This window comes from Pinus tabuliformis, chromosome 3_1 (assembly GCF_031772625.1).
Source record: "Pinus tabuliformis cultivar Carrire ecotype Pingquan chromosome 3_1, CPIR1, whole genome shotgun sequence".
Taxonomy (NCBI): Eukaryota; Viridiplantae; Streptophyta; class Pinopsida; order Pinales; family Pinaceae; genus Pinus; species Pinus tabuliformis.
In genome coordinates, this window is record NC_142301.1 from 442,514,766 (window position 1) to 442,658,944 (window position 144,179).

A 144,179-nucleotide genomic window follows, 5' to 3' on the forward strand; every position below is an offset into this window, starting at 1 on the left:
CTCATTAGGAGCTCTTCTAATGTTATCATATTCAGAAAGTATTTGCAGAGGGTTTTTCTTTCTCTCCCATCTATCAATGAATAATCTATGAAAAGCAACTAAATTTGCAATATGATTCACTGGCAAAGCTTTGAAGCATTTCTTAACATCCCCAATTAATGTTTGGACAAACAACCTCATTTGGACATTAGATTCATCTATCTCATGCAACTCAAAATAATTAGTCATTTTGTTCACATGTTGTTGGGTAGTATACTGACCAGTAGCATCAAACAAAAAGATTTTTCTTTGATAATCTTGGGGCATGGCATGGAGTTGAGCTGGTAAAACCAAAGGTGCATATTGGTCTGCCATGGCTCAGATTCTGGCTTGACTAGGGGGTAAAGTGCCGGTACTTGAGGAAGAGTTTGAAATAGATGGAGATTATTTAGATGAGGATGAGGAGTTTGGTTGGATAGGAAGTTGATGAATGACTGGTTTAGGGGAATGAACTGTGGTGGATACAATGGGTGAGGTGGTGGTAAATGAAGGTGTATATACAATATTTGAAGATTGTGCAGAAATTTCAGAGGCAGCAGCAGTGAGGGCAGCTAGTTCAATAGATTGTTGAAGGTAAGCATCATCTATATGGCTTATCAATGTAGAGGTTAAAGCTTCTAACTTGTCAAAAGTGTCCAACACAAGTTTATCTAAATCCGGATGGATAGGCACCTTTTTTGATTCAATGAGTTGAATAAAATTAGGGTCTAACACAGTTTCATGAATTGCATTCTCTGATTTAGTTCTAAATAATGAGAGGTCAAATGACAAATCAAATGGAATTTCCTCTAAAGTTGACAACTCCTTAGGGAGTGAATTTGCTTTAACTAACTGGCTACTACTTGCTTGAGTTTCTACCTTTTTTGGTTTTCTTAAAATTCTGTCTGGGTCATCAACTATATTATCTAGATTTGCCCTGGTATAGTGAGTCTTCTTGGGAGCCAGAATTTTAACTTTTTAATTGTTTCTTATGAAACTTTTCAAGGACAACTTCTAAAAATGACCTTAAGGGGCTCAAGATGAAATTTAAGGTTTCCTTAAAGTTTTGTTAGACTAAGGATCGAAGTCCCCAGTATGGTCGCCAATTATGTTATCACTCCAAAATTTCTTCTAAGTTGTCAGAAAAAGAAATGATAGAGGTAACCACAAACCAACTTTGGAGATCAGGATCTAGCCTTCCTAATCTCAGAGAGGGCTCTCTCTTTTTTATTTAACTTTGTTTAGTTATTTGATTTTAGGCTAGTTATGATTGTGCTTGGGTTTTTGATTTGGATTTGGGTGGTGGGATCACTTACTTAGATGAACAGAGGGTTTGTTTTACCAACTATGGGGTCAAAATGCCAAACAAATAGGATTGGATAAAGTTCTAAAAACAATGTCTACAGGGCAAGATAGAGGAGTTACTACAGATCTCAAAGGCTTGATGGTGAAATGGTTTCCAATCGGATCCAGGGAGAAATTAAGGGTTCCTTAGGTCGGATTATGAAGAGAAATGAAAGAGGTCAACCAGGATGGGAGAGCAATTAAGGGTTCTCAAATCTGGATATCAGAGGAAAACATATAAATGATTAATTATGGAAAACATAGTGTACTTAGACAAATTTTGAGTTAATTCATTCAAATTTAGATAACATTTAAGTTTATGAAACACATAAGAAAGTAACAAAATCAGAAAAAGAAGATACTTCACTGCAATAGCTCATCTCATGAATCCTATAATGCAATCTTTTTATTACTTGCTCCAGTCTGTTGACTTGAAAATTGGTACAATAACCCTTAGGTTTAAGATCAAAATAACTCTACAAATGTATAGAAATCCACACTCAATACTTCAAATTATGAAGTATTTATACAAAAAGAATTTACAAAATATCCCAAACTGTCTTGGGAACTAATCTAGGAGAAAGAAATATCTTCATGCAAGAAGATAGAGACAACTATTGAACTGCTGCTTGCTGTCCCTGTTATTTAGGTTCTGCTGGCTTTGATCTTTTGATATTTTGCACTTTAATCTGCTTTGTTGTTTGGTCTTCACGCTGGATGTTTTATTTACTCTGACCTTTCATCTGATACACTTTGACCTGGCTGACCTATCAATATCCTTTTACTGTGCCCTTTTACTTTTACTGTACATTTTACATTTTTACTGTGTATTTCTATAGTAAATCATTTAGTTTTTCCCATGTCTCAACATCTAGTAATTGGATATTGAGCATCTTCCTGTAGATCTCATCTGCCTCTGTATACTTGGAAAAAGTAGGCTTATTGACAAAAAGGTGTTTTACCTCATGCTGGAGGTAAAACAAATTCTCAAAAGTTTGATACAATACTTTGCCAGTAGGTATACCCTTCATGGATGAAGTATTTACCTGATCTCTGGCCACTTCTCTGATCTTTTTATTATAGTCTTCCTATGTCATTAACTTGTCGTTGATAACCAAGGGATTTGGTAAACCCTTTTGCCTCAAAATTTCGAACTTCACCATGAATCTGTCAATGGCCAATTGCATAGTTTGGCACTTATCCTCTAGGTTCAACATCAAATTCCTCTTGGTGAGGACTCTTTTAACTTCCAAAATTGTACCTATTCTGTCAGGTATCTCTAATTCCTGCAGCTCATACTTGTTCTTGGAGTTGAGGAAGTGAATGATCCTTGCAGCTTCCTCTGGCATATCTCCAAGTTCTGCTTTGACTCTTTGAATGGCTTCTGTAGCCTGCTTTATTAAATCAATTTGTTAAAAAATAACCTGGATGGATGGCCAAATATCATTGACTGAGTCAATGATATTGGCCCACAGTTGCTCCTTAGCCTGACCTAGAGGTTCATTCAGTGTCAGTTCCTTCTCCAAGCTTTTGATTCTTTCGGTCATCCTTGTATATTTATGCTGTTCTTCTTTGTGCATGATTTGGGCAAGCTTGTAATCTGTTTCCAGGCTGGTCACTTTTTCCTTAAGCCTATTCATCTCAGTGGTATGAATGGACATTTCTTCCATTGCTTTGACCAACCTATTTTCCTCATCACTTGTATACCCTGTTGTTGTTGTAGTTGGCAGAGATGTTGGCAATGTTGTGGCCATTGGAGCTGTGGGAGCCAAGGATGCAACCAAAGTAGAAGGTACAATAGTGGTAACTGTTGGGATGACAGTTGCAGGAGCATCATCAAGACTAGCTTGTTTGAGCTGAATCAAGCTATCCAATTCTTTCTCCATCTCCTTTAATTGATCATTCAGCTGCAGCACTAGGTCCATCATTTCTTCATGATTGGTTTGGCTCTCCAGGACCTCCTTTGTTTGTGGGTGTTGTAAATGTGGCAGCTTGAGTTGTTTCTTGAGGGCTGCTATATCCTCATTCTTCTTTTTGATCAGCTTTTCAGCAGCCTTAATGTCACTTGGATCATGGCCCAACTCAATGACCAAGTCCTCTAATGACTTTATCCTGTTGTCTTTGGCCTGTGAGGAGGCCTTCTCCAATTTGTACTAGCTGTCACATTATCTAGTGAATCCTGCAACCTGTGTGTAGCCATGGCTTTTCCTGTTAGGGTGGAGTAAATCATTTCTCCAGCCTGCTTGTGGAACTCTATTTGGTCAATGGGATGAACATCCCTGGCCAACACCTCAAAATTAGTTTTCTTATAGTCAGCCGAGGTCTTTGGTTGCTGAATAGTGGGCTGCAAAAATGATACCTGCATCTTTCCTGCTTTAATGTCAAAGGCTGACATTAACCTGCTCTGGTTGGCTGGTGTATGTTTGAAGTATTGGGCATATGTCTCTGCCTTCAACTTCTCATTCCTCATATTTATTTCTTTGTACTTGTGTTTGATGTCTTTTTCTTTGTCAGCTGGCTTGACAAAGGAAGAAACCTCAACACTTTGTTGTCTTTCAATCAATTGAGTGTTGGAGGTTGATGGCTACTGTGTTTCACCTGATGCAGCTGTGTCTTTTCTTCTCTGCCCCATTGTTTGAGTGTCAGTTATTTCCACTGATTCAATGTTCTCCTCTTGTTTAGACATAGGATTCAACTTGGGCCTTTTTCTGAGCTCAAACAGCTCATCTGTAGTCTCGATGGCAGTGTTGGCATTATGATTTAGGTTTGGCGCTATGACACAGGTGTTGTACTTGATGGCAACTCACTCAGGTGGCAAATCTCTGTTCAGGCTCTCAAAATCATAGAAAAAGAGATACCCGCAGGTGAGCTTAAGAAAAGCTGCGGACCCGCAGGTGCCCCGAACAAGAAGTGCGGGCATACCCGCAGGTTCTCCAAACAAAAGGTGCGGGCGTCAAATTCACTCACTTCAATGCAGAGAAGCGCGCACACGTGGGAATTTTTATGATTGGTCCATGGTATTTAGTCTGACGTACATGATCCTATGGTTTTGGTCTGTGGTATAGGATCTAAATTGTTGAACCCCGGTTTTGGATCCCTTGTATTGGTTTTCGATGGTTTTGTTCCATGGTCTGAATAAGGGCTTGCCTATAAAAAGGAAAGGAGATCACTTGGCTAGTCACTTGTGAAATTTGAATATCTTAAGATCTGAAATTTTGGGTGATCGGTTTGAAAAGCTAGATCTAAATCAAGGTGAAAACTGTAAATTGTAAGGCGGATCTATTGATAGGTTGTGATCTCTCTGGCGCATGATCAGATCTGTGGATCTGACTGTTTGTGGCACATTGGAGGACTGTTAATTTGGCTCTGTTCGGAGGTCCGCAGGCGATCCACAGAGCAGGTGCGGAGGTACGCAGTGCAGCAGAAGGCGCATGTGCGGGGGTCTGCAGCGTCGCAGAAGGCGCTGGTGCAGAGGTACGTAGCGCGGCAGAAGGTGCAGGTGCGAGGGTCCGCAGCGCAGCAGAAAGCGCTGGTGCGGGGGTCCACAGCGCAGTAGAAGGCGCAGGTGCGGGGGTACGCAGAGCAGCAGAAGGCGCAGGTGCGGGGGTACGCAGCGCAGCAGAAGGCGCAGGTGCGGAGGTACGCTGTCGGGTAGACAGTGCAGGTGCGGAGCTGCTCAGTCCAGACACAGAAGAACTCTGGATATTCACAGGTTTCTATTGGTGAAGTTGCTGACTTTTCTTAAAATATTTGTTGGCTGCCTTTTATCTATTGCTTCATAGTTCTGGGTTTAGATTACTGGTATTGCTTTTCTGGTTACTGCATTCTGAGAAGTTATTGGTTGATTCATTGGGTGATTGTAAAAGGAGATTGGTTGATTCACATGTACCTGATGATTAATTGATGTTCATGGATCCAGTTTTAAAATTTATGAAACGTGGTCCTTGGAAGAAAAGAAGTAGGTCAACACCTACGTACTAGTAGTTTAGCTAGTACAAGAGCTAAGGGGGTTGTAGCTCCCTTCCAGGAGAGATTGGAAAATGAGAGAGGGTTGTAGCTCTCTGTAGGTTGCAGCCTGCGTACTGGTAAAGGACTACATCAGTACAAAATCATTGTAAAAGAAGTTTCTAATTGAAAGAAGATAGAGACATATTGCAGCAGGTGGTTTTCACCCACATTGGGTTTCCACCTTATATCTGGTGTTCTTTGGTGTCACTATTTGTTTTGCTTGTTCTTGCTCATTGTTATATGGTATTGACATACAAATTAATGATCAATATTTGAAGAATAAATTAAAGTATAAAGCTGGAAGATATATTGAAAAGAATTTGATAATACTGTCACCCCCCCTCTCAGTATTTTTCCCAACAATTGGAATCAGAGCAGGTCCTTCTGAAGAAGCTTGATCGCTTGAAGGAAGATCCATCATCATGAGCAACTACGAGAGAGAAGCATCTATCAGGCCACCGATTTTTGATGGGACAAACTTTGTATATTGGAAGGTAAGAGTTACTGCCTATCTTCAATCTCTTGGTACAGAAGTCTGGGATATCATAGATACAGGGTACACTTTTCCGTCAACAACTCCTACAGATCCGACTGAGAAGAAGAAATATGAAACAAATGCAAAGGTTGTCAATACTCTATTAGGATGTCTATCTCAATCAGAATTCGTGAAGGTTATGCAGTATAAATCCGCAAAAGAAATATGGGACAAGATTGTTCTGAGCTATGAAGGAGATGAACAGGTAAAACGAGCAAAACTTCAAACCCTCAGAATTCAGTATGAAAATCTCAGAATGCACAATGATGAAAGTGTGGCTAACTATTTCCTTCGTGTAGATGAGATTGTTAATTGTATGAAAAATTTGGGTGAAGAAATGAAAGAGGCTGTTGTGGTTGAAAAGGTTCTAAGATCTTTGTCCCCTAGGTTTGAATCTAAATTTTCTGCAATAGAAGAAAAAGAGAATCTACGAAACCTTACCATGTCACAACTGCACGGAATTCTGACTGGTTATGAAATGAGGAAAGGAGGACCATCAGACAAGAGAGAAGCTGCCTTCAAGGCTTCAGGAAAAGGAGATTACGATGAGTCATGACACGTGTTAGAAGAAGAAGAAGAATTAAATTTTGTCAAAAACCTTCAACGGGGTGCTGGACGATTCCGAGGTAAGTTACCTTTCAAATGGTTTGCTTGTGGAAGAGTCGGTCACTATGCTGCCAAATGTCCTCATAAGGATAAGATTGACAAGGGGAAGGAACCTGTTAGATGGAAAAATAAACAGAATGCAAATAAGAAAAGCTATTACACTCATGAAGATAGTGATGGACTTTCAAATAGTGACGAAGATGAACGAGGTAATAATTATAAACTTTTAATGACTTTTGAAGATGATGATTACATGGATGCTATAGATGAAGAAAGTCTTTATGAAGAGATTTCTAAACTCAAAATTTGTTTAGAAGAGAAAAATGTGATTATTGATTCTCTGCAATGTCAACTGGCTGAAAGGGAAAAACATCATGAAAAATTGGAATGTGAAATTGTTGGTCTTAGAAAAGAGATTGAGAAAACAAAAGCTCTTAATCTTAAATTTGTTAAAGGATCTGAAACTCTGGATGAGATTATCAATGTGCAACGTTCTCCACTAATCAAGACAGGTCTGGGATATAATGGAGAAGCATCTCAAGCATCCACCTCCAAAATCTATCTTGATGCAGCAAGAAGGAGCGAGCAAAGGCCTAATAGAAATCATCAGGTAAATCAGGGACATGTTACCTCAAGAATGAACAAAGACTATCAAGAAATCTGGGGGAAATCTACCTTAAGGACAAATAGAAGCCTCAACCAGCCATAGGTAAAATCTTCCTCAAGAATGGGTGTCAGTAGAAACTACAATCGGTTGGTTGATAGATTTGATAATCGCAGGAGTTTCTTCAATGGCCAATGTTTCTCTTGCCATAACTTTGGTCACAAAGCAGCTCAATGTGTTGCCTAAAAGACAATCATGACTAGAGAAGCTCAAAAACAAAGAAGTATGACTGGAATCATGAAAAGGACCTATAACAACTTTTCCGCCCTTGAAAGTGAAATTGAATGTTCTATTTGTAATAACTTCGGTCATGAAGATTCTGAATGTAGGAGCAGGTTTCGGAAGACAACTCAGAAGGAAAAAACCTCAAATGCCAGAACATGGAGAATGAAGGAACCGCAACCAGAAAGATTTGGGATAGCTTTATATGCTGAAGGACAAGAAAATCAATGGTACATCGACAGTGGATGTTCGAATCATATGACAAGTGATAAAGAAAAACTTCAATCATATAGTGCTTTAGAAAAAGGAAAGAAAGTTTCTTTTGGAAATGATACCCCTGCAGTCATAAAAGGAAAAGGCACTGTTCAGTTGAAAGAAAAATTCAAGGCTGGAAATGTCTTGTATGTTGATGGCTTGAAGCATAATCTACTGAGTGTCAGTCAGATGTGAGATCAAGGAACTGAGGTAATATTTCGATCAAATGGATGTAGTGTTCGTGATATTGATACAAGAAAAACAGTGATCAAAGGCATAAGAACTCCAAATAATTTATACATATTTGAAGAAGGACAACAACAATGCTATTTGAGCAAGAATGATGAACACTGGTTATGGCACCGAAGGTTGGGGCATCTAAGATTTTCACAGATAAGGAAAGCATGCAAATACCAGGCAGTTCATGGTCTTCCAGACATCAGAATTCCAGACAATACAATATGCAAATCATGTCAGTTTGGTAAGCAAACCAGAACTAACTTCCCTGAGAAGGAAGGATCAGCTAGCAGGCCTCTTGAACTAGTCCATACAGATGTATGTGGTCCATCTAGGACATGGTCACCTCGAGGAGAAGAATACTTTATATTATTCATTAACGACTTCTCCGGGATGGTTTGGATAGGACTTATGAAGCACAAAGACGAAGCCTTTGAAAAATTAAAATCTTTCAAAGCCTTGGTTGAAAACGAATCAGATCACAAAATTAAGAGCCTCAGGTCTGATAGAGGTGGGGAGTTTACCTCAAATTAATTTTTCGATTTTTTTGAATAACATGGAATAAGAAGGGAATTCTCTACAGCTAGGACTCCTCAGCAAAATGGAGTAGTGGAAAGGATGAACAGAACGGTTCAAAAAATGGCTCGTGCTATGGTTGATGAGTCTGGAACTCCTGCAACCTTCTGGGGTGAAGCTGCATTTGCTGCGGTTGTTATTCTCAACAAAACAAATGTTTGGGTGAACAACACTCAAACTCCTCATGAGCTCTAGTATGGTGAGACTCCTTCGGTAAAACATTTCAAAATCTTTGGAAGCAAATGCTATATTAAGAATAATGATGAACATCTTGGCAAGTTTGAACCTAGAGCAGATGAAGGCATTCTCCTTGGTTATTCTCCTCACAGCAAAGCATATAAGTGTTACAACAAAAGACTTGGAAGAATAGTTGACAACATTGATGTAGTGGTTGATGAAGAAGGAAACATTCCTAGGCAAGTAAATTATGAAAATATCAAAGAGGATGAAGACCATCCTTCAAATCAGACTGATGATGAAGAAGAACCTCAAGAGGCACTAGAGGAACATATAAGGATAGAAGAGAAGACTCCATCCAGGTACGTTCAGAAGAATCATCCAGAATCTCAAAGTTTGGGGCAGAAAGAGGCATGTATACAAACAAGAAGAACAATTGCAGAAGCCTCAAGCTATTTGGCATTGCTCTCCTCCACTGAACCACAAAATGTAAAAGAGGCATGCAAAGATGAATGCTGGGTCAAGGCAATGGATGAAGAACTTGAGCAGATCGAAAAGAATAACACTTGGGAGTTGGTTCCTAGACCAAAAGATAAGAATGTCATAGGGACAAAATGGATCTTTAAAAACAAGTTGAATGAAAATGGGGAAGTGATTAGAAACAAGGCCAGACTTGTTTTTAAAGGGTATGCTCAACAAGAAGGAATAGAATTTGAAGAAACTTTTGCTCCCATTGCTAGACTTGAGGCCATCTGAATGTTCCTTGCTCTCTCAAGCTTTCAGAAGTTCAAAGTATTTCAAATGGACGTGAAATCAACCTTTCTGAATGGAGACTTAGAAGAAGAGGTGTACATTGAGCAACCAGATGGTTTCATTCTTGGGAATGATCCAAATCTCGTATGCACATTAAAAAAGGCTCTTTATGGTCTTAAACAGGTTCCAAGGGCTTGGTACTATCGTTTGGACAAATATCTTCATCAACAAGGCTTTTCAAAGGGATCAGCAGATAGCAATCTTTATATAAAAATTGAAAATGACAAATTGCTAATACTTGTTGTGTATGTAGATGATATTATCTTTGGCAGCAATGAAGAAACTATGAGTCAAAACTTTGCCTTGGTGATGCAGAAAGAATTCGAAATGTCATTACTTGGAGAGCTGACATATTTTCTTGGTCTACAAATCCAACAAAATGAAGGCAGTATCTTTTTGTCTCAAACCAAGTACCTCAAGCAGATTTTGAAGAAGTATGGCATGGAAGATTCAAAACCAGTATGTACCCCTATGGTTATAGGATGCAGCCTCAGTGCAAATGATGAATCAGTAGCAGTGCATCAACCAACCTATAGATCCATGATTGGAAGTCTACTTTATTTGACAGGTACCCGACCAAACATCATGCATGCAGTGGGAATAGTTGGAAGATTTCAAGCAAATCCCAAGGAAACTCATCTTCAGGCAGTTAAGAGAATCTTCAAGTACCTTCAAGGAACTCAAAACTATGGCTTATGGTATCCTAGAGATACAGATCTCACACTTCATGCTTATACAGATGCAGATTGGTCCGAAAGCGTGGATGACAGGAAGAGCACAAGTGGTGGTGCATTCTTTATGGGTTCTAGATTAGTATCTTGGTTTAGCAAGAAACAGAGTTCGATTGCTTTATCTACAGCTGAAGCAGAATATGTGACTGCTGCATCTTGCTGCACTCAACTCCTTTAGATGATGCAGACCTTGCAGGATTTTCAAATCACTTGTACACCACCTATCTCCATCTTATGTGATAATAAAAGTGTAATGAACATTTCAAAGAACCCAGTCATGCATTCAAAGACCAAGCACATACCGATCAAGTATCATTTTCTCCGGGAACAAGTGTTGGAACAAAAGGTCAAATTGGAGTATGTTCCTTCTAAGGAACAAGTTGCTGATATTCTCACCAAACCACTGCCCAGGGAAACTTTTGAATACCTCAGACAGAATCTGGGAGTAGTTGATGCATCATATTGCTGCAAAAACTTGTCTGTTTCAGAGAAAAATGGGTGTACGCAAGTTTCCTGAGGAGGATCCGCGTACATATGCCGGTCTGTGCAGAGACAGTCGCGTATATGGAGGTTTGATGGATATCAGTAGGGACAGGCTCTGGTTGAAGATATTCTGATATGGGTCTGACAGAGACCATCCGGCATAGGTTCAGGGGGAGCATATATTCTTCTACTAATACATTGTTGGCATTATTGTAGAAGATCTTGGAGGAGAAAGTTCAGAAGGATGCTGATCTGAATATTGCTGCTAATGTTTTGTCTCTATGTCTTATATCTCTGGTGTCAAGGTCATGTAACGGCCTATTTTGGTTTCCCCACTATGCCTGGGATGAATATGTAATGTACTTGGTTGACATATGTAAATTTCTGATGTATCCCCACTTGGTTGGGTGGATGATCCCCACTTGGTTGGGTGATGGATGTATGTATTGAGTCTTTTGGTGATAGGAAGGTCTTTTATGATATATAAGTCACGATTCTTCTTGAAGAACATATTTTTGTAGATCTTGCCTACATTCAGGGGGAGCATGGTCAACATAGCAGGACAGAGATTTCAGCATGTACTCAGGGGGAGCACAACCCTTTGCCCTTGATGACAAAGGGGGAGAATGACTTTGAGGATCTTGGGGTTGCCATCAAGTCCAAAGGGGGAGATTGTTGGCATTATGATTCAGGTTTGGCGCTATGACACAGGTGTTGTACTTGATGGCAACTCACTCAGGTGGCAAATCTCTGTTCAGGCTCTCAAAATCATAGAAAAAGAGATACCCGCAGGTGAGCTTAAGAAAAGCTACGGACTCGCAGGTGCCTCGAACATGAAGTGCGGGCATACCGGCCGGTTCTTCGAACAAAAGGTGTGGGTGTCAAATTCACTCACTTCAATGCAGAGAAGCGCGCACACGTGGGAATTTTTATGATTGGTCCATGGTATTTAGTCTGACGTACATGATCCTATGGTTTTGGTCCGTGGTATAGGATCTAAATTGTTGAACCCCGGTTTTGGATCACTTGTATTGGTTTTCGATGGTTTGTTCCATGGTCTGAATAAGGGCTTGCCTATAAAAAGGAAAGGAGATCACTTGGCTAGTCACTTGTGAAATTTGAATATCTTAAGATCTGAAATTTTGGGTGATCGGTTTGAAAAGCTAGATCTAAATCAAGGTGATAACTGTAAATTGTAAGGCGGATCTATTGATAGGTCGTGATCTCTCTGGTGCATGATCAGATCTGTGGCACATTGGAGGACAGTTAATTTGGCTCTGTTCGGAGGTCCGCAGGCAATCCACAGAGAAGGTGCGGAGGTACGCCGTGCAGCAGAAGGCGCAGGTGCGGGGGTCCGCAACACAGCAGAAGGCGCTGGTGCGGGGGTCCGCAGCGCAACAGAAGGCACAGGTCCGGAGGTACGCAACACAACAGAAGGCACAGGTGCGGGGGTCCGTAGCGCAGCAGAAGGCGCAGGTGCGGAGGTACGCAGAGCAGCAGAAGGTGCAGGTGCGGGGGTCCGCAGCGCAGCAGAAGGCGCAGGTGCAGAGGTACGCAGAGCAACAGAAGGCGCAGGTGTGGAGGTACGTAGAGCAGCAGAAGGCGCAGGTGCGGAGGTACGCTATCGGGTAGACAGTGCAGGTGCGGAGCTGCGCAGTCCAGACACAGAAGAACTGTGGATATTCGCAGGTTTCTATTGGTGAAGTTGCAGACTTTTCTTAAAATATTTGTTGGCTGCCTTTTATCTATTGCTGCAGAGTTCTGGGTTTAGATTATTGGTATTTCTTTTCTGGTTACTGCATTCTGAGAAGTTATTGGTTGATTAATTGGGTGATTGTAAAAGGAGATTGGTTGATTCACATGTACTTGATGATTAATTGATGTTCATGTATCCAGTTTGAAAATTTATGAAACGTGGTCCTTGGAAGAAAAGAAGTAGGTCAACACCTATGTACTAGTAGTTCAGCTAGTACAAGAGCTAAGGGGGTTGTAGCTCCATTCCAGGAGAGACTGGAAAATGAGAGAGGGTTGTAGCTCTCTACAGGTTGTAGCCTGCGTACTGGTAAAGGACTGCACCAGTACAAAATCATTGTAAAAGAAGTTTCTAATTGAAAGAAGATAGAGACATATTGCAGCAGGTGGTTTTCACCCACATTGGGTTTCCACCTTATATCTGGTGTTCTTTGGTGTGATTATCTGTTTTTCTTGTTGTTGCTCATTATTATATGGTACTGACATACAAATTAATGATCAATATCTGAAGAATAAATTAAAGTATAAAGCTGGAAGATATATTGAAAAGAACTTGATAATACTGATTCAGCCCCCCCCAGTATTTTTCCCAACAAGCAGAACTTGATGCCTCTTCCCTATTCCTCTTTGGATTCTTCTCTTCATTGGCTGGGGTCTATAACACAGGATGAACATTCATTGGTTCTCCTAGTTTTGGAACCTGCAGGAAAGAGCTCTGGTCAAATTGCTTTTCAAGATCAATGAGTGTGTTCTCCACATCCACAACTGTGCTATCCATGTCAATCAATGTGTTTTCCAACCACTCAGATTGGTTGGCAAACTGTTCAATGTCATGTCTTGGGTGGTGGATGTAAGGTCCCAATTTGACCCTGAGTCTTAGCTTGTTTATGACCCCATGAGGGTCATACTACCACATGAAGCTGTTGCTGAATTTCATCTATTGTAGTATCTTGTCAACCTCTGGTCCAGCCTCTCTGTTATTGCAAATGAATGGGCCCAATTGGTTTTTCACCTTAAACTGGGTCTTCTTCCTACCATATAGGAAGTGGACCTCATCAGAGTTGATGATTTGTCTGAATTACTCAAGTGCAAATATTCTTAGAGGGAGGTATTTTGGCAACTTGTAAGGGGATAATTGGCAGCTATAAACCCTGATTTCAGCGTGGTTCTGGTACAGGTACTAGTCTCCCACCATGCTATTCTTGGCTAACTGTAACACCCTCTTGATTTCTTGACTGATTCTAGGTTGAGTGTTACTAGTGAGCATGTTCATGACTAGGTAGATGAATGAATCTATGAAGAATTTTTATGCAAATGCTATGGAGAATTTCTGGATCAAGGGCATCCAGAAGACAACTGATCTCTCTTTTCCCTTGGTATCCAACTTCTGGATGCTTACAAGGAACTTATCTGCTTGGTAATATAAAAACATGTGAAACAACACTAAAGAGTACTTGAAAACTCTTTCAGTGGGTAGTATTGTGATTGTTCATGCATCCTGTCTGCATTGAACTGAGCATAATTGTACATGATAGCAGGAGGCTTGCCTAGGGTAAAAATGGACAGGAAGGCCAGGATGACCTCATCACATGCTCATCTATGATGTATCCTAGGATGCATGATAGCATGGTGATTATATGTCTGCCTGTTTCTGAAAAAATAGTGGCAGCATAAGGTGGGGTATCTATAGGAGTATGTCGGTCTTCAATAATGAAAGTCTGAAATATTTGCCTTATCTTAACCAGGTCCAGGGTGATATACAGATCCAATAGGTCTCCAATCGATAAAGGGGTCTGATTTTGGCTAGGTTGGACTTGAAGCATTTGGTTGATGGACTCTGGTGTAGTGGTGAATAAGAGCTGTTGGTTTGGAGAAATAACAATTCTTTGGCTACGGATATAGCAGGCATGACAAAAATGTATGATATCAGGGAATGGGTGGACTTCTAGGAATAGATATCTGGGTAAATTGTATTCCAAAAGGTGGATTCATTGGCATGGTTTAGGAATCTGTCCTTACTCCATTAGTGGAGCCTCAGAAGGTGGGTTGGGGTAGTAGTGTCTTTTATTTGGAAATCCCTATCTGCTAGTGCCAAATGGTCAATGTCCAGGTGAGGGGTTGACACAGGTTTGATGTCCAAAGAGGTTTGGGAATCCATTTTTAGTGGGGAAGGTGTGAATTAGGCTTGTATAGGTTGTAGCAGTGAGGCTTTGAAAACTCTGGTGCTATGAGGGGGTAATTTACAATTCACAAAAGAGGGGTTTGGGTATTCAAGTGGAAATACTCTTCAATTTAGGGGAAAATTAATTAAATTCAATTAATTAATATTTGAATTAACTGTACGCTTTCAAATTGAGAGGGCTGTTCTGATTTTTTCTCAAAATACCTGGAAATTGGTGGTTTAGGCTGCAAACTAGTTTTAATGGTGACTGTAGATGGTACGGTGGCTTCAGCTATGCACTAGATGCTTGAATTGGGCATTTGGATCTTTTTCGGGAGGTAAATGACGGTCAATTTCGGTTGCAGAGGCTCAAGGTGGTGCAGGAAAGCTTAGGCAGCATTCACAGTGCAAATGAGCGAAAAGAGTCGAAATGGGCTTCTTCGGCCTTTTAACCGACAACGGTTAGAATTTGGCATGGAATTCATAAATGAACAGTGAATGGTTTTGGCTTTTGGCGGGGAAGCGATTTCAGGGGCCATCGCACCACTTTTGGTAGGCAGGCGGTATTTATTTGAGAGCACACGATTTCACCTGGAGCTGCCACATAGAAAAATAGTGCCTAGGAAAAACCATGAATCTCGCGTGCTCTCGGGCTGGTAAAGTTTGGAGAGGGAATGAGCGTGATATGGATGTGTGCCATCAGATCTGGGGGTGGAAGATGGGATGACAGTCGCGCAGTCAATATGCACGGAGGGAATAGGGGTGAAGATTTGCGGGGCTCGAGGGATTAATTACAACTAATTGTAATTAATTAATGAATAAGGTGGGGATTAAATATAAGCGAGGGTTAATGGAGTGGGACCAGGGTTTATTGTGGCGGGGTTTTCTTAACTGCACCAAAGGTGGTGGGTTAAAAGGTTTTTTGGGAAAATATGAATTCGGGGAATTAATTAAATAATGCCCGGGGGGGGGGGGGGGGTGGTGAGGGGGGAATAAAACTTAGGATAAGGGGGTTTCATGGGTTTTTTAGGTAAAATAGGGAAATTAATAAGGGGGAAGGTGATTTTTTCAATGGGAAATGGGTTTCACACTAGGGAAAAGGGGTTTTGGGTAGGGGGATGACCTTTGGAGGGTAATTTACTAGGGAAATGTGTGAAACCAAGGGGTAAGGGTCAAAATGAAGGTAAAAGGGTATTTTTATAAGAAATGAGGGGATAATGGGGAAATTAGTAAATAAGTATGTTGGGGGGGGGGGGGGAATGAAATGAGGGGAAGTTAATCAAGTAAGCTAGTGAACATCCTTTCACTCTCATAAATGCTCCTGCACACTGAAACATAGGATTAAGCATGATAAATGTGCTTATGATTTAACAACCTTGTACATCTGCAACCTTTCTTCTACCTACCCTTTACTTATCCTAACATTTTTTCTTCATTTTATTGGGTGCATTTAAGCTAGCAGACCCTTTCTTTCCTTTTCTTTTGACAAACAAACTATCTAACTCTACCCTTATAACTTCCAATGGCTCAGATTAAGCTTATGAGCACATTTTTATTTCTCTACCTAACTATTGATCTGCCAAGTTTAAACTGTTTGGCTAGATCCTTATTCTCTATCTATAAACATGAAATTTAAAGCATGAATTAGTCAAGATTAAGCTATTTGACTATCATGGGCTGTGGCATTTATGACAAGCTGCACACAACCATTATTTTGCACATAAAAGTAAAAGTAGTGGCACTTGAATTTGCACACTTTCATGATCTGTTTTTGTTTGGGGTTCATATTTTTCACTTTTCTTTTTCTTTTTGTCCTTTGATTATTCTTTTAGGACATACCCACTTTACATTTTTTAATTTTTAATATGGAAAACATTTTGCAGAAAGCAGAAGTATGTACAATATTACAAGACTAACCATAGTCAATACAAAATTATGAATCCTATTATTATAGGATCCTAACACCACAGAGATGTTAGTTGGGTCCACTAGTAACTTTAAAACTGCCAATTTGACAGTTGATACTCAAAAACTTCTTGTGCTTGACAAAATCAATTTGCACCTGTAGACTGGGCAATTGATTGTCAATGATTTACATAAGACAAATGTAGCTACTATGAAAGCAAAGAAAATGTTACATAAAGTGATCAAGCAATTAAAGTTGGAGAAAGCCAATTCCAGAGCTCTCCTCGGTGGATGAATTAAAGAAGATTATTGTAAAGATAAGAGTCAATCTTGATGATGAACCTGCAATACAAAAAATATTGCAATCTACTAAGTCAGAGATTGGAATCTTAAAAAAGAAGTTGAATCTTCCTATAGGTGAGCATCCTATTGCTGCAGGGATAGCTGAAGTTGAGAATGAAAAGGAGAAGCTTTTACAAGACGTATTGCAAAAAACTGAGGAGGTTTCTTTGCTTAAAAAATCATTGGCCAAGCTGCAGAAACAAGTAGATACTCATGTTTGCACAATAGTGATGCCTGCCAATACAGAGGATCTAGTGGCACAAATATTGCAGTTGGGGACAGAGTTAAAGATGGCTGAGCATGATTTGAAAAAAGCACAAAAGGACATGGAGACATCTTGTAAACTCTTAAACATGAGTGAAGAGGAAGCTAGAATGGAGAAGGAAAACACAAAGAAATACAGAGAAGACTTTCAAAGGGCTGAAGAGGAGATTAAAAGGCTAAAGGAGAAAATGAAAGGTAATATGTCTTTAATCCAGGCTAGGGAAATTCTCTGGGACGAGATTATTGAAGTTATCAGGAACATCTGGGAATTCCTTGTCATTGTGTCTATTGAGAAAACAATTGTCAGAGACATGGAAAGTTTGGTTATGCAAAATAAGCAGAAATTGTTAGAGAAATCCAAGTTTGCAAAAAGAATGATAGTTTTATTAACTCTAAGTCTTCTTCAGAGCTAAAGGAACATGACATTATGGACATAATGCTGTGTGCAATGGATTTTAATAAGATGATTATCAAAAATATCTACAGAAAAACTACTGAGAAGAAAATGAATGAAATAAAAGAAGCAGTTTCCAGGTTCAATATCCTGTTTGATAAAAGAGTTAGAGCTGGGCTCCCCTCTTGCTGGGATTTACAAGGAAACTTGCTGCCATGGAAATCATATGAGACTTTGCTAGTTGAAGCAAAAAGTAAGATTGACAGCACCCATGAGAAGACAACAGTACTGAAGGGAGAAACTATTGTGAATTATCTTAATAAGGATTTTAAACTTCTGTGGATGGTGAAGAATTTGTTTACAGACAAGCCTACTTATAGTAGGATCACAAAGTTCAGAATGACACTCAACAAATTGGAAGGAGCAGCAAAGTCGAATGTACCATTGTGGAGAAGATGCAAAGAGTGGATGATAGAATAGACAAAAGATGCACCAACAGGGCCATCTACTCAAGCCACCAATCCAAACATTGACCAGCAACAACCAATCATAATTTAATTCCATTTCGTTTTATGTTATTTTATTTCCTAAGAAAAGTGAGGTGTCTTTTACCCTCTAATGTAATATTTTAAAATGACTTTTTACTTTAGGCAGTTAGAAAGTAGTTAAGTAGTTCGACAATTTTTTGGTAGTTACCAACTGTCCTATTATGTATAAAAAAGAAGGAAAATTAAAGAAGAAAGGTCCGGGTTTTGGGAATCTGAAGACTACACAATTTTGTACTTGATGAATTGATGATTACTAAAAGAATTAGGAGTTTTCCAAACGATGTTGGGTATGATTTGTAATCTCTCTGTTATGTGTCATTTTGTCTCTTTCTCTCTTTAAATATGGTAATGAAGCTGCGTGTCTTTGTTTTCTTCTATGAATAAAGTTAAATTTCCTTAAAATAGCACTCCCATGTTTAAAAATTCTTTCTCTGTATTTCTTCTAAGTTAAAGATAATAGTTTATGTTAAACACAACATATTGTCTTTAATCTTCCCAAGTGTTCTTCACAGAGCATTTGTATCCAGCGCCACATGGCATCTTGAACTTTTCATATCAGCTATATGTCAAGGGTTTTAAGATAATGCTCTTCATACTCCTCAAGATAAAGACACTTTATACAAATGAGTGACATGCATAATCAAACTTTAATGTCTTAGGAACAATTTCTCCACAGCCTAAAAATTGGTTCGCTGAGGGACAACATTAATTGGCGCCCTTGACAGGGATCGAAGACAAGAACATTTTTCCTCGGGTTTTAATATTTTCCTCTGATTTTTCAGTGAGGAGGAAATATTTGACTGTATTGAACAAGAATTGCAACTCTGGCTTCAAAAAGGCCTCATACAAGGTTAGATACCTCGCAACAGAAAGCTAAAGTTCTTTCAGACCTTCAGACATTAGTTTCTAAGAGGGTTTGGAAACCAAAAACTCCATCTACACGAAGTCCCACACTGTCTGCACCTGGCAGCAGTTCTGCACATCTTTCACCCGAAAATTTAGCAAAAATATTACCTTTTCTTGATCAAGAATCACCTTTTACATCCACCTCATTTCAAGAACCCAAATTTCAAGAACAGTCTTTAGAGTCTGTCTTTTTTTCAGTACTTGAAAATATATCTACTATAGTTGTTCAACCTAAACCTATATCTACATTACCTCCTTTTCATACTCCATTTACCTTTCAGGCAGGTTCTGCATCTGCTGGTACTCAAGGTTCAGCAAGTTCCAGTGCAAACATGACATCACTTGCATTCTTGCTGAATATGTATGCACCTATTCAATTGCCTCAACAACTGAATCCGATGCCTCAAGAATACTTAAAGATTCTTCCTCGTTTCATGGAGGAAGATGAAGAAACAACAGAGAAACATATAGCGGTGTTCTGTAACTTTGCAGAGAATCTCAATGTTGAACACATGGATGTTGTTTTAAGACTTTTTATGCAATATTTAGATGGTGAAGCAAGAAAGTGGTTTAAAGGGCTCGATAATAATTCTATCCCTACATGGGAAGAGATGGAGCACCAGTTCACCTAGAGATAGGAAGAGAAGCAAGATCATGGATATTCGCTTACAGAATTCAATTCTTTCAAAAGGAAATTTGATGAAAGAATTGTTGATTTCATTAGAAGGTTTAGTAAGCTTTACAATAGTCTTCCAGTGGAGATCAAGCCCCCTCCTACTGGTGCAAAAGTGACTTGGGCATTTGAACCAGACTTTAGATTCATGTTAAGGGCGAGAAGATCCCAAACCCTTGACCAGATTCAAACTGATGCTCTAGAGATAGAAGCAAATCTGGTGGTTGCATGCAAAGCACCAGAGACACAGCCTACACAAGATAAGGGAAAGGCCAAAGAGGAATCATCTCAAAATCAGACATTGGAGGATATGAACAAGGTGATAAAAAATTTGTCTAGAAAATTGATTAAATTGGAATTGCAGAATAAAAATTCTCAAAGGCAAGTACAATAGAACAAAGGTTTTAACCCCCAATACAGAAGGCAAACTTTGCAAAAGGAAAGAAAGGACAAAGGTCAAGTCCAAGTGCCACTCTACTTAGAGGTAGATCCTGGGAAAGCATCAGAAGAATATTCTAAAGATCATGATGATCATATTTCCACATTGTATGTAGGGGGCGAAGATGAAATAGGTGTTGAAGAAGAATATATTGAAACATATGTCACTTTTGATGAAAATGAAATTGATAAGTATTGGAAGCAGTTTACTGATCTTATGCAGGCAGAATTGCATAAGAAGTATGACTTGAGATCAAGAAAAAGATCTAGAGTTCAAGAAAATGAAGGTGAGCAGCAGGTTTCTGCTCCCTTACAAAAGGTGACTCCATAAGAGGCATAGCCTGTAAAACAACTGAATAAAGGAAAGAAACAACAGAGTGTAAATAGCAAGACTCAGATGCATCAAGGTGAGTCTTCTCAAGATAAAACTGATAAAATTCCTTTAGAAATAATTGTTTCCATTCCAGAAGAAATTCCAATTATGAGGAGAAGTGAAGAAGAAACAGAAAGGAATGCAAGACAACTCCATGCATTTAGTCTCACTAAAGAATTGGAGAAAATAAAAATTCAGGTACCTCTCACAGAGTTGGTCAAGACACTAGCTTACAAAAAGGAAATTGTTGAGTTTATCAACTTGTCTCAAAATGTAAATGTGAATGATACTGTGAATCTACAAGAAGATAAACCTGTAGTTGTTTTTGGCCCACATGTCGAGGAGGTAGATTCTTCAACCCCCCCTTTCTACATTTCTTTATTGATTCATGACTTCATCTTGCATAACTGTATGCTCGACTCTGGAGCTTCACATAACCTCATGCCATTGTCAGTGATGAAACAACTGAATTTACAAATCACTAAGCCCTACAGAGACCTATATTCCTTCGATTCAAATAAGGTCAAGTGTCTTGGTGTCATTAAGGATATGGTGGTGTCATTAGCCCAGATCCTAGCCAGAAGCTTAGTAATGGATGTAGTAGTAGTAGATATCCTTGCTAGGTTTGGAATGCTGTTATCTAGATCATGGGGGGATAAATTGGGGGGAGTTCTGAAGTTGGACTTTACTTATGCTATTATAACGGTTTTTGGTGGGGAAGAGAGAAGGCTGTATAGAGAAACAAGGTTTATTAAGACAATTACAAAGAATGGAGCAAGTAATTCACTTGTGTACAACCAAGAAAAAGATGATTTCTCTTCTTTTATGCTGCATGATAATGCAGAACTTGCTGAAGATAATCAGAGGCAGCTCACTTCAGCATGTGTAAATACAGAGCTGCAAACAGAAGGTGTATGGAAGTGCTTCTTTGATGGTGCCTACTCTAAGGAGGGCACATGTGCTAGTTTCTTGTTGATTACACCTAGAGGTAACATAATGCCATTTTCTTTTAAATTAGAATTTGAAGCAACTAACAACGTGGCAGAGTATGAATCCTTAATCATTGCTCTTCAGACAACAAAACAAATGGGGGTTTAGTCCATCTCTATTTTTGGAGATTCAGAATTGATTATAAAGTAGATCAAAAATCATTGTCAAACAAAACACCCTAGACTCAGGGCATATAGAAATGAAGTTTGGGATTTAGTTGAGAATTTATTTGATGCTTTCAATATACAGTTCATTCCAAGAGACAGGAACATGTTAGCAGACTCATTGGCTGTTGTAGCTAGCACTTTCAGACCTCCTATAAATCCAAGACTGAGGTATGAGGTCGAAATGAAGTACAGACCGTCTATTGCAGATAACATAAAGCACTGGTAGGTTTTTGAGGATGACCAGCAAATCAAGGAGTTCTTGACGATGATTGAAGACTTTCAAGGCACCGAAATTGATCAAGATGGGGATGAAGTAACAAAAAATGCAAAAGTAAGTGATTATAAAAGGTCCATAGCTAATCAGAAGATCATTCAATTGAAGGATAATGTTTTGCCAAGAGGACTTGTCCCTCTTGAAATAATTTTTAGTTCTAATGACGTAGCTGTTGGTTCAATTTTTTTTTCTCAAGATGAATAGGTCCAAGATTGCAACATTGGGACCCAGAAGGAGCCCGAGCTAGTCAATTTGTTTAAGGGAGTTCCATTTAGTTATAAAGAAAGGTATATTGAGATTTTTAAGAAGTACATTGATGTTTTTGCTTGGTCATATGAGGATCTCAAGACATATGATGTGAACTTAATTTAGCAAAAGATTCCCTTGAGAGAAGGGATTAAACCATTTAAGAAAAAACTCAGGCAGATCAATCCTTTACTTTTGCCATTAATTGAAAAAGAATTTAAGAAGCTTTTTGATGCCAAGATAATAGTTCCACTCCGATACTATGATTGGGTGGCCAATTTAGTACCAGGAAGGAAGAAAAATGGCGAAATAAGGTTATGTGTGGATTTTAGGAATTTGAATAGAGTCTCCTTAAAGCATAACTATCCATTACCTAAAATGGATCATGTGTTGCAAAAGGTAACTGGATCATTCAGAATGTCAATGGTTGATGGTTTCTTTGGGTATAATCATGTGGCTATTGATAAGGAGGATCAAAAGAAAACTGCGTTTACAGCCCCTTGGGGGACCTTCATGTATGCCCGGATGCCCTTTGGGCTGATGAATGTATGCGCAACGTTCAAGAGAGATATGGACATTGCATTTGTGGGTGATAAGTTTGTATACTTGGATTATATCATTGTTTTGTCCAAGTCAGATGAGGAGCATTTGGAACATCTGAAAAAGACTTTTGAGAAGTGTAGGAAATATGGCCTATCTTTGAATCCCAAGAAATATGTTTTTGCTCTAGAAGAAGGCAAGTTGTTGGGACACATTGTTTCAAGAGATGGAGTACAAATAGATCCAACAAGGGTACAAGTTGTACAAAAGATACCTTTTCCTAGAAGCAAGAAAGATATTCAATTTTTTTTGGGAAAAATATTTTTTCTAAGGAGATTCGTGTCTAATTATGCTGAGATTGTGAAAGATATTACTAATATGATGAAAAAGGAGAATGAAGTACATTGGACTAAAGAGGCTAAGGAGTCATTTTCCAGAATCAAAGAAGCATTACAAGCAGCTCCAGTTTTGATTAGTCCTGATTATCAGAAGCCCTCTCAAATATTCTCATTTGCATCACCTAGTTTAATAGCTGCTGTTTTGATATAGAAAAATGATGAAGGTAAAGAGAAGCCAGTTGCTTTATTTAGTAAGGTACTCAGGGATGTTGAACTCAAATACAATATTCTTGAAAAGTAGGTGTACGCCTTGGTGAAGGCCCTAAAAGCCTTCAGGACTTATGTGTTACAGTCACAGATTATTGCTTATGTGCCAAATGTTGCAGTGAAGGATGTCCTAGTCCAGAGTGATGTGGAGGGTAAAAGAGGAAAATGGATAGCTAAGATCCAAGAATATGACCTAGACATAAAGCCAACCAAACTAGCGAGAGGACAGGGGTTGGCGAAGATGTTGGTTGAGTCAAAATTTCAGGCTTTGGGAATCAATTTATTAACACCTGTAAATGAAGAGACAAGTAAAGAGAATGAAGATAAATCAAAGCTAGGTGTGAGGATCGATACAAATTTTTATTCTCTGATTGGTATAATCACATAGTTCACTATTTATGTTTTCTTTCTTGCCCTCAGTCATTAAAAAGCAATGCACAACCATATGTGATTGTAGAGGGTAGATTGTATTGGAAAGATCCTGCTGGAATTTTGCTGTTATGTTTGACAAAAGATGAGCCTACAGAGATAATTAAGGATTATCATGAAAGATTGTGTGGTGGTCATTACAGTTGGAAGGTCACTGCACACAAAATTCTCCAGGCAAGCTTTTATTGGCCTACCTTATTTAGTGATATATATAGGTTTGTCAGAGGCTGTCAAAAGTGTCAGTTTTTCACTGAGAAGAAGAAGTTGGCCCCTTTGCCATTGATTCTAGTCTTCATAGAAGAACCATTCAGACAATGGGGGCTAGACTTCATTGGAGAGATTAATCCACCTTCGAGTGGACAATATAAATGGATTCTTACAGCAACTGATTATTTCACCAAGTGGGTAGAAGCTATACCTACTAGAAAGGCAAATGACCAAGTGGTGATGAAGTTTTTAGAAGAAAACATTTTCAGCAGATTTGGGTGCCCTGTTAAAATCATAACTGATAATGCTCAAGTGTTTAGTTCAGTCAGGTTTGTTGCTTTTTGTCAGAAATATAATGTTATTCTATCTCATTCAACAACTTATCACCCTCAAGGGAATGGATTGGCTGAATCCACCAACAAAACATTGGTGAAAATTCTAAAAAAAACCATTGCAGAGAATTAGAAGGACTGGGATTCAAAATTGAAGTTTTCTCTTTGGGCTGTCTGAGTGACTACAAAAAGGTCTACAGGCAAATCACCTTTCGAGCTAGTGTATGGAATGCAAGCTCTGTTTCCTAGTCAGCTTGTGAAGCCTGTGATTGCAATGATTCAGGAGGCAAAAGAAGAACCCAATGCTTTAGTGAGAAGGATGCATAAGGTAATGGAGTTGAATGAAAGCAGAGATAAGGTAAGAGATAATTTGATTATATATCAATAAAAAATGAAGGGTATTTTTGACAAAAAATCTAAAGAAATTGATTTTAAAGCTGGAGACCTAGTGCTAAGGTGGGATACTAGGAGAGAAGACAAGGGCAAACATGGGAAGTTTGACCCTCTTTGGTATGGACCATTCAGGATTATAGACGTAAGGGAAAATAATACATTTGTCCTGCAGAACCTTAACGGTGAAACTTTACAACTGCCTGTCAATGGGCAGTACCTCAAACATTATTTCCAGTTCTGAGTCACGTACACAGTATCATTGTAAATACCAGAGTGAATTGATTGTACATTTTCCATAGAATTAAATTTGGCGAAGCAATACATGACTCCATACCCGAGGTGAAGGCACTGATCTACGGTTCTTAGTACTTCTGTGGCAAAAGCACTATCCCCAAGTGGCACTAGGTGTTGTAGTCTACACTGTCATTTAAATTTTCAATATTATTCAAAAGCCAAAAAATAAAATATCATGTCTAAGTTTTGAAAAAAACAAAAGAAAGTTTAAAATATTATTTTAAATTGCACTAACAGCGGAAATGAAGGAATTAAGAAGGTGGGCATGATCCATCTACTAAAGCACGAGCATTTCCACAAAGCGCGATCAAATATCGACAAAGAAGACATGTAAAGCGCTTTGAGGGGGAACAACTAGTGTGGGTTATAATCCATGGCTCAAACCCACAGTTGACCCTGACGTCGACACAGTTGACAGAGATCAACGGCTCGTGATCACTACAGGGGTTTAGCCTTGATCAACATCTTGTACACCCCCTACCCCTGCAGTGGGCCACCCCTCATCATCTCACTCCACCTCACATCTTCCACGTCATCCTCCGCTCCCATTCATTTTTGTCTAGCTCACCTACCATACCTTGTTACCTCATCCCTGTCACTTCATTAATTCATTACACGTTCCATTTTTCCCCCCGTTTTTATTTTCATTTATAAAAAAGAAATAAAACCCTGTTGCATTAGTCACTTGTTTTTGGTACGAGCAGCTCCAACGTATAAAATCTCACCTCTAGTTCAACATTCCAAGTCAGCAATTGTCATTCTTAGACGCCATGACCAAACAAGTAAGTTCCTCTTCTATCATCCATACCCCGCTAATGGACGTTGATCATGATATTTCTGATACTTTCTACAGGATTAAGCATCTCCCTCTGTATCAAGAAGTTATTCTAAATCATAAGAAGTCCCCTGTATTTGTGGCAATGGTTAGGTCAAGTGTGTTAGAAACTTTTGTCCCAAAAACCCACTTGTTTTCAGAATTCATTGAGTGGTTAGCCTCATTTATGTACCCTAAGCAGTGTTTGGTGATGAATCAATTAGGGGAAAGTGTCTTCCACGTAACCTCTCAGTTAATTCACCAGGATTTTAATTACCCTGTCTCTGGAACTTATGTCACTTTTACTGAAGAGTATTTGGTCTCGTATTATGACAACCTATCGTCTCAGGAGTCCTCTTATGCTGTATCCTTCTTAGCTCCTAGATCTGGATAGTACTCTCCAGATGAAAAATTGTCTTCTTTAGATATCTTTGCAGTAGATATAGGATCAATTTTGCAGGTGATTTCTAAGATTCCGGGGAAGGAAGACTCCAGACAAGTTGATAAAGCAGTTTTGGGATTTTTCACTATGATGATGAAACCAGGAGTGATATTAGATATTCCAGCATTTTGGGTGGACACCATTAATACTCAATTCATGACTCTGTCACTTACTGGTTCATTCAAATTTCCTTCAGTTGTCACTTATTTGTTTTTGTACCAAAACGCTGAGCATTTTACAAGTTTGGGGTTAAATATTGTAGACATAAATAAAAAGAAACAGTCAGTGGTGTTCTGGACAGACCTGGTAAGGGGTGATCCAGAAGATGGTGACCTATTTGAATTTACTTCTTCATTTCTTCCAGTGGCCTACAAGATTTTGAATGGGACCTTGCCACCAACATTTCTTCCCAAAGCTCAAGAATTTCTTCAATTGAGCAAGGATGTAAGATGTGGAGACTGGTTTGTATTTGAAGAGCATGCAGAAATCAGGCTTTATGGAGCCCCAGTTAAACCATATAGGTTACCAAAATTTGTTCCAATGAAACTCTTTGCTTTTGAGTTTATCAGACAAAGCCTAAACGTGGATCAGGTTCATTTTTTCCCCATGAAAAAGGGTTATCTCTTTAAATTTCCCAGAACAGTGGGACCCTTTATTATGAACACTAGACAAGCTGCTCAAGAGGTTGAGAAATTATTGGGTGATATGTGTCTTTTACAGGTTGTTGAGTGGGCATATGATCCTCATCAGATCATTTCTAAAAGAATGTTAGAAAATGGATATTCAACATTTGTGCATGAAAATAGGCCAGAACTTGAGAAAATGGAAAATGGAGGTCCACAGAACACCAAAGGAGCATAGATTTAAACCTTGAGTATTTCAGGAAAAAGTTAAAAAAGGGCTAGAGAGGAAGTTATTGATCTTGATGAAGAAGAGTCAAAACAACAAAGAGAGCCAAACTATTGGATGCAATGTCTTCAACACAACTTGGTTTAATAATCCAATTAGGAGAAACAGAGGGTGCGCCAGCTTCTCCATCCTTCAGTGAACCTGTTCATGATCAAGTTCCTCTTATTCAAAGCATGTTTTCCTAGATAGCTAAGAAAAACCAGAAAATAAAGTTAAACATGGAGGCTCAGGTTGAGTCTCAAATTATTTCCGAGCAAACCAAGTTACTGTCTGCTATGGACTTAGAAAAGGGTCAGCTTAAAATTGCATTCTCTCATCCCACAAAGATGTCAGTTGGGTCCACTAGTAACTTTAAAACTGTCAATTTGATAGTTGATACTCAAAAACTTCCTATGCTTGACAAAATCAATTTTCACATGCAGACTGGGCAATTGATTGTCAATGATTTACATAAGACAAATGCAGCTGCTATTAAAGCAGATAAAATGTTACATAAAGTGATCAAGCAATTAAAGTTGGAGAAAGCCAATTCCAGAGCTCTAAATTCCCAGGTGGATGAATTAAAGAAGATTATTGTAAAGATAGGAGTCAATCTTGATGATCAACCTGCAATACAAAAATTATTGCAATCTGCTAAGTCAGAGATTGGAATCTTAAAAAAGAAGTTGAATCTTCCTACATGTGAGCATCCTATTGCTGCAGGGATAGCTGAAGTTGAGAATGAAAAGGAGAAGCTTTTACATGATGTATTGCAGAAAAATGAAGAGGTTTCTTTGCTTAAAAAATCATTGACCAAGCTGTAGAAACAAGTAGATACTCATGTTTGCACAGTAGGGATGTCAGCCAATACAGAGGATCCAGTGGCACAAATATTGCAATTGGGGATAGAGTTAAATATGGCTGAGCATGTTTTGAAAAACGCACAAAAGGACATGGAGACAACTTGTAAACTCTTAAACATGAGTGAAGAGGAAGCTAAAATGGAGAAGGAAAACACAAAGAACTACAAAGAATACTTTCAAAGGGATGAAGAGGAGATTAAAAGGCTGAAGGAGAAAATGAAAGGTAATATGTATTTAATCTAGGCTAGGGAAATTATCTAGGACAAGATTATTGAATTTATCAGGAACATCTGGGAATTCCTTGTCATTATGTCTATTGAGAAAACAATTGTCAGAGACATGGAAAGTTTGGTTATGCAAAAAAAGCAGAAATTGTTAGATAAATCCAAGTTTGAAAAAATAATGATAGATTTTATTAACTCTATGTCTTCTTCAGAGCTAAAGCAACATGACATTATGGAAAGAATGCTGTGTGCAATGGATTTTAATAAGATGATTATAAAAAATATCTATAGAAAAACTGCTGAGAAGAAAATGAATGAAATAAAAGAAGCAGTTTCTAGGTTCGATATCCTGTTTGATAAAAGAGTTAGAGCTGGGCTCCCCTCTTGCTGGGATTTACAGGGAAACTTGCTGCCATGGAAATCATATGAGACTTTTCTAGTTGAAGCAAAAAGTAAGATTGACAACACCCATGAGAAGACAACAGTACTGAAGGGAGAAACTATTGTGAATTATCTTAATAAGGATTTTAAACTTATGTGGATGGTGAAGACTTTGTTTATAGACAAGCCTACTTATAGTAGGATCACAATGTTCAGAATGGCACTCAACAAATTGGAAGGAGCATCAAAGTCGAATGTACCATTGTGGAGAAGATGCAAAGAGTGGATGATAGAACAGACAAAAGATGCACCAGCAGGGCCATCTACTCAAGCCACCAATCCGAACAGTGACCAAGAACAACCAATCATAATTTAATTCCATTTCGTTTTATGTTATTTTATTTCCTAAGAAAAGTGAGGTGTCTTTTACCCTCCAATGTAATATTTTAAAATGACTTTTTACTTTAGGCAGTTAGAAAGTAGTTAAGTAGTTCGACAGTTTTTTGGTAGTTACCAACTGTCCCATGATGTATAAAAAGAAGGAAAATCAAAGAAGAAAGGTCTGAGTTTTGGGAATCTGAAGACTACACAATTTTGTACTTGATGAATTGATGATTAATGAAAGAATCAGGAGTTTTCCATACGATGTTGGGTATGATTTGTAATCTCTCTGTTATGTGTCATTTTGTCTCTTTCTCTCTTTAAATATGGTAATGAAGTTGCGGGTCTTTGTTTGCTTATGTGAATAAAGTTAAATTTCCTTAAAATAGCGCTCCCATGTTTAAAAATTCTTTCTCTGTATTTCTTCTAAGTTAAAGATAATAGTTTCTATTAAACACAACATATTGTCTTTAATCTTCCCAAGTATTCTTCACACAACATTTGTATCCAGCACCACATGGCATCTTGAAATTTTCATATCAGTTATATGTCAAGGGTTTTAAGATAATGCTCTTCATACTCCTCAAGATAAAGACACTTTATACAAATGAGTGACATGCATAATAAAACTTTAATGTCTTAGGCACAATTTCTCCACAACCTAGAAATTGGTTTCTTGAGGGACAACACTCACCATAATTTTCAAGAGCATAAATATAACATAAATATAAAAAATGGTCCATTCTTGTCCACTTTCCAAATGGTGTTCCATGTAACCTAGAACCTATTAAATAACCTTGTTGTATTATCTAATGTTCCAAATACAAACTCTGCTTCCATGCCATTCACAAAGTGATCATATTTTTAGAGATCGATCAATTATTGTGCTACTATGATGGTTTTCAACTAATGACTTGTCAAGCCACACAATGTCATTATGACTTACATATCTCAACCACACTGTATTAAATTTTAGGAAAACATCCTCTTTTGTGCCATTTCTATGGTTGTTACATTGCTGCCCATTTTGATTCAAGTGGAATGCTCATTTTCGCTGTTCTATCATCTTCTTTTTCCCTCTAACTACCATTTATCTTATGTATAGGGTTTAACCAAGATCTTGCACTTTTGGTTGGGTTCTACTTTAACTCTTCTCTAAAGCTCCTCTTCCTTCCTTTCCTCACACTCAACAACCACCAAGAACAAAACACAATGACAAGAATAAAGGAGAAGCAAGGAAAAATAAAAATCTCACAACAACAACACAAAAAACATGGCCATTCTCAAATTAAATACTCAAAACAACAAAGAAATACGAAGTCAATCAAAAAATACAAAACATATAAAACGTTCATTAACCCACAACAACACAATCTCATGAGTTATGGCGTTTAATGTGTCCTTCATCCCACCCCCACCCAACCCCCCGCCCACAGAGATATACAAAATCAAATTGGGTCTTTTCCAAGGTTTTATGAGAACCTTAAAATTTAACATCCCTCAAAATAGCTCCAAGAGGGATCTACTTTTTCAAGGGAACTTCCCCTTTCTTGTCCATGATAGACTTGGTCCATGCTATGCTGCATCATACCATTGTCCATGCTTTTATTGAGTCTTCTTATGTGTTTTCAAACACACCCAATTGTTACTTATATCAATATAAATAAATCAACTGTTAGTTTTCCATTATAATACCAAGATTATTGATCTGTAACTATTCACACATCTATAATTCATGTCAATCACATGTTCCAAGAATCAAGAATACATATCAGCATGTTTATAACTATGCTATGACAAGATTGAAAATAAACCTTTCACTATGACTAGCATTATCAAATTTAAAAGTCAATGTGTTAACAAGTTTCTTACCCGTTATAGGCCCCAAGGGTTAGCTTAGTTGCTCGAGTTCCCTTTGCTAAGTACCTCACCAGTTGGGAGGTCATGGGGTCAAATCTCCTCGACACCCTTGGGGTTACGCCCTGCTTGTTTGGCCGGTGGGTAGATCCCTTCGGGTTGATTTTCTTGGATTTTTACCATGGATGTAGTGGCCACCCAGTGTCCATGAACCACTCTTAAAAAAAAGGCTCTTACCCATTACATAGTTTTCAATCAACTTATAGTCATTAGCCATGGTGCTACAACTAGTACCCACTTGCACTCCTGTGCATATCATCTATCTCAACACACATTGTATGAGTCCCATTGTCTTAAAACATGGTCATTCCTTCATGAAATATCATAATAACATACTCATATCATGGACCTAATCATGCATTCCATCAATAATTTAAGTATGCATAAAGTTCAAGAATCATAATCAATAATTTTTAGAACTCTCATTTGGAGAAGACCACTTACTTGTAGAAAACCTCATATTAATGTACTCACCACATTGTCACAACATGCATATAAATATGCACATGTGTGACATTTCCCAGGCTCTCATTATCACCTTATTTTCTAGTGTCTTGGTTCCCCAAGACTACATGCAAAACTTTCATTGGATTCCCAATTGTGCTATCAACATGCTCCTGGTTACATCTTTATAATTAACCACTATTAGTCATTTGAATCATGTTATGACAACAAACTACTTAGAGTATTTATGTCTACACATCCATTATTGTATGCACCTAACATACCTTCATGCATCTAGCATATCATTATTTAATATCTATTTGATGGACATGCATCTCTAAACTATTTCATCTCTTGAATTTTATCATGCCTATGTTATTATTCATCAACTTATGAAAACTTCTCAAACATCTAAGAAAAGTGTAAACTAGCAAGAAATAAGTTAAGAGATTCCCCCTCATAATTTTGACTGCATCATTTAGTCATGAACTTTTGCAATCCCGTTGGGCTGCTCTAGGGAATCTAGTCAACATTCCATAAGTTTATCTTGTTGCATCAACACAAATCAATCTTTAGGTAACATTAGTGTATTCGTATATACAACAAAATAATTTCACATAAACACATGCATGTAGTACACAATCACCAACAAAATTCAACAAATAACAAACACTTAGACCCAACAAACAATCATTCTTTTAAAATAACACAAAGTTCCAAATTTTAACCTCCAAAGGTCCAATATAACATTTTTTATTTTCATTTCACCTATCCTATAGCCCATTCAGTTCAAGTGTTGAACCTGGAAGCTCTGTTGCCACTCTATAACATACCCAATTCCCTCAATGACTTCAGAGATGATGGGGTACCATTTTTTTTTTTAATAATTTGATAATAAGATCTGATACCATTTTATCACATATCCCTATTAATTTTATGCTAACCATAGTTGCAAAAACCCGATTTTCATCTCTCATGCATTTTGTCAAACACTTGACATGTAAACCTTTCTTCAAATACTCTATATAAAACCAATTGAGCAATATTTTTCTTGGATACGTTTTTTCAAATATTTTGTATGAAATCAAATCATAAACATTGCTTTAGTTATGCTTATAACAAACTAACTGAAACATACCACTCAATCATGCAACTTTTGATTTTTGTCTTTGAGGTATTTTATCAAATAGTTTGTATGCAAATTGTAATGAAACACCTTTAACACCTTTCCTCAAATTATTTGCATGCAAATAGGTATATATCAACAACAATACTATCCTCATCCACAAAACAACATTTTCATTAGGGAATTTTATCAAGCAGTTTGTATGAAATGAATAATTAAACCATTTAAGCATTTCTTCAAACACTTTTCATGCAAACTAATATAGCAAGTTCTTTGAATGCAATAGGCATTTCTTAGCCACAATAATACTATCATAAAACCATAATATCCCCATCCACAAAGCAACATTTTTATTGGGTCATTTCATCAAATAGTTTCTATGTAATGAATCATTAAACCATTTAAGCATTTCTTCAGACACTTTGCATGCACACTAATATAACAAATTCTTTGCATGCAAATAGGAATATATCAGCTACAACAATATTATATCAAATAATATTTTCCCCATACACAAAATAAGTTTTTCATTGGGACATTTCGTCAAACAATTTCTATGCAATGAATAATTAAACCATTTAGGCATGTTTTTCAAACACTTTGAATACAAACCAATATGGAAAATTCATCAACGCATATCTCCTAAATTATAGTAGTCTAAGTTATAAAAACTAAACCTCATATATGAATTCTCTAATATATGAATGACCCAGTATATGAATGCTGGACTAAATGATCAATGAGATTTCCCCTCACAATGGTCCAAGTTTAAGCTTCTAGAACCTCCTAGAAGAAAAGTTATATAAGAAACACCAACATGCCCTATTTGATGCACGATTTTAGGAGCGTTCCGGAAGCATGAATTCCCTTGGTCATATCTCCTATAATATTGCGACCTAAGATATAAAAGTTGGATTAGATTGTCAATGAGATTTTCCCTCACTATGCTCCAAGTTTCAGATTCTGGAACCTTCCAGAAGAAAATTTATAGAAGAATTTCCAACATGACCTATTTAAATATGCATTTAGGAAGCCCAAATTCCTCTGATCATATTTCCTAAATTTTGCAACCCAAGATATAAAAAATAGACGAGAGCATAAGTGGGATTTCCCCTCACCATGGTCCAAATTTTAGCTTCTGAACCTCCTAGAAGAAAATTTAACATAGATAAGTGAGTATTTATAATCACATAGCCCTACATGTCCACATGCAACACACTAACTTGCACATAAAAATCAAGACATCTTTCTTACAACCTCTAGGTATATTTCGTATTTAATCCATAAAATAATCAAGGCATTTTTGCCTATTAATTTCACACAACAATTTCCTACAACCATGTCATTTTTTTTAAGTAAGTTAATTTGTATTACCTTAAAACATTAATTACATCAATATTTCCAACACTGATAAGCACAATACACAACAATACATTTTGTACCTCCCTGGAATTACTACCTAACCCATATGTTCCTTCTATCCTAGGTGATGAACTCGAGAATGATCATGGAGCCCTTTGAGGATCTGTTTTTCATTACCTCTTGTGGAGATCTATTCACCCTGAGGAGTTGTTAGGAACCAATGAAGATGGTACAATAATTGTGTTTTCTTGAGTCAAATCCAATTCTTGGGGGTTTGTATTTATAGTTTCTTCTTTGTCACTATCTGAGTGATTTGATTCATGGAAGAATTTGTTTATGCTTATTGACGAAGCTAAAACCATAGTTTTGTCTCATTCAACTTCATTTGAGGGGTGGACCCCAATATTTGGAGGATGTGATGGCACTTCATGTGTTTGAGATAAAGCTGAAGGACTCGATTTTTTATTAGAGGTATTTTGGTGAGTATACTTATATAGTTAGTTCATTGTAGATTTCTTTGAATCATTTAAAACTTTTGGGTCATTCCATCCTCGAGGTTTATTATTGGAAGGTAAAGGAGGGGAGAACTCTTGAGATAAAGGAAATACGTTCTGTAGATGACCTAATCATTGACAAAGTTACAAAGGAAAGTTGTGTTTTCATAATCAATTGGTTGTGTAAAAGTTAGGCCCTTCTAGTGAAGAATAGTTTTATTTGGCAACATATTAGTGAGATTTAATTCAACACATATGCATATGAATGTAACAATACCCTTCTCCAACTTTTATGTGTATGCCTTAATGAAGTGATTGATTGAGTTATCTGCATCAACTAAAATATCTTGATGAAGTAGATGAAGAGGCATATTTGGGAGCTACAACCATGTAAAATTACCATAGAGCTATACATTAATTTCAATAAAGAACTAATCATCATATTCATTCACAAACTAATAACACTTATGATATCTAACAATGATGAAATTGAAGGTGGGACTTCAATTATCCACCCAACCATAGACTTATTGTAGCCTGTGTTTCTTGCAACAACCGCCCTTGAGCCAGATCCACAATCCAAGGGGATTCTTTAAGAAACCATAGCTGGAAATCATGCTCAACACTAAGAGTATGGAAATTTTTGTTACAAGTATTTTATCAACCTAAAAGTATAATTCCTTCCTTCATCCATTTTATTTCATGCCTCGATAGAGCCTTTTTGTTGTTGTTGTTTGAATGCCTTTTTATCCTTTTTCTTTTGTGTCTCGTCATGTTCCTCATGGAAAATTATTCAAGATCTTTCTTGCTAGCTGCACATTTGATTAAGTAGTGGTGCTAGCCAAAACCTCTCAGGTTATTCTTCCCTTCCTCCCTCAAGTTGTGGATATATGGTCCCACTCTTTAGGTCATTCAAATAAATTTATAATCATTTATTGCTAGAGTGAAAGTACATTACAAAAACTAGGGGGAGTATACTAGGGGAGTTACAAACCTCCTCCCTTCAGGGGAACACAATCCTCGATGTTCTTTGCAGCAAAATACTAAAACAAAATTGAGCTTTAAAAAATAGCTATTACATCTTTACAGTTACATTTACAACTTCTTACTCAACAACCAAAAATGGGTATGACACCCTCATTCGATCAACCATCTCCCATGTGGCTTCATTTGGTATATAATGCTTCCATTGCACCTTGAATTGGTCGAAAAATTGACTTTGTAGTGCAATCTGCCTCCAATGTTTGACCTTTCCATCCAATGTTCTTAGTGCCTCTTAAGGAACAATTTTATCTCATTTCTTTCTAGGAGACACCTAATGCACTCCTGATCCCAATTAGTATGCACATGATTCTATGAAATCCAATTCATCTTTTTCCAAACATCCCATTCTTTAATTCATCAGTATTGTTTCCTCACAATCTAGCAAGGGTCTTAGGAGGGGTACCTAAGGGACAAATACTATAACAAATTAAAACAAATGGAACAAAGACCCACTATCACCTTAGTTAGTGTCCCCTGCTCTTTATGGAATTTTGTAGATGGGAGGAGTCTTGGTATGGAGGAAATCACTTGTAATAATGGGACCAATGATAAGGTGTGAAGTGATTTCCAAGGCCAATTCATGGAGAGACAATTAATTCTTAATGCTTCAATAGAAGCTAAGGGTTCCCCAAGAAAGACCTAGGAGGAAGATCTGGACCTAGGGTTGAGAGATGTTCAATTATGATGACTATATCTGAGGTCAATACTTCCAATGGGATATAAGACCTCTCTAGAAGCCTTACAAGATGATTTGTCACTTGAAAGAGTAATTTTTCCTCACTAGAGAGAGACTTAGAAATACCTAAACAAGACCTAAGGTATATGAGTAATTGTGGGAAGAGTTCCTCCAATGTGCTCACTAGGTAAAGATAGTGTAGGGAAAGGGTAACGAATTATCAATTTATTTGAATTCTATGTGAAAATGACACTCAATTAGGCCACCAACACAAGACGTTTAGGATGAGCTTCCAAATATGCAACTAGGGCTTGAGTTTTCTTGCAAACCAACCATGGGAATCACTCTTAACTTGGAGATTCACTAGAGGATACACTAGTGCAAATTCTTGTCCAATTACCTTTTCAAAACACCTCCTCTAATGCAATTCGTAGGTAACCCTATTTGGCCACCTAGGAGAGCAGTAAAAAATAGTAGGAAAGAGAAAAATAAAGGTAAGGAGATGGTGATCAAGCATTTTACTTGGATCAGTGCCCAATCTTTTAGCTATGGAGTCTATGATGATTTAAAATTTCACCAAAATGATCTTCAAGGAAGCTAAAAAGCAATACCCTAGCAACCACTCTTTAACATTTACCCACCCACGCTCTATAGAATTTCATGGAAGAAAATTCAATTCTAATCCACTAGGAACATTCATCTACTTGCCATACAACGAATAACATGTGCAATTGCCAATAAAATAACCTTTTACAATGATATTCAATAAAAATAGGGTACAAGAAGCATTAATTTATTGCAAAAATTCCACACATTATACATTATTCAAGACAAATATTCAAGAAGACATAACACTTACAAGATGACAAGAGATACATCCAAACATAGAACAAAATTAGCTCCACGATAGAATGAAAATTTCAGCTCCCAAATATGTCAAAATGAATCAATAGATCTCCAGTAGACATCCAAGAGGAAGTGTGAAGTTCATACAAGAGAAGGAATCCAAGAAGTGATGATGATGCTCTTAGAAATGGGATTCATCTTTATTTATATGATACTCAGGTACTAATTATAGTTAGCCTAGTAGCCCCTAATATTGTGCAAATAAAATGTCCTTGGTGACAAGCCCACCAAGTAGCTCATAAAATGATGAAGAATCCATTCATAAGTAAGCCTAAATGATGAAACCATGGTGTAGAGGGGCCATTGGAAGGCCAAAATGAGTCCTCAACAGTGCCATAATGAAGGACAGGGCTCCGTGAATAATGGACAAGGGGTTGGCCCCTTAATATCTATGCAAATGATCATGTTTTGCTCCAAAATGGCTCTGAGGCACAAGTAGTGGTCTCATGGGTCTCCTGATGAAAAATAAGCTTGTAGACTACTTCAAATGAGGGTACAGAAGATGGTGCTAACCTTCCCGTGTCTCAAGGATGAGACAAAACTCCTTTGGGCCTCAGATAAACTACCAAACCCTGTATATACTGCTAAGATGATAAGGGTATTGTTGGTCCAAGTGTATCATCTCACATATAACGCGGGGCAATGCAAAATATTCTAAAGTGTTGAGGGCACCCATAAGATGAGACAATGCTATATCACATGACGAATTCCCATGGCTCTTAACGCATACCTACAAGCATCAATATGATCCTTTGGTGGTATTGGGCCCTAGTTAATTTGCCCAACCCATGATGAAACCACCTTTCAATCCTATATAAGATCCAAAGCGTCTCCTCACCTTCAAGTAGAATGATTCATTAATGCATCTAAGTGAAATACACATATTATTCAAGGGCATAAATGAGACTTCCTATTGGTCTCCCTTCCAAATTTGGGGCTTGGAGCATGTAATGGTGTTACCTCCCTAGGTAGGATTGGATAATAAACAACCCTATTAGGTGTTCCTAGTCCCTAAAGCGAAATACGTATCCAAGGTACGTCCTTCAAGTCGTAGGTGTCATGTGGATAATTATGAGGTGGATTGGGTCACAAGGGTCTTAAGGCCAAATGCCATGAGATCAAGTGTGGTAACGATGAGGGATGTCCACATATTTGGGTGTATGAATGTAGGAAGGAGTAATCATGGTACATGAGTTACCCTGGCCTTTATTTTTCCACCCTTCTTCATTTTTCCTTTTTCCTTTTATTGATTTTTCTTTTATTATATTGCTCATGGCTCCAGGGGATGAGAGCATGTTGTGTATGATATAACAATGATTACCCCCTTAAGGTGGAGTTGTTCATCACCCACTATAGGTTGGGACATGCACAAGTTCCTTAATAATGCAGAGGGCACTCATAGGGGCCCTAAGAACCAGGGTCATGACCATAATGTTAAGGGGTAGAACTCATGTTTGGATTTTTACCATGTGCTATTTTTATTGTCCCAACCATGTTTTGAATTTTATGGTATAATTTCCTTTTGTATGTGGCCATGATTTGCTTTCTCTCTCTTTTTTTTAGCTACATCAACCTTCGGGGCATCGTTCCAAGCCCGACCCAAACATGTGTACAAGGAGAGGGGGAGTACCAGAGTGTTATTGACCCAAAGAGGGATGATGATGAAATAGGGCATGTAATATGTGGAGGGGAGTGAAAAATATGAAATGGGAAAATGGGGCCATGCTACCAAAATTGGTGTTTCCCAAGTAGTGCCCATCCTAACATTATCATCCAATAGGGGAGATCCCAGAGGACTAGGGTTGAGGATTAACCCCAATTTAAGGTGAGGGAACAAGACAAAAATAAAAAATCTTTCTCCTTCCAAGTCCCTAAATAATCCATACCCAAATGTGCCTAAAGAAAAATATGCATAAGCACCTAATTGAACAATGAAAGACATACCTTTAGGATTGGATGGCCCACCTTCAAATATACACTCTCGATATATGGGTGAGGAGACATATGACTGGCTTAGGAAGCAAAGATCATCTAGCACAATATTGACTACATTGATGGATGTAAGGGGCTACTGGTTGCTAGCTGAAGACAAACCTAGGAGAACAATTATCCTGTGGGGTCACCCACTGTGTTGGGTAACAAATGCCTTGAACATTTTGTTTCTTCTTCTATGTAGTGAGTGATCTAGATTTTTTTGTGTGAAAACTATCTTAAACAAAATTCTTCTTTAGGAAGGACCTTTTACCGATACTTATATTTTCATGTGAAAGATGAGCAGTGCATTCTATAAACAAAATTTTAGCAATCCACCAACATAAACAAGAAGCAAATAAATATGGATCAGTCATAACACAACAAATGATAATGGAGTTCATCAAATGTGGACTACGTCTCATGGCCCTGGGTTAAGAGTGGGGAGTCCACTTCTTTAGTCTCTGCAAAAGATGATGAGTACATAGTAAAATCTTTATCAACACAAGGATGTAACTCTTATCTTGAGTGGCATGTTTCTCAAAAGAGATGTTCTCCAAAAAAGAACTCTCACTCACAATATGTTCTCCTTCAACATGAAAAAGGAATGATCTCTCACAAAAGTGGCATAGATGGACTCTCACACGTAAATGGCACAAAATGGACCTCTTGAATTTGATGATCAAATTCAAATCATAGTCATCATCATCACATTCATCTCGAAATTCTGAGACCAATGGATGTAAACACAAATACTTTATGGAAAAATGTCAATATGGTCCTCTTTCAGCATTGCACCATCTCAACTTTCATACAAAGTATAAAGAGATAAATTTCCTGCAAAGATTCAGATCTCGTTGTCCTACTACAACATACAAAGATCATCAGAACCTACAACATACATCCATCCTTTCGCCAAAATAAAAAACAAATAAAGTGGCCAATTGTATCAATATACCTCCCAATTTGATGATGACCTGAAAATCAACTGCTCAAATGCCAAAACATACTACACCATCATGATCCATGCAAAAAAATCATGAAATTTGAGTATAAAGTTGATTCCATTTTAAAATTGTCAAATCTAGGCCTCCAAGGAATCTAAAAGATTCCTTGTAGATTCCCATGTCAAGGTTCCACTCTTAGGGTTTTGCCTTTGAAAAATCACTCAAATTAGAAAACTATCTGCACCATCAGATTCCCAATGAAATTTTAAGTAATCTGAGTATAAAGTTGACCCAATTTGTCACTATCAATTTTGGGCCTCTAAGGAATCTAAAAGATCCCTCACATATTCCTCGTGTCAAGGTTACATAGGGTCATGGTTATGCCTGTTCACAGTTCTGCCGATGTGTCATGGTTCCACTACTGGCTCTCAACTTTGTCTTGGTTCCTCTGCTTTGTCGGCCAAATGGTTAAAACCTCTTTTATATATTAGCCACATCAGAATTTACAAGGTCCACCACCCTGGTGGAATAGTTGGCATACATTGGATTGGAATGTTGGTTATAGTTGGGTCGGGGGTTCAAATCTCACCCATCACGTAGCATACAAGAGTCAGGATTTTGATTTTAGAGTTGATGACTAACATAATGTTGTGCTTCTAGTGAGTTGGTTTGTGGTTTCATTAAATTGCTGGCGTTTGTTATTATGATGTGGTATATATGATGTGGCATTTCCATGGTTGGGCGGGTCCGCTGGTTGGTGGCATGCCAATCAATTTTGATTTTTTTTTAAACTGATTTAAAAAATGTACCCAATTATTTGTTCACCGGAAAAATTATTTGTTCAACATTTTTACCAGTTTTGGCGAACATTAAGTGCCCAATTGTCACTTGGTTACTTTCCACCAAATTTAGTGGTTTCGCCAGATTTAGCTATGCTCCAAATTTAGCTGGTGACAAAAGTCCTTCTCCTTTGACTTGGAACTTTGACTGATAGTAAATTGTGCATATGAAGTCGGATTTGAGTGCCATCTGTGCCATTAGAATTAGGATGAGGAGCTCTTTGATTTGGCCCTAGTTTTGATGAAATCCAAAGACTTTGATTTTTGAGCCTCTCCAAATCCACCTAGATCATTCCTCCCCACTGAGGAGCTTTTGGTCCTCCAAAAGGATAAACATGAGTGCAATCTTGATTTGCATAAAAACTGCCTCTGATATGCGACCTTCCCTTTCCTTCAACTTTGTACTTCAGAACTTAAAATTATGAAACCAACACCTGTATCATATGCAAACCCCTAACCGCTAGTACATGTTCAATTACAAGACCAAAACAAGATCGAAGCAAACCCCATACTTGACAAGAGTTTGTAACACACTCATGGTCAAGTTTAAATCAAAATCATGCCCCATGTTATCCAACTAAAAGGAGAAAAAATATCACCATGTTGCATTCATAAGTGATGGAAAACACTTCACCACTTTTAAAACATTTCACAACATGTGAATAAAAATGTGGCCATGCTCAAGTCCTTAAAAATCCCCATCTCTTAGCCAAACATGTTAATGGGTCTACTTTCTATAGTTGATTCTCTTGTTGAACAACTTCATTGACTGGTTCCTTCGCCAGTTATTTTTTGTTCTTATTTGGTTGTTGCTCTGGATGGAACTTCCAACATGTGGCTCTCTGATGTCCACCCTTGTTACAATGGCTGCAAAAATTCTTCTTCCTCCAGACTTTCTTGACCTTATTCCTACCATAATGTGGAGAAGGGTCTTCATGTCTTGGCCTCTTCCCATTTTCCTCTCTTTCCAAACACTTGGCAACAACATGGTTTTTAAACCACAAAATGCACATGGTTTTCTATGCCATAAGTTTTGCTCATAATTATCAATCTGCTTGTAATCAAAAGGAACATTAGAATATCAAGACCTTTTATACCTTGCTTGGTTGTCTCTGGTGCAAGCTTGGTGAGAAGTACTTGCCTTAGCTCTTGCTTTGCAATGCTCGCCATCAATGGAAGATTGTGATGTGCACTTAACATCCTCTTTCCTTGATGGTTTTGGAAATGGCTTGGATTCTTTGTTTGAAGAGACCCTTGCTTTTGCTACCTTCGAGCATTCTCCTTCAGTGTACCCCAATCCTATAAATCAAGGTCTTCTTAAAACCTCCAATGTCCGAGTAATTCTTTGGCCATTAATACTAAGTCCTCCTTTATACCCCATATTAGTGAGGAGTCTCATGTTGATCCCCGAAATAAGTATCTCAATGCTTCCAATAGAAATTACGTCATGAGAAGGAGTTTCTTTTACCTTCAATTTTTTCAGTGATTCTTGGTCATCTTATTTGGACAACTCTCCTTGTTTAGTGGAACATTCACCCATTTGTTCCTCCACAACCTGCTCTAACATGGGTCTCAATTTCCACTTCTCTTCCTTTGCATCATGTAGAAGTCTTTGAAGCTTTGCATTTTCTGCTTGAATGCAATGATTAATCTCTTCCAACTCTTGAATTATTGCTCGCTTCTGTCCTTTTCCCATGATGGCATTCACAATCCCTTGCAGAATGGTTAGTCCGGTTTCATACCACTTGATCTAGAAAATTTTTGTGAAGACTAGCTTAAACAAAAATATTCTTTATGCAAGACCTTTTATTGACACTTATATTTGCATGTGAAATATGAGCAATTCTTTTTATAATTTTTTTTTAGAAATCCACCAACATAAACAAGAAGCAAATAACTATGGAGCAATCATAACACAACATGTGATAACAGAGTTCATCCAGTGTGGAATACATCTCCAAGCCTTGGGTCATGAGTGGGGAGGCCACTTCATTAGTCTCTGCAAAATATGATGAGTACATAGTAAAATCTATGTCAACACAAGGATGTAACTCTTATCTCAAGTGGAATGTTTCTTGAAAGAGACTTTCTCCTAATAAGAACTCTCACTCACAAGACGTTCTCCTTTAACATGACAAAGGAATGATGTCTCACAAAAGTGGCATAAATGGACTCTCACACATAAGTGACATAAAATGGTTCCCTTGAATCCACTAATTAGATTCAAATCATACTCATCATCATCACATTCATCTCGAAATTATAACACCAATGGATGTAAACACGACTACTTATGGCAAAGTGTCAACATGGCCTTCTTTCAGCATTGCACCATCTCGGCTTTCATGCAAATGATAAGGAGACAAATTTCCTGCAAAGATTCAAATCTTGCTATCTTCCTACAGCATACATAGAATCTCACCAAAACCTGCAACATACATCCATCCTTTCGCCGAAACAAAAAACAAGCAAAGTGGCCAAATGTATCGATATAGCTCCCAATTTGATGATGACTTGAAAATCAACTACTTAAATGCAAAAACAGGCTGTGCCATTGTTATGAATATAACTATGTAAAATTAATAAATATAGATAATAAATAATAATAACAATAATATGTAATTAAATTAATAATTAGCTAAAGAAAGAGGCATGTCTAAGGAGACATGACTGTTCATAAAGGGACACCTGCCTAGGCTACATAAGGAGGCCCCTCACTCTCTATTGTAACATCATTCTTAATCATACATTTTAATATATATATATATATATATATATATATATATATATATATATATATATATATATATATATATATATATATATATATATATATATATATATATATATATATATATATATTCTTGTATCTCAATGGAGATTTACATATTCCAAGTATTTTGGAGTATTTAACTTGAAGAACGAACTCTATTCGCTCCATTTGGTATCAGAGCTAGGTTGGCTCATTACCAGGCCTTTGGCCATCAGCCTCCCATCAAACTTGTTGTTGTGTAATTGAAGCGTTTCGCTCAGAGTTTGGAGTTCCCCATTTTTGGTTAGGCCCTTGGCCACTTAAAAAAAGGAGTTAAAAAAAAAATGGAAAAAATATTATAGAAGAAAAGAGTTAAAAAATAAAAAGAATTATTTAATTAAAAAAAGGCCTTTGGCCATTGACATTTCAATGATTCTAGTAAAAAAAAAATAGTCGGATGTAAATTTTGAAGGAGAACATTCATATATATAAAAAGGCTTTACATTATTGATAAAAAGTGCATGATAAATTCAAAAGGGAATCTTTCCAAATATCTTTGAAATTATATGTAAGAGAGGGACGAGTAGATAAGATTATCTCGATTCTTTAGTAAGTGGTTTATAAGCTCGTGCTTGTAGCAACCCATGGTAATTTCCCATGGTATTTTCAAGGTAAAAGAAGAACAAAAGAAATACAAAATCTCTTTATGTGAATGGTAAGTTTTACTTTTCACGTGGAGAAAATTCATCTGGTCAAAGGCACATAAATGGACATATATTTTATATTATACTCCAAAGAGGTGAATAGTCACGTTTTACTAGGGTTGTAACTTTCAATTTTTTATCTTTTTTTTTTTTTTTTTATAGAAAAAAAGTTTATTAAAAGAAAAAAAACAAAATAAAGTTAAAAAGAAAAAGAAAAAGAAAGTTAAAAAAATTATAAAAGAAAAGAGTGTTATTAAGGGAAGTTATAAAGTTAAAAAGCATCAAATGGTTTCAAGGTTTTTATAAATTGAAAAAAAGGGGGTATTGTTATTGAAAGAAACAATAATTTTTCTAAAAATTTTACGGGAGTCAATTTAAAAATAAAATCAAAAGGAAAGAAAGAAAGAAAGAGACGTATTATATTTTGAAGAATTCCTTACTCACACAAAGAATATATAATTTTCATAAATCATTCGACTAAATTATCAACAAAGGCAAAATGGAGCCTAATTCAAAAATAAAAGAAGGAAGATTCTCACGTAAAGGTATTCCAATAGTAGATTTTAGATTAATTACATTAAAAGGGTGTATCCAAAGGAAAGAGATTGGTATCGTTATTAATTCAAATATCGAGCATAATTACATTAATATTAATTTGGCAAATCAACTATTAATTCTAGAGCCAAATATAGGTGAACGAGAAGGTCTTTTTGGCGGAAAAGAAAGAGAAATTAATGATTTACAAGTGACAATTGATCATTATGAGTACATATCTGAATTTCGTGTCGTAACTATGCTTAACAAAGAGGTTGACATAATTCTTGGTCGACCTTGGTTCAAGGAATTAGGTACGTTCATTCTAAACACAAAAAACAAATTCTTGATGTTCCCTTACAAGAAGAAGATGGTCACGTTCCAAGACATGACAATGAAATCAGAACTGATAATGCCTTCATCAAAATATCTTAAGTATATTGTGAAACTAATGTTTCAAGAGAATCTATAAACAATATCAAAGAAGTAGAAAGAGCTTGAAGAAGTCATATCCAACAAAAATAAGGAAAATTCATGTTTGAAGGAGCATAATAAAAAACTACTTACACAAGTGAGGAAATGTAAAGCTAAGAAACACCAGTTAGAACAAGAAAAATAAAATTTTGAAAAGAAACTCAATGAAAGTCTATCAGGAAAAGAAGAGGAAAGTTTATGCTTAAATAACCTTAACCAAAGGTTATTAGAACAAATCAAGTGTTTAAAATATGAGAAGCTTGAAGACCAAAATAAAGTTGATTCAGAAAATGAGGAACTCTTATGTCTCATAAACCATAATCAAATTCTACTCACTTAAATTAAGAAACTTAAGGATGATAAAAAATCATTGAAAAACAAATTAGAAGAACTTATCACGAAAGAAGTGTCGAACTCTTTAGTCCAAGTGGAAGAAAGAGGAGAAAATACCGATCCAGTCAATATCACAACTCCAGAAGTGGACAAACTAGTTGAAGTAAAGATGTACTCAGAGGTTGCAGTTCCAGCAACAAAAGATTCAAGTGAAGATCCAGAAATCAACCATTCAACTTTCATAACTAAAGTCATAACTAAAGGAAATCATACACTTCAAATAAATAAAAAAAACGACACAAACAAGATAAGGGAAAATCAAATCAATAGAATTCCTTATTGACATCCAAATCACGAGATTAGACAGCTCAATCAATCTACGTATTTAGAACAGAAACAAAAAATTGATGTTCCGAAGAATACTAATGTCAGTGCAATCCACTCAAGTGATAACAATTCATTAAAAGTTTCCAGTCATTGCAAGATTCGACAAAAGATTAATTTAGGATGATCCGATCCCTTCTCAATGCGAAAATTTTGTTTGTGATTTAAAGGATCATATCAACTAGTCACGGCAAAGATGACTGTCCCAAGACGAGAAAAAATTAGTAGCAGAAAAAGAGATCAAGTAGAAGACATTAATAGAAGATAAAGATATCAAGCCATTTCATCAACAAGCTTTAAGGACAAAGATTTTTGAGGAGGAAGACAATGTTATGAATATAATTATGTAAAAGTAATAAATATAGATAATAAATAATAATCACAATAACATGTAATTAAAGTAATAATTAGTTAAACAAAGAGGCATGTCTAAGGAGACATGATCGTTCATAAAGGGACACTTGCCTAGGGTATATAAGTAGGCTCCTCACTCTCAATTGTAACATCATTCTTATTATTACACTTTAATATATATATATATATATATATATATTTTGGAATATCAATGGAGATTTACATATTCCAAGTCTTATGGAGTATTTAACTTGAAGAACAAACTTTGTTTGTTCCAGCCATCATGATCCTTGTGAAAAATTGTGAAATTTAAATATAAAGTTGACCTCATTCTGAAATTGTCAAATCTGGGCCTCCAGGGTATCTAAAATATTTCTTGCAGATTTTGTGTCAAGGTTCCACCCTCAAGGTTTTTCCTCTGGAAAATTGATTGCTTAGATCAAAAAACTATCTGCACCGTTAGATTCCTGGTGAAATTTTGAGCAATATGAGTATAAAGTGGACCCTATTTTGTCACTGTCAATTTTGGGCCTCCAAGGAATCTAAAAGATTCCTCACATATTCACTATGTTAGGGTTTCAAAGGGTCATGGTTCCAACTGCTCACGATTTCGCTGATGCTTCATGGTTCCACTATTGGATCTCAGCTCTGTCATGGTTCCTCCGCTCCGTCGGTCGAATGGTTAAAGCCTCTTTTATATATTAGCCATGACATAATTTACAAGGTCTGTCACCCTCATAGAATGATTGACATATATTGGTTTGGACTGTTGGTTACGGTCAGGTCGGGGGTTCAAATCCATCCTACTGTGTACCATGCAAGAGCTAGGGTTTTAATTTTAGAGTTTTTGGTTGGCAGACCGTTGTGCTGTCGATGAGTTGGTTTGTGGTTTTATTAAAATGTTGGTGTTTTTTATTTGGAGGGTTGCCGTTGGGCGGGCCGAATGGCGGCCGACGCGGGTTCAATACCCGCTGGCACTATATATGATTTGGCATAGCTGTGATTGGGTGGGTTTGCCGGTTGGTGGCTAACCAACCATATAATATATATAATATAACCAATAGTTGGTGGGGTTGGTGGCTCACCAACCAATTTTGATTTTTGATTTATTTAAAAAATCACAGATTTAAAAAATTTCTGTCAGATTTTTAGGGGTCACTAGGAAAATTGACTGTTCAACATTTTGACCAATTTTGACTACCATTAAATGCCGAATTGTTGCTTAGTTAGTTTCTGCCAAATTTAGTAGTTTCACCACATTTTGCGAAATTACCAAGTTTAGTTGTGCTCCAAATTTAGTTGGTGACAAAAGTCCTGCTACTTTGACTGCTAATAACTTGCGCATATAGAGTCAGATTTGAGTGTCGTATGCACCATTGCAATCAGGATGACAAGATCTTCGATATGGTTTGAGTTTTTTTGAAATACGAAAAATTCCATTTTTGAGCCTATCAAGATCCACATGGATTAGTCAATCACCTTCCAAGTTCATGCATCCTCTTCTCTACTTAGTCCCAAGGGTGATCCATCCCTAAGAATGGCTTCCTCACACAAGAAGAATTCTCTCAATGAAAGCATCCCTCTTCCTTTCTTTAATAACACAACACACGTTTCATGTCACACCTCATGGAAATCAATGCATATCACAGGGTTCTAGTGTCACCACAATGGCACAGTTTCTAAATTATTTAGCTCCATTATGCTACTACATACTATGATGTCATTAAGTTGATGTTGTTTACCTTGCAGTCAACTGCATATACATGTGTTGGGTAGTTCACTGATTCTCTTGCATCATAAACACATATGTCATGAGAGACAATCATAAAGATCTAAATCAATTTAGGACATAGCATAATCATATTAAAACATAACTCAAGTCATTATGAATCAGAAATTTAAACCAAATTAAAGCATAAGCATGAAAAAATTACTTTAAACTGATAATTAATACGTAACTTTATAACTTCTTCTTTGTTTCTGCATTGAGTAGTTTATCAACTAAAGCAAGTACTCAATATTGTATGTGCTCCACACAATTTTTAGCTAGCTTTGTCACTAACTCCAATTCACAGGGTGGTTCTATGCCCAAAATAAAGTAGTCAATGGTGGTCACATTGCTCCACACATCCTTTTCATACAACTCCATCCTCAAACCTAGCTAACTAATTGGTTCTCAACCCCAAGGAAAACACTCAATGGTGGTCACACTATTCCATAGAGTCTTTTCGCACAAATTCCGATTGATTCCTCATGATTACCTCCCTGTGATCATATGCCTATTTCTTCTCCCACCAACTACTCACCTTTACGGGCCCAATCGACCCTCATTCTAGGCAAACCACTTGGCCAAAGGACTTCTACATGGCCCTGTGTCAATCACTCACCCTTCCGGGCCCCAACAACCCCATTTCAGGAAGTCTATCTATCTAAGGGTTTTCCTAAGTCAGATGGTTATTAGAGTCTTATAACTCAATAACCATCTGTCATGCTCTAATGACATGTGCATGGAGTCTTAAGGCCAAGCCACAATTTGGCATGCTCCCCTACACTACTCATGGAGTCTTATAGTCAAGGTCCTAGTTTTGAATTTCTCCCATGAGTTAAAAAAAGCGCCACATGCAACAACTACAATCTTCTTCTCGAGATCCTAGATCCATCATGCCACTTGTGTCACACCATTTAATTAATTTCATCATTAACATGTTCATGAAATATATCACTTTCATAGTGTTATGGTTAGAAAACCTCCTGGTATCAATGTAGAGCATGCATTCATTTACAAACAATAGTTTCCGAACTCAGCCAAAGGAATTCTCACCCAATTCATTTCCATTTACTTTTTACCTTGCTACCATCATCAGTGTAATCAACTTATATTTCTGTTGTTGCAATATTCAATAGTTTATTTAACTCAACATGCCCTCATCCATGTTGTTCATAAGCTATCAGTTTTCAACCCTTGTCCATTTTCATCCATGGTCACCACAATTGTCAGGAGCATAAATATAACATAAATATTAACAATGGGCCAATCCTGTCCACTTTCCAAATGGTGTTCCGTGCAACCTGGAACCTATTAAATAACCTTGTTTCATTACCCAACCGTGCCAAATACAAACTGTGCTTCCCTGCCATTCACAAAGTGATCATAATTTTAGATATTGATCATTTATCATTCTACAATGATGGTTTTCAACTAATGACTTACCAAACCATACAATGTCATTATGCCTTACATATCTCAACCACATTGTATTAAAGGTTAGGAAAGCTTACCTTTTTGTGCCATTTCCATGGATGTTACATTGCTGCCCATTTTATTTCAAGTGGACTCATCCAAGCCTATCTTAGCTATTCTATCATCTTCTTCTACCCTCTGTTTGCCATTTATCTTATGCATAGGGTTTAACCAAGATCTTACAAATCCCTCAAAATAGCTATTGGAGGGATCTGATTTTTTAGGGGAACTTCCCCTTTCTTATTCATGGTGGACTTGGTCCATGCTATGCTGCATCATTCCATTGTCCATGCTTTTATTGAGTCTTCTTATGTGTCATCAAACACACCTAATTCTTAGTTATATCAATATAAACTAATCAGTTGCCAACTTTCCATTCTAATACCAAGCCTATTGATATTTAGTTGTTCACACATCTAGAATTCATGCCAGTCACATGTTCCAAGAATTAGGAATACATATCAACATGTCTATAACCATGTTATCACAAGATTGGAAATCAACCCTTTACCAAGACTAACATAATCAAATTTTGAAATCAACCATTTGCCAAGGCTAGCAACCATGACATAGTCTAAAATCATCTCATAGTCACCAACCATAGTGCTAAAAGTAGCACCCACTTGCACTCTTGTGCATATCGACTATCTCAATACACATTATATTAGTGCCATTGTATTAAAACATTATCATCCCTTCAGGGAATCTCATAAGCACATACTCATATCATGCAACTAATCAAACATTCCATCAATAATTTAAGTGTGCATAAAGTTCAAGAATAATAATCAATACTTTTTAGAAAACTCATTTAGAGAAGAACACTTATTGGTATAATTCCTCATATTAATGTACTCAACACATTTTCACAACATGCATATCAACAAGCACAGGTGTCACGTTTGCTAGACCCTTATCATCACCTTATTTTCCAGAGTCTTGGTTCTCCATGCCTACATGCAACAATTTCATTGGATTCCCAATTAAGTTGTCAACATGCTCCTTGTTACATGTTTATAATTAACCACTATTAGTCATCCGAATCATGTTATGACAAGAGTCTACTCAGAGTCCTTATGCCTGCACATCCATTACTGTATGCACCTAGTATACCTTCATGTGTCTAGAATATAATTATTTAATATCTTTTTGATGTACATACATCTCTAAACTATTTCATCTCTTACATTTTATCATTTCTATGCAATTATTCATCAATTTATGACAACTTCTCAAAACATTTAAGAAAAGTGTTAACTAGCAAGAAATAAGTTAAGAGATCATAATTTTGATCACATCATTCAGTCATGAACTTTTGTAATCTTGTTTGGATTTTGTGGGGAATCTATTCAACACTCCAAATGTTTATCTTGCTACATTGACACAAATCAATCTTTAGCTAACATTAGTGTATTCGTATATACAACAAAATAATTTCACGTAAACACATATGCATGTAGTACACAATCACCAACGAAATTCAACAAATAACAAACATTTGCACCGAACAAACAAGCATTCTTTTAAAATAACACAACGTTCCAAATTTTAATCCCCAAAGGTCCAATATAACACTTTTTCTTTTTCATTTCACCTTTCCTAGAGCCCATCTAGTCCAAGTGTTTAACTTGGAAGCTCTGATACCACTTTGTAACATACCCAGTTCCATCAATGACTCTAGAGATGATGGGTTCACCAAAATTTTCTTTTTCCTTTTACAAGTTTGACAATAAACTCTGACACCACTTTGTTGCATATCCCTATTAAATTTATCCTAACCATCGTTGCAAAAACCTGATTTTCATTTCTCATATCAAACACTTTACATGTAAACCTTTTTTAAAATACTTTGTATATAACAAGTTGAGTAGTAGTTTTATTTTATACATTTTGTCAAACATTTTGTATGAGATCATATCATAAACATTTCTCTAATTCTGCTTGTGACATACTAACTAAAACATACTGCTCAATCATGCAACTTTTGATTTTTGTCTTTGAGGTATTTTATCAAATAGTTTGTATGCAAATTGTAATAAAAAACCTTTAACACATTTCTTCAAATTCTTATACTATCATACAATAATACTATCCCCATCCAAAAACCAACATTTTCATTGGCCCATTTCATAAAACAGTTTGTATGTAATGAATAATTAAACCATTTAAGCATTTCTTTAAACACTTTTCATGTAAAATAATATAGCAAATTATTTGCATGCAAATAGGCATATTTCAACTAAAACAATACTATCATCCAAAAATACTATCCCCATCCACAAAACAACATTTTTAAAGGGGCATTTCATCAAATAGTTTGAATGCAATGAATCATTAAACCATTTAAGCATTTCTTTGTAACAATCATTTAATAAATATCTAATTAACTTATTAAATTTAAATCAGATTGGCACTTACCTAGTAAATATCTAATTAACTTATTAAATTTAAATCAGAGTGGGACTTACCTAGCTAAATAAACATGTAATTAATTAACTAAATTCACACTATGAATAGTGCTTACATGTGCTTACCTGTGGTAGAAGTAGGCTTACCGCAACAAGGTTTTGGGGACGACTCTCCACCCAACCGTAGGCTCAATTGCATAAGGGCTTGCTACAACTGGCCACCCCCGAGCCCTTAATCAACGTACTACTGCCAGTGACCCCTAAGCCTTAGAACACCATTCTCCCAAGAGAATGAAAGATAGAATCTCGGAATGATGGAATGCAAGAATGCCTCTCATCTTCCTCACCATCTATTAAATAGAACAACATTGGAATGGGAACCACATGCACACATTCCATGTGTCTACATGCAACTTTCTTTTGATTTTAGCTTTCATGTTTTATTTCTTTACTTTTCTTTTGATTTTTAGCTTTTCCTGTTTTATTTCCTTCTTTTTGATAGTTTTCTTGTTTTATTTCTATTTATTCTTATTTAGAGCTTTAGTATGGTTATTACTATTTTTATTTATTTTCTTTGTATATATTTTTAATATCATTTATTATTTAACATTTATGATTTATTATTTTTATTATTTATTATTTATTATTTATTATTAGGGGGAGGGATATTACATACTCTCCCACTTTAAGGAACTTCGTCCCGAAGTTAAGTTGAATTATTTATTATTTTATTTACTTCTTGTTGCCAACACCCTCTGCTGAACTAGTATAACCAGCAGGCATCGAAAGTTCCCAACACCCCGGGAAATCTTAAGGAATCTCTGTCCTTTTTCCCAGTTTCGGCACCAGGCATAAGCCTAACCCGATCTGTATCCTAGTCCAAGGCTGGCCCCAACGTTCGCGCTTGACTCAGACCTCATCTGCCCTAAGGCAGGCATCCGCTCCGGTACTCAATGACCCCGGGCATCTCGCAAGGCTAGCCCACTCCCTCCACAACTACTAAGGCGCACAGCCCCAGGCATCGAAGTCCTTTACAACCCTTCCAAACTTCGGCATCCCAATCCAATAATAGGCACCTAGCCTAGAACATCAGGCACTTGGCCTCCTCAAGATGGTCCCATAGCTCTTCAAGAGCTATCCATCAAGAGCTATACACAAGACAAAGGAACCACTGGCATATGTAGTGTTGATTGAGTTTTGTCCCCAGCCCATATGGTGTTACTTATTCTCCCTCATGCGTATGGGCTCGCACGAGATCATCAAATAAATCGGCCCTCTCGGCCCATTTGTGGAGTTCTGTGAATCATCCCACCCAACATGCAACCAATGCATTAACCATACCATCATAGTATCATAGGGAATAATCCACCTGCCAAGTCTTGCAGATACATGTAATCTAAATGGAAATTGCAATGCAAAATTAAATTTATGAGAAGATCATATTGAGAGAGTCATGTTCTTGCAATAATAGACCAGAGAAATGCCAAGAAACTGCTATCACTAAAGGAAAATGAGAACAACAATCCAACCCAATTAGTGAATAGTATGATCAACATTCAAGGAATGTTATCTCTATGTTTTTAGATCAAATTGAATAGTAAAATAATGAACAGATGCTAGTGAACAATGATCATCTAAAGGTACCAAGATATCAGAGTTTATCCATTGTGAATTGGAACAGATTTCACTATTTTAGAGCACTTTAATTGGTAACAGATTTCAACTTCAATTATCCAAATACTTCAAGTGCTATGTAAACTGTGTTGTAAAATGAACTGGTGGTGAGTAGTTACACCAGCATTAAATATTTGTTACAAAAAAACATGCCAGTATACCATTTCAATAGTGTAATCTTTCAGAGAATTATACATAGTCAATTAATATGGTAGATTATCACCATCCAAGATTACAAGATTATATACTTTTCCAATGAACCAATGAGTCATAACAAAACAATATACTTTTAATTAGGTGAGTCATTTAGAATTTCGCTTTGTTATATGGTTGTAATGGAGAGAACCATTGTAATTGATTATAGAGCTTTTTATGTTTAGAAAATGATAAGAGGATGCAAGAACAAACAACTCAAGAAAATGAGATAGTGGTTTTACCATGTAATGAGATTCTAATGCGAGCAGAGAACCAAGGAATCTGCTGTCTATAATGATGCATGAGAAAACCAATGAGAAACTAAGGAATGCACCAAATTTTAAGTTATACCAACGTTATTCTACTGTGAAGAATCCAATTGTTGTAGCTTTTTGCCAAGAATATATCAGTCCTTAGATACCAAATTGGATAGCTAATTAAAGCAAAACTGCAATGTGAGGTGAGTCACTAGATGATCCAAACAATCCACTAATTCACTTTTCAAATGATCATTGAATGCAAGATAAGGAGTATTAATGATCTAGATTCAAGCTTAGTGCCAAATGCAAAGGTAATATATCACGGTAATGTCAAGATCAGACCTATATCCGACCTCTAAAAATATTAGATTTCTAACAGTGAAATCAAGTCACCCGCATATGCATGCAATGATAGCCAAACACTGTAATCAGTCACTCAATATCAAGATTCATCACTGAAGAAGCATAAAATAAGAGCCAAAATACTTAGATTATTGTTGTGATAATTATGCAGCGATTTTTTTTTTTTTTTTAACCAGATATGTATTAACCATGCCAAATTTATTCAACAAAGTTTTGAAGATTCTTGATTCATTTCAATCTACTATTTTGTATATTTTTCCCCTACGGTATGCAATCAAACCATTGCCAAATTTGAAACTGTGTGATTGATCATGCAAATTATCACTAATTTTGTAGTATTAAAACTTAGAGAATTGTCTCAACATAAAATCAAAATTCCAATGAGTAAAGCTTAAGAATATTAGTGGCAGTATTGTTTTAAGAAGGTACTTGAATTCTGAAAGAAAATTCACCATGACTTTTGAAATTATATGTCAAGCCAATATTAAGTCTACAGATTCATGACCTTATGTGCTAGGATAAATTGAAATTATGTGTTGTGGAGTGAAATATTTTGAGTATCTGTTTAAGCAATCATAACTTATGTTAGAAGAATTAAATGGACTGCTTTTAACAAAATAAATCGTTTAAACAAATTTATTGAATGTATCTTGAGATTCTTATGGCTATTAAATGATTACTTTAAGGAAATTTAAGAAATAAAACAACCAAAGAAATATTCCACACTATAAAGAAGAGACACCGCCACCCGACCCAGAACCGAATCGGATGGCTGGGAAGGTTATCCCTCCCCAACACAAAATAAAATCATTTTATTAATTATATGGCCTGCCTGCAAGCGCACCCGCGAAGGCAACACCATCCCTTAAATTACAATACATTTAGCCATATTAATTTCCCGGATAAGACATAAAATTGCGTGCATAAGACATAAGACATAAGATTGTAAGCTTGTGGACATGGCTATGCATGTTCTTGCAAATTCCATACAATGGCGAGAAATCTGCACACACTATAATAGTACCATTTACACAATCAATAGTACCATTTCCTCATCCAATGTAGGTAATTGTTCCTTCAACAAATTATATAGAACTGGTATTTGTTTATACTCATTTATCCAAGTATTCACACTACTAGTACCAGAAGAAGAAATTATACAACCATATTTTTTTCACGGGCTGTTGTATTGAGGGGTAAAGATGGCAATAGAATTAGTCAAGATCAGATTGCTTCCAGAGGGCAGAAAGTGACACGCTGGTTAATATATATATGACATTACATATATGATTAATAAAAATAAAAAATACAAAGAAAATCATTGGCATGTAATAAACAGTGAAAAAAAAATGTACTTCGCATACCTGGACAGCTTATAAATCTTATCTCACCTCCGATTAATTCAATCAAGCATCGGCTAATATTGAGGCCAATTCATGTGTAATCATTCTCAAAGTCACATTATAGACTTTTCAATTCCTACACTTCATGCTTGGTTCTTTTCATTAGTCATAGTGTCTTTCTTTTTCCAAAACAATCATTATCCAAATACTTTATTGTGAAAAGAGATGTTTGTTTGTTTTTGTCAAGATAGAAAGAACGTAGTAGCCACATGAGCCTTAATTGGTATTTCTAGTCCCTTCGTCCCAAAAGGGGTTAACCAATCACTATGTTTGTATATCAATGCGTCCATTAAACTTTACCTAAAAATCAATATTTATTATGTCAATTTAGCGTTGTGCATTACCAAGTATCTTGATTAAAAAGGCTACTATTCAACATCATTATTCATTAAACTTTTCCTTGCCATAGTTAAGATATCCCCTTACACTAAACCAACATATACACCTTAAATCCATTTTTTTTTAATAAATTCCTATTTTATAACTCATTTAAAAACAACTTCACTACAACTTATAATCTAATAACATAACTAATTTTAAAATCACTACTCTATACTGATTAACAATTTGTATTTACATATACCAAATATTTTCAATTATTATTATATTTCAATACACAAATTTTTTCCCCAATATCACATAATATATTTTTATTTATTCTATTAATAAAATATTTACCATCCATCCAAAATAATTATATTTATTATTTTAATTTAATTTCACTTTGTAAAAATTATATTTTTATAACTCATATATATATATATAATATAATACAAAATTACAATTGGACTTCTTCAACCAAATTTGGATCAACTTTCTAGATCAGTGCCTCCAAATAGTGATGAATTGATAACCAATTTACTCACTACTTAGAAGACCAAGACCTCTGCAGATTTTGAATTTCAAGCTCAAAAAGTGGATGAGTTTTCTGCAACAATAGTGACTTGAATTTCAGTGAAAAGGTTCTCCTTAGTACTTTTTGGTTTCAAGATCAAAGTGCAGGCTCAATATATAATGAAATTTTTACTGCAAACAAGAAGAATAGTCCTCAAACAAAAATGCAGTCACAATAAATAATGAAGATCTAATACACCAGGGGCGAGGTTATAAACAAGTGAATGGCATTTTTTTTATGATAAACCACATGCATCAGACCTCAAATAATTTCAAATTAGCAGGGTATGCAACCCTGCCCCAAAACTTACTTAAAATTTAATTGCAAATTTTATTAAAAATTTTAAAGGTGAGGTTTTTTTTAGGGATGCAAAATTTGAAATATTCTAAAAACTAAAAATAAAAACTTTCGTCGAAGAACCCTCCTCAAACAAGAAGATTTGCAGACTTCCTCAAGCTCACGTCTAGGAAGGAAAAGGCCTAAAAAAACCTGTGATTATCCTTCTAAAGATTTACAAATGAATACCAACCACCACATCCAAACTTTTGACAAATTTGTACCCCTAAAGATATGATGAACCCTTGATAAAAATTTAATTTAAAAATTGTAGGTGAATTCTTTATGATGTAAAGCTCAAATTTTGTCAACAAATTCACTTAATGAAACCCCTTTTGAGATGATTTTTGCACCAGGTCAAAAAAAAATAAAATTAAAGGTCCGCTCTCGGCCTTGAGAAGTAAAACCTTAATTTTTATTTTTATTTTTTTCCCAGACCTGCAACCAATAAGATCAGACCTGAAGATTGTTTTCATGAACCTTTCAAATATTTTTGTTCACTGAAAAAGATGAACAACTCAGAAATTAGAGGGAGCTGCCATAAATGATTTTCGCTTTGCTTAGGATATGGGTATATTCAGAATTTGCCTGCGGCCAAATGAAAAATAATGCCTTTTACAAATCGATCTGAAGGAATTTCCTTAAAAAAATCCTGAAGATTTTTACTTTTTTTTGAAAAAGAATGAACCTAAATTGGGTCTGTGACTTCCTTTCAAAATAAATCTGCAATTAAAATTCAAGCGTCAGGATACAAAATTTCCTCCAAGATCGATGCTGAAAATCTCCAAAAAAAAAAAATTATGGTTTTCCCTTCAAATGACCAGGGAAAAAAATTGTTTTGACGTCTCGCGGAGGATCGAGTCTTCTTTATGGCTCTCGGTTCAATGAGTTAGTGTCAAAAAAAAATCTCTGCACTAATCAGGGCAAAATTTTTAGGCTTAAAAGGTCAAATCAAATGCAGAAAGTTTTACGTGAGACCTTCTCCAAAATTTTGATGGAAAACACCTGCAATGAATCAAGGATTAGAAAACAAATTGATTGCAAAAATATATGATGCCTTAAGGGTTGCATCCCCCACCAAAGGCTTCAAAAATTTATTTCAAGTGACTAAATTGATGCCAAGCCCAAGAGGATGCTAAGAGACAACTCCAAGGCTAGCGGCTGGCCAAGAAGAACGATTTTTGTTGTCAAACCTCCAATGAAAACCCCTAGAAAAACTTCCAAATTTTATTATGAAGCCAAACCCTTGAAATAATTACTTTTGTGCCAAAGGTTTGTGATGAGACCCTCCAAATAATAAATGAGAAACCTGCAAAACAAAGAGGGGTTATCCCTTGAAGATAGACAAATAAAATCTGAAACTCAAAGGGCTTACGACCTTCCAAGATGAAATTACACCACAAAGGCTCTCGGCCTTGCTTAGAAAATCACTCAACTTAAGATCTTATTACAATAAAGTTTTAAAGGATAATTTACTTAAGGTCAAAGCTTGAGAAGTTCTGTTCAATGATCACTGCCACAATATTTCCTCATGAAAGTAATAAATATCAAGAAATAATCAAAATTCTCTGCATTAAAATGCCCATAGGCCCAAAGTGTTTGAACCTGCTCTGATACCATATGTAACAATCTAAAAATAAATATCTAATTAACTTATTAAATTTAAATCAGAGTGGCACTTACCTAGCTAAATAAACATGTAATTAATTAACTAAATTCACACTATGAATAGTGCTTACCTGTGCTTACCTGTGGTAGAAGTAGGCTTACCACAACAAGGTTTTGGGGATGACTCTCCACCCAACCGTAGGCTCAATTGCGCAAGGGTTTGCTACAACTGGCCACCCCCGAGCCCTCAATCAACGTACTACTGCCAGTGACCCCTAAGTCTTAGAACACCATTCTCCCAAGAGAATGAAAGATAGAATCTCGGAATGATGGAATGCAAGAATGCCTCTCATCTTCCTCACCATCTATTAAATAGAACAACATTGGAAGGGGAACCACATGCACACACTCCATGTGTCTACATGCAACTTTCTTTTGATTTTAGCTTTCTTGTTTTATTTCTTTACTTTTCTTTTGATTTTTAGCTTTTCCTGTTTTATTTCCTTCTTTTTTATAGTTTTCTTGTTTTATTTCTATTTATTCTTATTTAGAGCTTTAGTATGGTTATTACTATTTTTATTTATTTTCTTTGTATATATTTTTAATATCATTTATTATTTAACATTTATGATTTATTATTTTTATTATTTATTATTATGTAATTTATTTATTATTTCTATTATTAGTTATTATTTTTGTATTATTTATTATTTATTATTAGGGGGAGGGATATTACATTCTTCAAATATTTTGCATGCACACTATTATTACAAATTAATTGCACGCAAACATGCATATATCAACTACAAAAATTTCAACATACAATAATATTATCCCCATCCACAAAATAACTTTTTCATTGGGGCATTTCATCAAACAATTGTATGCAATGGATAATTAAACTCTTTAGGCATTTTTTCAAACACTTTGTATGCAAACAAATATAGAAAATTCATCAGGGCATATATCCTAAATTATAGTAGTCCAAGTTATAAAAACTGAACCAGATGAGCAACGGGAGTTCCCCTCACTATGGTTCAAGTTTCAACCTCTAGAACCTTCTAGATGAAAAGTTATAACATAAATGGAAACATGATCTGTTTGATGCATGATTTTAGGATCACCGGGAAGCTTGATTTCCTCTGATCATATCTCCTAAAATATCACGACCAAAGATGTAAAATTTGAACCAAATGATCAATGAGATTTACCCCCACTATGGTCCAAGTTTCAGCTTTTGGAACCTCTCAAAATAAAAGCTATATAAGAAATACCAACATGCCCTATTTGATGCACAATTTTAGGAGCATTCAAGAAGCTCGACTTCCTCTGATCATATATCTGAAAATATCGTAACCTAAGATCTGAAAGTTGGAACAGATGGTCAGCAGGATTTCCCCTCATTATTCTCAAAGTTTTAGCGTTTGGAACCACCTAGAAGAAAAGTTATAAAATAATTTCCAACATAATCTATTTAAATACGCATTTAGGAAGTCTAAATTGCTTTGATCATATTTCCTAAAATTTCGCAACCCAAGATTTGAAAACTAGACCAGAGAATCAATAGGATTTCTCCTCACCAAGGTCCAAGTTTAAGCTTTTGGAACCTCCCATAAGAAAAGTTATAGAAGAAAAGTAAGCAATTGTAATAACAAAGCCTTGCATGTCCACATGAAACATATTAACTTGCACATAAAAATAAAGACATATTTCTTACAACCTCAAGGTAGATTTCCAATTTAATCCACAAAACAATTTCCTATTAATTTTGAGCAAAAAATTCCTACATTCGTGCAAAATTATCATAGAGCTATACATTAATTTCAGTAAAGAACTAATCATCATATTCATAGCTCACAAATTAGTAATACTTATGAGATCTAACAATGGATGAAATTGAAGGTAGGACTTCAATTATCCACCCAACCATAGACTTGTTGCAACTTGTATTTCTTGCAGTATTCATCTTCGAGCCAGATCCATGATCCAAGGGTATCTTCAAGCAATCTTCGCTGGAAATCATGCTCAAAATTAAGAGTATGGGAATTTTTGTTACAGGTATTTTATCAACCCAAAAATCTAATTTTGTCCTTTATCCTTTTTTTTTCATGCTTAGACAAAGCCTTTTCGTTGTTGTTGTTTAAATGCCTTTTTATCATTTTTCTTGTGTGTCTCTTCATGTTCCTCATGGAACATTCTTCAAGATATTTCTTTCTAGATACACATTTTATTAAGAAGTGGTGTCAAGTAATACCTCTTAGGTTCTTCTTCCTTTCCCCCCTCAGATCATGGATCTATGGACCCACTCTTCAAGTCATTCAAATAAATTTATAATCATTGTAATCAAAGTACAATTACATTAGAAAAATTTGGGGGAGTATACCAAGGGTGTTACATTTGTCCTTTAAATGAGGATACCAACTAGAAACTACCATTTAGAAGTGGATATTGAATAGGAAGAAGAATTTTTTTATGTCATTTATATCATCTATCCTATCTAACTTTCTTCCTAGGGTGTTGATGTAGCTCCTACAACAACCCTCTGAATCCCTCTCAATGCCTTGTTCTTAGAGGGAATTGAGGGGCCCCACCTTTTCACCAAGTGCATATGTCACCATACCAAGCCTATCTAGTGCTTGGGTGATATGATTAGCCTTATAATAGCTTAATAAAAGGGAGATTAAATTATGAGATTAACTAAAGTTTATCAATGAATCAAGCTACTCAAAGATGCCCTGTTTTTATTTGACTGAGACAATCCTTGGGGAAAGTATTAAATTTGAGTTCTTTGTCAAATTTTATTTTTTAGTCTTATTGTAGTGCTTAACTAAGCCTCTTCCCAACGCTATAGTGCACCACTAATCATTAGTTTAGAACTACAATGTCTCCCTTAGTGAAAATTTGAGGGTTTTCACCAAATTTGGCCTCCTTCTATCACTGTAGCACTATGTTAGTAACTTGGAAAATGCTACAACACTCCATTGATGCTAAATTATGCACTAAAGGGTCCCCCTAACCTTCCCTTCAACTCTATGGCACTGGATTAGTCATATATGCAACACTATAGGGCCTCCCTTAGTTAAAATTTAGGATTTTAATTTAATTTTTGGCCTCTTTCAACAATTGCAGCGTTGTGTTAGTCATCAAGACAACATTGTAGCACTATATTTTTCATGAAGTATGTGCTAAATGACCTCCTTTACCTCCTCCTTTACGCCATAACAATCCTGATGGCATTGTTGTCATTGATGGAAAAATACAAGCAAAGGCAAAGGAGAAGCAACAAGGAACATAAAAAGAACAATGAAGGATTAGGTGATATGGCATGTTGACAAAGGAGAAACAACAAAGAAAAGGAGCAACAATAAGGAAAAGATGCAACAACAGGTTGGGTATGTTTGTTGAAGAGGTGCAAGGCAAAGAAATGTGATGCATTGAGTTAGGCTATTTTGATTATTATGGAACTAATTGCATATGCTTAAATTGATATTGAGCTATTGATAGTAGCAAAAGGAGAAAAAAATATCATGGCACAATTGTGTAAATAAGTGTTTTGAGTTATGCTTGCATATGTTGTGTGATGATTGATGTTGGTTTGAAGACTTGTTGTTTTGAATAGATTGTTGTGACGCTAGGCAAAGGCAAGGCAATGCAAAGACATGATGCAAGACTATGGTAGACGTAAATATGTGCAAGATATAAAGTTGCGAAATTTGTTGTGACACTGATTGTTGTGATGCAAGGGAAAGGAAAGACTCAATGAATGCAAAGGAAAGACAAATACATGATTCAAGGCAAGGAAAGATGCAAAGTGAGGGCAAGAATCCATGACAACAAAGGCAAGACTCCATGATAAACAAGGAAAGACTTAAGGCTAATGAGGGAATGACATGAAGAAGTGATACAAGATGTTGCAAAACATATATATGCCATTAGAGAGTGATGGATTTCTTTCATATGTTGAATGCATATAAGTTTCATTGGAAAGTGAATGTTTTACATGAGTTATGATGCTATAATGTGTTGCTAACATATGTTGACATTATGTTAATGTTGATGTATTTAATCATTATAGATGGCTGAAAATAATATTTGAGCACTTATTTATGTTATAATATTCAAAATATGAAGAGCTTGGAAACAAATGAGTGGAAGGCAAAGAGTCAAGCTTATTCACTTCATATTCTTATGTGGAATACAAATAACTAGTAAACTATCTTTATAAAATATGGGATTTTGGAGGGCAGATTGTTGAGAGAGTTAGAGAGCATGTGAGGGATAATTTTTCGTGAGTTATCCCACACACATGAAACTAATGTGAAGCAATTTTGAAGGGGAGAAGAGGCAAAGATAAAGATGGATATATGCAGGATTGATGACCAGGTAAACCATCATGTTGTTTCTTGTATGTATCAGGGGATTGTAGTCTCCTTTCAAGTTGTAGCTTGATAAATAATAGTTTGGATCTTGTTGAGGTAGGAGCCTCTTGTGGGTTCTAGTATATAGAAAACTTATGGGAGTTGGAACTTCCTTGCATGTTGTAGTTTGCAAAAAAATTGAGGTAGTATCCTCCTGTAGGTTGGACCCTATAAAAAATTAGATGTAATAAGGGAGTAGGAGCTTGCCTTTGCATCACAACAATAACAAAGTTGTGGTTTTCTACATTTATGAGTTTCCACTTATATCTAGTGTCCATATGTGTTGCTATTATGTGCTGACGTGATGTTTTTGGTTTACTTATTACCTATTGTTTGAATATTAAATATGTTGGTCATTATGTGTCAATCTGCTCATTTAATGTCTCAGTTAATCAATTAAAAGAAAATAATTTCAATGTCCATGAATGTACTAAACTGATTCACCCCCTCCTAGCTCTTAGTTTATTCAAGTTTTCATCAAGTTCCTTGTTCATCTTCTCAATATTATAAGGTCATTTCTGGCCAAAATTTGGGGTTTTTTCACCAAATTTTGCCTCTCTAAGCCTCTATGACACAAGAATAATCATCGTCCCAATGAAATAGCTCTCCTTTAAGCCTTAATGTTGTGAAATAGTGCTCCCTTTACCATCTGGAAAATGTTATAGGACTTTCTTAGCCTTCATTGAGTTACAAGGTCAAAATTTGGGGGTTTTCTTTAGTTTTTGGGCCTCCGAAGTCACTGTAACGTAGTGTTAGTCATTACCACAACAATATAGTGAAAAATTAACAAATATACTAGAAATAGATAATCTCCTTAATCTTACAAACTAATCCTTGGTGATTTTCCTAAAGTCTTCCATAAGTTATGAGGTCTTTTCACAAGCTTTCTTGGGGGAAATATGACCTGAATTGGAGGGGAATTTGAAGGCAAAAGGGAGGATTGTATATGTTAGGTCCCTATAATACTAGTGATTCCCCCATTACTATTGTCATTGTAGCCCTTATTGTTATTGTTGTGCCCTTATTGCCCCCATATTGTTATTATTGTGCCCCATAGAAACCCACTATTGTTATTGTTGTGCCCATATATTATTATTGTTATGTCGACTTTGATTATATTGTGACCCCTTAGACTCCTATATATAGAAAGGATATTTTTTCATTTGTATCATCCAAGAATTATTCATTTGTGTAATGTAAATGAGGTCCCCCCCTCGAAGAGGCTGAATTCTAAGGTGTTGGTCTTTCTTTTCTATCTTTTTGTGAGCTGGTTCCATAACAGTTTAAGTGATCTAAAGCTAATTGAAAGTATAATTATATGTCTTCACCAACCCCAAGGTACCTTATCCTTGAGTTTCCTATGGTTTCCCCTCATCAGAACCCTTAGGGTTTCATGTTACAAAGCCCCATAATTCAACTTTTAAGCTCATATTTTAACCTCCCAAACCACTGTAGTGCTATAATAAACATTAAGGTAGCGACATAGTATTGCAATAATCATTACAATGAAAAAATTCTCTCTCATGCTCCAAAAATGCTCATATTTTGACCTTCCAAACCACTGTAACGCTACACTAAACATTAAGGCAACAACATAGTATTGCAATAATCATTACAATGAAAAATGTTTTTCCCATGCTCCAAAATTGAGCCAATATTTCTCTCCTAGGTTTTTCTGTCAGTAAAGAGGCCTTCTCCTAAGACTTTATTGAGAAAAATTGGCCTAAACAAAAGTAGGAAACCAAGGTAAAAGGGATATTTGTTCAATTATCTCAAAGTTCATGAAAAATATTCTATTATGGCACCAAAACATCCCATATGTTATCCTTTCTTGGCTGCTCAAGGTTTCCCTCATCAGAACCCTAAGCTTTCATGTTCCAAAAACACCTCAACACCATTTCTTTGTCTTTTGGTATTGAATTTAACCACTAATTTTCCTTTAGAATTGGGCATATAAACAAGTGTGTTCCTTTAGTAACCTAATTTTCCTCCCAGAAGCACACATGACATCCTTCATGGGAAAATGATTGGTCATTTGGGCTAGAATTTTGAATATGCAATTATGATAAGTTAAAGAGGTTCCCTACATTAAATTGGTCATTCCTTCCTTATCCTTAACACTAAACCTTGCTACCTATGCATAGACACAACCAAACCTTGAAAACTAGTTCCCCTATCCTTTTCATCTTGCATGTTAGGAAAAAATGTATAGTGGGTATCTGTTATTTTTAGTGATTATGCAAGAAATTTCAATCCATGGACTATCACTTTGGAGCATAACTAAGTAAAGGAATCTCTTGGCTATAAGAAAGATCATACATTGAAAATAAAATGAAACAATGGCACACATAATTAGAATGAGTAACCTCAACCATTGAAGTTCAAGAGAAGGTCCTGCATAGTGAAAAATGATTATAGAATTTGAAGAGTTCCTAAGTGCAAGGGATTGTTCCTTCAATGCTTTCATTGGTTTATTTATTAAGATAAACCTCTAGATTGAGGATTCAAATAGGGAGTATACAACTAGCTATAAGGAGTACTACATGTCATGTATTAGTAGTAATAGAAGCCCTAAAATCATCACATGAAAAAACCCGTGCTTCCATTACTGTTAGCTGCACTTTGAAAGTACATGAGAAATTGAAGAAGAATATGGACTAGCCAATGGGATATTGTTAGCTACACATTGCCATGAAATCATTCTTGTTTTCACTAGAGAATAGACTAAGATTTTCCAAGAGATACCTAAAGTCCATGATAGCATAGAGAGCTTGCCACCTAACAAAGTCAAGTGATTACATAATCCTATAACTTTATGTGGAATGTATTAAATACATCTTAATGTTCTAAACTGAAGATCCACCCAAATTATAATGGTTGTTAGCCCATTTTTGAGATTTTCAGAAGTATTTTCCTTTAATCAATTTGTAAATAATTTGAAGTTGAAGAGTTGTAACTAACATGATCATAAGCTCAATAGTCACAAATGCTAGTTACTAAACTCTGCCTATACATTTGTAAAATTATTAGTATAAAAGGAATTTTTGATATTTTATTGTTTTCATTGCACACTAGAGCTATGAGATTCATACTTCTTTACTTATATTTGTAATATTCAAAAGCCATGAAAGGCCATTGCTAAAACTGTATGATTACATGTATCATGTTCTTGTTTCTAACTATATATGAATAGTTCATGTATGTGTGAGTTTTGTGGGATGTCTATTGATAGGTTATGGAATATTCCATAAATTAAATATTTCTCTCACATACTTGTTTCTTCTGTTTTTGTACATTAATTGATGAGCACTTGTTAGATCTAAATGTTGAGTATTCTCCATTCATTTAAGTGAGTTAAACACCTATTGTTGTACTGGATTACAACTTACTATTTCCTTGCTTATGTAGCTATGTGTTTATTGGCTAATTGGTTCCTATTTATTCTCTATCTCTCACTGCTAACTAGCTTATCCATTTTATCTTTGTGCATTAGTTAGTTTTAACTTAGAATATGTATTCCCATTTGCTATGATTATCATTTATATCTCACAACATTCCCAAAATTGAGAATGGATAATAGGGAAAAATCTAAATGGGTCTCTCATCCTAACCAATGCGAGATCTAGTTCCTCATACTGAAAAGTACCCCTAACTATTGTTGGACGATAAGTCCCTGTCAATAGGTGCAAATATGGAACACATAAAAGAATGGAAAAATGAGACTTAGATAATTTTTAGAATTTGAAAAAATCCTCTTTGAATTATAAATACCCTAATCATATATTTTACTAATTACTATTTGTAAAATTTGGCTCATAAATGATTTCCTTACTAAATAAATTCTTAGGCTATAATCAAGTTCACATAGCTAAAGGTGATAGGACTAAAAATAAATTTACATACCTTAGGGAACTTGAGCTATTATCATATTTCATTTGGGTTCATCAATATTGGTGGTACCTTTCAAAATGCCAAGGATTGTGATTTTTATGGACTCTTCAAGAAGATAATAAGTCATTTTTACCTTGATGACTATACTATCTTTCCATAGAAACTAATCATTTTAAACATCTCCAACAATTTTATAAGACGTTTCAATGCTTTGAAATCTCATTGAATCCAATGAAAGTTATCTCTAAGGTTAAATATTTAATATGTGTTAATATAGATAGGTATGATCTCTTGGGATGTTTTGTTGCAAAAAATTGTTGATGTTTGTAGCTTGGGTAGGTACTTTTGCATAGGCCGAAGTGTGAAAAAGTTTGCTAATACACCCTTAGACCTTATCAATTACTTTAGTGATTAAAGTAATCATTTTAAACATCTCCAACAATTTTATAAGATGTGTCAATGCTTTGAAATCTCATTGAATCCAACGAAAGTTATCTCTAAGGTTAAAGATTTAATATGTGTTAATATAGATAGGTATGATCTCTTGGGATGTTTTGTTGCAAAAAATTGTTGATGTTTGTAGCTTGGGTAGGTACTTTTGCATAGGCCGAAGTGTGAAAAAGTTTGCTAATACACCCTTAGACCTTATCAATTACTTTAGTGATTAAAGTAATTCATTTATAAAACAAGAGTGAGTTAATATAATCTAATGGAAAGGTTATTTTCATTAGTGAATTATATGAATCTCAACCATTGATTCCAAGTTACATTGAGATATAATCTCAAGGTCAATCACTTTAGAGATTAGGGTTGTGGATTAAGTGATAAATCAATATTATAAAAGAGATGCTAGACTAATGGAGAAGGGACAAGACACATAATGAGCACAAGATATTGAGGGAAGGGAATCTCAATGCTTGGGTGGAGAAGGACTTCCATCCAAGCGTGCCAAGTGTAAGGAAGGTGCAAGGAGCAACAAGGGAGACTGATCCATATTATTCAAGTAAGATTGAAGGACAAATTTAAGACTTGATCATTTGGATAGCTCAAAGTTTATTTCCGTCTATGTAATTTCCTCAAAGGGCTATTTTCCTAGTAAGGGAGCCATAGTAAGTTTAAAGATTCAATGAAGAATTGTTGATTGGGCAGAAAATTTGTGTGTGCTTATGTGATTGAGATTGGTTGTATATTTACTTCTATTGACTAATTTTTTATTTAGGTTAAACCCTAGCCATGTTTTCATTCAATAGATATAATCTACTAGGTTAATAAATAACTAGGTTGCTAGGGTTAGAATTTAAAAAACATGGAATTTATTAATCTTGGGAAGGTACAACTCAAGAAGGAGTTTTCTATTTTATTTATTTATTTTTTAAAACAAGAATTTGGAAAATATTATATTAAAAATATATAGTACACATAACAACACAATTATAAAAAGAGTTTTTTTGAGTTCCAAACAAAATTTGCGACTTTCACAAGCTACATAAGAGAGTTTGCAAATGTTTGTGATTACCACATCCCAACTATTTATGTAGGTATCTTGTTGAATAGAAACACAAAATTTAAACAAATCTAAAAACATAAAAACTAATTGAACACATGTTCGCTAGTAACCTCTTCTTGGGACACATTAGAGTGTAGGGAGGTCTATTGGTTAATGTCCATGGCCCAATTCAATTAATGAACAACCTTCTCTTCTTTAAAATTGTCATGAAATAAGTTGATTGATAGAAAATGATTAGAGGCAATTGAGAGAGAATCCTTTTGGAGATTTAGAACCAAGATTCATAGCATGCCATATTCTACTTCAAGGATGTCCAATTTCTGTCTTTGTTGAACAAGGAGGCTCATGGTAGTCACATTTTAAGAAGCACAATGTTGTTCAATTTCATGAATATTAGTCACTATTGAGAGTAGAGATGCATCATTTACTTGGATAATCTCTTCTTTCCATTGAATAACTCTTCAAACCTTCTATAAATCCCAAAAATCCATGATCCAATTCCTCTTGTTTTATGCCTGCAAGAGGCATGGTAAAATTGACACCAAATTGACCAAAGATAACACCAACACATTGTGTAAGATTTGAATTCCACTTCACTTCATTGCATTTCCAAAAATTTCTAATGCTTGGACTCAGAGGTCCCAACATTTGAATTGTAAGTAACAAAAACAATGAGTTTACCTTTGACCAATAGAGCACAGATAAACAAGGAGAACACTACCTCAAGCACAATACTTGAACCAAAATCCAAGAAACAAAATACAAGTAGGATTCCACGTGTGGAAATAACAAGAGTTTGAATCTTGAAAAACCAAAGATATGCAACCAAAATACTAGAATTTCAATACAAAATCCTAATTAAAAGGAAAACTCTTGCCAATTTAGCTTGAAATTCATCGTTCTTTGAAAATTTTCTAGACTACAATCTCTCTCTCTCTCTCTCTTTATATATATATATATATATATATATGCATATACTTATGCACACACACACACACACACACACACACACACACACACACGCACACACACACACACACACACACCTACACACACACACACACACACACACACACACACACACACACACACACACACACACACATATATGTATATTAAACATAAGGTACAGTTAGAATTGAAGGGTCTAGCTAACCACATTAATATAACAATAGAAATATAACTCATTATCTAGGAAAATTTATGTTCAACACGGGGATTTGGCTAGGGATTAACATGCACTTCCCCTTCAAACAATTGATGTCCTCAACGCTCGCACACACACACATTAAAGGGTCTAACTGACAACAATAATATAATAATAGAAATATAACTCAGAATTTATGGCTTTACATGCATATTTATGACTAACATGGGGCTTTATCTAGGGCTTAAATTCCCCTCCCATTCAAGCAAGTGGTGTCATCAACACTAGTTGAATTATTGCGGGTGTTTCTACATGAATAACTCATCTTCCCATGTTTACTCTTTCACTAGTATGTTCTTCCATTTAATGAGGTACTTAGTAATTGCCTAATTTCATAGTTGCTTAATCTTTGTTTTAAAGACTGTTTTTGGTTCTAGTGTGATTTTCCTTTCTTCATTAACTTATGGTAAAATAGTTTGGATTGGGATCTTGTCACCAATTACCTTCTTTAACCAAGAAACATGAAGGAATAGATGTACACATGAAGGTGGAGGAAACTTCAATTTGTAAGTTACACTTCTAATCCTATGCAACACTTTAGAGAGGCCATAATCCTTGGGTACTAATTTATTTTCTTTATTTTGTTGCTTGAGGGACATATATTTATATGGTTGTAGTTGAAAAATACCCAATCGGTTGGGTGTGTGTTATATTAATTCCACACATCATGCGGGCCCAATAATAGTTGGGCGGACCCATGGATGGGGGTGGACCCAAGGATGGTCGGTGAACATACCCATGGTTTTTTGTGCATGGTTTTGGGCACGATGGTTTTCTGCCCATGGTATTGTTTGTAGATCCGGTCAGGGAAGATATGGTTATGTTCTAATCCAGGGTTAATGGATTGGGGTTTATGAATGCTTCAACATGTATATATATGTTGTAACATTGAAAAGAACATAATGAAAAATTAATTTGGTTTTGCCGGTTTGAGTTCCAAGAGAAAATATCTGTGTATATTTTATGTTTTCACCACTATTTTTTTTTGTTTTAAGAATTCATTTGCAGGTAATTCATGTACATGGTTAAAAAATGCATTTGGTATCAAACTTGTCTTGGCTTTAAGGTGATGCCTTTGTTGCTAAGAGGTTTTACTCGGGCCTGTGGTAGACCCTATTATAGTGGGAGATCTGCGGGATTGATTCTTGTGCCGAAAGAAGATGGCGAACAGTGGAAAGATAGAAATCAAGAAATTCAATGGAAAAAGTTTTGAGCTATGGAAGCTCAAGATGGAGGATCCGTTGGTGGATAGAGATCAGTGGATCATTGTAGATCTAGGTACGACACCAATAGGAATGTTAGAATAATACTGTGCAAAGTTAGATTGGAAGGCGAAGAGCACAATATGATTGTGTCTCTTGGATTAAGTATTGTTGAATGTATAAGGGGAAGCTACGACAAGGGATTTGTGGGATAAGTTAGGGAATTTGTATCAATTTAAGTCTCTGGTGAATAAATTGTTCCTATGGAACAAGATGTATAACCTGAGGATGAAGGATGGAGACTCGGGGACAAAGTATCTGAATGCCTTTAATACTATGGTAAGCTGGTTGTTAAATGTTGATATGAATATTTTGGATGGATATAAGTGCATCCGTCTGTTGTGTTCTCTACCAGACTCGTGGGATAGTCTGGCTATGGCCATAGGTAATGATACAACGAACTTGAATTTTGATGAAATAGTCTCATCCTTGTTGTCGGAGGAGAAGAAATGAAAAAATATGGAGAGACAGATTGGAGATGCATTGTATGTAAGAGGACGATCCAAAAACATAAACAAAATTAAATACTTATGTGGGAGATATAAATCTAGAGGGAGATATAAATCTCTAGGCGAAGTTGTAAAGGTATGTTGGAAATGTGGAAAGGAAGGGAACTACAAAAAGGGATGTAGATCTAAAAATCTTGAGAAAGGAAAGAAATATGATGATGCTCCTTCTGTGGAGCCGAAAACCACCTCATATGAAGGCGGGGATGTGTACTTGGCTTCTTCTTCAAGTAAACATGTAGATCATGAGGCATGGTTGATTGAGTCAGGTGTATCCTTTCACTTCTCTCGTCATAGGGAGTGGTTCTGCGAGTATGAGAAATATTATGGTGGTGATGTCTTCCTAGGGGATGATAGGAAGGATAGAATCATGGGACGTGGAAAAGTCAAGCTGAAGTTGCAAGGTGGAAGGATTAGAACACTTCCTGGTGTTTTGCACATTCCTGCATTGGACATAAATTTAATTTATGTAAGCAAGATTGTAACAACCCTGGTGAAAATTGCATGTAATAAAAGTTAATAAAGGAAAAATAATAATCATGGTTGATGGGACACTTATTCCAAGCTGAATGTTGGGCAACACATCCTAGTGTGGGTGTTCATTGGTTTATCATGGCTAAGGAAATTGGCAAAGGCAATGGAAAAGGCTTTGGAAGGAAAAATGGCATTTTTGGCACATTTATTTATGAAAATAATGGAAATTAGGAGAAAAGGAAAGTGAGAGGTCACATGTTGCACATGAGGAGGAAAATGAAGGAAAATAATGGAAAAATGAAGAAAAATAGAGGCCTATTTGATAAAAAGGATTCTAAGGATCAATTGGCAGCTTTTTTGTCAGTTCAGTTTTGGAGCTCTCTCATTATTCTCTCTCTCTCTCTCTCTCTCTCTCTCTCTCTCTCCCACTCTTGGACACATATTTTTCTTGGAGTACTTTGGCATTGGATGAAGAAAGGAAAAGAAGGCAAGAGGAAGGAAGGAGCAAACAAGGAAAAGGAGGATCAAGCAACTACGACAAGATTCTTTGCAGGTATTGATTTGCATGTGTGATTTCCTTGCTAGATTTAGCATGCATGGTATTACATGTGGTTATTTGCTATCATGGCATGGGTTTTTCCAGGTGTGACAGTGTTTTCGGCCCAACCTTGCCATTTCCAGATAGCCATGGTGTGATGGGGTTCTCATCTTTTGGTTGAGTTGGATTTTCGGACGGATTCAAAGCTGAGTGAGGTGGATCTCCAAAAGAAAGAACACATCCTAGTGATCCCTGAACCAGAATGTGGATTGTGATAAAGCCACCGGCCTAGTGACCCTTGAACCAAAATTTGGGTTGCGGTAAATCTAGGTATTGTGTGCCTTGGTGGGCCTAGGAATCCTTGAATGGTTAATGGCAGGATATACGGTAAAGCCTAGAGGTGGTTTCCCTTCATTAGGCCCAGGAATTCTTGCAGGTGAATGGCGAGATATACAATAAAGCCTAGAGGATGGAGTCTTGGTTAGGGGCTAGAGATCCTGTGTGGATTGTGGTAAAGCCTAGAGACTAGGAGACAAGGAAATTCCTCATGGTGTAGGTGGATAAATCTGGTGGCATACATGCTTGTTTTATGGTCTAGTGATCCATGATGGATTGTGGTAAAGCCTGGTTCTATTGATGAGGGAGAGGTCATGTAGCCTCGGAAGCCCTGGTTGAGTTTGGTTTTAGGTCCCACATTCATGCTTGGAATATGGCATGGGGGTGAGTGGCTGAAAGAAAGATTTGGTTCAGCCTGTCTATGGTTGGGAGGTTCGTGGAAGTCCCAAACCTGGTTGGCCTTTGCATCATTAATATGAGCTTATTTCTCCTTGTTAATTCATGAGTATTATACTAGTTTATATGTGGATTATATGGCTATTTTTTCCATGGTATTTCTCTTTTTATTATTTTTATGTATTATGACAGTGGCTATGTATTGCTCTCATCATGTTTTTACTTGTAAATGAATGAACAATGTATCTATGGCATAATAGATGAAATTAAAGCTAACGTGTTGAGGAATCAATGCTTCTTAGTGATTCTAAGATAAGTATGAGACCCTTATGCTCAACTCTGTTGTTAAGACCTGTAGATTTCATATTTGGGATATGTTTGACGAAATTCCTATCATGGCTAGTAGGGGTCTAGTCTAGTCCTTGTCAATATTTTTGCAAATATATCATTGTTCCGTTATGTAAATTCATTTATAAAGGTGTCATTGAGTTCTGGGTAGTGACTTGGGCTCTGGGCCTAAAAGAGTGGCACAAATTCTAGAGTCATAGACACAACAATGGGGAAAAAGTCCTTGGAAGCTCTCTTTCCCTTGTTGTGGTAGATTTTGGAGCCTCCTAGACGCACCCTTGTCCATGTCAAGGGAGCGTCCAGGGGTGTGATGCACTAAAAATTCAGTTGGTCTTAGGGGCTAGTTATCTGAGTGGTTGGGATGGGTCCTGGGAATTCTGTTGCTGATGTGGAAGGCTCGTGTGGTGTGTTTCCATCGATTGCACTTCTTTAAGGTGTCTGAGGGGGTTGAATCCCATTATAGTGGCCTCTCGTCACATATTTACCTCGATTGGTTGGTTACTTGGGTAGATGTGGGATGAGGGTGTTACAGATTGGTATCAATGCATGGTTCACCCTTTGGACTGGATGGTCGATGTGTGTTGGTTATGCATTCATGTCGATTGCACAAGCGTTAATTATCCTTATAGTCTATATGCTTGTTGCATATGCATGGCGGCGGTCATGGTTGTAGTAATGTCGCAATGTGAAATAAGATGTTGTTGTTGTGAATTGTGTCATCATGAGTGTATGATTGGTTATGCATTACTATGTGTGTCAGTGCTTACATGTTGTCAAATGTGCATTGATATGGTTGTTGTTGTCATGCATGAGGTCATGGTATGTGTAGTTGATATGGTCATGCATTGATGACTGTAATCTAGCTAGAATGATGGTTATATGGTTATATGCTTATGTATTATATGTATATATGCTGTCATGATTATGTTATACATGTATTACGTTGATTGGTTGATATTGCAGATGAGGTATCCTCCCTGAATTATGCTAAGGTACATTAGTTTATTGTGATTTGGTTTAGCTAACATGATATACCTTGCAGGAAGAATATCAAAGATGAATAGCATAATGGTAGACTATAGTTCACGATATTCTCCTTATGGGTCAAATGAGCAACATGGTGTTGGGAATACTTCTAACTTAGCAGATACAGTGAGAAGCTTGAAGGTTTAAATAAGGAGTTACAAAGCAGACAATGACAAAATCATATAGGCACAAGAGAACAAGCAGAGGTGAATGCAGTGATACTTTAGAGTTTGTCAGAATTTCAATGATAGGGGCCACTTCAAATCAACCATGGGCAGCAAGACAAAACTAATGGGGCATATGGCAGTAGATCTCATGGTGGGAACATGTTGGATAAATATGACATGATTAGAGATGGAAGATTGTTGGATGCTACGGATAGGAGAGGTCATGGATACATGCATTATTCTATTTTTGGTTCTAATAGGCATCATGATCATCATCGTTATCACCCTTATAGGAGGAGTGATAGGGGATACATTCCAGATGAGTTTAAGAAAGAAAATACACCTACTTTTGATGGAGACTTGAAGAAACCGGAAGATGCAAAGGCTTGGATATTTGGGATGAACAAGTTATTTGAGTTGCATGAGTACACATAAAACATGAAGGCCATAATTTCTATCTTCAACCTGAAAGGTAAAGCATATATCTGGTGGGAAGATGTGAAGCATGTCAAAGACATCAGGGCGAAGGACTTGAGTTGACATGAGTTCAAGAGGATTTTCAAGAATAAGTACTTGTGAGAAAGGTACTACGATATTAAGGCCAAAGAATTCTATGAGCTAAAGATGGGATCGATGACAAATGAGGAGTATACGGCCAATTTCTTAGAGATATTGAGGTATGTACCATATCTTAAAGATTAGAAGGATAAACTTCAATGATTTTTTAGTGGATTTCCATTAGCATTTAAAGATCGGATTGCGTATGTGTTAGCACTCAGGTTGTTCCCTACCTCCAGAAGGGAATACGGCCGAGGTAACCACTAACCAATCTTTTAGCTGCAGATTCTAGCCAATTTGCAACCAGAGAGGGCTCTCTCTTTGTAATTTAGCTTTGTTTTGGAGTATTTTAGGCTAGTTATGATGCACAGAGTTTGGTTTTTTGGTTTGTTGGATGGTGATATCAAATAGAGCTGGGATGTAAGTCAAAAATAGTTTATACCATTGGGCAATGGGATCAATGGTGATGTACTGCTGAAGGTGTTTCTTTGTTAAAGGGTAATGCTACAGAGCAAGATAATCAGCCTTGGAACAATTTTTAGATCTGAAAGTTCATGGAATGTAAGCCAGTGGATTAAGGGCAGTCAAGAATCCTTGATCATGATGGTAGAGGGAAGGTGCTTGAATATTATCAAGGAGCAATTAAGAATTCCTAAATAGTATTCAAAATGAAAGAATTAGTGAAAACAGGAGCAACTAAGAATTCCTATTTATGACTAATTCTGAAGAAAACATAATTAATAGTAGAGATTGAACACAGAGTGTATTTAAACAAATTATGGGCTATTATTTTTCTCTATTACTAAGATCATGAGACATATATGATATTTGCAAACACAGGAAACATAAACACAGGTTAGAGAAACTTATTGATCCATAGAAAGACACAGGAATTCTGTAGCAGTTCCCAGAACATCAAATCCACATTCAGATGGTCCAGCAATAGTGAACTTCAACAACCTTTGTATTAGACAGTCTCAAAATTTACAGCGCAGTCCAGAGAGAAAATCACCAACCCCAAATACATTTTATGGGGAGGTATTTATACAAAAATGAGATACAAAATATCTTGTAGATAAGTCTTCATGCAATAACTTCCTTCACCAACTCTTCAGAAGAAGTAAATAAGAGAAATAAATGCCATAGTAAATGTTGGTGTGCTAGCTGTCCAATTTGTCAGAGATATTTGACTTTCTGGACTAAGTGAGTCAGCTGATGGCTGCGTCTTTATTCTGCGTTTCCTGCGTTTGCTGTCTTGTTGTCTTGCCGTATTGATGTCTCATCAGTGCTTGATTTTTTCATAAATGAGCTGCAGACAAAATTTGGTTTCCTCTTTCTGCTGTTTTTTCTTTTTGGATAGGTGGCCCGTGCCTTTGAATTTGCTGACCTGTAGCTGACCCAAAAAGAGGAAACAGAAACAAAATCACCTTGGTAAAATTTCCAGCATTCTCTGCCACCAGTCTTCTCTAGGCAACTGATGTCTTTGTATTTTTATCCATGTTTCATCAGCTTCAGTATATCTATAAAAGTTGGGTTGAACCTCAAAAAGGTGATTTATATCATGTTCAATGTAGAACAGATTTTCTAATTTATCATAAAGATTCTGTCCAGAGGGAGGCCCTGTTTCTTCTGAGGTACTAGAGGATGGTGTGATTTGATTGGCAACATAATTATTCACCCTATTGGCATACTGTTCATGTGTTAGCAGCCTTCCACTGCTGGTTAGTAAGCTGGGTAGTCCTTTGCTCTGTAATGTTGAAAACTTTATTTTGAAGTCATTTATTTCTGCCTGCATTTCCTGGCACTTTCTTTCTAGAGTCTGCACAAAATTCCTTAGGGTCAACACCTTTTTCACTATCAAAATGGTATCTGTCCTGTTCCTGATATCTAGTGCTGCCAGCTGCTCTTTAGTATGAGTGTTCAAAAATTGAATCATTCTGTTGGCCTGTTCAAGCATGTTTCCCAATGCTGCTCTAGCCTTTTGAGTATCAAGTTGAGCTTGGCCTATCAAATCTATTTGCTCATGTATAGTTTGGATTGATTGCCATTGGTCAGTGATAGATTGGCCAATCTTGGCCCACAAAATTTTCTTGATCTCAGCTAGAGTTTTATCTAGAGTAAGCTCTTTTTCTAAGGACTTTATTTTATTGTCCAAGGCTTTTATTTCCCTTGTTTTCTCAGCCACTGTTACCTTGGACTTGTCATAGCTTACTTCAAGTTTGGCCAACTTTTCCTTGGCCTCTTTCAACTCTGTCATTTGGACTTCTAGCTCTTTGACTGCTTTCATCATTTCTTCCATACTTAAGCTAGATTCTGGTGTTGTTGTTGCTGCTGCTACTGTAGCATCTGTAGTTGATGTAGCTGTTGTTGATGCTGGAATGACAGGAGGAATTGCTGCTGCTGTGGGAAGGGTAGTGGAGGCTGTTGGAGCTGTTAAAAGTGGCTGGAAGGTTGAATCTCCCTACTTGCTTTGCAATGCTTTCTCCAACTCTTCCTCCATTTGAATTATCCTTTGATTCATCCTCATGAGCAAATCCATTGTATCTTCACCTTCTTTCTCTTGCACAAGTTCTGTAGTTTGAGGGTGCATGGTTGCAGGTAGCCTTAGCTACTTTCTAAGTGCAGCAATATCTTCGTCCTTTTTTCTTATAAGGGCTTTGATGCCCTTGGCATCCTTAGGATCATGCCCTAGTTCCATAATAATTTCCTCCAATGTCTTTATTCTATTGTCTTTGGCCAATGAAGACATTCTCTCCAAATCCAATTGAGTATTTGTATTTTTCAATGATTCCTTCATTTGATGGGCCAATATTGCCTTGTCTGCTAGAGTAGCATAGACCATTTCACCTGTCTACTTGTGTAGCTCAATTCGGTCCATCGGGTGTATGTCCTTGGCGAGGACCTCCAAGTTTGTTTTTATGTAATCTGCAGCTGTTTGTGGCTGTGGTATCTTCGGTTTGAAATGACTTAAGATCATTTTCTCCTCCTTAATATCATAAGCTGCCATTAATATTTGCTGTTTGGAGGGTGTTGTCGTCAGAAATTGAACAACTGTATCCTCAATATCTCATTTTGGGCTTTGATTTCCTTGAAGGTTCCTTTAATGCCAGATGGTTGTCCACCTTGCTGCCTTGAGGAGGATACCTCCATACCATGTTGCCTCTCTATTTCCTGTCTTTGAGAGCTGATGGATGCTTGCTGACTGGTTTCCCTCTCCCTCCTTGGGCTCTCTATGACTTCTTCACTAATTTCCTCTTCAATTTGAGGATCTATTCTTTGCCTTTTGGCCTCTAGATGCTGTGTTGAGCCACTAGCAGGTGTAGTTTCTTCCCTATCCTGCTTCTTGCCTCTTTCCTCATTGAGAGGAGTCTGTAAAGCTGGTACCTGTTGATGAGCCCCAAAATGGATAATTATATGGGCTCATTCAACCTCCTAATTTGACTTAATCCACCATTCTCATTAGTTTATTGCATGTTCTTGATTATATTTATGCTAATAGAGTGAATTGGGTTAGTCATTATGCCAACAAGTTTAATGTGTGCTTTGTGTAGTCTTTTTGGTCAATTTGGAGACAAAATCAAAGGTTTTAATGAGCACTTGGCAGCCCAATTCGTGGGAGAACAAGGGAGAGGATTTGTAGGAAGGTGTCCCCTTCATTTATGGGCCCTTACCTCGAATTCTCGACCATCAGCTCGGAGTTCAAGGGCCACCAAATCAATCATCACAAGGGCAGCCGAGCAAGTGTTAGTAAAAGTGTTGTTAACTACAAGTTTTGGCAGCCGAGTTCCTAAAGTTTAGGAGGGCTGTTGGGGTCCTCAATTTGTATAAATAAGAGGGCTTAGGGCCTCATTTTGGTTAGTCACTTTGTAGGTAGAAGTTAGCTAGTTTGTAGTTCGATTTTAGTCAGTAGATTAGCTTTGCATTTCAGCACATTTTCAAGCTTTCCCTTGTGGACAGTTTTTGATGTAACTCTTCTTTTCTTGCTCAATAAAGATGAATCCAGCTTTGCACCAGCTCTAAATCTCTCTTAGGAGCCTGTAGCTCTTGGGGTTGGGCCTATCTCAAGTGCCCAATACCTCCATTGTTTACTTTCATGTGTCTTTGCTGCATTCTCAAAATAAAATCTGCTATTTAGATTTAAATCTTGTTTTGTTTTTTAGGTTACTTTTGATGATTAAAAAGGATTTTGATGTTTAGATTGAGCTGATAGGTTGTTAACAGGGAAAAGATTCAAAAAAGGGCCATCAAACACCTCTAATTTCACCTCTCCCTTAGTGGGATCAGGAGCTGGGATCAAGGTGACCTTGCTGCCCACAAAAACGCTGTTTTGCTTTGTCATGCAATTCTTAGTGTTGGAATCCTCATTTGCAGATGCTGATATTAGTAGTGTTTAAATGCTTCAGTTGATGATTGCTTAGTTGCATAAGTTATTTCACGCATTTCGTTTCGAATAAACTGCTGTTCATTTCCTTTTGCTATTACTTAGGTTAGAATAGAGTAAAGTAACTAGGTCATAGGTTTTATAAGTGTTTGTTTGTTCAGTTTGAAAAACCACTTGCAGAGTACCTGTTACCCTTCTTTATCTACCCATACTCCATCCAACCTACCTGCTTCATCCTTCACTTAGAACCCTTACCTTACATTTGCCTCATTCGCTTACTTTGCCATGATTCTCATCTTCTTGTGCAACATTGTTTCATCCCTCCTTGAACAAATCTCACCATCTGCACCACTCCTCAACTCCATCCTCCAAGTCTTGAACTCCCCTACACCCCTATTTCACCTCCATACTCATTCCTCCACCTTTTTCCCTCCATCCATGCTCCAAAATTCCATTTCTGAACATCCTGTAGAAAATCACAGAACATCCTGTAGAAATTCTAGAACATCCTGTAGAACCCCTGCAGACTTCCTGTAGAAGCTCACGAATGAGGTTTCTTGATAGCCAAACTCTGTGAAACTCTCTGGAAGGGTGTTAGGGACCCCTTAGGCCCTCTCTGAACCTTCCTGACCTCTTCCAAGCATTTCCTCTCACCAATCCACCTCTGCACAGTAAAAAACAGTTAAATTGCATGCATGATAATTGTGACAACTTATTCAAAAATACAAAAAGATGGTTCTTTCAAATTCTGCTGTAGACATAGCTTAGATACATGCATTTCATCTTCTTAGAATTCAATGGCATCTCATTCAATAGCTTGCATCTTCCTTCTTGCATCAGTAGGACTAGCTGGTAGAATTAGGGTTTGCTAGGGTTTGCGTTTCTTTTTGGCTTTCAGTTTCTTTCCGCAAGTAGATTAGCTTCCTTTGAGTTAGCTTTCATCCATCAGTTAAAAAGCTTCTTCTAAGAGCTCATAAAAGTTGGCTTAAGCTCCTAGCAGACTTGTGCTAGCTAACCAAGTGACAGCTGTGGCAAGAGCTAGTACTTGTGCATACAGCACCGTCGCTTCCAAGTTTGTTACGAACAACCAGGTTGATAAAATTAAAGAAGGGAGTCTCAGGAGTTGCAACATTATTGCTGCAATACTGGGGCTCACCACTCTTTTTGGCATCATTGCCAGGGAAGTGTCAGAGTATTGGTGATTGCTGCTTTTCTTCTATTTTCCACTACAACCTTCTGCTAAGTAGTTTATTTCATTTCATTTCCGCAAAAGTAGAGTAGATATTTCCTGCTTTCATAGATTAGCATTTCAATTCCGCAATTTCATTTCTGCAAGCGTAGATTAGCATTTCAATTCTGCAAGCGTAGCCTAGCATTTCATTCCTGCAATTTCATTTGAGCAAAATAGATTAGTCCTTTCCTGCTTTCATTTCAAATCCGCATTTTCATTTCAGCAAGATAGTTAGTTGCAGTTCAATCTATTTCAGTATTGCAGGTACAAGCAGAAAAAAGCAAAAATCAACCAAAAAGATTTCCTTTCATGCCTTGTAGGAGTAGAGATAAGTTAGAAAAAATGATTGCACAACACCCCCACTGCTTCACACAGCCAACCTTCTCTCTTCTTCGATGGCTGTAATTAAAGAACCCTGAGGTGGACAACAAGACATATTTGAAGAACCTCAAGGGAAGAAGAAGAAGAAAACATTCCTCTGGAGCAAATGGCTACAAATAGAAATGTTGGGAGTAGTACCTTGTCCAAAAACAAATTTGCAAATCAGATGGAAGATTTCAAGAGCGAGATGAGGCAGTTTCTTGCCATGCAACAGGATACCTTGCAGATCCAAAGGAAGCAAGAGGAAGCCAAGAGGGCTTTGGCCATCTTTTGTCCCAGATGCACTAGAAAGCATCCTAGGAACGAATGTCCAATGCACTCCCTAGAAGTGTGTTTCATCTGTGAAGAATACCATCCTATGAATCAGTGCCCTTCCTTGCCTGGACTTAAAGCTGCATATTAGAGGGCCAAAGGAGTCACTGAACCACTCTATTTCATGGACCAAAGGAGGTCACATGGACCCATACCTTACCAGCAAGGAATGCAAGGGACATCCCAGACCTATTATGACCCCTATCAAGCTACTTTCATGCTTTCTTGGGCCCCCCCTGCTCATCCTTCCTGGTTCACACCTCCTCCTTGTTCCTTCACAGATCCATATTATGCCCAACCAGTTTCTCATTCGTTTCACTCTTATGCTCAGCCACAGCCTCAGTGGAATGCACCTCATCAGGGATGGAGGCCCCAATACAACACTCCTCCCGCTTCTTTTCCTCCACCACCTGCTCATCCACAACTATCGCCTCCTGCTCCACCAAGGCAACCCCAGATGCCTACCCAACCACAACCCCATCCACATCCATCTCAAATATACACCCCCACTCAACTACCCATACCACCATTTCCAAACCCGCACATTGGAATAGCTCAACCTAATTGCAAAGCTGAGGCACAACATGTCCAAATGACTCCTCTTGAGCTTAATGATCTTCACCATAGCTCAGGAAAAGCATTGCAAAAAAGAGATTATCTTGAAAGCATTGAAGGACCACATCCAACAAAAGAAGATTCAAAAGAGGAGATCAAAGAACCATGGGCTGCGCTTGATGAAGAGAAGACATCAGAATCAGATATCGAGAGAGCTTGCTCATGGTTACCATCAAATCCTCCATGTATTCAAGAGAAAGATCAACAAAAAGAGGAAGATGAGAAAGTCATGGTAGAAGGTGACATGAAACATGATCCAGATCAGCAAAAGGACCAAGGATATCAGAGCTATATTGAAATATGGTTTCAGATGGTCACTAAGTTGCAGCAGTACTCTCTTCCTCAGCTATGTTTGATCCCTTCAAAGTCAAATCATTTGGTCTCTGAAATCCGGATAACTGTCAAAGCATGCATCTCAAACTGCCACATCATTTTGTCTCTAATCTTGATGTGCACATGGCTCCATTGGAAGTATTATTACACTTGAAAATGATTTTGTTTTTCAAGTAGGGTAGGGTAGAATAAAAAAAGAAAAAAGAGAAAAAAAGATTAAAAAAATTGAAAAGAAGAGGAAAAATAAAAATCTAAGGTGAAAACCTCCTCAGAGGCGCCTTATATTGGCTCATTGATTTAAAACCTCCATGAGGCGATCAACGGGTTGGAAAAAAGAGAAAAGAGAATAAGATGTCTGGGTGAAAACCTCCCTTGGAGGTGCCCAGGGCAGGCAATTAGGGTGAAAACCTCCATGAGGCGCCCTAGTTGTTTCCAAAACAAAAAAAAAAGAGAAAAAGAAAAATAAAACTAATTTCCATTGAATAATTTCAGATTGCAGCAAGGACATTGCAGGAGGATCGCTCAAAACAAAGACAGAGGAAGTTCTGTGCCTTCTATAGGAAGTTCTGTGTTTTCTATAGGAAGTTCTGTGTCTTCTACAGGAAGCCTACAAACAAGCCAAAATTGATCTCTGAAGAGGACCTGAAGGCCGGGAATCTGTCCATGAGGCCTGCAAGCATCCATGTTTCCATCCCTCACCCTTTTCCATCGTTTTTTCCATCTCATTGTGCTTCTTTCCTCAAAACTGTGTGTTCTACAGGAAGTCACTGTAGAAATTACAGGATTTCTACAGGAAGCTAGAAATGGATTTCAAAAAGGTGGTTTGGTGAACATGATAGCTTCCGCAAGGGTTCAGAAGTCCTCCTGCAATCTTCAAACTCCTCCTCCATCATCTCCATGCCTGCATCATAGCCCAAGCTCAGTTTTTCTTTCCATGCAAAAACTTGCAGACTGCTTTGAAGAAAAAATACATAGAACATAATTTGTTTTTTCCCTAGCTTGAAAACCGTGCATCCATTTGCAAAACTGTTACAGGGGGAGTTGTATAGGGACGATGGAAACATGCCCGAGCAATTTCATCCAATTCCGGTGCACGGTTTCCAAGAAATCTGCCTCCATCACCGTCAGCCATTTTTGCATTTTCTCCATATCCGTGCATCCATTTCAAAACCTGTTTCATGGGGAGATGCATATGGGTGATAGTAGCCTACCCAAGCAGTTTTAGCCGATTCCGATGCACGGTTTCCAAGAAATTGATCTCTGTAACCTTCAGCCATTTTCCATTTTTCTTGAAATCTGTGCATCCATTGATCACAATTTTGCTATGGGAGGTGCATCATGATGATAGGAACATGCTCAACAAGTTTCAGATCGATCCGATCTATCGTTCAGGAGCAATGGGGAAAATAAGTTTCGGTCCTGTGAAAATTCAGCAGCAGTAGCTTGAGGGTGCGGATCTGAACGTGAAGCCAGCTCCTACAGCATGGATCTGGCTAGAGGATATGTGCACAAGAAAAAATAGCCATAAATCAGCCACCAAGCCCTCATGCAACCATAGAAACCAATGCATGCAGCAAATGAAAGGCCACAGCACCTCACGGCAGCCACATTCGACTTCCAGGTATGTGACTAAAACTCATTCCTCTATTGCATGAATCTAATCTAAGCACTGCATGAACAAATGAGATGGTGGGATTCAGCCAGGAAGCTAGCCAGATTCGATTGCACTCATCCAGGCAAAAATCACGCAGCATACATGTATAGTCGTTCACGTGAAATTTGAAAAACACAGGTAGTGGTAGACGTGTTGAACTCCAGCGCACAGGACATCAAATGATTAACAGATAGAAGAGAACATGTAGTTCATAACATCACTACAGTTCGAATAAAGCCAGCGCACATTTTTTCCACCTCACCACAAATCACGCAGCAATTAACGAACGCTCGGCTGAAACTCACAAATTGCTGTTAACTTGCACTTGCAACATTTTCAACTGAAGTATGCATCCTCTGCTTCCACAAAATGATTAACCCGTTGTCCTCCATTGAGCTTTGCGGCCTGGTTCACAATTCTCCAGCGTATCGGGCTCACTCAGAGGCGTAGGGGCATTCTACAAGAAGACGTTCTATAGGAAAGTACAACAAAGCCTTCTAGAGCAGAAAAGCCCGAGTCTTTCTTCATCAAATTTGGAGCTTGAAGAGAGGTAGGCTCAAAAACACCATTCCCATGCATGATATTTCGAAAGGTGGTGAACTAGCTTGTTTGAAGTGGGGAAAATTAAAACCAGTCTGCCTGTGGGTCAAGAATGGTGGTTTGCTTATATGATACACATAATTTCTTTTAAATGGTGCTGCGTCATATTCACCTCCATGGTTCATGTTAACAAACTCTCCCCATTATAACGATAAACCGCTGTAAGGCTCACCTGTGCACATATAAAATTTTTGTGACTGCTATATGGTTGGTGTGAAAATTAAGCTCTGCACTCTGTCTGTGAGAGCCTAATTTCATTTTGACAGTCAAGTTTTGGGGCAGCAGCAGCATTATAACCAGGGAATTGGTGAAAAGGGAGATACAAACATCTGAGAAACCCTGTCCTGAGAATCAAAGGAGGAAACCATACACAGAATTCCCCTTCTGATCAGTACACAAGCCAAAACAGAGTATTTTTCACCATGCCAGGAGGGTTTATCAGAAAGGAACCCTCGGATTCCAGGAAATTGCAGGAAACCTAGGACAGACCACCACAGAGAGAACAGGAAAGGAAAGAGGAAAAGCAAGAAAAAGGACAAGCTACTGAGGCCAAAGCTGTGAGTGGAGTAAACACACAAATGCCAAGGGAGAAGCGGTTGCAAACCCGGGCAGAGAGGACTGAAAAAGTACAAACAAGTAAAGGCACACCCAAGGCAACCACAACACAAGTTAAAGAGAAGGCACCCCTAGCCAAATCAGGGAAAATTGTTTCTACATGAAGCCAACAGACTGTTTCTACATGAAGTCAGAAAACTACTTCTACAGGAAGCCAAAAAACGGCCACTACAGGACTTTCTACAAGAAGTTTGGGGAAATGGCAGCAGAAGGAGAAATCGAACGAGATCTTAGCTAGGGAGGCAGTAGCTGTGCTGGCCACCCTAAGCACATCCCCCAAGCAGAAGGAAAAGCGAAAGAGGGAGCCTCCCCTGTACTTTAAGGCAAGAAGAAGTGTAAGAATTAAAACCAGCAGACCCCAACCACCGTCCAAAGAACCAATCACCATTGTCGATACCCCTACCACACCAAGGGAGAGGTCCCCCTCAAAGGAATCCATCACCTATGAACGGGGAAGCTTGAAGACATCCACCTGCAGAGAAAGAATGAAAATGTTGGACACAAAGGCCTCTCTATAGGATGCTGAGACAATTCTACAGGAAGCTGAGAATTCTCTAGGAAAAGGAGTAGAGAGAAAGGCATGGTTTCATGACCAAGAAGAGGAAATCATTTCAGAAGCTTGGGATGACAGGGAGGCCACCAGGGCCATCAAAGATGAGGAGATAGATTGGTTGCTCAGAGGATGAGCAACACTTTCAGTAGGGGGGTGATGATGAGCCCCAAAAATGGATAATTATATGGGCTCATTCAACCTCCTAATTTGACTTAATCCACCATTCTCATTAGTTTATTGCATGTTCTTGATTATATTTATGCTAATAGAGTGAATTGGGTTAGTCATTATGCCTGTTAGCGCTTGAAATTTCACCTCAGGCTAAGAAAGGTAAACCTCAAGGCCACATCAAACCATTTAGCCTCGTAGCTAGCCCTACGGGGCAAGAGAAGGCTCTCTCCGGTCTATCTCGGTAAAATCTTCAATGGATGAGATGACCAATATGGTAACACTGATTTTAGGCTAGTAAACTGATCAGAAAGGTTGTTTTGGGGTTTTTAGGGTTTTTGGTGGCAAATTGAGGAGAGGGCAATTTTGGGTGCGGGGATTGGACATAGTTTCTGCAGGGGGTTCCTTGGGGCGAGGTAGGAAACAGTATTGATGCCTTAAATTGAGATGGATGATCAGGAATGAAAGATGAGGAGCTAAAGAGAGCAAACAATGACTTTGAATTCTCTTTAGACGGTAGAAAACATTGAAATTAAACAAACTTAAAAGCAGAGCATGGCAAGCATGAATTCATACTTTAACACTTCATTTGTTTAATGTGCAGAAGTAAAGGAAAGGAAATGATTCACATAACACACTTACAAGTACATTGAGAAACACACCATCAACACATGAATCCACAAGAATCCCAAAGAGGACTGCAAAACCCTCGTCTTCCTTAGCCAAAAATTGCAGAGATACAGTGAAATAATATAATGATAGCTTCTCCCTCAAGAGTCCAACCATGAAAATGAGCAAGAAAGTACATAATATAGATCATCTAACCTCTTTCCCTGCCTCCATGGGTCGAGCTCACTATCCTAGGAGCTGTTTCAACCACTTCTAAACTAAGCACTACAAACTAGGCAGTCAAAACAACTTGCCTCTATAAGCTAGGAAACCAATTCATTCATTTAATTTTCACCTTTTTCATGAATGAATATTATAGAAGAGGTACATAAGAGTAAAAGTGTCATAAAGGTACATGAATTACAACAAAGATAATCATAATTCACCCCAAAAGTCAAACTGGGTCAAACTGCTTTTTTCTGAACTGTACAGTGCATTTTGGAAAAAACTGCCTGACGGGTCGCGCGCCCCTGCCTGACGGGTCACGCGCCTTTGGATCCACTTTTGGGGCACTTTCAGGTGGCCAAATTGAGCAAGAGTAGGCTTGTTGGAAAGGTCTGTGAGTCTAATTTCCAACCCAACTGGAATTTTTGAATTTGGTGGTCATTTGCCCCTCCAAAATTGCAATCTCCCAAGACTGCTTTCTGCAACTCAAAAATGTGGCAGAAAGTCATTTTTTGCTTGTTTTTTGACTTTCTGGAGGCCCAAAACTTCATAAAATCTTAAGTCCATTGATGAGCATATGTAACTTCTCATGAAAAATCTGGAAATGCTGAGTTTTTGCAAAATGGATTTGCCATGATGAAGGGTCGCGCGGGGGGTGAGACCCGTTAATGGACAAAACCTGTAAATTGCACAAAAAATTCACAATTGACAAAATTTTCTCCAAATTTCTTGAAATTTGGGCTGGGAGTCCCCAATAAAGTACCATGCTCAGTCAAAGAGGCTTTGGCCAAAATTTGGAGTGAATCGGGCCTTTTTCGTCGTTTTAGTGCCTTGGCCAACCGCCTTGGATCCGGCGATTGTAATTTTGACATTTCTCTAAAACCATGACACCTGTACAAAAAGTGAAGGAGGTTTTTCTTCTTTGGCATGTTTTGGACAAAAACCTCTCTCAGTTTTCCAAAATTCATCTTTGATTGCTCTGAAACATCATTTGAGTGCGACTTGTCCCGATGTGTGAAACAATGAATTTTGTCGAAATGGAGCGAAATGAAGGGGATAGGGGGCTTCTAAATTCTTGGGGAAATTTTTGGGAGTGGGGAGGGATGTTAGGAAGCAGGGGAAAGTGGAATCTCAGAGATTGAGTGAGGGGAAGGGGTCAAAAAGGGCAAAACACAGGCCAAACCTAGAAAATTGCCAGGTTGTAGCTAGAAACTAGGGTTTGTGCAAAAATGAGGAATTTGGCGGATCTAAGGGATGGGAAGTGTTTGATAAGGTACTTTAAGGATAGGGGAAGGTGTATGAACATCAGGATACAAGTTTTTCCGAAGATTTGACCGTCCAAGAGATATTGCCGTCAAAACCCTAGGAGAGGGAAATGACCTTACCTAGGCACAACTGAAGCATGAATAATGTGTAAAATGACTCATTCGACACTGACATAATAATGACAACCCTCTGAATGATGATAGGCTCAACTGAATGATGACATGGACTGACATTTTGGCAAACCCTAGACCTAATGCCTAGTGACCAAATTTTGCTTGAAGACTCACTGAAATGACAAAATTTGACCTTGACACTTCAAAATCACTTTGTAAGAGCATATTTGATCACTGGAGGAAGGCTGGAAAGACTGACACTAACAATGCCAACAATTCTAATGTGTACTTTGTGTAGTCTTTTTGGTGAATTTGGAGACAAAATCAAAGGTTTTAATGAGCACTTGGCAGCCAAATTCGTGGGAGAACAAGGGAGAGGATTTGTAGGAAGGTGTCCCCTTCATTTATGGGCCCTTACCTTGAATTCTCCACCATCAGCTCGAAGTTCAAGGGCCACCAAATCAATCATCACAAGGGCAGCCGAGCAAGTGCTAGTAAAAGTGCTGTTAACTACAAGTTTTGGCAGCCAAGTTCCTAAAGTTTAGGAGTGTTGTTGGGGTCCTCAATATGTATAAATAAGAGGGCTTAGGGCCTCATTTCGGTTAGTCACTTTGTAGGCAGAAGTTAGCTAGTTTGTAGTTCGATTTTAGTCAGTAGATTAGCTTTGCATTTCAACACATTTTCAAGCTTTCCCTTGTGGACAGTTTTTGATGTAACTCTTCTTTTGTTGCTCAATAAAGATGAATCCAGCTTTGCACCATCTCTAAATCTCTCTTAGGAGGCTGTAGCTCTTGGGGTTGGGCCCATCTTAGGTGCCCAGTACCTCCTTTGTTTACTTTCATGTGTCTTTGCTGCATTCTCAAAATAAAATCTGCTATTTAGATTTAAATCTTGTTTTGTTGTTTAAGTTACTTTTGATGATTAAAAAGGATTTTGATGTTTAGATTGAGTTAATAGGTTGTTAACAGGGAAAAGCTTCAAAAAAGGGCCATCAAACACCTCTGATTTCACCTCTCCCTTAGTGGGATCAGGAGCTGGGATCAAGGTGACCTTGCTGCCCACAAAAACGCTGTTTTGCTTTGTCATGCAATTCTTAGTGTTGGAATCCTCATTTGCAGATGCTGATATTAGTAGTGTTTAAATGCTTCAGTTGATGATTGCTTAGTTGCATAAGTTATTTCACGCATTTCATTTCGAATAAACTGCTGTTCATTTCCTTTTGTTGTTACTTAGGTTAGAACAGAGTAAAGTAACTAGGTCATAGGTTTTATAAGTGTTTGTTTATTCAGTTTAAAAAACCACTTGCATAGTACCTGTTACCCTTCTTTATCTGCCCATACTCCATCCAATCTACCTGCTTCATCCTTCACTTAGAACCCTTACCTTACATTTTCCTCATTCGCTTACTTTGCCATGATTCTCATATTCTTGTGCAACATCGTTTCATCCCTTCTTGAACAAATCTCACCATCTGCGCCACTCCTCAACTCCATCCTCCAAGTCTTGAACTCCCCTACACCCCTATTTCACGTCCATACTCATTCCTCCACCTTTTTCCCTCCATCCATGCTCCAAAATTCCATTTCTGAACATCCTGTAGAAAATCACAGAACATCCTGTAGAACCCCTGCAGACTTCCTGTAGAAGCTCACGAATGAGGTTTCTTGATAGCCAAACTCTGTGAAACTCTCTGGAAGGGTGTTAGGGACCCCTTAGGCCCTCTCTGAACCTTCCTGACCTCTTCCAAGCATTTCCTCTCACCAATCCACCTCTGCACAGTCAAAAACAGTTAAATTGCATGCATGATAATTGTGACAACTTATTCAAAAATACAAAAAGATGGTTCTTTCAGATTTTGTTGTAGACATAGCTTAGATACATGCATTTTGTATTCTTAGAATTCAATGGCATCTCATTCAGTAGCTTGCATATTCCTTCTTGCATCAGTAGGACTAGCTGGTGGAATTAGGGTTTGCATTTCTTTTTGGCTTATAGTTTCTTTCTGCAAGTAGATTAGCTTCCTTTGAGTTAGCTTTCATCCATCAGTTAAAAAGCTTCTTCTAAGAGCTCATAGAAGTTGGCTTAAGCTCCTAGTGGACTTGTGCCAGCTAACCAAGTGACAGCTGCGGTAAGAGCTAGTACTTGTGCATACAACACGGTCGCTTCCAAGTTTGTTACGAACAACCGGGTTGATAAAATTAAAGAAGGGAGTCTCAGGAGTTGCAGCATTATTGCTGCAATACTGGGGCTCACCACCTGTGGAGGCTCTGTCTACACTGGAGGGGTTTGCCCTTGACTCTGTTCTGTTGAAGTAGTTGGCTGCTCTGTCATTGTTTCTAGCTCTGCATCAACTACCTCCTTGCCCTTTGCTGTCCCTGTTGCTGGTGTAGACCTTTCTTGGGCAGCTTGTGGAGCAGCAGCTGATGTGCCTTCTCCAACTTGCTTTGGCAGTTTGAATGTCACCTGCTCAAAAGAATCTAAGTCAAGAGTCTTTTCCAAATCTTTTACATTTTGCTCCATTATTTCTTCTTGGGTGAATTCTTCAACTAGTGTCCCTGCCACCCACTCATCTTGGTTGGCAAATTGTTCAATCTGTGGGATTTTGCAATGTTCATAGGCTGACAGCCTATATTTTATTTTTCTGGCATTGATAAAACCATTTGGGTCATAAGGTACCCACAAGAAACTTCTTTTTAACTTGAATTTCTCCCCCAATATATGATCAACATCTTTCCATCCTTCTTTTTTGTTCATGACAAAGGGGCCTAGTTGGTCTTTGAATTTCAACTGAGCCTTTTTCTTGGTGCTGTGAAAATGAGTTAAATCAGAGTTGATAAATTTCCTGTAATACTCTAAGGAAAACAGTCTCATTGGCACATATCTTGGCAGCTTGTAGGGACAGAGCTCACAACCATATATCCTAATGACAGTGTGATTCTGGTAAAAGTACCAATCACCTATTCTGTAGTTCTTTGAAAGCTGCATTATTTTCTGCATGTCATAGGATAGCCTAGCAGGAGGAGTTCTCATCAGGAGGAAAGAGACTGGATAGACAAACAGGTCAATGAACTCACAGTAAGAGTAGGGGGAGTTGTGGACTTCATGAAAGACTGAGGTCCAAAAGATCACAGACCTCTTTTCTCCTTTGGAGTCCAATCTTTTGATGGGGCATTGGAAACAGTCTGGCTGATAATACATGAATAGATGGTAGATGTAAGATGAGTATTTGAAGACTCCCTCCCTATCCAGTTTCAGCAGTTGGTCATGTATCTTATTGGCAATGAATTTGGCATAGTTGTATTTGACAGCAGGGGGCTGTCCTGGGGTAAATGCAGACAACAAGACCAATATAGTATCATCAATATGCTCACTTGTCTTGAAGCCCAGTACATAAGATATCATATCTACTAGTAGTTTGCCCACTTCATTGAAACATACATAGAGAAAAGGAGGTGGCCCTGTAGGCTGGCGGTCTGCTCTCATGAATACTTTGGCAATTCGGGTTATCTCTGAGCTGGAGAGTTTAGGACCTTCATCAAGTAGGAAGTTCATAGAGAGAGGGACCAGAAGCTGAGTTTCCTTTATGTTTAGCATTTGATTGATGGAGTCAGAAATTATCTGGAAGAGGATTCTCCTAGATGGAGACTTGACTGCCCTTTGAGTTGGGTCATAGTTTTCACAGCAGAGGCGAATTATTTTAGGGAAGACATTGACAGAAGGGAGGAAGTATATGGGCAAGTTTGATTCCCAAATGCCATAAATGTCACTGTTGTTCAAATAAATGTTTCTCAGTTGACAGAAAGTCTGCAGGTTGTTTCTGTCACCAACCAAGTGTTGAATTAGGTAATCCCTATCAGCCAAAGGTAATGCTTCTAGTTCCTTGTGAGGTGCATTGAGAGGAGTGATATTCAAGGCTGCTGGAGTGGCCATCTTTAAATTCTCTGTGTTTGTAATCTGGAATTTGGATTTGTGAAACAACTGAAATACTGAAAACTGCCTCTGAGGCTTTGTCAGGGAGCTGGCAGACTAGACTTTGATATAGATATGGCCTCACTGTGTAAAGTTTATGGTAAAAAAGCAAATTTTGCAGAGTTTAGTCAGGGTTTTTGACTGAATTTGCTGGATTTACAGGCTCTGTGAGTAAAATGCAGAGGAAATGGGATTGAGTTTGAGCCAAATGAGCGAAACTTTGCAGAGGGAAGTGGAATTTGAGGGGCTCTTTTGGTAAACCGGTCAAAAACAACAGATATAATGTACAGGTTTGGGTGCGGGACTGCGTTTTTGTTTTAAGAGTGCGGTTTACCCTGAAACTGGGTAAAATTGGCCGTTTTGTGGAGAGGATATTAAGCAGGGACGGTGACAATAGATTTGGCAAGGGATGGCGACTTGATTAATGCAATTTTATTGGTTTTACAGGTTCAGAGACAGAGAAAAACTGGAAATGCAGAGGGTTCGGGGTCAAATGGGTAAATACCTGTTTCTCGATGGTGCAGAGGGTAATTAGCAGGTACAATGCTGAGCTGAGGGGCCGAATTTGCAGGATGAACTCGTTTGGTTGGTTGATTGGAGTTCTGGAGGCAAATTCGTCGTAAACGGCATGCATGTTCTCCACAGGCACATAAATAAAAATAAATAAAAAATCGTCGTTTTCACGACTTTTTAATGAAATTTGGACATTTTAGTGCTTTTTGTGATGACGTCATCATGACGTATTTTTGGCGCGTAGCGGGTACAGAGGGTGACGTGGAAGTTGACGTGTCGGATGACGTGGCGGATGACACGGTGGGGGGTGGTGATGTCAGCAGATGATGTGGCAGTACTGCAGAGGAGCGGCGGGCGACGTGGATGCAACGTCATCGGGTGACGTGGGCCTGACGTCAGGGGGCAGGTGGCAGGCGGTAAGTGGTTTTCCCCGCACCACCTTTGGCTCAGGGTGGTTTTGCAGGAGGGGGCTCCGATCACGCCGGGAAGCCGACGCGTGGCAGGGGTACGACAGCAATACCGCCCATCCCCCGGACGCTAATGTTCGGCAGGCGAGGGCTTCCGATATCGCCGCCAGCCGTCAGATCTACGGCGCGGGATCGGACGGTGGACAGGTGATTGAAGTAGCGGGGGTTCACAACACCGGGGCCCGCACATTATTTAACGTTTAATAATGTTTCGGGGGGGGTATAAACTTTGGTTACGGCAGAACGTTTATTCATTTTAACCGAAAGTTCAATAAAATGCGATATGTATATGGGCGCGAGAGTTAACATATGGTTTATGTGGGGGGGTGTAATGCAGTTATTTATTTAACCTGATGTTAAATAAACCCCGACAGTTTATATGCGGAAGGGTTATTACTCAGGTCCCAAATGGACTTAATAATTCTCGAACTTTGTTATATGGCTATAGTTGCCAAGGGTGGGAATACTAAATACTTTTTGGGTTTTTTATATAGTTTTTATAGCATAGGGGTAAGGCAAATGATAAGTGAGTTAAATAATAAAGTTAAATGTTAATATGACTTTATGGAATGAAACTGCATGAATAAATGCTAAGTCTATAGAGTGAAAACTTAGGCATAGGGAAATGAAAGGAGTATGGAATGATCATTTTACACAAGAAATGTGGCTTCTTTTAACTAAGTAAACTTAGAGATCAACTTAGCATTTCTCATAAAATGAAGTGAAAAAGGATTATTGGGCAGATCCAAAGGTCATTGAGGAGATGTTAGTAAATGATTTCTGGGGGAATGATAGGGGAAATTATTCATGCTTCCACTGTCCTGCAGTTACTTTGCCATGGTATTTGTGTCATTGATGAGAAGAGTCTTTCTTGATAAAAACTGATCACCAACTAGCTTCTGCAACCTCAAACTACCTACCCAGCCTAATACACCTAACATTTTTTCTTCCTTTTGATTGGGTGCATTTGGACTAGCAAACCCTGATTTTCCTCTTTTTCTTTTGAATGTCTTCCTATCTAAATCTACCCTTATCTCTTCCAAGGGCCCAGATTAAGCAGTTGGGCTCCTTTGTTTCTCTACCTATTTACCCATCTGCCAAGCTTGAACTGTTTGGACAGATCTTTATTCTCTATTCTAAAGACAAGTAAATTCAAACATGATCTAGCCAGGATTGGACTGTCTGGCTATTCATCAGCTGTATCTAAAATCAACCATCTGTACACAATGAAAGTCTGCAACAATGGAACAATAGTGGCATTTAAACTAGCACACTTTCTTGGTCTTTTGGTTTGGGGTTCATTTTCATCATTTTTTTTGACCAATTTACTCTTTTTGCCCTTCGATTTTTCTTTTAGGGCATACCCTCTTTTCATTTTTTAATTTTGTTGATTTATTTACAAAATATGGAACCTTTGCAGCATGCAAGGATAAACATATTTGGCTCTTCTATAGTCCATCATGAAAAATGAAACCTATTGATATAGGAACCTAACAGTGGCTCCACTTGGGGATGGCTTTTCCTGGTGAAAAGCCAAGAACAGCAGGTCAGATGGCCTTATTTTCAACTCTTGCTGTAATCTGAAAGTTCCTTTTGCTGGAGACCAGTAATCTAAACTTTTGTGGCATGTGTACTCTTCTCATGAGCTGATCTGTGCAACATTATAGCTCTATTTTTTTGCTGGTTTCTCTGAGTGTTTGTCATCATCCTTATAGTTCCCAAGTCTTTCTTTTTGTTCTTTTCCGGTGAATTCAAGATATACACAAGGGTGGTATAATTCCCTGATTTTTGCTCAAAATCTGCTGCATCTTATCCCTTATCTAATTGCTGTAATAAAAACTGCTAGGAAAAACAACTATTTACATACAAAACTACCCCTTTGTCTCTAAGCAAGGGGATCAAAATAATGTTTGAGCATTTGCCCATTAACTGGGCCTTCTTCAGCTTCTGTACCATCCAAGATTTTCAAAAAATAGGTGTTATTTCCTTGCACAGTCTGAATAAGAAATGGTCCTTTCCAAAGAAAATCAAATTTTCCATGTTTCCCTTTATCCTCTCTTCTAGAATCCCACTTTAACACCTTATCCCCAATGAAGAAATCCTCTGCTTTGGTTCTTTTATCAAACATCTTTTCAGTTTTTCTTGTAGAACCTGACTTCTCTGATATACTTCCTCTCTAGTCTGCTGCAAGTGAATAGTTTGATTGATCCTTCTCTGAATATCATTAGGCTCTGCTTGTATTTCTTGCAGTAACTTGATCACAGGGATTCCTAAGGAGGAGGGGAACACAACCTCCAAGCCATATACAAATTCATATGGGCTTGTTCCAATAGATCTTTTGGTGGTCAATCTGTCTGCCCATAGTGCATTCACAAGCTTCTTATGCCAATTCTTTTTATTCTCCTCTAGGACCTTTTTGATGATGTTGATGAGGCTTTTGTTTGAGGACTCAGCTAGACCATTACCTTGAGGGTAATATGCTGTGGAGTGGCCCAAGGCAATGTGGTACTTGTGGCAAAAATTGATCATTCTTTTGGATTTAAAGGTTGTTGCATTGTCTGTGATGATCTTTTCTGGACAGCCAAATCTAGACAAGATGTTGGTTTCTAAAAATAGCATGATGATTGAGTCATTGGCTTGCCTGCAAGGGGCAGCCTCTATCCACTTGGTAAAATAGTATGTGGCAGTCAACATCCACTTGTGCTGCCCAGAGGATGAAGGGTGGATTTCTCCAATCAAGTCTAAACCCCATTGTTGAAATGGCCTTTCAGTTGAAATAGGTTTGAGGGGCAAAGGAAACAACTTTTTCTTGCCTTAAAAGATTTGGCATTTGTGACATGAAACTACAAATTTCTTAGCATCAACAAATAGGGTGGGCCAATAGAAACTGGCCCTTAGGATTCTATCAGCTGTTGATTTCCAATATAAGTTTCCTCCACAGTCCCCTGCATGAAATTCCTTGATTACTTTGTCAGTTTCATCCAATGTTAGGCAATTAAGCAGAATACCTTCATGATTTTTCCAAAATAAAACATTGTCTATAATACAGAACTTTGATGCCTTCATTTTCAAGAATCTCTTTTTAGTCCTAGATAACCCTGGAGGAGCTTGCAGGTTTAACAATACAAAACATATGTCAGCATACCAAGGTGATTGTAAAAAGGCTTGATTGATCTGTGGAGTCACCATCTCCTGTTCGTTATCGAGTTCATTGATGTCAAGGGCTTGAGAATTGGTTTCAGTCATCAGCCTGGCTAATCCCTGTCCTTTTATCAGTTTGGTGGGCCTGATTTCATTGTCATATTCTAAAATGTTGGCTATCCATTTGCCCCTTTTTCCTTCAATTCCTTCTTGAGTCAGGATGTCCTTAACCACAACATTAGGGACATAAGCTATCACATGTGAGTACAAGATATAAACTCTGAAATCCTTGATGGCTTTTACAAGGGCATAAGCTTGTTTTTCCATGATCTGATATTTTAGTGGAGCATCTCTAAGGGCTTTGCTGAAAAAAGCAATGGGCTTCTCACACCCTTGGTCATCTTTTTGTAATAGGACAACAACAATAGTATGCTCAGATGCAAAGGAAAAGATCATGAAATCTCTATCAAACTTGGGGCTTGTGAGGACTGGTGTTTTTGTTAGGGCTGTTTTGATGTCCTCAAAGGCCTGCTTAGCTTCCATTGTCCATTTGACTTTAGAATCTTTCTTCAGCATATTATTCAACAGTCTTATTAGCTCAACCAAATTAGGAATGAATCTTCTTAGGAAATTAATCTTTCCTAAAAAAGCTTGTAATTCTTTGATGTTTCTTGGATGGGGCACTTGGAGAATAGCTAGAATTCTGTCTGGGTCAATTCTAATGCCATCTTTTGAAATTATGTGGCCTAAGAGTTTTCCTTCTTCCAGACCAAACAGTGATTTCTTTGGGTTCAATGATATGCCATATTTTCTACAAATTAGGAACACTTGTCTTAAATGCTCTAAATGTTCTTGATCTGATTTTGAAAAAGCAGTGAGGTCATCAAGGTATATGACTAAGAAATCATGGATCTCCTTGGCAAAGGCTATGTCCATTGCTCTTTGAAATGTGGCCCTTGCATTTTTGAGTCCAAAAGGCATTTTGACATATTTGAAAGTTACCCAAGGCATTGTGAAGGTAGTTTTGTCTTGATCATCCGGGTGGATTAGGATCTGATTGAATCCTGAGAATCCATCTAGCAATGAAATCCTAGAAGCCCCCACTACCCTTTGTAGGATATGATCCATCTTTGGTAGGGGGTAGTGGTCTTTGAGAGAGACTTTATTCAAATTTCTAAGGTCAACACATAGTCTTATCTCTCCCGTTTTCTTCCTAGTAGGCACTAGATTTGAAATCCATTCTGAGAACCTAATAGGTGCAATGATTCCAGCTTCATACATTCGTTTAACTTCCTTTTCAATCAGGGGAAGGAGGACAGGATTCACCCTTCTAAGCTTTTGTTTAAAAGGTTTTTGATTCTCTTTCAAGGGTAGTATGTTGGATGACCTATGTATCATAGGACTTGAGGTCCTCATAACTCCAGGCAAAGACATCTTGGAATTCCTTAAACAACTCAATGTATTTCAGTTTTTGGTCATGATGTAATGTTTTGGATAGCTTTACCATTTTGGGATTTTCTGTGGTTCCAATGTTGCAGCCCTCAATTTCTGCATTCAGTGGTTGCATTTTTGGCTTTCTTGGAATATCATTTGAATCAAATATGTCCTCTAAAGGAGTTAAGCCTGTGGGCAGAAAATTATCCTTTAGTTAAATTACTTCAGATCCCCCCTCAACCATTTCATCAAGGTCCATTTGCTTCAGTTCTTGTAAATTTTTGTCATCAAAAGATGTTGGATGCAAAATCAGATTTTCTGCTTCAGTTGATATACTTTGCTCAATTTTGTCTATTTTCTATTGATCATCAATGGTGCTAGTGTCAATGTTTATACTTGAGAATTCCTCTTTCAAAGTCAGGAAGTTATTTATTTGTGTATCATTTTCAAAGACCTGCCAATTTTTGACATTATCTGGGACAACAGGTCTGTGTTTGATTTCAGCAGTGAAGTGGTGGTTGGGCTCAAATGGTAGCTTGCAAGTGCTGGCAAAGGTTGCCAAGCTATGTGCATGTAAATTATGCTTTCTTGGAATTTTGGTGAGCTGATATTCTAAGAAGGTTTTAAGTATTTCAATGGCTGCCCCTCTGTAAGCTCTCAACCTAAGATCATTTATAACAAAATTTCCCTTCATCTGTTGTATAATCAAATCTGAATCCCCTAGAATTGAAACCTTGGTTGCACCTAGACTTTTGATGAGTTTGAGACCCAATATAAGGGCTTCATACGCAGCCATATTGTTTGTACATCTGAAATTTAACCTATATGCATGACCTTCAGCATGGTCATTTTGCATGTTGTGTGTCCAAACCCTTGCCCCTGCTCCTAATTTGTTCATAGACCCATCAAACTCTAAGTACCATAAGATTTCTTGGTTATGACAAGCCTTAAGAGCTTTGGAAGCTTGTTTAATGGGCAGATTTGGCTCTTGTAACTCATATGATATGTCATTTTCCTTGGTTGTATCAATCATATCAAGGGTTTTTTGATCTTGGGCACTAGATTGTTCATTCATGCTTTCTGTTTGTGTTGTTTTCAGGAGTTTGACATCATTTTTGGGACACATGTCAACATTATATAAAATGAATGAATCCATGTCGGAATGCATCGAATAGATGGGGAAGTTTTGGGGTTTCTCTTGACTGCTCACCACATATTTCATTAATGTTTCCCGGTATAATCTCTTTGGCTGTCCAAAGACTGAAATAGTGGCATAGGACATGTCTAGCTGCAAAGATCCTTGGAGTTTTGCACCCCAAGATCTGGACAAAAGCATTCCATACTTAGGTGGAATATCAGCTACCACCACATCCATCAAGATTGTCTTGGCTGGGTATTGGACCAAAGATACACAAAGATCTTTAATTAGGCCTAGACACCTGACCTGGCTGGAATCAAATGAGAACAAGTCTTTGTATGGCCTTGTGATATCTAGGTCCAGTCTTTCCATCACAGACTTAGGCATTAGGTTATGGGAAGCTCCTGAATCAAACATTGCATTGTGTAGCACTTTGTCATGAATGTTTAAGCTCACATAGAATGGAGGAACTCCTCCATCTACTGTTTTACCATTGACTTCAGGACTGAAAATCAATTCTGGTTGATCATCTAGAACATTGACTGCATCCCTATTCTCTGGTATTTGGAGTGACCTATTGATTTGCTGTCTGTAAATTTCATGTTTAGCCAATTCAGAGAGAGGAATAGCTATTTTCAGCTTGCCTATTTCTGTCTCTAGACTAAAAGGTTTTTCCACTTGATTTCTTGTGTTATGGACAACAAACTTTTCCTTTTCAGCTGAATTTTCATTGACCTTCTCTTGATCATGGGTGCTGTTTTGAGGTACATCTGATTTGAAATTATTTTTAGGAGGGCTGGTTACATTTTCTTTCGGAGGAGAGGTTGTGTATGGCTGATTTTTTGAGGGATTTAACTCTGATATGTCTTCAACAGTGGCTTCCTTAAGGTTGGGATCTGTTCTAGCAGGGAGTTCTGTTAGGACAGCTTTATCCTTTGTTTTCTTTGGCTGCTTGGTATCCTTGAGCTTGGTAGATTCAGGCACATCTATGGTTCTGCTTCTTAATTTGTATTATTTATGGACCTCATAGACTATTGCATCATACCCTTCCCTAAAATCAAATGACTCTCCGGATTTGGTTTGAAATTGATTGAAATTATGAGCTTCTTGGTCATCTTGGGTTAGGAAGATTTGTTGCTCACTGTTCAAACCCATTAGATTGATTTGGGTGTCCTCTGTTGGTTCACTAGATGTTGAGGCTTCGACATAGTTCTCTTGAAATGGAGGTCTGATGTTCTGGTCAGGGCCAGCCCTTCCAACACTTGGATTTTGATTTTTTCTAAAGTTTGGGTTTCTTGCAGTGTTACTTGGTTGACCTTCCCAAGATGATTTCCTTTCAATAGTTTCCATTCTATTTCCAAGTTTGTCCATGTCTTTGATGATTGCATCAAGTTTTTGTTAAAATGATGAAGGCTCTTCTTTGAAAGTTGTTCTTCTTTCAGCTCTTGCCCGATTACGTTTAGCAATCAGGTTTGCCTCCACACTAACAGCTATATTCTGCATGTATGCTAAGCTTGGAGGGGCTCTTTCCCTCAGTTGATATGCCATGTCAGAATCAAATCCATCAGGGAATTTGATCAAAGCTAAATCAGGTGGAGGTCTAAGGTTTTGAGGAATAGCATTATAGACATTGTTGAACCTAGCACAATAGTCTTGGACGGTTTCTTGTGGGCCTCTTTTCAAATTGTCATATTCTGTCAAGATATGTAAAGGGTCTTTCTTCTTTTCCCATCTGTTTAGAAAAGATTGATAAAGAGCTTCTGAATCAGCTATAGAATTTGCAGCAAGTGCTCTAAACCAAATCCTTACATCACCAGTTAGACTTTGGACAAAGATCTTCATTCTCACATCATCATCATCAATTTCATAGTTCTCAAAATAGTCTTGCATTTTCTTAGTGTGTTTCTGGGCTGTATAGGAGCTAGTACCATCAAAATATGTGATTTTGCTCTGATAATCATGAGGCATAGCCCCTAGATTTCTAGGAAACTGAAGAGGAGCATAACGATTTTCCATATTTACAGGGATAAATGGGACAACAGGAAGAAATAAGACAGCTGGAACAGCAGGGACAACAGTGGAAATATGCGCAGTGGGTGGGGGAGTGGAGAGGATACTTTGAGGTGTGGATGAGGAACTAGGAGAGGTTGTAGTATTGACAGAAAGGACTGCTGCTCTCCCAGGAGTAAGCTCAGGTTTTGAAGGGTTTTGCTGAAGTATATCGAGGTCTAAATCAGCATATTTTTCTAGACTTTCTTGTTTTCTAAGGGTCTTAGAGATCAAGTTAGGATTTTCAAAAATAGCTGGAGGATCTGGGTCAGGATTTGACCTGGTGTAACGAGTTTTCTTCTTTGGAGCCAACTTCTAAATCTATTTTGGTATTTTCTGGAAATGTTTCGAGATCACAGTTTTTTGCAATATTCTACAAGAAGTTCTTTGGAATATAGGAGGCCTTGGGCTTTCCTTTGAATATGTTGAAACAGGGAAACTGATCAAATGTTTGGGACAGTTGTCTAAAGCCTAAAACTAGATTGGAGATTGACTGAAGCAGCTTTTACTTACTCCTGTAAATGCACAGCAAGAACAGTTTCAGAGGCTACCTGGCTAACTTCAGACTCCATCTGTAGCTTTAGAAAATAGATAGCAGTTACAAATAGTCATTCAGGTCCCCAGTGGAGTCGCCAACGATGTTAGCACTTAGGTTGTTCCCTGCCTCCAGAAGGGAATACAGCCGAGGTAACCACTAACCAATCTTTTAGCTGCAGATTCTAGCCAATTTGCAACCAGAGAGGGCTCTCTCTTTGTAATTTAGCTTTGTTTTGGAGTACTTTAGGCTAGTTACGATGCACAGAGTTTGGTTTTTTGGTTTGTTGGATGGTGATATCAAATAGAGCTGGGATGTAAGTCAAAAATAGTTTATACCATTGGGAAATGGGGTCAATGGTGATGTACTGCTGAAGGTGTTTCTTTGTTAAAGGGTAATGATACAGAGCAAGATAATCAGTCTTGGAACAATTTTTAGATCTGAAAGTTCATGGAATGTAAGCCAGTGGATTAAGGGCAGTCAAGAATCCTTGATCATTCTGGTAAAGGGAAGGTGCTTGAATATTATCAAGGAGCAACTAAGAATTCCTAAATAGTATTCAAAATGAAAGAATTAGTGAAAACAGGAGCAGCTAAGAATTCCTATTTATGACTAATTCTAAAGAAAACATAATTAATAGTAGAGATTGAGCACAAAGTGTATTAAAACAAATTATGGGCTATTCTTTTTCTCTGTTACTAAGATCATGAGACATATATGATATTTACAAACACAAGAAACATAAACGCAGGTTAGAGCAACTTATTGATCCATAGAAAGACACAGGAATTCTGTAGCAGTTCCCAGAACATCAAATCCACATTCAGATGGTCCAGCAACAGTGAACTTCAACAACCTTTGTATTAGACAGTCTCAAAATTTACAGCGCAGTCCAGAGAGAAAATCACCAACCCCAAATACATTTTATGGGGAGGTATTTATACAAAAATGAGATACAAAATATCTTGTAGATAAGTCTTCATGCAATAAATTCCTTCACCAACTCTTCAGAAGAAGTAAATAAGAGAAATATATGCCATAGTAAATGTTGGTGTGCTAGCTGTCCAATTTGTCAGAGATATTTGAATTTTTGGACTAAGTGAGTCGGCTGATGGTTGCATCTTTATTCTGCGTTTCCTGCGTTTGTTGTCTTGCTGTCTCATCAGTGCTTGATTTTTTCATAAATGAGCTGCAGACACAATTTGGCTTCTTCTTTCTGCTGTTTTTTCTTTTTTGATAGGTGGCCTATGCCTTTGAATTTGTTGACCTGTAGCTGACCCAAAAGAGGAAATAGAAACAAAATCACCTTGGTAAAATTTCCAGCATTCTATGCCACCAGTCTTCTGTAGGCAACTGATATCTTTGTATTTTTATCCGTGTTTCATCAGCTTTAGTATATCTATAAAAGTTGGGTTGAACCTCAAAAAGGTGATTTATCTCATGTTCAATGTAGAACAGATTTTCTAATTTATCATAAAGATTCTGTCCAGAGGGAGGCCCTGTTTCTTCTGAGGTACTAGAGGATGTTGTGATTTGATTGGCAACATAATTATTCACCCTGTTGGCATACTGTTCATGTGTTAGCAGCCTTCCACTGCTGGTTAGTAAGCTGGGTAGTCCTTTGCTCTGTAATGTTGCAAACTTTATTTTGAAGTCATTTATTTCTGCCTGCATTTCCTGGCACTTTCTTTCTAGAGTCTGCACAAAATTCCTCAGGGTCACCACCTTTTTCTCTATCAAAATGGTATCTGTCCTATTCCTGATATCTAGTGCTGCCAGCTGCTCTTTAGTATGAGTGTTCAAAAATTGAATCATTCTGTTGGCTAGTTCAGGCATGTTTCCCAATGCTGCTCTAGCCTTTTGAGTATCAAGTTGAGCTTGGCCTATCAAATCTATTTTCTCATGTATAGTTTGGATTGATTGCCATTGGTCAATGATAGATTGGCCAATCTTGGCCCACAAAATTTTCTTGATCTCAGCTAGAGTTTTATCTAGAGTAAGCTCTTTTTCTAAGGAATTTATTTTTTTGTCCAAGGCTTTTATTTCCCTTTTTTTCTCAGCCACTATTACCTTGGACCTGTCATAGCTTACTTCAAGTTTGGCCAAATTTTCCTTGGCCTCTTTCAACTCCGTCATTTGGAATTCTAGCTCTTTGACTGCTTTCATCATTTCTTCCATACTAAAGCTAGATTCTAGTGTTGTTGTTGCTGCTGCTGCTGTAGCATCTGTAGTTGATGTAGCTGTTGTTGATGCTGGAATGACAGGAGGAATTGTTGCTGCTGTGGGAAGGGCAGTGGGGGCTGTTGGAGCTGTTACCAGTGGCTGGGAGGTTGACTCTCCCTGCTTGCTTTGCAATGCTTTCTCCAACTCTTCCTCCATTTGAATTATCCTTTGATTCATCCTCATGAGAAAATCCATTGTATCTTCACCTTCTTTCTCTTGCACAAGTTCTGTAGTTTGAGGGTGCATGGTTGCAGGTAGCCTTAGCTGCTTTCTAAGTGCAGCAATATCTTCTTCCTTTTTTCTTATAAGGGCTTTGATGCCCTTGGCATCCTTAGGATCATGCCCTAGTTCCATAATAATTTCCTCCAATGTCTTTATTCTGTTGTCTTTGGCCAATGAAGACATTCTCTCCAAATCCAATTGAGTATTTGTATTTTTCAATGATTCCTTCATTTGATGGGCCAGCATTGCCTTGTCTGCTAGAGTAGCATAGACCATTTCACCTGTCTGCTTGTGTAGCTCAATTTGGTCCATCGGGTGTATGTCCTTGGCGAGGACCTCCAAGTTTGTTTTTATGTAATTTGCAGCTGTTTGTGGCTGTGGTATCTGTTAGCGCTTGAAATTTCACCTCAGGCTGAGAAAGGCAAACTCCAAGGCAACATCAAACCACTTAGCCTCGTAGCTAGCCCTACGGGGCAGGAGAGGGCTCTCCCCGGTATATCTTGACAAAGATCTTCAAAGGGCGGATATAACCAATAAAGAACACTGATTTTAGGCTAGTAAACTGATAAAAGGTTTGATTTGAGATTTTTGGGATTTTGGTGAAAATCGGGGAAAGGCAATTTTGGGTGCGGGGATTGGACACAGTTTTTGCAGGGGGTTCTTTGGGGCAAGGTAGGAGACTGTATTGATGCCTTTGATAGAGTCAGATGGGCAAGAATGACTGGTGAGGAGCTAAGGAGATCAAGTAAACACCTTGAGTTCTCCTTAAACAGATGAAAACATTGATATTAAGCAAACTTAAAAGCAGAGCATGGCAATCATGAATTCTACTTTAACACTTCATTTGCCTAATTTGCAGAAGGAAAAGTAAGAAGATGATTCACATAAAAAACTTACAAGTACAAAGAGAAACACACCATCAATACATGTAACCACAGGAATCCCAAAAAGGACTGCAAAACGCTGGTCTTTCTTCCTTTGCCAAAATTGCAGAGATACAATGAGTAATACAATAGAAGCTTTCTCCCTCAAGAGTCCAACCATGAAAATGACCAAGAAAGTAAATAATATAGGCAATCTAACATCTTTCCTTGCCTCTAGGGGTCGAGCTCACTATTCTAGGAGCTGTTTCAACCAATTCTAAACTGAGCACTGAAAACTAGGCAGTCAAAACAACTTGCCTCTATAAGCTAGGAAACCAATTCATTCATTAAATTTTTGCCTATCTCATGAATGAATCTTCTAGAAGAGATAAATAAGTGTCAAAATATCATAAAATTACATCATTTACAACAAGGAAGATCAAAATCTACTCCAAAAAGTCAAATCCAGTCAAAACTGCGTTTTGGTGAGCTGTAGGTGAATTTTTGTGAAAACTGCCCAACACATCGCGCCCTGATCCTGAACGCGTCACACGCCTTTGGAGCTGCTTTTGAGGCACTTCCATGTGTCCAAATGAGGGGAAAGTGGGCTTGTTCGAAAGGTATGGATATCTACTTTCCAACCCAAGTAAAATTTCTGAATTTGGTGGCCATTTGCCCCTCCAAAATTGCAATCTCCCAAGACTGCTTCCTGTGTGTCAAAAAGGTGGCAGAAAGTCATTTTTTGCTTTTTTTTTACATTCTGGAGGCCCAAAACTTGGTGAAATTTCTTGGAAATTGCTGAGAAAGTGTATCTTTGCATGAAAAATCCAAAAATGTTGAGTTTTCTTGAAAAGGAGTTTCCCATCGAAAGGGTCGCGCGCGACGTGTTGGTGGAGAAAACCTGTTTTTTGCCCAAAAATTCACAAGTGACCAAAAATGCTCAATTTTTTTTGAAATTTGTGCTGGATTTAAGCCATTTATCATCATGCTCCTTCAAGGAAGCCTCAGCCAAGATGTGGAGGGGATCGGGCCTTTTCCTTCGTTTTAGTGCTTTGGCCAACCGTCTTTGGAGCACCTTCATTCTTGCCTTGCATACGTGCATTCGGGCCCAATAGTGGTTCTTCATGTTCCGGAGCGGGTCCTTATCTTGGTTGGCCTTGGCCAGCAACCTCTCCAAATGAGCATTGACTCGGAGAAGCATAGCCTCTCGCTCAACGGGTACCAAATCACCAGGTCTCTTGCGAGCCAAGTTGCGGTCCTCATGAATCCTCCGCAACTCATCAAGAGTGTGCTCATCTTCTAATTGCTTGTTGCGCTGCTCCAAATATGTAGTTGTCCATTGTGCCATCTCTAACTTTTGCTGCAAAAAGCGGTTCTAAGTTTCCTTTTGCTGAATGATCTTGTGAAGCTCCGTGCTAGGAGAATGGATGTCAAGATCAATGATGTCGATATCTGGATCACCTGACGGTCCCTCCTCAATCATGGGCTACTTGCCCCGCTCTGATACCTGTGCTGCTGTCGGAAGTGAGGCCCCTTCCACCTGATGTGGAGATAACACTCGCTGAGCTGATGAAGAAGGCGAGACCCCTTCTACCTGATGTGGAGAAAATACTCGCCGAGCTGATGAAGAAGGCGAGACCCCTTCCACCTGATGTGGAGAAAATACTCGCCGAGCTGATGCAAATAAGGCCCTGTGGCCTCTCTGATATGTGACCAATGGAGGAGAGCTAACATATCTGGTCTCAGGGATATCATGCTGCTGTGATGGTCCTCCCTCCTCATGAACAACCTCAGGAGGTGGTGGTGGCGCTGTGAAAAAATCACGAGAGATAAAATCCTCCCATGGGATACCCTGCTGAGCCAACTGATGTATGACCACAAGCTGGATCAAACCATAATGATAGATGCTCCTGTGTTGCTGTGCTGGGCTCTTTCTCTGCATCAAGGGCACCATCTTCTCAATATTCCGGCACATGAAAAATGGTATGTCCATCATCCGTACCCGTGTGAAATGCATCAACAAGCGAATATGGTACGAATACAAACATGAAAATCTGCCCTCACAGGTGAAATAGCGCATGATGAGCCTCATCAAGGGAGCATACTCATCCCTCAAAAATATGAAAGGAAATACACCAATCATGTGCCTCATATATGCAGGTTTAATGTAGGGCTCATACTGAAATCTGTCCAATAGTTTGCGCTTGTTCCACTCTTCTCCAACATTAGGTATCCCTGTTGCTTGAGCAACCATCTCAGGTGTCAATGTAAAATCCACCCCTGCAAGGTTCACATGCCCGTCATGCAAATGCAAAACAAACAAGCGGACCAATTCCCTGTGATGCTGAATTTGAGAGATCCTCTCGCAAAACTCATAACATGACAGGTGGCGAAAACATGTGACTACAAGTGGACAAGCCTGCAAATAGGTCAAAGAGGTGGGCTCCTCTCTCACATGGTGACCACTCTTACCACCCCTGTGAGGCCTCCTTTGTACCTCAACCTCTAGTGTTGACTCACGGTCATCACTTTGCTCATAGTCGGTTTCGGTTTCTGACATGGTTTCAAGAGCAAAGTGGCTGAAATGTACCGCTGCTTCTGCTCAAAAATCTGTTGTTTTAATTGTTGAAATGCTGTTTCAAGGGGACAAATAACACAAGGGAGATGTTAGGGAGGGGAGAATTTTAAGGGAAATTAGGGAAAATATATGAAATAGGGAATTAAGGGAATGAATCATGACATATACACCATCACACAATTATAATTTGCAAGGGTTTTATGGGAGGTAGGGTTTAGGGGTAGGGTTTTAGGGCTTTTGGTATTTTTGGTAGGGAGATTAGGTAGAAATAATATGGGAGGTGGTAAAGGGATGTGGGGAAAAAGTGGGGTGAAAAGTATGACCTTGAAAATAGCAAAACAAACCCTAGCTTTACTAGCACTTTGACATTCTTAAGCAAATACACATGGACTCCTCATTTGAAAATAATGGCTTTTAAATACATTCTCATGCTCTTTCAAGCTTTAGCAAACAATACATTTTGATGATTGGAGGCATACCTGCAACCTTGAAGAAATTTGGGGTCGTTTTGCAGTTTACAGGCAATTTTCTGTGGATGAATCCCCAACATGTAGCGCGTGGGTCTCGACGGGTCGTGCGCGCCCAACGCGTCGCGCCTGCCCAACACGTCGCGTGCAGGTCTGAACGGGTCGCGCGCGGGTTCTGTCTGCAATTTCGCCCAGTTTCTCTTCAAATCGCCTTTCACTCTTGCTTTGAGGCAAATGATGACCAAATGGAGGGAGAGAGGGGCTTTATAAGCTTGATTTAAATTAATTTCCCCTCAAACCCTCTTTCTAATGTTTATAACATGACACTTTTTCAAAATTTAAATGCTACTGACTTTATGGTTTCCTTTTGTCCTGAAATTGGTTGAACTGATGCTTTTTCTTGAAAATTTTTGCAGGGATAGCTTCTGAGGAATCTTGGCAAAGGGGACTAGGGCTGCATGCTGACTTTCGAAGAATTTTGAATTTTTACAACTTTTTACAAAAATGAGAAAATGACCTTGTCTTTAAAAACAGGTTTTTTAAATCCGAGGTAAAAATTAGCTGTACAAGATGAAATCTTTTGAAGAAATACTTTGATAGTCATACCTCTGGCCTGCTGGGCATTTATTGACTTTTAAAGACATGACCTCAAGGACAAATTGGACCTAAACCCTAGACCTAGGACTTTTGACCTCAAGACAAGACAAGTAACCTTGAAAGATTTTATTGACTGAAACAACTTGATCCAGCAGTGCCAAGAGGGGAATAAAGACACCAGCTCCTCCATCAGGGTTATGGCATGCCTAATGGAATGCAATGAGATGACACTGATGAGACACCTACTTATGCAAATGCAAAGAGCTTTGATCGCTGATGGAGGGCTACTAGACTGACTCTAACAGTATCTTCAATTTGAAATGACATAAGATGATTTTCTCCTCCTTAATATCATAAGCTGCCATTAATCTCTGCTGTTTGGAGGGTGTTGTCTTCAGAAATTGATCATACAACTGTATCCTCAATATCTCATTTTGGGCCTTGATTTCCATGAAGGTTCCTTTAATGCCAGATGGTTGTGCACCTTGCTGCCTTGAGGAGGATACCTCCATACCATGTTGCCTCTCTGTTTCCTGTCTTTGAGAGCTGATGGATGCTTGCTGACTGGTTTCCCTCTCCCTCCTTGGGCTCTCTATGACTTCTTCACTAATTTCCTCTTCAATTTGAGGATCTATTCTTTGCCTTTTGGCCTCTGGCTGCTGTGTTGAGCCACTAGCAGGTGTAGTTTCTTCCCTATCCCGCTTCTTGCCTCTTTCCTCATTAAGAGGAGTCTGTAAAGCTGGTACCTGTGGAGCCTCTGTCTGCACTCGAGAGGTTTGCCCTTGACTCTGTTCTGTGGAAGTAGTTGGCTGCTCTGTCATTGTTTCTAGCTCTGCATCAACTACCTCCTTGCCCTTTGTTGTCCCTATTGCTGGTGTAGACCTTTCTTGGGCAGCTTGTGGAGCAGCAACTGATGTGCCTTCTCCAACTTGATTTGGCAGTTTGAATGTTACCTACTCAAAAGAATCTAAGTTAAGAGTATTTTCCAAATCTTTTACATTTTGCTCCATTATTTCTTCTTGGGTGAATTCTTCAACTAGTGTCCCTGCCACCCACTCATCTTGGTTGGCAAATTGTTCAATCTGTGGGATTTTGCGATGTTCATAGGCTGACAGCCTATATTTTATTTTTCTGGCATTGATAAAACCATTTGGGTCATAAGGTACCCACCAGAAACTTCTTTTTAACCTGAATTTCTCCCCCAATATTTGATCAACATCTTGCCATCCTTCTTTTTTGTTCATGACGAAGGGGCCTAGTTGGTCTTTGAATTTCAACTGAGCCTTTTTCTTGGTGCTATGAAAATGAGTTAAATCAGTGTTGATAAATTGCCTGTAATACTCTAAGGCAAACAATCTCATTGGCACATATCTTGGCAGCCTGTAGGGACAGAGCTCACAGCTATATATCCTAATGACAGTGTGATTCTGGTAAAAGTACCAATCACCTATTCTGTAGTTCTTTGAAAGCTGCAATATTTTCTGCATGTCATAGGATAGCCTAGCAGGAGGAGTTCTCATCAGGAGACAAGAGACTGGATAGACAAATAGGTCAATGAACTCACAGTAAGAGTAGGGGGAGTTGTGGACTTCATGAAAGACTGAGGTCCAAAAAATCACAGACCTCTTTTCTCCTTTGGAGTCCAATATTTTGATGGGGCATTGGAAATAGTCTGGCTGATAATACATGAATAGATGGTAGATGTAAGATGAGTATTTGAAGACTCCCTCCCTATCCAGTTTCAGTAGTTGGTCATGTATCTTATTGGCAATGAATTTGGCATAGTTGTATTTGACAACAGGGGGCTGTCCTGGGGTAAATGCAGACATCAAGACCAATATAGTATCATCAATATGCTCACTTGTCTTGAAGCCCAATACATAAGATATCATATCTACTAGTAGTTTGCCCACTTCATTGAAACATACATAGAGAAAAGGAGGTGGCCATGTAGGCTGGCGGTCTGCTCTCATGAATACTTTGGCAATTCGGGTTATCTCTGAGCTGGATGTTCATAGAGAGAGGGACCAGAGGCTGAGTTTGCTTGAAGTTTAGAATTTTATTGATGGAGTCAGAAGTTATCTGGAAGAGGATGCTCCCAGATGGAGACTTGACTGCCCTTTGAGTTGGGTCATAGTTTTCACAGCAAAGGCAAATTATTGTAGGGAAGACATTGATAGAAGGGAGGAAGTATATGGGCAAGTTTGATTCCCAAATGCCATAAATGTCACTATTGTTCAAATCACTGTTCCTTAGTTGACAGAAATTCTGCAGGTGGTTTCTGTCACCAACCAAGTCTTGAATTATGTGATCCCTATCAGCCAAAGGTAATGCTTCTAGTTCCTTGTGAGGTGCATTGAGAGGAGTGATATTCAAGGCTGCTGGAGTGGCCATCTTTAAATTCTCTGTGTTTGTAATCTGGAATTTGGATTTGTGCAACAACTGAAATACTGAAAACTACCTCTGACGCTTTGTCAGGGAGCTGGTAGACTAGACTTTGATATAGATATGGCCTCACTGTGCAAAGTTTATGGGAAAAAAGCAAATTTTGCAGAGTTTAGTAAGGGTTTTTGACTGAATTTGCTGGATTTACAGGCTCTGTGAGTAAAATGCAGAGGAAATGGGATTGAGTTTGAGCCAAATGAGCGAAAATTTGCAGAGGGAAGTGGAATTTGAGGGGCTCTTTTGGTAAACCAGTAAAAAAAAACAGATATAATATACAGGTTTGAGTGCGGTATTGCGTTTTTGTTTTAAGAGTGCGGTTTACCCTGAAACTGGGTAAAATTGACCATTTTGTGGAGAGGATATTAAGTAGGGACGGTGACAATAGATTTGGCAAGGGATGGCGACTTGATTAATGCAATTTTATTGGTTTTACAGGTTCAGAGATAGAGAAAAACTGGAAATGCAGAGGGTTCGGGGTCAAATGGGTAAATACCTGTTTCTCGATGGCGCAGAGGGTAATTAGCAGGTACAATGCTGAGCTGAGGGGCCAAATTTGCAGGATGAACTCATTTGGTTGGATGATTGGAGTTCTGGAGGCAAATTCGTCGTAAACGGCATGCACGTTCTCCACAGGCGCATAAATAAAAATAAACAAAAACCGTCATTTTCACGACTTTTTAATGAAATTTGGACATTTTAGCGCTTTTTGGCGCTTTTTGTGATGATGTCATCATGATGTATTTTTGGCGCGTAGTGGGTACGGAGGGTGACATGGCAGCTGACGTGTTGGATGACATGGCGTATGACACGGTGGGGGGTGGTGATGTCAACAGATGATGTGGTAGTACTGCAGAGGAGCGGCGGGCGACGTGGACGCAACGTCATCGGGTGACGTGGGCCTGACGTCAGGGGGCAGGTGGCGGGCGGTAAGCGGTTTTCCCCGCACTGTCTTTGGCTCAGGGTGGTTTTGCAGGAGGGGGCTCCGATCACGCCGGGAAGTCGATGCGTGGCAGGGGTACGACAACAATATTGCCCATCCCCCGGACGCTAATATTCGGCAGGCGAGGGCTTCCGATATCGCCGCCAGCCGTCAGATCTACGGCGCGGGATCGGACGATGGACAGGTGATTGAAGTAGCGGGGGTTCACAATAGTGAGGCCCTCACATTATTTAACGTTTAATAATGTTTCGGCGGGGTGGGGGTATAAACTTTGGTTACGACGAAACGTTTATTCATTTTAACCGAAAGTTCAATAAACTGCGATATGTATATGGGCGCGAGAGTTAACACATGGTTTATGTGGGGGGGTGTAATGCGGTTATTTATTTAACCTGATGTTAAATAAACCCCGATAGTTTATACGCGGAAGGGTTATTACTAAGGTCCCGGATGGACTTAATAATTCTCGAACTTTGTTATATGGCTATAGTTGCCAAGGGTGGGAATATTAAATACTTTTTGGGTTTTTTATATAGTTTTTGTAGCATAGGGGTAAGGCAAATGATAAGGGAGTTAAATGATAAAGTTAAATGTTAATACGACTTTATGGAATGAAACTGCATGAATAAATGCTAAGCCTATAGAGTGAAAACTTAGGCATAGGGAAATGAAAGGAGTATGGAATGATCATTTTTACATAAGAAATGTGGCTTCTTTTAACTAAGTAAACTCAGAGATCAACTTAGCATTTCTCATAAAATGAAGTGAAATAGGATTATTGGGCAGATCCCAAGGTCCTTGAGGGGATGTTAGTAAATGATTTCTGGGGGAATGATAGGGGAAATTAGTCATGCTTCCACTGTCCTGCAGTTACTTTGCCATGGTATTTGTGTCATTGATGAGAAGAGTCTTTCTTGATAAAAACTGATCACCAACTAGCTTCTGCAACCTCACACTACCTACCCAGCCTAATACTTTTTCTTCCTTTTGATTGGGTGCATTTGGACTAGCAAACCCTGATTTTCCTCTTTTTCTTTTGAATGTCTTCCTATCTAAATCTACCCTTATCTCTTCCAAGGGCCCAGATTAAGCAGTTGGGCTCCTTTGTTTCTCTACCTGTTTACTCATCTGCCAAGCTTGAACTGTTTGGACAGATCTTTATTCTCTATTCTAAAGACAAGTAAATTCAAACATGATCTAGCCAGGATTGGACTGTCTGGCTATTCATCAACTGTATCCAAAATCAACCATCTGTACACAATGAAATTCTGCAACAATGGAACAGTAGTGGCATTTAAACTAGCACACTTTCTTGGTCTTTTGGTTTGGGGTTCATTTTCATCATTTTTTTTGACCAATTTACTCTTTTTGCCCTTTGATTTTTCTTTTAGGGCATACCCTCTTTTCATTTTTTAATTTTCTTGATTTATTTACAAAATATGGAACCTTTGCAGCATGCAAGGATGAACATATTTGGCTCTTCTACAGTCAATCATGAAAAATGAAACCTATTGATATAGGAAACTAACAATATGATAAGCCTCAGTCACTTGAGGAGGTTATTGGGAAGTTGAAACATTGTTATGGACAATAAAAGCGTAAGAATGAATCTCATCAAGGATGGAAAGGGAAGGATAAGGATAAAGGTAAGGCTAAATGGAAACTGAAAAGAGAAAGGCCTTAGAATGCATAAGAGAAAGATAATGTGATACCTTACAAGAACTTCAATGTAGCTAGACAAGGACATGGATCACAACAACAACATAGAGGTGATGGTATTGGATGGTTGGACATGGGGTAAGGAACACTTTAAGAGAGATTTTCCACAGAATCAGGGTGGTATGCCTAAGATCTATAGTGCACAAGAGGCGCAGACTATTGGGGATGTTGGACAAATCATTCCTCATATCTATGCATCGCTGGACAACCGACCGGTAGACCATCAGACATTTATCATTGAGATGAACGTTACGCTTTGTGATCAAGTTGTTTATATTTTGATTAACCTTGGATCCAATTATAGTTATGTTAGCCCTAAGTTGGTGGATAAGTGTGGTTTTCATAAAGAAGTGCATGTAGAATATTGGTTAGTGCAGTTGGATATAGGTACAAAGAAAATAGTTCATCGTTGGGTAAGAGCTTGAGCATTTGAGTTGAATGGCATGTCTATAACAACGCACCTGAATGTATTTCCATTGGGATCATATAATATGCTATTGGTTATGGACTGGCTATACCTTCACACGGCCAAGGTGGATTGTTATGACAAATCCATTGAGTGATTGTATGACAATGGGGAACCAAGAGTCTTACAGGGAAAGAAGAAAGCCACATCAGTTAGTATGGTGATAGCTATGGAGGCCAAGCGTGGTCGTAGGAAAGGGTGTGTGTTATTTGCATTACATATCTCTAGTGACAAAGGTAAGGAAGTTGAGGATGCAAATGTTTTGAGTAGGTACCCAGTTCTACAACAGTTTCAGGATGTATTTCCTGCAAATATTTCAGAGTTTCCACCTCATAAGGAAGTATAATTTTCTATTAAGTTGGTGCCAAGGGTAGCTCTAGCATAAAAAGAACCTTACAATATGAGCACACCTGAGTTGGTAGAGTTAAAGTTGCATCTGAAAGAGAATATTGACAAAGGATACATTAGGCCAAGTGTATTGCCTTGGGGTGCACCGATATTGTTTGTGAAGAAAAAGGATGGTACTCTTAGGCTATGCATTGACTACAGGCAGTTGAACAAAGTGACCATCCAGAACAAGCATTCATTGCTGAGGATTGATGACTTGTCTGATCAACTGAAGGGAGAAACAATGTTCTCGTAGATTGATTAGAGATCTGGGTATCATCAGGTACACATTGAAGAGGAAATTTACAAGACAAATTTCTGGACCAGGTATGGGAATTATGAGTTTGTTGTAGTTCCATTCGGTTTGACTAATGCTCCAACTACCTTTATGTGTTTGATGAATAGTGTGTTGTGTCCCTATTTGGACAAGTTTGTTATTGTGTTCATTTATGACATATTGATATATTCAAAAATGAGGAAGAGAATGTTGAGAATTTGGCAGTAGTGTTGAGGTTATAGAGAGAGCATCAGTTGTATGCTAACTTAGAAAGTGCAGTTTCTTTTAGACTGAGGTACATTACTTGGGACATTTTGTCTCCAAGGAGAGCATAGCAGTGGATCCAGAAAATGTAAGAGCTATCATGGAGTGGGAAACTCCTAGAAATGTAGAAGAGTTGAAATCTTTCATGGGATTGACAAGTTATTACAGGAGGTTCATCATGAACTTCTCATAGATTGCTTATCCTATTACATCATTGCATAGGAAAGGTAAGAAGTTTGAATGGACAGAGGAGTGTGAGGCCAATTTTGAGTAGTTTAAGCAGTTGTTGACATATGCTCCAGTGTTAAAGATCACATATCCAAACAAAGAATTTGTAGTATGTACATATTCTTGCAAGAGAGGACTTGGTGGAGTCCTTATGCAGGAAGGAAATGTAGTGTGCTATGAGTCACATAAACTGAATGAGCATGAAAAAACTATCAGACACATGATCTTGAGCTAGCAGGGATCATACATGCATTGAAGATGTGGAGGCACTATATTCTTGGTAGGAGGTTTGTCTTGATGAGTGATCATAGTGGATTGAGGTATATATTTGACGAGCTGAATATAAATGCTAGGCAAACTAGATGGTTGGCTACGATCAATGAGTTCGATTTTGAGATCAGATACATAAAAGGAAAAGAGAACATGGTCACATATACTCTTAGTAGGCTGATACAGGTAAATCCTATAGCAACTATGAGTTTCTATGGGACAGATCTATAGGATAGGATCTTCAAGGAAAGTCAGCAGGATGTCAGGTACATGGACCTTAGGCATAGGCTACAAAAAAATATAGGTACGAGTACAGGTACATGTGCAGGTGTACAGGATGTGGACTATTGTCTCATGATAGATGGATCGATCAGATTTAGAGACATGATATGTATGCCAGAGAACAATGAGCTCAAGAAGGTGACCTTGAGAGATTTTCATGCAAAACCATATTCAGGTCACCCAGGCTATCAAAAGAGATTGACTGTAGTGAAGAAGTTTTGTTATTGGCCGAATCTGAAGAAGGATGTAACAGATTTTGTGGCAAGGTGATTGGATTGTCTGTAGGTGAAGGCAGAGTGTAAGCATCCAGGTGGACTACTACAACTGATTGTAATTCTAAAATGGAAATGGGAGGTCATTTCCATGGAATTTATCACAAGTTTTCCAAGGACAGAGAGACAAAATGATTCCATCATGGTTGTGGTGGATAGGTTGACGAAGGTTGTGCACTTCATTATAGAGAAGTCTAGATTCTTAGCTGGTGATGTAGCATAGGTATTCATTAGAGATGTGGTTAGGTTGCATGTTGTTCTGAAGAAGATTGTATTAGACATGGATGCTAAGTTCACTTCCAAGTCTTAGAAGGAGATGTTTGCAAGATTAGGGACAAAGTTGGACTTCAACACAACTTATCATCCACAGATTGATGGACATACAAAAAGGGTCATCAAAATATTGGAGGACATGTTGAGGATGTATGTGATGCATCAACAACAGAATTGGGAAGAGTATATTCCACTGGTAGAGTTAACTTACAATAATGGGTATCGGGAATCCTTGAGGATGAGTCCGTTTGAGGCATTGTATGGGTGGAATTGAAATACTCCCATTAGTTGGAACGATACGGTGAACAAGGTGTTGATTAGACCAGACATGTTGGCATACATTGAGAAAGAAATGTAGGTAATCAAGAAGAATATAAAGGAAATACATGATAGGTAGAAGACCTATGCAAATCGGAACAAGGTGTCCAAGGAGTTTCAGTTTGGGGAACATGTGTACTTACGCATCAAACTGAAGAAGATCTCCTTATAGATTGGATCATGTGCCAAGATGGCACCACGATTTTGTGGACCTTTCGAGATTCTTGAGAGGATCAGACCAGTAGCCTATTGACTTGCACTGCATCTGACAATGAAAGTCCAAAATGTTTTCCATGTGTCATTTCTTAAGAAGTATGTTAAAGATGTTGATCATGTGATTGACATATCTGTATTACAGGTGGTGCTAGATGGAGAATTCTAGCTGGAACTGCTAAGTATATTACAGAGAAAGATTCTCATGATTTGGAACTGAGAAATCAAGTAGGTTAAAATGCAATGGAAGCACTTTGGTCCCAATGAAGCTACATGGGATATGACAGATCAAACGTGGGCTATGTATCCTTCATTGTTTGCTAGTTGAGGCAAAGATGTTTTGATATGATGTTTGGTATATGTTTTGTCACATGTTTGGCTGATGTTTTGATATATGTACATATGTATGTGGATGTACATATCGTCATGAGATAAGTTATAAAGCTCCAATAAGGGTATGGGTGTCATGTTATTGTCATGTTATGTTGTCATGTTGGTTTGCTTCTCAGCAGGGTGATCATTGTAAATACTGCAACGAGCTAAGTTATAAAGCTCCATGGATAATATGTTTTCTTTTTAGTGGTTTTGCTAGAACATCGAGGACGGAGTCCCCCAAGGGAGACAGTTCTGTAACAACCCTAGTGAAAATTCCATGTAATAAAATTTAATAAAGGAAAAATAATAACCATGGTTGATGGGACACTTATTCCAAGCTGGATGTTGGGTAAGGCATCCTAGTGTGGGTGTTAATTGGTTTATTATGGCTAAGGAAATTGGAAAAGGCAATGGAAAAGGATTTGGAAAGGCAAAATGACATTTTTGGCACATTTATTTATGAAGATAATGGAAAGTAGGAGAAAAGGAAGGTGAAAGGTCATAGGTTGCATTTGAGGAGGAAAATGAAGGAAAAATAATGGAAAAATGAAGAAAAATAGAGGCCTCTTTGATAAAAAGGCTTATGAGGATCAATTGGTAGATTTTTTGTTATTTCTGTTTTGAAGCTCTCTCATTATTCCCTCTTTCTCTCTCTCTCACTCTTGGACACTTAGATTTTTATTGTAGCACTTTGGCATTAGATCAAGAAAGGGAAAGAAGGCAAGAGGAAGGAAGGAGTAAGCAAGGAAGATCAAGATTATTTGCAGGTATCGATTTTCATGTGTGATTTCCTTGCTATCTTTGGAAGGCATGGTATTACAAGTGGTTCTTTGTTGTCATGACATGGGTTTTTCTAGGTGTGACAATGTTTTTCTCCTAACCTTTCCATTTCCGGATAGGTGTGATGTGAGGGGGTTCTCATGTTTTGGTTGAGCTGGATTTCTGGATGGATTCGAAGCTGAGTGAGGTGGATCTACAAAAGAAAGAACACATGTCCTAGTGATCCCTGAACTATATTATGGATTGCGGTAAAGCCACTGGCCTAGTGACCCTAAACCTGACTATGGGTTGCGGTAAATCTACGTATTGTGCCTCGGTGGGCCTAGGAATCCTCAATCGGTTAATGGAGGGATATACGGTAAAGCATAGAGGTGGTTTCCCTTGATTGGGACTAGGAATCCTTGTTGGTGAATGATGGGATATTCAGTAAATCCTGGAGGGTAGAGTCTGAGTTAGGGCTTGGTGATCTGGTGTGGATTGTGGTAAAGCCGAGAGACTAGGAGATAAGGAAATTCCTCATGGTGTAGGTAGAGAAATCTGGTGGCATCCATGCTTGGTTTATGGCCTAGTAATCTAGGATGGATTGAAATAAAGCCTGGTTCTATTGATGAGGGTGAGGTGGTTCCTCACGAAGCCATGGTTGAGTTTGGTTTTAAGTCCCACATTCATGCTTGGAATATGGCACAGGGGTGATTAGCTAAAACAAATATTTGGTTCAACCAATCTATGGTCGGGTGGTTCATGGAAGTCCCAAATCTAGTTGGCCTTTGGATCATTAATATGAGGTTATTTCTCCTTGTTAATTCATGAGTCTTATACTAGTTTATATGTGGATTATGTGGTTGGTGTTTCCTTGGTATGTGTGTTGTTATTATGCTGGTCATGAACATGTATTATGACAATGGCTATGTATGGCTCTCATCATGATTTTACTTGTAAATGAATGAACAATCTATCTGTGGCCTAATAGATGAAATTGCAGCTAATGTGTTGAGGCATCAATGCTTCTTAGTGATTCCTAGATAAGTATGAGACCCCTATGCTCAGCTCTACTGTTAAGACCTGTAGATTTCATATTAGTGATATGTTTGACAAAATGTCTATCATGGCTAGTGACGAGCCCCAAAAATGGGTAACTTATTGGGCTCATTTTGCCTAATTGTTCTCCATTAATCCACCATTCTTCATAGTTTATGCATGCTTTTGAGTATATTTATGTTAATTGAATGAATGAGAATAGTCACTTGACCATGAAGTCTAATACGTGGTTATTGCAGATTTTTGGACAACTTTTGGACCAAGGTCAAGCATTTATGAGCCAGTTGATAGCCAAACACGAGGGAACAAGGGTGAGGATTCGTAGGAAGGGTGTCTCCTGCACTAAATGGCCCCTTCCTCGAATTCTCCACCATCAGCTCGGAGTTCAGCAGGCCACCAAAGATGATTCCCAAGGGCAGCCTAGCAACGTTTTGTAAAGTGACTGATTACTTACAGTTTGAGCAGCCAAGCCCCTTGAGTTAAGGAGGGTTGTTGGAGGTCCTCATAGTGCATAAGAAGGAAGGCTTCTAGCCTTCGTAGGTTACTTTTGGAACATTTGTATTTTGCACTCTAGTGCTGCTCTGTTTTTCAGCTCATTTTGGAGCTTTTGCTGTAAACATTTTTGTGACATGGTTATTTTCTGAGTAATGGAGATCAATTTCATTTTGCTTCAGCTCTGAGCTTCTTCTTAGGAGCCTGTAGCTCTTGGGGTTGGGCCCAACCCAAGTGCCAGGACCTCCTCTGTGTACTGTTATATGTTTTTGCTATATTCATAGAATAATTTCTGCCAGTAGATTACAATCTTGCTTGGTTACTTAGTCCATTTTTGATGATCGAAATAGTTGTTCATGTTTCAGGTCAATTTAATAGGTTGGTAACAGAAAATATCTTCGAAAAGGGCCATCAAGCAACCCCTGATCTCACCTCTTCCTCCTTGGGACCATGAGCTGAGACCAAGGTGTCCTTGCTGCCATAAAAACATTGTTCTTGCTTCTTCATGCAATTGCTAGTGTTAGATTCTTAGTTGCAAAAGTTGGTACCAGTCGTGATTACATGCTTAGATCCATTCTTTCTTGGTTTTCATAGTTGTCTTACATGATTTTCTGCCAATAAACTTCTGTCCATCATGATTTCTGGTATTTAGGTCAAATTAGGTTAAAGTAGCTAGATCTTTGGTTTTCCTAGTCTTCGTTTGATCAGTTTGGAAAATAACGTGTAGAGCACCTGTGATACCTCTTTGCCTACCCTTACTCCATCAATACAACCTGCTCCGTCCTCTAACTCAGATTCTTGCCTTTCATTTGCCACATTTTCTCACTTTGCCCTAATTCCTACATTCTTGTGCAACATTACTTCTTCTATCTTCGAACAAACCCAATCGCCTTAATCACTCCTCAGCCTCATTCACCAGGTCCTAGACCTCTTCACACCCTCATCGAACCTCCATTCCCACTTCTCCACCTTTCTTCCACCATCAGCCCTTCAAAATTCCCTTTTGGAACATCCTGTAGAACCCCTGTAGACTTCCTGTAGAAGCTCACGAAAGTGGTTTTTTGAGATCCGAACACTATGAAACTCTCTGGAAGGGTGATAGGGACCCTTTAGGCCCTTTTCTCACCTTCCAAACCTCCTGCAAGTGCCTATCCCATTTCCTTTCACCAATCAACCTTTGCACAGTCAAAAACACTTAAAACACATGCATAATAGCTCTGCCAACTTACTCAAAAATACAAAAAGATGTTTTTTCCAGATTTTACTGTAGAAGTAGCTTAGTCACATGCATTTTACCTTTCTAAAAGTAAATGGCATCCATTTCCACTGCTTTCATCTCTTTTCTTGCACCGGTAGGGTTAGTCGGTAAAACTAGGGTTTTCTAGGGTTTGCCTTTCCTTTTAGCTTTTGGTTCCTTTCTGCAAGTAGACTAGCCTCCTTTGAGTTAGCTTTCATCCATCACAGTTAAAGCTTCTTCTAAGAGCTCATAGAAGTTGGCTTAAGCTCCTAGCGGACTTGTGCCAGCTGATCAAGTGATAGCCTGCGGCAAGAGCTAGTACTTGTGCATACAACACCATCGCTTCCAAGTTTGTTACGAACTACCGGGTTGACAAAAGTAAAGAAGGGAGTCCCAGGAGTTGCAACATTATTGCTGCAATACTAGAACCCACCAACTAGTAGGGGTCCAATCTAGTCCTTGTCAATTGTTTTTGCATATGTATCATTGTTATGTTGTGTAAATTCATTTCTGAAGGTGTCATTAAGTTCTGGGTAGTGACCTGGGCACTGGGCTTGAAAGAGTGGCACAAATCCCGGAGTCACAGGCACAACACTGGGGAATAATGTCCCTAAAATCTCCCTTTCCCTTTTTTTGGTAGTTTATGTAGCCTCCTAAATGCACCCTTGTCCATATCAAGGGAGCGTCTAGGGGTTTGATGCACTAAAACTTCAGTTGGTCTCATGGGTTGGTTACTTGAGTGGTTGGGATGGCTCATGGGAGTTTTGTTGTTGATGTGGAAGGTTTGTGTGGTGTGTTTCCATTGATTCCACTTCCTTAAGGTGACTTAGGAGTTTTAATCCCATTATAGTGGCCTCTCGTCGCATATTTACCCTGGTTGGCTAGTTACTTGGGTAGATGTGGGATGAGGGTGTTACAAAGATGGCTGATGCAGGTTTGAAAACATTGTTCGAGAAGGATACCTTCAAGATGGTTTAAGAAGCATTGGTATTGATGTGGAGAGTTCAGATTGGAACTTTGAATAACATTCTGGGTAGCATTGTTGTTGATGGGTGCAAAAGTTTTATGGTTCTTGAAAATGGAGCAGAAAATATTCTGGTCTTTGGTGAAAAGACTATGTTGTGGCATGAAAGATTGGGACACATTGGAGAGAAGCGACTTTGAATACTACATGGTAATGGTATGGTAGAAGGTATGTATAATTTATTTTTGGATTTTTATTTCTGTGAACATTGCGTATATGGGAAGCATGATTAAGTGAGTTTTCCCTTTGGTATTAAAAGGGCAAAAGGGATATTAGAGCTTGTGCATAATGATGTGTTTGGACTAGTGTCGGTTCCATCACTAGATAAGTTTGTGTACTATGTTTCATTTATAGATGACTTCTTGAGGAATACGTGGATATATTTCCTCAGGAAGAAATATGAAGTCTTTGACAAATTTAAAGAATTTAAGGCTCTGGTGGAAAACCAAACAGAGAAGAAGATTAAGGTGCTGAGGATAGATAATGGTTGAGAGTTCTGCAAGAAGGAATTTGAAGAGTTCTGTAAGAAGTGTGTTATAAAACGACAAAAGACTACTCCATACACACCTCAACAAAATGGAGTTGCATAAAGGATGAAAATGATGGTTATGGAGAAGGAAAGAAGCATGCTCAGTGGTGTCGGGTTAGGATAGAAATTCTTGGCAAAGGAAGTGGATACTTCATGTTACATGTTTAACAGATCACCTTCATCAACATTGGAGTACAACACTCCACATGAAGTATGGAGTGGTAAGAAACCCTCTCTCTCACATATCAAGGTATTTGGATGTGATGCATATGTACATGTTCCAAAGGAGAAAAGAACCAAGTTGGATAGTAAATATGAAAGGTGAATCTTTATTGGGTATAAGGATGGTTTAAAAGGTTATAAGCTTTGGAACCTAGAAACAAGGAAGGTTGGGTAAAAAATAGATGTGGTGTTTATAGAGGTGAAAGATGTTATTAAACATGAAGTCCTACCAAAGGAACCTGAGAAGATAGAGTTTGAATTGAAGGAGGAAGAACCAATCTGTACAACAGAATATGAATTAGAAGAGGGAGAGCCACACAGTCCAGTTTTGAGAAGATCAATTCGAGAGAGAAGGTATCTAGAGAGGTATGGCGATATGTTTTTTGTTCAAAACATGTTGATGTTCAATATCACTTTGTGAGGGATATGGTTGAATATAAAAAGGTTTTGCTGGTAAAGGTGGACACTTTGAAGAATGCTGCAGATGCATTGAAAAAGTCTGTGAGCACTAAGAAGTTTTCTTGGTGTAGAGAAACAATGGGTGTTGCAACTCAGGATCAATGATTGTGCACTTCTGCGACCTTGTATGGAAAGAAAACAACAAGTGGGAGAATGTTGGGCGTGTGTTATATTATTTTCACGCAGATGGATTTTTTTTATGCGGACCCAATAATAGTTGGGCGGACCCAAGGATGGGGGTTGGACCCAAGATGGTGGGAAAACCTACCCATGGTTTTGCACATGGTTTTTGTGCATGGTTTTGGGTATGATGGTTTTATTCCCATGGTATTATTTTTAGATTCAGTTAAGGGAAATAGAATTATGTTCTAATCCAGGTTTAACGGATTAGGGTTTATGAATTCTTCGACATGTATATATATGTATTATAACATTTAAAGGAACATAATGAAAAATCAATTTGGGTTTCCTAGTTTGGGTTCCAGGAGAAAATATCTGTGTATATGTTATTTTCTCACCATTGTTTATTTTTCCATTTTAATAATTCATTTGTAAGTAATTTATGTACAGGGTTAAAACCTAGACAATCCTCCACTTCAGATTCCCTTTCACTGCGATGTTGATTTGCTAGTTGCTTCATCCTATTTTTTTTTTCTATAACCAAGTTGCTCATCAATAGTTTGAGAACCTCTTGTTGGTGCCTTATGTGGACCTCCATTTCTTGAACCTTTGTATCCCTTTCAAGGGTGATGTGATGGATGGATGATGGCATCCATAAAGTGCCATAAATGGGGACAATGTTGATGAAGTATGGAAGGATGTTTTATCAGAATTATTTCAAGGGAAACCACTTGATCCATTGTGTCTATTTGTTATATGTAAATCAACAAAGAAATACTTTTAAACATTTATTCAAAATTTCAATTTTCCCATTGGATTGAGGATGGTAAGATGAACCATGCAAAAATTGAGTACCCAAACAAGAAAATAATTTAGTCCAAATATTTCCAGTGAAAATTAAATCTCTGTCACATACAATAATATTGGGCATTCCATGTAGCTTTTGAATTATTTCCATGATTGTTACTAGTATGTGCTTGCTAAGGATGAGAAAGAGAGCAGAAAAGGAAAACTTTGACAATTGATCTATTACTACCATTATGACATTATTTCAATCAAATTTGGGTAAACCAATAATAAAAGCCATTCTAACCTCTTCCCAACATTGATTTGTTATATATAATGGTTTTAGGAGACTTAGGGTCTTGATTGTCTCTCCCTTATTTTATTGGCAGACCACACATGATAAGTTTAGCTTTAAGGAAAAGATTGGTGATTTGATGAAGGGACAAGATCCTTGTATTACAGAGGGTAAAATTATGGAGTATAATACATCAAACCAAATAAATTTAAGAGATGCAATACAACACCACAAGAGATTTAATTAGCATGATAAAAGACACTACAAACAAAAAGTCTAAGTGTGACATGCTAGATTTGTGAAAAATTTCAAGGATGCAATTAATTGTATTACAAGAAAGATAAAATTGCTGCAATATGTCAAAGAGGAGAGAAATATGCTAAAAAATGTAAAACTTAACGATTGTTTGTATGAATCTCGACATGTCCTTCTATGAAACCACATAAAATCAAGTGTCACATAGGCATGGTGATGTCATCAATTTACAAAAGATGAAACCATTAGAAGGCCATAATATTATGAATTAAACACTTTTAACTTTGTCATGATCCACTCTAACACCTTCTTGTGATATAATATGAAATTCAAAAATGTGATCGATTGTACTACAAGAAATATAAAATTGGTGAACTATGTCAAAGAGGGGAAAATTGTGTTGAAAAACATAAAACATAGTGATTGTCCATATGAATTATGATACATCCTTATATAACACCACATAAAATCAAGTGCCGCATAGGAATGGTGATTTCATCAATTAAAAAAAGATGAAACCTTTAGAAGGTCATAATTAATATGAAGTAAAAATGTTTTATTTTGTCAGGGTCCACATTAACACCTTCTGAGTATGACATTTCACATTGGTGAAAAAATTTCAAGGATGCAGTCAACTATATTACAAGAAAGATAAAACTGGTGAAATATGACTTAGTGATTGTCCATATGAATTTTGACATGTACTTCTATGACACCACTTAAAATGAAGTGCCACATGTGCATGGTGATGTCATCAATTGGCAAAAAGATGAAGCCTTTAGAATGCCATGATGTTTTTTTTTTCTCCTTTTTTTTTTTACAAATAAATATCCATATATTCCATATGAGGAGAATATATATATTCTATCCATTAAATCAAAATTCATCATATCACTTGTAGGAATTGAACCTGGGTGGGAGGATCCTAATCATTCCTCCTAACCACCCAGGATAAACCTTGTTGACCTTGAGAAGGCCATAAGGACATTTGGAATGATTCACATATAGTTGTTGGTTTACCAATAGTTTTAAGATCCTATAAACATGTTATACATGTTATTCCCAATATTTGCTAATAGATTATTATGTCATCGAAAAATACCAACACAAATTGTCTAAAGAAGGGTTTGGATACAGAATTCATCAAGCTTAGAAATGTTGAAGGTGGATTAATACGTCCAAATGGAATAACAAAAAACTCATAATAATCTTCATGTGTTCTAAAGGCTATTTTGGGAACGTATTCTTACCTCTTTTTAATTTGATGATATGATTGTTGATAAGTTTTTGGAAATCCACTAGATAAAAATATATAAATGTTTGAACATCTAGTGAGCATAAATGTGCAATTACACCATGGTGTCCTTTTTTGATTAATTTTTTCATGCTATTAGAGATTATCACTTTAGATAGTTTCCCTTGGATACCTCTACATTCAACTTCCTTTCCTTCTAGGGGAAATCTCATGAAAATATCTTGAAGATTAAGAGCCATTGTTTGCAATGCATGTAACCATTAGACCCAAATACAACATCAACACCACCCATTTGGATTGTAGTCATAGGACTATCTAATAAATACTCCCCCATATTGAGATTAACATGGTACTTCCATTAACAAATTGTGGTACCTCCCTTTGCAATCATTACTCGAAACTTTGGTGTTGGAAATACAAACCAATTAGGAATTTTTCCTACTTTGTAATTGATGAAGTTATGAGTACTACTCAAATTAATTAACACTATTACCTTTCCATTTTGATATATCCTTATGTATTGAGGATTTGTAGAGTATTAATGTTGACCAATGCATGGCAATATATTGTTGGAGTAGTCTCATCTAGCTCTAGATCTTATGATGGTTCCAATTTTTATGTAATCAGATCACAAAATAGAAGAAAAGATAGATCAATGACTTGAAAATAAGACTCCTTTAAGGGCAAACCTCATTTTACATCACATAAATGAACAATTATTAGATGATTTAAATGACAAAACCTCCTTGGTATATATAGGAGTCTAAAGGGTCAAAATATAATTAGGGCCTACATAACAATAATAATGTAAGGGCTCAATAATAACAATAGTGGGATTCTATGGGGTACAAAAATAACAATATGGGGGCTACACTAGTATTATAGGGACCTATTGTTCCTTAAGAAACCAATTTCCTAGATGTAGGGATATTGTGCTTAAGACATTAATACAGATTATTTACTTTCACTTATTGTTTATTAGATTACCAAATGAAGGACTTGGAAAACTTGGCCATAGACTCTTAATACATGTATGATCAGAAATTTTCAGAATGCCATTTGTTGCTAAATATAAATGATGAATGAGGAAAGTTTGAAAGGGAAGTTAAAGACAAAATGCTGATCTCTCACATGAACTATTAACTGTAACTTAGAGGAATTATGATCATGAAGAATAAATCATAGACAATATGATGATCTCTCACATAAACTACTGTCTATAACTTAGAAAGGAAATGAGGTCTTTAAGTATAGGAGCGCTCTTTAAGGGATTTAGCCCTGCAGCTTCATTACTACACTTAAAAAGAAGAAAACATTGCATGACACATGATAGAGAAACTTACAAATTATATGTAAAAACTCCTAGAAACTTCTGGTTGTTTTATTAATCAATGATGTTATCAAAAATAAAGTGGCCTGGTTCTCCAAAATTCCCACGCCCCCTGTAAATTTTCTTCCTTTTATACATTTATGAAACAATTTTGAAACTATTAAACTGCTAAACTGTTTCTCCAACTATCCGAATTTAAAAACCATTACAGAATTTACAGAGGTTAAAGGATACCTCAAAGAACATAACATAACAAAAAACAACTAAATTCACAAGAAGACAATAATCGTTGACTGCTCTGTTAATTGGCTGCTTGGTTCTTTTGTATATGCCTTAATCTGTTTAGCACTGCATTGACTTCCCATTATAAATCGCAACCAGTGTAATAATCCTTTAACTTATGCGTTTTTAGGCTGTATAACTATAGAAATGCTGGAATTATGCGTGATTCTTATTATCTATGTTTTTCTATTGTAAACCATTTTTATAACGAAAATATATTATAAAATGCTTTTTCTGCTTATAAGGATTGCAATCAACACAAGAATAATATATACCCTATATATATAAATATTATAATGGCCGTGGACCCGACGGAACTATTAATCATAATACATATGATATCGGGTCCAACCCACAATCGCAACTCGGCGGAACCAACCTTTATATGCATAAAGCCTTGCGGACTCGAAAAAACTTTAAACCGTAGCATAATCCATATCGGGTCCGGCCTGCCCATATTGCAATCGGGATAAATATATATATATTAATAGTTATGCGATAATGCGGACCCACCGGCTTATAAAACATAACACATATGTGTTTGGGGTCCGCCATCGCAAGTCGTAATCGGCGGTTTCCAACATCCATAGCTCTGTGTAAGGGAAGACCCGACGGGCCTTAAAACTACACTGTATATAGCTTTTGGGTCCGTCAATTCAAATCACAATCGATTATCGGTGAATGAACCAATGTATATACATTTGCCGCTTTATGGACTCACTGAAACTTAAAACATAATGTATATTCTTGAAGTCCAATATTAACACTTTAGCGCTTGTTTTCCTTGTAAGTTCCATGTATTTATGCTTTGTGATATGTATATACGAATACGTCCATATAACCATTAGCTTCCTCTTAGGCTATATTGGGGCCGATTCTTCTATTTCACTTGTTTCTTTATAAAACTGATATATTATATATATGTATATATGGGTTATGGCTCCATTTTGGTTGTGATTTAGCTTTATCACATGGCCAATTTATTTATACTCACTCCTTTTGCGATTTTTGATAAATACCTCATTATCTTTAGACTTTGTGAAGTGAAAAATATAAAGGGTCTAATTGAGGTTGAACCCCCTTAATGATTTTAGGCCACACAATGTGATAAAATTAACAAATAAGGCTTAATTCACAACATAAGCTACAACATCTGGCTCCACCTGGGGATAGCGCTTTTTCCTCAGAAGCACTAAGAACTACAGATCAGTGCCTTACCCTTGAGCATGGAGTCATACATTGCTTTGCCAAGTCTTAATTGTGTGTAAACCTGTACAGTGAACCGTCACCAATATCTGTAGTGATTAGATGCTTATGCTCTGATAACAAAACATTGAGAGTCATAGATCAGTAGCCTTAGTTGGGCATGGGGTCCAAAACTGTGAAAACCATGAAATCTGGCAACTGAAAACCTGACAATCTGACACCTTTGCAAACTTGTTTCCAACTATGAAAGTCACCCTTATTCATCAACTAATGATTAAACTGAAAAACTGCAACTGAAAACGAAATGCTAAACACCTGAGCTCATTTATGTACAAGTTCCTACATATGTACATGGCTGACCTCAATCAGATGAAGTCAATCTTCCAATGATACCAGATTATCATTTGAGTGCTTAATCCAGAACCATTCTACCAGTGAATCTTGAAAATGCCATTCATCTTGAACAAAAAATAAATTATGCATAAAAGCAGCTCACAACCAAAATTAGAAGTATATCCACCAAAAGATATGTGTAGACTGCTAATAAATTCCTCCATGTAATCTACCACAGGATCTTCAAAAGTATGAGAAAAAACATGTTCTTGATCAGCTCCAAAAAAGGATTCTCTATCTATGAAGGTTCTTGTTCAAATAGACCTTCTGTTGGGATACTATGCTTAACAGAACAATCAGTAACATCTTTAAGAAAATGATATATGTCACTTTCATGTCTCCACTTTCCGTTTCTAAGCTTTGATTGAACATAATTGGTAATTATAGCCTTAGGAAGAAAAAGGAATTTTTCCACATCAATATATGACATACGATCAACTTCAAATAGATTGTTTATCTCTGATCCATGTGCATCATTGTGTTCTTCAATGCACTGATATACAATCTCTTTATTAGTTTCCTTTTTCCATGAGATAACCTTTTTTTCTATGATAGAGGGCTCAATATATTGTTGTCCAACACATTCCACTCGCTGGTTTCTTCCTATAGGTTCAACACCCAACTGATAAACTTGAAGAGCTTCATCCCGCTCCCCATTTAAACCACTTTCATTATAGATAGGAGGATCATCAAATTTAACCAAGTAAGAACTTTGGGGATTTATTTGCAACTTAATTATTTCTTCCTCCTCTTGACTGCTGAGCAAAAATTCTTGATGCATGCTTGAACTTTCCTCTATCTGAATACTCTCTTGATCTGCTTGAAAGGTTATTAAAGAATTTTCTACATCATTTTGAGAAAATAATAGTTCTTCGCTTTCAGAGACTTGCTCATAACTCTGAATTCTTGATATATTTTCATCAATATCATTATTTTCTTCAATAGGATCATCATTAGCTTTTAAAGTTTCTTTAGCATGATAATATTCACAACAACCTTAAAAAAAGAAACTTGTGCGGATAATAAATTCTACAAGAAGAATTGAATGTTGAATGGAAATATTTTAAAGATGAAATGCTTGCAAAAGGTAGAGACCTAAACCAAGTCCTGGCTTCTTGATCCAAAGAAAACATAAACAATTTCATCTTAACATCTTCATGAAAGATGCCCTGCTACTCCATGCATTCATGAAACTCTTGGAGATGCTAAGCTGGATCTTCATATTCATTTCTACCAAATTTTGGAAGATACTCATTCCATACAGAAAATGCAGGTATATCATGGGGATAGCCAATGATCCTAGCAAAATCAAATGGATCAAATTTATGGACTATGAATGCAGGGAGAGCCATTAAAACCCCAAAAAGAAAAGAAAACTTTAAAGTACATTGGAGTCACCAATCAATGTGGTAAGTGAAAATCATAGCTGTGCATATACAACCAACTACTGAAACTTGTCACTCTCAAGGATGAGCTTCAAACTTAATGAATCTTATGGAAAAGTATTCTTATTCTATTACTTTGCATATTTTGGTCTTTGTGTTGTGTGTGGAGCATGATTGTTCAGAGGTCTTTGTTTCAGTCGGATGTATACCCCAGGAATTTTTGTACACCCCTCCACGCGGGGGGGACTTGTCCCCCCCGCGGGGGTCCGGGGGCCAGCAGTCCCCTGGCGGGGGCTCGGGGGCAGCGCCCCCGAAGCCAAAAATAAATGTAAAATTGCCTTGTAAAAGTATAGTAATTTCTAGTCAATCTGGGCCGTTCATTAGGCGGATGATCTGACGGTAGAACTTATGTTTAGTTTAGGGTTTTTTGCCATAGAAGGCAACCCCTCTCTTTGTATGAGGGCATTGTATTTGAGGCTATTTTGATAGATGTGCATTCTATGAGCGAGAAACAGAGAGCTGAGACTGTGAGAGAAAACAGAGGATATTATAGCAGATTTGCTGTAGGTTGTATCTCTTCATTTTGCTGGATAATAGAAAGGAAGGACTGGCTGTTCGGGGTGGACATAGCCCAAACTGGGTGAACCACGTATATCTGTGTCTCTCTTGTTTTGTGCATTTTCTGTGTTTATATTTCTGCAATATTTTATGTGTTCCATTGCTCCGTAATATATAATTTTCTAACAACTGGTATAAGAGCCGAAGGTCTATTTGGCTGATAAACTCGCAGGATAGAAGGGTTCCTGGTTCGAGTGGGAGCAATGGCGGAAGATGGTAAGTTTAGGGTCGAGAAATTTAACGGCCAAAACTTCTCGCTGTGGAAGATGCAGATGGAAGATGCACCTGTGAAGGAAGGGTAATACACCTCATTGACAAACACCTGTGCTGCCGATGACAGGACTCTTTGCCGCTAGTCGATCCAGGTAGGCGTCGATGCCGGTACTCGATCCAGGTGTTGATGCTGCTACTCGATGCCAGGTGTCATTCCACACCAGTACTACATGCCAAGTGTCAATGCCAGGTCTCATTGCCAGGACACATAGTCAATCAAGGTCCGGAGGGCTTGCGCTTCTGAGGGCAAGGGAATTTCCAGTCATAGCCAGAAGCTCTTGTCTGTAGTCAGTGCTAGAACTCTTGTCATTGCTAGAAAGAAGTTCTAGTCATTGCTAGAAGCTCTGAGCAGTGCTGTAGACAGTCAGTGCATGAACCTCTAGTCTGTGCTTTTACAGTCATAGCCTGAAGCTCATTGCTAGAGAAGCTCTAGTTAGTACTAGTCGATCATAGCCAGGAGTAGCCTTAAGGGCATAGCCAGTCTCATAACAGCTGTGGGACCGCCCATCTCTGTAGATGTGAAAACCTCCGCCAAGCTAAAATGGCCAAATTAGTAGGGACGTAGTCGCTTGTCCGCATCGGGCAAGGACCGGTAGGGGCTTGCTTGACGCTAGGAAAGCAAGGGTTTTAACGCTCGACCAGGCCCCCCACCCAATAAGTAAATTAAGGGAAATATGTGAAAACCTCCGCCACCCAATAAGTAAATTCAATCAATTTTTAGGGAGTCTGACCTCTCCGGAAATTTGAGTTGGGAAAGATATGAGCTTACTTTCAGGTTATGTCCTGCCCATACCCTGCCCTTTGTCCTGAGGTCGGGGTCGGTTTTCGATCAGTTCAAGGAAGAATCTTCCTGAGGTAGCTGACAATTACACCCAACCACACGGCTGTCCATCAAGCTGTATATGCTCAGTTAAAATAATCTAGAATAACCAAATTCTATACATCTTAAAAATAGAATTTGGTTATTCTAAATGATTTTTCATCAAAGCGTCCCACAAGATCTTGTATTTTGGTGTCTGACCTCTCCGGAAATTTGAGTTGGGAAAGATATGAGCTTACTTTCAGGTTATGCCCTGCCCATACCCTGCCCTTTGTCCTGAGGTCGGGGTCGGTTTTCGATTAGTTCAAGGAAGCGAAGGGTAACCTCATGACCTGGAGTCTGATGGCTGGGATAGATGGATGGGTAGCTTAGATAGGCAGGCTAGGCAGGTAGTTTGTGTAGGCAGGTAGGTAGATAGAGAGATAGATAGAGCTGGGGTATAGCTGGGGATAGAACTAGAGACTACGGATGGGGCTTTGACTCAACACGGTGGTATCCCGAATTTAGAAAGTGTATCTTGGGCAAGGCTCGGCCGAAATAGGTAATGTACCAGCCTATTTAAGTAAGTGTGATTCCTGTGAATGCTGGCTGTCTGGAAGCTCGTCCAAAAGCTCCTCTATGTGAAGCCTAGCCCTTCCATCCGATCCAATGCTGTAAGTCTAAGTGAGTAAATAAGTTGTCTCTAGAGGTTGTAAAAGAGCAAGGGTGGGGGGTTGGTAGAATAGGTAAAAGCAAGCAAGGTAGGCTCTTCATAAAGTCAATAGTCAAGGGTCTACTATCAGAAAGATCTATACCTACCATTGGGCGGAAAAACAAAGATGCCGACGGGTATGAAAGACGAAGAATGGAACCTTCTCGATAGAAAGGCACTCGGAACAATACGGTTGTGCCTTGCTGTGTCAGTCGCCTTCAACATTTCGAAGGAAACCACGACAGAGGGTTTGATGAAGATGTTATCGAAACTATATGAAAAGCCCTCGGCCTAAAACAAGGTATTTCTTATGAAACGATTATTTAATATGAATATGTCGGAAGGTGGATCTGTTGCAAACCATTTAAATGATTTTAATACAGTTACAAGTCAATTAATTTCTGTAGGGGTAAACTTTGATGATGAAGTTAGAGCTCTGTTATTCTTGTGCTCATTACCAGAAAGTTGGAATGGTTTGGTAATGGCCATTAGTAACTCTGTTTCTGGATCTAGTACTTTAAAGTTTGATGATGTTGTCGGTGCTATCCTTAGCGAGGAAATGCGACAGAAAAGCTCCGGTGAGACATCGGGAAATGCTTTGAGTGCAGAGTCTAGAGGAAGAAAAATGGAAAGAGGAAAGAGCTCAGGAAATCAAGGAAAGGCAGATCCAAGTCGAGATCGGGAATAGTGTGCTGGAAATGTGGAAAGAAAGGACACCTAAAGAAATATTGTAGATCTCGGAAGGGAAAAGAAGGAGCTGCACAACAAGAAAACAATCATGAAGCAAATGTGACAGGTGAGGTGTTACAAGATGCTTTGATTCTTTCTTTAGAAAATATTACTGATTCCTGGGTGGTAGATTCAGGGGCTTCATTCCATGCCACACCTGATAAGAAATACTTTCATGACTATGTTCAAGGAGATTTTGGACAAGTTTGTCTGGGTGATGATAAACCCTATAAAATCGTTGGAATGGGTAAGGTTCTTGTAAAACAGCAGAATGGAAACCAATGGCTATTAAAGGAGGTAAGGCATGTTCCAGATCTAAAGAAAAATCTGATTTCAACAGAGCAGTTAGGCGGTGAAGGTTGTGTGACAACTTTCACAGATAAAGCTTGGAAGGTCACCAAAGGAGCCCTGGTAATAGAAAAAGGCGAAAAGGTTGGTACATTGTATTTATGCAATGGTATTACTAACTCTGTTAATGCTTTAACTTCCAAGGGAGCAGATGTAGCATTATGGCATCATAGGCTCAGACACATGAGTGAAAAGGGGATGAAGATTCTTCACTTAAGGAATTTGTTGCCGGGTTTGAAGAATGTTGATTTGGACTTCTGTGAGAACTGCATTTATGGAAAACAGAAGAGAGCCAGATTTCTCAGAGTTGGGAAAGAAAAGAAGAATGAAAAATTAGAGCTTGTGCATACAGACGTATGGGGACCTGCTCAGGTATCATCTCTCGGTGGCTCTCGTTATTACGTTACTTTTATTGATGATGCAACTAGAAAAACTTGGATTTATTGTATCAAGAATAAATCTGATGTATTTGATACTTTCAAGAAATGGAAAGCTTTCGTTGAGATTGAGACAGGAAAGAAATTGCAGTGTCTTAGATCAGACAATGGAGGTGAATATTGTAGCAAAGAGTTTGATAGGTACTGTTCAGAGCATGGAATTCACAGAGAGAAGACAGTTCCAAGAACACCATAAGAAAATGGTGTGTCAGAAAGGATGAATAGAACAATCATGGAGTGTGCAAGGTGCATGAGATTGCATGCAGGATTGCCTTTACAGTTTTGGGCAGATGCTGTAGATACTGTTGTTTATCTAATAAACAGAGGGCCTTCAAGTTCCTTGGATGGTGGTGTTCCGGAGGAAGCATGGATAGGTAAAAAGGTAAACTACTCTTTTTTAAAGCCTTTTGGTTGTGAGACCTTTGTCCATATTGATAAAGAAAATAGAACAAAGCTTGAGGCAAAGTCAAAGAAATGTACCTTTATTGGATATGGTGTTAATGATTTTGGTTATCGCTTATATGATTATGAAAATCAAAAAATCATTAGGAGCAGAGATGTAATATTCAATGAAAAGGTCTTGTATAAGAATCAATTGCAGGAAAAGAAGCAAGAAAAAGAAAACAAGGAATACGCAGTTCTTGACGAAATCACTGAAAAAGTAAAGGTGCCTGAAAATAATAATAATCAACAACCACAACAACAACAACCACCACAATAGCAACAGGCACCCCAAACACCCGAAAGTGGTGTTAGAAGATCTACCAGGATAAGTAGATCCCCTGAACGATACTCTCCTTCATTATATTATTTATTGTTGACTGATTCTGGTGAACCCGAATGTTATGAAGAAGCAGTGCAGGTAGAAACCAGGAAGAAGTGGGAGCAAGCCATGAAAGAAGAGATGGACTCCTTAGCACATAACCAGACTTGGGACTTAGTCAGGTTGCCTGCAGGTAAAACAACATTTCAGAATAAATGGGTTTACAGGCTGAAGGAAGAAGATGGAGGAAAACAGAGGTATAAAGCTAGACTTGTGGTGAAGGGGTTTGCACAGAAGAAAGGTATTGATTTTGATGAAATATTTTCTCCTGTTGTTAAAATGACTTCAATCAGAACTATTTTAAGTCTTGTAGCAGCTGAAGATTTGCATCTTGAGCAGTTAGATGTAAAGACAACCTTTCTCCATGGGGATTTGGAGGAAGAGATATATATGCAGCAGCCACAAGGATATGAGGTGAAAGGAGAAGACCTTGTATGGCTTAAAACAGGCTCCAAGGCAGTGGTATCTAAAATTTGACAAGTTTATGTCTGAACAAGGTTATACTAGATGTCACTCTGATCATTGTGTTTATTTGAAAAAGCAAAATGATGGCAGCTATATTATATTGTTATTGTATGTAGATGACATGCTTGTTGTAGGATCTAACATGCAGGAAATAAATGTGCTCAAAAAAAAATTGGCAAATTCATTTGCAATGAAGGATTTGGGAGCTGCAAAACAAATCCTTGGTATGAGAATAACTAGAGATAGGAAAAATCGTAAATTAACATTGCCTCAGAATGAGTACATACAAAAGGTGTTGAAAAGATTTAACATGCATAATGCAAAACCAGTTAGTACACCTTTTGCTAGCCATTTCAAAGTTAGCAATGAAATGTGCCCAAAGACCCAAGAAGACATGGATTATATGTCTAAAGTTCCATATGCATCAGCAGTTGGAAGCTTAATATATGCAATGGTCTACACAAGGCCTGATATTGCACATGCAGTGGGAGTTGTAAGCAGGTACATGAACAATCCAGGAAAGGAACATTGGATGGCAGTGAAATGGATTCTCAGATATTTGAAAGGTACCACAAATCAAGCATTATGCTTTGGTGGTTCAAACATCTGCCTACAAGGATATGTTGATGCAGATATGGCAGGTGATAGAGATAACAGGAGGAGCACTACAGGATATGTATTTACTGTTGGAGGAACAACTATCAGTTGGGTTTCAAAAATCCAAAGTGTTGTTGCACTTTCAACAACAGAAGCAGAGTATGTTGCTGCTACAGAGGCTAATAAAGAAATTATTTGGTTACAAAGGTTTATGGGTGAATTGGGTAAGGAGCATGATATGAGCATGTTATACAGTGATAGCCAAAGTGCCATTCATCTTGCAAAGAACTCAGCATTTCATTCCAGGACTAAACACATACAGCTCAAGTACCATTTCATACGATCAGTGTTGGAAGATGGAGAGTTGAAGCTGGAAAAGATACACACTAGCCAGAATCCTGCAGATATGCTAACAAAAGTTGTAACCAGGGAGAAACTGAGAACATGCTCAGTTTCAGTTGGTCTTCAAGGATGATGATGAAGATGAGAAACAGTCAGGTCCAAAGAGGAGTCATTGTCCAGCAAATGAAGCAACGGTGGAGTTGCTACAATCATTCTTCAAGTGGGAGATTGTTGTGTGTGGAGCATGATTGTTCAAAGGTCTTTGTTTCAGTCGGATGTATACCCCAGGAAGTTTTGTACACCCCTCCACGCGGGGGGGTGCGGGGGGGACTTGTCCCCCCCGCGGGGGTCCGGGGGGGCCCATCCCCCCCAGCTGGGGGGTCCGGGGGCTCGGGGGCAGCGCCCCCGAAGCCAAAAATAAATGTAAAATTGCCTTGTAAAAGTATAGTAATTTCTAGTCAATCTGGGCCGTTCATTAGGCAGATGATCTGATGGTAGAACTTATGTTTAGTTTACTGTTTTTTTCCCTAGAAGGCAACCCCTCTCTTTGTATGAGGGTATTGTATTTGAGGCTGTTTTGATAGATGTGTATTCTGTGAGCGAGAAACAGAGAGCTGAGACTGTGAGAGAAAACAAAGGATATTATAGCGGATTTGCTGTAGGTTGTATCTCTTCATTTTGCTAGATAATAGACAGGAAGGACTGGCTGTTCGGGGTGGACGTAGCCCAAACTGGGTGAACCACGTATATCTGTGTCTCTCTTGTTTTGTGCATTTTCTGTGTTTATATTTCTGCAATATTTTATGTGTTCCATTGCTCCGTAATATATAATTTTCTAACACTTTGTTACAATGGAGTCACCTTTTATTGATTTTATCAAAACATCCAAATATTTCCTCCTCACTGAACAAATAGAGGAAAATATTGAAAACCCAGGGAAAAACCTTCTTGTCTCCTCTCCCTAGCAACGACACCAATTAATGTTGTTCCTTAAGAAACCAATTTCCTAGCTGTAGGGAAATTGTGCTTAAGACATTAATAAATATTATTTACTGTCACTTATTGTTTATTAGATTACCAAATGAAGGACTTGGAAAACTTGGCCTTAGACTCTTAATACATGTATGATCAGAAATTCTCAGAATGCCATTTGCTGCTAAATATAAATGATGAATGAGGAAAGTTTTAAAGGGAAGTTAAAGACAATATGTTGATCTCTCACAGGAACTATTATCTGTAACTTAGAGGAATTATGATCATGAAGAATAAATCATAGACAATATGTTGATCTCTCATAGAAACTACTGTCTATAACTTAGAAAGGAAATGAAGACTTTAAGTATAGGAGCGCTCTTTAATGGATTTAACTCTGCAGCTTCATTACTACACTTAAAAACAAGAAAAAATTGCATGACACATGATAGCGAAACTTACAAATTATATGTAACAACTCCTGGAAACTTCTGGTTGTTTTATTAATTAATGATGTTATCAGAAATACAGTGGACTGGTTCTCCAAAATTCCCACCCCCTGTAAATTTTCTTCCTTTTATACATTTATGAAACAGTTTTGAAACTGTTAAACTGCTAAACTGTTTCTATAACTATCCAAATTTAAAAACCATTATAGAATTTACAGAGGTTAAAAGATACCTCAAAGAACATAACATAACAAAAAACAACTAAATTCGCAAGAAGACAGTAATCGATGACTTCTCTGTTAATTGGCCACTTGGTTCTTTTGTATATGCCTTAATCTGTTCAGCGCTGCGTTGAATTCCCATTATAAATCGCAACCGGTGTAATAATCCTTTAAGTTATGCGTTTTTAGGCGGTATAACTGTAGAAATGCTGGAATTATGCGTGATTCTTATTATCTGTGTTTTTCTATTGTAAACCCTTTTTATAATGAAACTATATTATAAAATGCTTTTTCCGCTTATAGTGATTGCAATCAGCACAAGAATCATATATACCCTATATATATAAATATTATAATGGCCGCGGACCCGAAGGAACTATTAATCATAATACATATGATATTGGGTCCGGCGCGCAATCGCAACTCAGCGGAACCAACCTTTATATGCATAAAGCCTTACGGACCTGACAGAACTTTAAACTGTAGCGTAATCCATATCGGGTCCGGCCTGCCCATATCGTAATCAGCATAAATATATATTAATAGTTATGCGATAATGCGGACCCGCCGGCTTATAAAACATAACACATATGTGTTTCGGGGCCGCCATCGCAAGTCACAATCGACGGTTTCCAACATCCATAAATTTGTGTAAGGGTGGACCCGATGGGACTTAAAACTACACTGTATATAGCTTTCGGGTCCGTCAATTCAAATCGCAATCGGCTATCAGTGAATGAACCAATGTATGTACATTTGCTGCTTTACGGACCCGCCGAACCTTAAAACATAATATATATTCTTGAAGTCCGATATTAACACTTTAGCGCTTGTTTTCCTTGTAAGTTCCATGTATTTATGCTTTGCGATATGTATATACGAATACATCCATATAACCATTAGCTTCCTCTTAGGATATATCGGGGCCGATTCTTCTATTTCACTTGTTTCTTTATAAACCCGATATATTATATATATGTATTTTGCGATTTTTGATAAATACCTCATTATCTTTAGACTTTGCGAAGTGAAAAATATAAAGGGTCTAATTGAGGTTGAACCCCCTTAATGATTTTAGGCCACACATTGTGATAAAATTAACAAATAAGGCTTAAGTCACAACATAAGCAACAACAGGACATAAAACAATTCTTGGTTGTCTTCGTCTTCATAATCTATGTAGAATAATTTATTACATCATTTATGTCGCTTACCATACTTGCTATCACAATTGAAACATAGTCCCTTTTCTATTATTTCATCCATTTAGTGAGGTGTTAACTTTGTCAATTGAGTGAGGTTAGGAGATGGAGCATGATGCTCTCTATAGTTGATAGTGAACACTCTTCTAGTAGACATATTTTTACTTTCAATATTCCTTATGAAACTAAAAGCATGCTCTAGGGATTAGGTTCAAAGGGAGACATTGTTGATGTTTTGGGTAGCATAAAGAGTATTCTAATGTGTGGGGAAAGTGGGCCCAGTGGTGGGGATTTGTACCCATAGACCCATGGTATTCTAGTGACCCATGTTATTACGATAACCCATGGTATTCCACCCTTTGGAAAAGTATAAGTACAAGGGCGAGTGATTCATTATTGTGGTTGACACGAGAGTATCTTGTGGAGGAGAAGGATGAGTTGGCCTTAGATCTATGGAGGACCAAGAAGGCCTATGGTAGGCCTTATATTTGTGGAGGAATAAAAGAGATTGTGTTGTAGGCCTTAGATATGTGTAGGGACAAGAGGGTCTCTGGTAGACCTCAGACTTGTGGAGGGATGAGAGGGATTGTGGAAGGTGGCAAAAGAAAAAGAGAGACACCTTGCAAGGTAGGTCAAGTAGGGAAGCAACCTAAGGTAAGGTTGCAACAAAGGGGTAGAGAAGGTCGAGCCCTATTGAAGGGATTTCAGAGAGGGCCACAACCTATGAGAGGAAGCCACAACTATGTTGAGGATGTTCCAACCTAGTTTTCTATGACAATGAAAGAGAAGGGATAACTAAGAAACAACACAAAGACGTGAAGTGGCATGAGACATTGGGAGAGAGATTCTCTCAATTAAGCAAGAGATTTGCATGAGTAATAATGTCATTTTTTTATGAGTGAGATACTCAGTTGTGCTGAGTGTGAGGAAAGATCATGGATTAGTAAAGGATAGCTAGATTGTCTAGATTTAGGACGAATCTATGGCTTGATTTGTTGGATCAGACCCATGGTAATTATTGTATATGTAATTTCCACAAGGGTCATTATTCTAGTAAGGGAGCCCAGGTATATTCTATGGATAATTTAATGAAGAAATGTTGATTGGGAGAAACTTGGTGTAATATGTTACTCTTCATGATATAATTGTTGGTATTATAAGTTATACCATGCTAAATTTGTTTCTAGTTAGACACATTAATGTGTTTTAGTTCATTAGTTGTGTAAAGTTAATAAGAAGTTGTTACTAGATCTAGTGTGTGTGTGTGCACTAAGTCTAGTGCCCAAAATCTAACATGGTATAAGAGCATGGTCTCTAAGAAAGGAAGTTGGATCTGAGATTCACACAACTGACAACTCTAAGAGGGAGTTGTAGGAACTATTGTAGCTAGTAACAATGTTTTGAATACCAATGCCAAGAGAGTTGGCTAAGTATAACTGATTGCTTGTATGTGTTGAGAAGGAAGGATCGAGATGGTCAAAGGGTTGTGATATCCATTGGATATCCAAGTGATAAACTTGGAGTGAAGGTCAAGTAGATACCTTGAGGTTCAAGAAGGCTTGCGATCTAGAGTAAGAGGGAGTCAACAATTTAGAGGAAGACAATAATCAGGTTTAGATAAGGTCATGGTACAAGATGGACATGTATAATTCTTAGGAGTGCGAGGCTTCTAGGAGAAGAATGTGTTCAAAGAAGGGTCCCTCTCATATAGCAAGAATTTCTTTTGTGTAACCACCCATTCCCACATTTACCAAATTTCACCGACCTTCTAGGGTAAACATGAGATGAATAGTTACTATGACATGACTTGACCTTCAAGCTCTAGTTAAGGAAGCGTGGCCTACAAATTAACCACAAAATAACAACTCACAACATCTCTCAGGGATATAGGACACTCAGAGGCCAAAGTACCACCCCAGGTAACCAAAACTTGAGCTGGGGCTCTTTTTCATTGACCTAGACTCCCAACCACATGCATGACAATGTACGGGTGTGGTTATAGGCCTCCAACCACATGCACAACACTTCCTCCATGTGGTTGTGACCCAGCTAATATTCGAGTTCAAAGGGTGTGGTACCATGATCTGAGCCACAACTCCAGGCCAGGCTCCAGATCACTACCCAGAACTATCAGATACTTCTCAAATTCATAATAGATATAATGACAAGGCTAAACATACAAAATTGAGTTAGAAGCTTGACCTAGACTAACCATAACATACTAGACATTTTCTCAAACGTATGAAAAACATGTAAGCTACGAGTTGTGAATGCATATCTGATCATAATAGTCTGAGATTCATTTGAGAATACAAGAAGGATCTAAGCCCTTTCCACATAGTTGCAACAACACTTATTAGTCTATACATTCATCAACCAACCAATAGCTAAACCATTGATGACAAGAGGCATAAATAATATACATCAAGTAACCAACAAATAACTAGTAAATAACCAACATAGGAACCATGGAAACTTAACCATAATATCCCTAACATAATCACTACAAATATACATGAATTAAAATAAGGAAATGTATCATATTAACATATACCAACTAAGTTAGGGACTTCCACATACCACCCAACCATAGATTGGGCTGAACCAAATCTCTCTTTCAACCAATCACCCCCGCACCATATTCCAAGCATGAATGTGGGATATCATGGAATAAACCAAGACAAAACCAACTAGGGTTTCCATAGGCCAAAGCACATCAACCCTCAATCACAGTGGTTCCACATCTATGGTCTAGAAATCACTAACACTAACTAGATATATCTCTACCCAAGTTGTCTAGGGCTCCAGGAACTAGTAACTCAACCCACAACCTTCTAGGGCTCCATTACATTTTTCCAAACTAGCTCTAGAGACTAGTAACTCAACCTACCAAGGGCTCTAGAGAATTTGTCCTAACCTAAGCTCCAGGACTATTAACTCAACCCAAACTATCCAGGGTTTCTAGAGCATTTGTTCCAACCCATATCCATAAGGAATCTGAGCAACGATAAGAAAAACAATAAGTGGAAAAACCTACAACACCATGGCTATCCAAGAAACGGAAAGGCAAGGTTAAAACCACTGTCAATCCAAGAAAATTTCCATGCTAATGAAAACACATAACCAAGAAATCACATGCATATACCACGCATCCAAAAATCAATAAGGAAATCACACATGCAACCTGTTACGTGCAAAGAAATCCAACTATAACTGCTGATCCAACTGTTCCCTTGTGCTTTCCCACTTTCCTTTTCCTTCTTTCTCCAAGTCCAATGTATGACAAAGTGATCCAAGAATGCTTCAAGAATACTCTAAGTGTGAAAGAGTATGAGAGAATAGAAGAGAGCTGCAACACTAGGCTAACAAAAAGCTGTGAACTAATCCTCAGAAGCATTTTTATCATTGAGGCCTCTATTTTCTTCATTTTCGATCATTTTTCCTTCAATTTCCCTATCATGAAAATATGTGTCTCTTCACCTTCCTTTTCTCATATTTTCCTTTATTTCATAAATAAAATTCCAATTAATGCCACTTTTCCTTTACCAATTTCCATAGCCATTAATTAATCACCAGTGATACCCCATCACTATGTTTTTCCCAATATTCAACTTGGAATACATGTCTCGTGACCTTGGTATTATTTTATTTACATGGAAAATCAATCGAGGGTTGTTACAAAACCCTCCCCCTTGGTGGATCACTGGCCTTGGTGTTCTATGAAACCTATGACCAACAAACTACTGAAAACAAAAACATACTGCCTATGGATCTTTATAACATGACTCGATGTAGTATTTACAATGACGTCCTACAAACCATGACCAACATAACAAACACGATAATTATACTCCTTATTAGAGCTTTATAGCATAACTCATTACGGTATCTACAACAACATCCATATATATATATATATATATATATATATATATATATATATATATATATATATATATATATCTCAAAAACTCATTTGCTTGAGCCAAAAAATAATGAAGGATACATAGTCCGCATCTGATGAACCATCTCCCATGTAGCTTCATTGGGCCCAAAGTGCTTCCACTGCACTTTAACCTGCTCAATTTCTCTGTTACGTAGCATGAGCTGTTTCTGCTACAATATGCATTGTGGTTCTGGTTGGAATTCTCCCTTTGGTTCCACCTACAATAAAAACCAAGCAAACACATTATCAACATCCTGCACATAATTCTTAAGCAATGAAACATGGAAAACATCATGGAATTTCACTATTTGTGGCAGTGTAAGTCTATAAGCCACTGGTCCAATCCTCTCGAGAATATCAAAAGGTCTGCAATATTGAGGTGCCAACTTGACACATGACCCAATCCTCAAGGATATCTTCTTGGGATTGATGCATAAGTACACATGTTCCCCAACCTGAAACTCATTAAATACCCTATGCTGATATGCATAACTCTTCTGCATGTCCCGTGCTTCCTTTATATTCATTTTAATAACCTAGATTTCCTATTCCATACCTGCCAACATATTTGGTCCAATCAATAGCCTCTTCATTGGGTCACTCTAGCTGATAGGAGTATTACAACTCCACCTATAAAGTGACTCAAATAGACTCATCTTCAAATATTCTTGATACCCATTATTATATGCAAACTCTACCAGTGGAAGATACTCTTCCCACTTTTCCTACTAATGCATGACATATATCCTCAACATATCCTCAAGGATCCTGTTAACCCTCTCTATTTGTCCATCTATCTGCAGATGATAAGCTGTACTGAAAGGTAACTCCATCCCCAAACTTGCAAACAACTCCTTCCAAAATCTGGAAGTGAACTTGGCATCTCCGTTGGATACAATCTTCTTAGGAACACAATGCAATATCACTATCTCCCTAATGAAACTTTGAGCTATGTCACTAGCTGAGTTCGTAGACTTCACTGCAATGAAGTGAGCTACCTTGGT